We start from the raw sequence: 143,409 nt of genomic DNA, 5'->3' as shown, positions 1-143,409 counted from the left end.
AGGTAAATTAGGACACACTTAGCATACAGAGTGTTTTATTTTTGAGGTACCATAACTGAATCATGATGCGACTTTAACACTGTCCTTCTGTTATTTCAGAGTTACAGCCTTATAAATATGCAGGATACCCCATGCTAATTAGGACCATAACAATGGAGACTTCAGATGACCTCCTTTTCTCAAAAGAGTCACCACTGTTGCCTGCTGCTGCAGAGCTGGCTTTCCACACAGTCAACTGCTCAGCCCTCAATGCTGAAGAGCTCAGAAGAGAGAACGGGTTAGAGGTAATAGGCACAAGCCTCAGGCTTATCTTAAGGCACATTAAGTGGTTCTTGACAGTTCAGAATCTCCGCACAGACGCATTGGGTACAGCTTTTTCTTTTCCTTTATTTCACCAGATAGCACATTTTCTAGCAGGAGTCAGAGTACTGAGTTCAGAGGTGGTAGGTAATGTTACTTATAAAGTAGTTCCTGGGAATGCTTTAAAAATATCAGTACACCATGCAACCCTTTGTTTACTTGTTTATGTAACAAATGTCAATTGAGTAAGTGTTAATCTGTAACGTTAAAAGGTTGTGTGATCTTATCCATGCTGGAAGAGGGTTTTTACATTCAAGTCCAAGTGGAGACCTAATGGCATACTTCTTCCTTGATAGGTGTTACAGGAGGCATTTAGTCGCTGCGTGGCTGTCCTGAATCGCTCCAGTAAACCAAGGGACATGTCAGTGCAGGTGAGGCTAAATGGTATGTTAGATGGTGGTTCAGACATCGACTGGGGTGCTTCTTAAAACTGCCTTCCGCCTTACTGAGTTTCTCAGTGTAGGATAGGGTAGATGATGTGATTCTCAAGCAGGTTTGCAGGCAAGGCTGGTGCAGCTGGTCATACTGTAAGAACACCACTAAAAGTCCTCACTGCAGTAAGATATTCTCTCTCTCTCTCTCTCTCTCTCTCTCTCTCTCGTTTTTTTGAGATGCGGTCTGTGTAACAGCTCTGGTTGCTCTGGAACTTGCTCTGTAGACCAGGCTGGCCTTGAACTCACAGAGATCTGCCTGCCTCTGCCTTCACCTACACCTGTAAGTGCTAAAATTGAAGGTGTGTGCTCTCACCTTTCTCTTTTTAAAAAAGGTGGAAAGCCGCATGCTGGCCCTTTAGGTTTCCATCACCAGCTTCACACACTCTCTCGTCATTTCTGTCATTCTTGTTTCAGTTACCTCTCTAGTTTCCTCCTCTGTCCTCCTCACACTATATTCACAGACTGTTGTTTGTCAAGGTTGAAATAACTTGATTCTTTAACAGAAACCCATCATGAATTCACTAAATTATAGAGCATAGCTTTTTATGTGACCCTTTCTTTCCTTAGGCATAGACTAAATAAGTTGAGTACTGGCTTTGAGTTGAAGCTGCTGTGTTGAAGTGGCTTGTATGAAAAGAGTTTTTGACATCCTGCCATATTAAGCACAAAAATACCTTAACTAAGAGTCCCATGAGCTTTTTTAAAATAAAAGTTAAATGGGTATTTAAGTCATTAAGTTTACATTCTCTGTTATTTAATATTTTTTAAATTTATTGTTTATTTTTCATAACACTTTTAACGTTTTTTAAAAAATAAAACTATTTTTGCCAGGCAGTGGTGGCACATGCCTTTAATCCCAGCACTTGGAAGCAGAGTCAGGCAGATCTCTGAGTTCAAGGCCAGCCTGGTCTACAAGAGCTAGTTCCAGGACAGGCTCCAAAGCTACAGAGAAACCCTGTCTCAAAAAACAAATAAACAAACAAACAAAAAAAAAGCACCTATTCTTATAGCTCAGTGGTAGCACAAAAACAAGCCGTGGTGTGTTTGTTCATAGTTATGCTGACCTCTTCATCTATAAGAAATCTTAAGATTTCCCCTAATTTAATTGAAAAGTCCTGTTTTTAATTTTGGAGCATTGTGTACAACGTTAAGTATTGCTCACATCTGTGCAGATTTGTCTTCTGTCGTGTCTTTCATAATGAGTACATGTGTGATTGCTTCTGTCTCTGTGCTGTCTGTAGGTGTGCGGACACATAAGCAGATGCTATAGTGTGGCTGCACAGTTTGAAGAGTGCCGGGAGAAGATCACAGAAATGCCCGGCATCATCAAGGACCTCTGCCGGGTGCTGTATTTTGGCAAGGTATGGCTCACACCTTACAGGGTATAATCACTGTAGGTTTTCTTTTCAAACAATGAGTGCTTGATTTATAGCCACGTGTTTACCCAAAACTATTTCTAAGTAAATTGCTCGTATCTTTTAAGTATTCTTCTAGAAACATTGCTATAAACAATGGGTTTCATCTTATTCTGGCCCACAAAAAGTAAGAATGTAGTGACATAGCTAGAAGTGAGTCTCAGTTTCTAAGGAAGGAAAGAGAGAAGATGAGACTAAAATCTTCTAGGGCAGGACATTGTAGAACCTGTGATGTGGTCACTGCTTACTGCGAGGGCTTCCGAGAAGTAAGAACATGCTGACTCCCTCCCAACCTGGAACCGCCAAGAGAATCCGGCTCTGAAGATGCTGTGCCTGATAGGGAAGGGACTTGAGTTATGCTGAACAGAAAGGATGGAGGTGCTGATCTTGGTTGAGGCAGCTGGGACTGGGGACCTGATAAGATTCCTCAGCTTCTTCTGCTTGGTGCCTTCTGAAGGCTTAGGAGGAACAAGGCTGTTGGTGTGAAGCTCAGATCTCTGTACTAGCAGTTTTGCTGTTGTTCCTTTATTGCATTTACATGACAGATGAGAGAGCTGATCTCTGAGTCTTTGCACTTGGTAAGATATCTTGTAAGAAAAGACAGCTAACTGGGCACGTGTTACTATCTGGTTTCTCTTGGCAGTGCTTTCCACCCTGCAAGTCAGTGTTGTTGTTTCCTTGCAGAGTATCCCACGGGTGGCCGCCCTCGCAGTGGAATGTGTCAGTTCTTTTGCGGTAGACTTCTGGTTACAGACACATCTATTTCAGGCTGGAATTTTATGGTATCTACTTGGTTATCTGTTTAACTATGACTACACATTGGAAGAGAGTGGCATTCAGAAAAACGAAGAAACCAACCAGCAGGTAACTTTACCCCAATCCCAAACCATCGGGAAACAAAGCTTGAGCCATTGAGAGATGCTGTTTCAAGATGGCTGTTGACTGCTCCGTACGCTGGCACACGTTCTTTAATTGCAACCCAGAGTGAAGTGACTTCAAATCACTCCATAGCCCAGACCGTCCTGTCACCTAGACTATCTTCCATCTTCCCGCTTTCCAGTGCAGGGATGGGTTTTACTTATGTGTGAGGGACTTAAGGCAAGGGAATTGAAGGAATGGAAATCATATAATATTTTCTTAGTTACTCAGTCAACTTTATGATTTCAGAATTATATAATAGGGAAGTATAAAAACCTATCAGGCTCTTGGAATTAGATTTTCCCAGCACCTTTGTATTTTTCTGATTTTTTAAAGTTTTTTTCTTCTATTTCTTGGTTCATATTTGTTGTCATTTATTGCTCATATTCCCAGCATGTGCATCTAGCAGTTAGGTCTCCCTGTCTCTTCCTCTCACCCCACTTCCAGGTGATTCTATAGGACAGATAAGTATGTCAGTGCTAAGGGGTTTCCCTATTTAAAAACAAAATAAATCTGGAATGTATAAGTTCTATGGTGCTGATGTTGGTACACCTGTGCCAACTGTTTCTTTGCTGATCATTAAAATATTTCTATATAGTATTGACACCATAAAGCTATTTATGTCACTTATGTAAGGGAACATACCTACTTTAATGTCTTATTTTTTTAATATANNNNTTAATATATATATATATATATAAAACAGGAAGTGGCCAACAGTCTTGCCAAACTCAGTGTCCATGCTCTGAGTCGACTTGGTGGATATTTACTTGATGACCAATCAACCCCAGAAAATCCAACTGTAAGGAAGAGTTTGGCTGGCATGCTGACACCCTACATTGCTAGAAAGCTAGCTGTGGCTAGTGCTACTGAGGTAAGGACTACAGCAGTAAGCTGGGTTTGTGAATAATGCAAAATCCTTTAAGTTCTAAAGGAACAGGATAATCCCAATTGCTCTGGGAAACCTGAAAATTGAATATTCACTTGCTTGTTCTCTTAGCCAAGAAACTGAGTGTATTGTGGGTTTATGGCAATGACAACAGACCTTGGAGTCTAACTTCTGGGACAGAGAATTAGCTTCATGTTTCTCAACTACAGAGCCTACCATTATTCTTAACCAACCTTGAATCACAAAGGGCTAGGATAAGAGAACGAATTTGCAGTGATGTTTCCAGTCAGGAACTAAGTTTGTTTAGATGTTTGTTGTAAGTTAGAGCTATTCTTGGTCAAGGTTGGAATGCTGAAAATACATCCATGCAACCCACACCCTCCACATACATGCATTTTCATCAGTTAACGGTGAATAAGTACTACTCGGCTCCCACTTCCATGTGTGCCCTCTTTGGTGAGGGTCACTGAGAACCAAGCTAGGAAAACAGCATTGAAATGATATGGGACCATTCTCACTTAGACACCACACATGGTCGACTTCCTTTCTGGCCTAGAGCTCTGGAAATGAGGAATGGAAACATTTTCATTCAAACACTTGAGGTGTGGAATATGTGTTTACAGTTGAAGAGAGCCTACTGGAAACATCATCAGCCTGCAGAGCTCCTCAGCTGCAGCCTGAGTCAGGGTGTGCACAGGAAATCCACCTGGTGCACAGGTGCCCATCCCCCATTTTCCTTAGGGGTATGCTTCATAAAGATGTAGATTTTGTTTCGAGCATATGTATGTGCAGAAAGTATGGTGTGTATTTAGAAATACTTACTGCTAACTAGATACTTAGGGTACTGGGGTTTCCACCAAACAGAAGACTGAGGAGTTGATTGAAATCAGGCTCGGATTTCACCCCCAGTCTCACATTTACTGGTATAAGACCTGTGACAAATAACGTCAGCTTTTGTAGCCTTGGTTTTCCTTACTGCAAGACGGAGGGCATCAACAAGCTTGTCAGACTTACAGAGGTACCCACTGCAATCTGATACTCAAGGCTCAATGAGTGTGACTTAACAGGAATACTGTCTTCCTAGATTCTGAAGATGCTTAACAGCAACACAGAGAACCCTTACCTGATGTGGAACAATTCTACAAGAGCGGAACTGCTTGAATTTCTTGAGTCACAACAAGAAAATATGATTAAAAAGGTATGTTAGTGTTTTATATGCTCTTAGGTGACAGATGGAATCTGTCTTGAAACAAAATGTGCTATTTACCTCTCAGTTGGCCCATTTTAAGGATAGCCTGGTGTACAAGATAGTACTTTAGGGTGTTAGAGAGATGGTTCAGCAGTTGGGAGTACACACCGCTCTTCCAGAGGATCTGAGTTTTATTTGCAACCCCTATAAGCCTGCTCCTAATTCCTGTAACTCCAGCACCAAAGATACCTGGACTCACCTGTGCAGTCCCACACATGCAGACACACAAACATAATTAAAAATAATAAAAACAAATCTTTAAAATACTACATTGGGATTTTCTTGTTGTTATTACTTTCGTACAGCTAGCAAAGTGTTGCTCATGATGAACTGATTTTCCTGTCAGTCCATGCTTCCATTATCAAAACTTGACATTTCCTCTCATTCCCACCTTCTAATGGAGAAGCTCGTATGCACTAGGAGAATCGGGTGCTTTAATCAATATATTTATTACTTGTCACTCCTAGTCCACGTGTGTCATAGCCTGCTTTCTATTGCCAATTCTTAATTCTTGACTCACCCTAGTGACCTTCTGAGACTTCAAAATGAGTCCTAAATAGTCTTAGTAGAAGTAAAACACCCTGCTGTCACTGAGCCAATCCGGCAATGTACTACCCACATACATCACAGTGCATTTGCCCTCTCTTGGGTGTGAGTGGATTTCCTGAAGTATTCTATTCTGTGCATTATTAAGGAAAACAGGGTAGATTTACAAATGACATTACATCTAACAATCTTTTTTCTCTTTTTAAAGGGTGATTGTGACAAAACTTATGGGGCAGAATTTGTCTACAGTGACCATGCCAAAGAACTGATTGTGGGCGAGATTTTTGTTAGAGTATATAATGAAGTCCCAACTTTTCAGCTAGAGGTAAGTACTTGGCTTTTAATTTTATCTGATGCCTGTGATAATATTTACTGAGAACTACTACTGACTTATTCAAGTTGTACAATTTGGAATTAATACCTCTTTATTTGCTGAGACCATTATATGTTGTCCTGGTACGAGCATCTTCATCTAGATCAGTGGTTCTCAACCTGTGGGTCATGACCCTTTTGCAGTGGTCAAACAACTCTTTCATGGGGGTTGCATATTAGATACAACTTAAGTAGTAACAAGATTACAGTTATGAAGTAGCATTAAAATAAGTTTATGGTTGGGGTCACCACAACATGAGGAATAAAGGGTCACAACATTGGAAAGGTTGAGAAGTACTGCTCTAGATTATTGAAGAATTGAGTTTCATGAAGCTCATAAAACAACCACTTGTTTCTTATCTGTCCCTTGTATTTGCTGCTTTAGGGGAAAGGCAAAATTTTATAGTTGAGTGACTTGTAAAGAGAAGTGCATCATACCGTGTGTGTATATGGATGTGTGCAGACATATGTGAAATAGGGTCTTTCTTTGTGGCCCAGGCTGGCCTTAAATTCAAACTTCTCTTGACTTAGCCTCCCAAGTAGCTATGATTACAGACATTCGAAATAATGCTTTGTTTTAGAATTTGCTCCTGAAATTGGAATTTACCAAATTAGTGTGTATTATTATTTACAGAATAATATATTTAACTAGTTAATCAGCAAAATGAGTTAAATGATTAGAACAGATCCTTGGAAAGCTGGCCTCTGAATTTCTGTTGCAACTGTAAGTAATTTTTGTATTCTAAAAATACAATTTAATTGTAAAAAGTCACAGATGTTCTTACTTAGATTAGTAAAGGGATCAGATATCCTAATATTAACATTGTACCAAGATACTGGTGAAAGTGTGTAAGATCTCAGAAAGTTAGGTAAATTTTAATTGGTTTTGGTTTTCCTATTCCTTTATGCATAGCTATATGCATTTGTATTCACAGTTCAATCACATTCATTCAGTTTCTTGAGGCTTTTTTCTTTTGCTCTTAAAATTTTCAGGATAAGTTATTATGATGGCTCGCACATTTATATATTTGTGTGCTTGGCTTAGGTTCCAAAAGAGTTTGCTGCGAGTCTCTTGGATTACATAGGCTCTCAGGCCCAGTACCTCCACACGTTCATGGCCATCACTCATACTGCAAAAGTGGAGTCAGAGCAGCATGGGGACCGCTTACCAAGAGTGGAAATGGCTCTGGAGGCTCTGAGAAATGTCATCAAATACAACCCAGGTATGTGATTGCACCATTGATTCATACATAGCACCATTAGAACAACCAGAGAGTTCCAAAACACTCTGAATTTTATTGTGGGGACTCAGGGAAAACACTTGGCTCTTTGCTCCATGTGACATAATAATAAATAGAGGTGACACCATACTGTCTCCGAAGGCTAGAAGAGAGTTCAAGGTACTGTGTTTAGAAGAATTCATGATTAAGAAAAAATAAATTGAAATAGCACCATTTGTTACTGAGAATTTTCATATTACTGTTACAAATTGGCATGCCATGTATACGTACTTGAATATTTATTAGATGATCTAAGTGTTGCCTCTTTTGTCCTCAATGCAGTATTATTTGCATATGGACACTCCTTTTCTGAAAATTGTCTGAAGTTTTAAAAAGGGTGAGATTTCTTCTCTTAAATGTCTTTCAAAGGACATTAAAAAATGTCCAGATGACCATCCTAGCTGCTTGGATCTAGGCTATAACAGTGCAGGTAAAATGATGTTAACCTAGCACAGCCTTCATTTCTAACCTCTGCCAGCAGAGGGAGACCCTGAAACAGCACAGATTTTAAACATTGAATTTCTTTCTTCTTTTTTAAATTATTTATTTTTATTTTATATATATTGATGTTTTGCCTGCATGTATGCCCTTGTGAGAATTTTGGATCTTCTGAAACTGGAGTTAAAAACAGTTCTGAGCTTCCATGTGGGTGCTGGGAATTAAACCTGGGTCCTCTGGAAGAGCAGACAGTGTTCTTAACCACTGAGCTACCCCCCCCCCCCAGTTTAAATTTCTTTAAAGTATTTATTTACCCTGTTCAGTGACTATTGAAATGCTATTAAAATTTTTAACTTTTTGGTATTTGCCAAAATTTTATTCAAATAACCAGTAGCAGTATTAGGAAAATTATTTAGTCACAGGGTACATTGACTTTTAAAACCCAGAGAATACATCATTCTGTATTGTTTGAGGTCGTCATAAAATGCTACTGGTGTTTTGAGGCACAGTGAAGCTTCAACACAGGACATCTGTGGGTTGCAGCTGTTAAAGACCTGAGGAGGCTGCGTGGGAACTCGGCTTTGAGTCCGCCCCTGCAGTTCTCATGTTAGGACTGTGCACGCTCCTTGCTTTCCTGCATTCCATTGATTAGTTGGCACAGTTCTTACCTATTAATAAGTGGTTTACAGCTGAATTTAAAAGTAGCTTATTGAATGTTTTCAGACTTAGAGGGGACAAAGGCATCAAGGACCTCAAAAGATGACACATACTCTTTTACGTGTTTGTAGCAGAAGGAAGGGTGTGCTGAGCGAAACCCTCTGTTCTGTGTTTTGCTTGATTAACAAGAGTGCTAGCAGATATATCGAATTAGGACTGAAGTGGGTAGGAGTGAAAACATTCTTCTCTTCTAAGAATCGCTGATGTGTGCATATCAAATTGTTTCTGATGTTGTCTTTAAGCTGCAGAGTTCTGTCCCAGTCTTAATTAAAGACTAAATGATGTCAGATTCTCCCAAAGTACAATTGTGTTGAGGGGGTAATCCTAAAATCCAGACACAGCTGTCCAATCTTTCAACATTGCACAGCATCATCATCTAATGAGTAATTGTTACCCCCTCAAACCAACCACGCCCCACAGTGCTTGGAGTCAGTTTACATTGTGTTGGGCTGCGATCATATGTGTCCTGAGGCTCGTGCCACTTTTGGGCTATAGGCTGGAGAATATTGGTAGGGATAATGAGTAAAATTACCTTCTATTTAGGATTTTTGAGTTGTGTTTGGACTGATTATTTGAAATTTTTCTTGTTTTTAGCCTGGGACTAGAGGTAGGCATGTAAGCAAACTAAAAAATCTCTAATATTCTGTTCTTTGCTGCTTAACACCATGTGCACCTTCCAGATACTCCTCAGAGTTTCAGAGATAAGATTCACAGCAAATAACAGTTGTGTTTTCCAAAGGCCTACAAGTGTATCTCTTGTAAATAATATAACTTCTTGTTCTCATTCCCTAGGTTCTGAAAGTGAATGCATTGGGCACTTTAAGTTAATATTTTCTCTGCTCCGAGTCCATGGAGCTGGTCAAGTGCAGCAGCTGGCTTTGGAGGTAAAGCTGTTTTATACTAGGGGGCCACACCGCCTATCACTTACTGTCAGTGCTTTGAGACTTGATCAGCACTGTCGAAAATTGATGAAAATCTGTGTGCTATATTCATTTTGTCTATTGCCTCAAATTTGTGTATTTTTCAAGTTGAATTGATGTAATTATTAATATAACCTTAAAGAGCAAATGCTGGACACTGTTGTTCAAGGTGGTTCTATCTGTGGTTGTTGGCATGCATCAGGGCCTGGGTATATTGTAGAGTGAGTGCCACGTGGAGTGTGTTAGAGACTAGGCTTTACTGGAAAGTTTCGTAACCACAGATCAGCAAGAGGAGCAGGCAGTTCCCTGTCTTGGTGCCCACAGAAAGATGTGTTATGACCGGGACACCTCCTGAGGATCAACCTTACCTCTTTCCCATTAATTGTTCCTCCTCCTTGTACACCTAGCACAGAAATAACCGTTTTAGCAAGACTTGCAGACCCCTTGGTGAAAGGTTATAAAAGACACATCGCAAACCCTTGGGTGGTAAGGGTACCAGAGAATTTGGAGCCCTTTCTCCAAAAGAATGAAACTATTAGGGCCACAGGATGCTGTTTGGTTGCAGCTATTGACATAATAAGGAAGCCCCTGATCATGGTCGTACTTGTTCAGGCAACTCAAAGTAAGAGCTTGCGGTCATCTTCAGATGGCCCTGTCATTAGAACACATGGTTTATTACCAAAAACCCCACTTTCAACCTTGCAGGAGAAGGTACAAAAATAGCTCTAAAAAACAAAAAACACCGTGTAATGTGTGCTAAGATTACCTTTTGGTTTGTCATATTCTTAGTAGAATAGTAATCGTTAAATTCATCAGAAAACATTAACAAGCATGTTCTTTGCATTAAGAAACACACTTTACTGTTTACTTCCTTCAGAAATCTTGTAACTTTTAAATTGAACATTATCGGATCTAGAATACAGTGTTCTGGAATGCTGAACCTGGTTCGAGTGACATCAGTCTTTCATTGCATACAGCAAAGCTAGACTTGACAGAGCTTTACCTTGAAAGAAGAGTGCACCAATTTCTCTATTATAGAGGCTAGAGCAGTCTGTTAGGTTAGCTACTAAGGACATTTACTTCCTAAAGCTAGGGAAAGTTGTGAGAAAGACTGGTCCTCCAACTGCCCCCCATTTGTGATCACAGTTCTGGAAGGCATTCAGATAGAAGGTTCCTCAAATAATCAAATTAGCAATAGCCAATCTTTTGAAATTAAACTCTTCTCAAAATTTTGTCTTCCAAACATTTTTGTCACTTTTGTAAAACCATCACTTCATTTAATTTAGGAACAAAATTATTTAATATCCTGTTGATTAATTTTCAGGTTGTGAATATAGTGACATCCAACCAAGACTGTGTCAATAATATTGCAGAATCCATGGTTTTGTCCAATTTGTTGGCTCTTCTACATTCATTGCCATCAAGTAGGTATATGTACAGATGGAATTTTGGAAACCACAGCATAATAGCTGATAGGGGACAGTAGATCATGGTTGATAGAAAACTTGAGACATGTCATTCATGTTGAGTTTTAGAATATTTAAAGTAGTACTCACCATATTAGATTTGTTTTTCTAATTATGTTTTGTATAAATGAATGAAATTACGTTGTTTCCCATATAAAAGTAGAAAGTTGGGGAATGAAAGAAGTCTAAAACCCAAGCAAAATACCTGGAAAATGTCAGTTTGTTGAGCATAGTCTTGGTCTGAGTAACTAAAATGTGCTGGTATTCCATAATGTATTATACTTGAAGGGTCTTGGGTACTAGAAGGTATGTGTAAGGTAGTGGTGATTGCTTTGCACTTAGTCCTGTGCCCTTTATCTTTTACTGATTTGATTCCAATAGAGATATTACCACTAAGGTGATGGTGATACTGCAGTCTGATTCTGATACAGCCTGTACTGATGCAGGTTCTTTGAAAGCAGTACAGTTGTCCACTGTAATAGTTGGTCATTGTGCTGGTCTAGCCTTAAGATTGTTTTGTGGGAGGAAGGTCATTGAGGTTTTGACCAATTGTAGTCTAGCTTCAATCACAAAACCAATACTGAGATACATCCCTAGTCCACTTCACTAACTTCTGAATGTTGTACAGACCTTAGTTCAACCTCTCTTCAGTCTTGTAAGTAGGGCCCTCCTTAGTCATCTTTATTGTTTGCTGTTTCTTCATATCTAATTGAGTAGAGTTGCATTTTTCTTGAATAGTGTTTTCTTTTTTTATTTAATTATTAAAAATTTCCACCTCCTCCCCTCCTCCCATTTCCCTCCCACTTCCCCACTCCTCTCCCTCTCCCTCTCCAGTCCTAAGAGAAGTCAGGATACCCTGCCCTGTGGGAAGTCCAAGGCCCTCCCCGCTCCATCCAGGTCTAGGAAGATATGCATCCAAACAGATTAGGTTCCCCAAAAGCCAGTGCATGCAGTAGAATCAAAACCTGGTGCCATTATCATTGGCTTCTCAGTCAGCTCCCATTGTCAGCCACAATCAGAGAGTCCGGTTTGGTCACATGCTCGCTCATTCAGTCCCAGTCCAGCTGGCCTTGGTGAGCTCCCATTAGATCAGTCACACAGTCTCAGTGGGTGGACGCACCCCTCACGGTTCCTGAGTTCCTTGCTCATGTTCTCCCTCCTTCTGTTCTTCATCTGGACCTTGGGAGCTCAGTCCAGTGCTCTGATGTGGGTCTCTGTCTCTATCTCCATCCACTGCCAGATGAAGGTTCTATGATGATTTGCAAGATATTCATCAGTGTGTGTTTTCTTTAGAATAAATAACAAACTTGGAATAGCTCTTCCAAATGGCAGTACTCAGGAATCACAAGCAGATGGATCTCTGTGAGTTCCAAGCCATCTAAGGTTACATTGTTAGATCCTGTCCCCCACACCCCAAAAAGGAAAAAGGCAAACCTTAAGAAGCTATTTGCAGATTTTTGTTGTCATGCCTTATAAGCTTATGTGACTTTTCCTTTTCTTTTTCAAACTTTGTAAGACTTATTGCAAAACAAAACTGGTTGGTAAAGTAAAATATGACATAAATCATAGTTTCAAAATATAAATTTAGGAGCTAGAGAGATGGCACAACAGTTCAGAGCGCTGACTGCCCTTGCAGAGGACCCAGGTTCAGTTCCCAGCACTCATATCTCAGCTCACAACTCTAGTTCCAGGGGATCCAGCACACCCTCTTCTGACCTCTGGGCACCAGGCACAAATGTGGTGCACAGACATCCATGCAGGCAAAACGTTAATATACACAAATAACCTTTAAAAAAAACAAAAGTAAAAATTTATCACTGCTTCATTTATATAGTATAGCCAGCACTTTACTCTTACAAGTAAAATAGCCTGCATTTAGATAATTCAACCGACTCTAAGGGGTGTCGCTGTTATTGTTTTAGTTTCAGCCCAGTGCTTGTCAGCCTCTCCTTTGTCAACTCTTCCTTCTTTTAGCCTCTTGTCTGCCATTCCTACTTAACTCTGAAGGAGCCAAGTCTGTTAGTTCAGTGTACTTACACAGCATGCAGCTATGGCCGAGGAGTGCAGCACCCATTTACAGTTTTCTTCCTCCTGCTTCCCTAAGATGCTAACAACAGGTAGACATCTTAGGTGCCTAGTGGGGTATTCTCCGGATGGAAAGAAATGATGATTTGGGTCATGGAGAAAACAGTTGGTAGGAAGCTAGTATATAGCATAGTGGTCATGAATGTGGACTTGAGAGGGAAGGAAAATCAGCTATACCATTAACTCACTCTGAGACCTTCGGGTTGAATGTTCTGGGCCTCAGCTTCATCACAGCACAGCTATATCAACACTTGTCCTGCTGGCTACTGTGGGGGGGAATCTGATACACTACGGAATATCTGGCTAAGGGTCTGGCACAAGCTGATGCCCTGTAAATGTGAGCTAAGGAGTTGATGCATTCCTTGACATGTCTTTTGCTCTACAGGCCGACAGCTTGTTCTAGAGACTCTCTATGCTTTGGCATCGAATACAAAGATAATCAAAGAAGCCATGGCAAAGGGTAATGTACACAACTCTTTCTCCTCCACCTAGCTCAGTGAGCCGTCCTTCACCTTGAGCTGCCTCACAATCTGCTGATATAGAATGCACTGAAGTGTTAAGAGTTCTTAAAATTAAGACAGCTAGCCAGGCATTGTGGTGGCCCTGTTCCCAGCTACATAAGGCTGTGACAGGAGGACTGTTTAAAATAGTGGAACTTCATTGAAAGACAGACAGAGAGAGATGAAGGTATAAGATGCGGTAAGTTGGAGTTAGGTGAAGTGAACAGAAATTACTTGTGAGAAAAGTCGCTTTCTACATGGAAGCATTGCTTATTTTTCTTTCTTTCATAGGAGCTTTGATTTATTTACTGGATATGTTCTGCAATTCAACACATCCACAGGTTCGGTCCCAGACAGCAGAACTTTTTGCTAAAATGACAGCAGATAAACTAATAGGTCCAAAGGTGAGCATAAAATATCAGTTACTCGGGTAATTATTTCATGACATTTGATTATATGTCTGTTTGGGATGGCAAAGATAGGAAGTGCTTTTCTATGGAAGCTGGGGTTGTTGCTCTATGTCAGGGAAGCCTGTGCTGAAACTTGGAAGGCTCAAGAGAGTGGAACAAGGTGATTGCTGTTTATCTCACTTGAAGAGAAAGGGCAGGGCTGGGGGGGGGGGGGGGGTTCGGTGTGTAAGAGTGCTAGTTGTGCAACAGAAAGACCTAAATTCACATCTCTAACTCCCTGATGAAAAGAAGGACGAGGCCTTGTGTGCCTGTAACCCCAGCATGGGGAGCAGGGGAGGAGATCTCACAAGTGCTCAGCTTGTCTGTGATAGGAAGCAGCCTGGAAGCAGCGCTGTTGCAATGAAGTGTTGATATGCAACAGATGTGGTATAGGCTAAGCCGCTGTCCAGCCCTGCCCTAGGCAGCTGAGGAGCACATACAAAGCACTGGAGGGTTAGGGGGAAGTCAGGTGTGCACACAGGTTAGGGTCAAGTTAAATTCTGAGCACTGGAAAGGCTCTAACTTGAAACTACTGCTTACAAATGAAAACATGGGCCATCATCCCAACTGCTGAACAGATTAGCACTCTGAGACTCAAGGAATAATACTCTTATGTATAGTGGGACCAATAACTTAATATGCCCCTGGCAGACTAGATTACAGAAATTTAGAATGGAGAAGACTCAGTAGGTTAAGATAGTTTATCTAAGTAAAATTAAAGTTTGCTTTTGAATCAGTTTACTAGCATAACTCTGCTTAAATCTGACACACCGGAAACCCATCTGCCTGGTCAATAGATGGCTTCTACGCAGTCATACAAATAGAGCTACAACAAGCGTCTACCAGTGGGCATACTATGTTCGGTGCTGGGGTGCTTGCCCAGCAGACACAAACTCCGGGTATGATCTTCCAGCACTCCTGGAAGAGAGTGGGGTATGAGCTCCCAGCACTCCAAAAAGAGAGTGGTGTGTGTAACGGTTTGCTTACAGAGAACCTGTTCCTCCAAATTCATGAGAATGGTTCAGTTTGGGCTTTAAGCCTTGAAATATTTTAAAATATAAGGTAAATTATTTGGAGTTTTTTTTTTAAAGAAAAAAACAAAACAGATCCTAGACTGTAATAAAGCAGTTTTAAAACTATCAGCCATTTCTGCCATAAATTCACATAGAACAATGCCAAGATTGTTAGATGCTGACTAATAGTGAGAAGGACTCGACTGGGTTTCTAACTAAATGTCCCCCAGAAGATGGTTTTTTAGAACTTTGAAAAGCTCAAGTGATGGGAAAGCTAACAGGCCAAGTGGCCTGGGGTGGTGGGTGGCAGTATGGCCTGTGATCTGAACTCTTGCTTTATGGATCTCAGCCCTGGGCTGTGAACTTAGTTTATGACATAGTATAACTTGTCTCCGGACCTAAATGTCTTTAGATTCACAGAGAGGAAGTTAAAGTCTTTCACTCCGACTTTGGCTTCAAGCACTTCTTGGGGCTGTGGTTTTCTGACATACTCCCTTCATACCCTCAGGAGGTTCTTACCCTCAGGAAACTGATGGCCAGGAAGAGCATTGAGCTCAGCCACTGTTAGAAGGGAATAGCTTGTGGCATGATGTTTCTGCAGTCAGGTATAAACAGAAGTAAGCCTAAGCCTGGGAGGGTCTGTTCACTGCATTTACTGAGTAAGAAATAACCTCCTGTGGGACCTCGGCACCATTGCTTCCTTCACTCTAGATGGCTGGCTGACCGTGAATGGGCTGGCATTAGTCATTTGGGGAGTGTCCTGGCATGTAACTGTCATTGCTTTAATTCATTGGCTGTTAGAAGTTAAAGCTCAATCTATGACCAATAGTTGTACAGAACTTTTGGCATTTGTGTGTTGCATGTATGTGTGTGACTGTGTGTCTACTGACTTCATGTATGGTCATAGAATAAGCATCTCTGTGTCAGGAGTCAAGAAAATACCTAGCAAGTGAAGTTTCCACAAGACAAGATTTGAGCAGTTTGACATGGAAGGAAAATGTGTCTTCCCAGCCCTCATTTCCCCTTTGCCCTTGTGCCTCCCTCTAATTTTCAGATGTTTTATGCACTGGATCTTCATGTGTGTGGTGTGTCTTGGGTGGGGTTTATGCTTGGGACTGAACCCATAGCTTCCTCTGTCTGAGCTGACACCAACCCCTGTGTTTCAAAACTACCATTAAAGTTCTTTTTTGACAAACACAGTGTGCCCTAAAATATGATGGAGCAAAACAAATGCACTTAGATTACTTGTTGGGCATAGAGATGCACTGTGGAAGTTAGTTTGTGGGAGTATGAAGGCAGAGGGATGGGGAACAGGCCAACTGAGGGTTGTACTGCACATAATGAACCTTTTCAAAGTGTTCTGCAAACTTCACACAGGGACTTCTGAATTTTTTTCTTGGGTGGATCTGTTGGTTGAATGGTTGGTTGGTTGGTCTTTCTGTTTTGAGACAGTGTCTCACACTAGTCCAGGCTGGCCTGAACTCCCTACGCCTTGAACTACTGCCAGTCCTTTGGCCTCAGCCTCCTGAGTGCTGGAATGGCAAGCATGAGGTACCACACCCAGCCAGAGTTCTTTCAGGTTTCTTAACTAGAGGAGCAGAGAAGAAACTAGATATAAATAAGTATGGCAGGTCATGGACTTGTAAGATTACTTTCTCATTAATCCAGATTTATCTCTTCTGCTTTTCCAGGTCTTTTAGGGAACTGTTATTAGGTCTCACTCATAGCACAGATTTCACTGCTGTTCTGTCTTAGGAAACTTGGAAGAATGTGTCAAATATTGATGTTTCCAGTGGCCCTTAAAACTCTGAACTTCCTCCCCTAGGTTCGAATCACATTAATGAAATTTCTGCCCAGTGTGTTCATGGATGCCATGAGAGACAACCCTGAAGCTGCTGTGCATATATTTGAGGGGACTCATGAAAATCCAGAGCTGATCTGGAATGACAGTTCCAGGGACAAGGTGTCTACAACTGTGAGAGAGATGATGCTAGAGTAAGTAAAGATGGACTCCCAGAGATGGGCGTGGTCCTGCTCTGTCTGTCCCCTTTCCAACACTTGTTCTGAAGGTTAATTTGACTAAACTTTAATGTTCTTACCCCCCCCCTCCCCAAGGCATTTTAAAAACCAACGGGATAACCCTGATGTGAACTGGAAGGTAAACTACACTTTTACTTCATAAGGCTTTTTGTTTTGTATTTTTGTTGTTGGTTTGTTTTTGTTTTTAATTCATGTTAAATCAGTTTGTCAGCCTTTAGCTGTTGATTACTCCATTGTTAAGACATGTTGGACATGACCACGGAAGGCCAGGCTTCAAACAGATGTAAAAGTTGTAATGCTTACACTAGAACTAAATGATAGCGACTTCTTTTGTAGGCTCCATTAAGAGGAAATGTCAATTATTATAATTTTATTGTGTTTAAAACAGTTGTAACTAATGACTATCTTTGTACTAGTTTATTGTGTGCAGATTTCATTAATTGTCTTACGTTTCTGGCTTCGCAGAGGAATTATGTAAGATGACTCACCCATGATTCCTTCTCTTTCTCTAAAGTTGCCTGAAGATTTTGCTGTGCTGTTTGGAGAAGCAGAAGGTGAACTCGCTGTTGGAGGAGTTTTCTTGAGAATCTTTATTGCACAGCCAGCTTGGGTGCTAAGAAAACCCAGAGAATTTCTTATTGCATTGTTAGAAAAATTAACTGAGCTCCTGGAGAAGAACAATCCACATGTAAGCATCAGTCATCAACAAAACACTTGAAAGAGTTTGCTGAATATACCAGTTACTTTTCCCTCAAAACCATGTTCTCACTGACCGGGGGAATCGGATCCAGGGCTAGGACTTTACCTAACATGTGCATGGCTCAGAGTTTGAGCTCCCGTACTGCATGAAAACAAAATCTCAGAATAGCAGCTGTCTTTGAATTCAGATGTGCATGTTGAGTGTGTGTGTGTATGTGCTCACGCGTGCGTGTGCATACATGCTTGAGTGTATTGGGTGCGTGTGCGTGCGTGTTTGTGTGTGTGTGTGTTTGCAAGCCATGATCATCTATATGAAGACCATAATGGGCATCATATATATTAAATAGAGGTTAAACATTTCAGCAAATAGAAAGTCTTAGGTGCTCTAAAATTAGAACCCTTAAATATCACAGTGATGCCCAAACTCAGGTAGAAATGTCTGTGTAAATATTCTTAGATCTGAGACACTTCTGGATTGAAACATTTTGAGTAAGGTATTGTTGGCCTATAATAGGACATTTCCTAGAACTGGGAGAAACATCAGCTAACAACTCCTGAATTCCTTTGGATTCTTGCTGCTGACTCACAGTAGCATGTGTGTAACCCTGCCTTAAATTGTCATATAGTCATTTAGGTATTATCTTTTCCCTCTGCCATAAAAACACAGTGTACCTGGCCCAGTGAAGTATGTGATGGCACATTCTCAGGTCCTTAGGTTTGTGCCTTTTATCAAAGAAAAAGAAAGTTTGCTGCTCTGTTGGGGTGTGCGAATTAGATTCAGGTGTCAACTTGAATCTCTAGTTTTGAACAACAAATGTTTTAAGTCTATTTAAGAGTTTTTTTAAGTGTTTTGTGGTTTATTTGGCCTGGTATTTTATTTGTTCTTCCCAGGGAGAGACTCTGGAAACCCTGACGATGGCCACAGTTTGTCTCTTCAGTGCACAGCCTCAGCTGGCAGATCAAGTCCCACCGCTGGGACATCTTCCCAAAGTTCTCCAGGCGATGAATCACAGGAATAATGCCATCCCCAAGAGTGCTATTCGTGTTGTTCACGCCTTGTCTGACAATGAGGTATTAATAAATCCTCAGGAGCCCAGAACTCCAGAGTTTTATCTGTGTCCACTTGACGACACTTCGGAGTGTCAGTCCCTGTCTCCTGTGTGCCTTTATCTATCAGTTTCGGTGATTAGTAGAGATGGAACTTATTCTCTCTTAAACAGAAAAGTGGGTTTTAAATTGCATTTTATTACTGTGGAACTTACCTTACTGTGTATAACATTCTACTCTACAACTGTCCTTGTTTTGGGGCTCTCAGCTGTGTGTTCGAGCCATGGCATCTTTGGAGACCATTGGCCCACTGATGAATGGAATGAAAAAGCGAGCGGATACTATTGGTCTGGCCTGTGAAGCAATTAATCGAATGTTCCAGAAAGAACAGAATGAATTAGTGGCACAGGTAAGTGACTCTCCATGAGCACTGTTTCAAGAAAGCAGACAGGCCAGACAGGTGCTCTGTGGCTGTGGCTTTGTGAGTGTCCTGAAGTTAAAGTCTCACCAGCTTTTCTCTCCCCTCCCTCTCCCTCTCTCTTTGCAGTCATTCTTAGCTTCTTTGTAAAAGTTACTTTGGGCTCTGTTCATTTCTAGTATGTTTTGAGTCATGTGAGATTTTATTCTTCTCATAGAGACCACTCACCTGGTAGAAATCAGACTTGGTAGATATTGGTGTACACAGACACTGAAAGGAAAAAGTAAACTCAGGCAAAAATGAGTTTTCTTGTTCTGGGTGTAAATAACACGTAATCTCACCTTTGTGGCCGTGCTTCTGGAAACAGACTGTTTAGTTACCAGAGGCCAGGGTGGGAAATGGGTGGAAGGCTTTAGTTTGTGGGTCTGTTGCACTGTGGTGACTGCAGCTGTGTGTACATATAAGAATAAATTTAAATGCCCTCATTATAAAAGATACTTGAAGCCATAATTTTGTTCATTACTTAATTTTACATTGTCTTAGTGTTTGTATTGTTGTGGAGAGACACCGTGACCACAGCAACTCTTATAAAGGAAAACATTTAAATTGGGGCTAGCTTACAGTTCAGGGGTTTAATCTGTTTTTATCATGGTGGGTGGTGTGCAGGCAGACATAGTACTGGAGAAGGAACTGAGAGTCCTACATCTTGATTCACAGCAACAGGAAGTGAACTGTATCACGCTGGGTGTAGCTTGTGCATAAGAGACTTAAAAGCCCACCCCCATGGTTAACACTTCCTTTGACAAGGCCACACCTACTCCAGCAAAGCCACACCTCCTAATAGTGCCACTCCCATTTTCTTTTAAGCCACCAGATACACCATCACATTACTTTGTATCCCATAAAAAATATAAAAATAATCAAAAACTTCTCAGTTACCTTTCATCTTCAGAGTCTTTGGTGGCAAACCTTGCTAGATGACAAAGTGACATCTGGCTGTCTATAAACTGAAGACAAACTCCTACACCTGTACCTGGGCATCTGGTTCTCCTGACCTCTCCCTTCAGCTTCTTCACCCAGCCCTCCACCCTCAGTAAACAGAGGTACAGAGTGGGTATAGAAGAGGTTGTGAATCTACTGCTGGTGGCTCATCATCAGGTTCATCTCACTAAGTCGTTAGGTGGACAGGGTGTACACACCTCTGGAGTCTGTGGGAGTGATGGCATGTTATTCAGCTCTTTCAGGGTGCTAAGTGATGACTGCAGAGAGCGGTGCTGGAGGAAGATACAAAAGGCAGCCAAGTCCTTCAAGGCTGCTGCCTGTTAGAGTGACCCCTTTAGCCACAGTGGCTCAGAGCTTGGTTCTGTCTGGGTCCAGATGCAGATTCCATTATGCCCGGCTCTGTGGTGTACACTTGTTTCTTTTCCCTTAGGCACTGATTTTCTTATCTGAAATAATAATTGTATCTTCATTCAGTGTTAGGAAGATTACATAATTGATGCATAACATTTAGAAAGTTTGGTAGAACTGAATCAAAATCACTTTATATAAGAATGCTGTTTCCGCTTGATACTAAAATAAAAATCTGCATCTGCATTGAAATGCTGAGAACAGGTTGTCTTACTTACTGTAGATAAGATCCTAGTGGTGAAATTACATCTTCAGTAGCTGGTGTATAACATCTTCATTGTGCTTTATTCCAGGCTCTGAAAGCAGAGTTGGTCCCATACCTCTTAAAGTTGCTTGAAGGCATAGGCCTTGAAAACATAGACAGTCCTGCCGCTACTAAGGCCCAGATTGTTAAAGCTCTCAAGGCAATGACTCGAAGTCTGCAGTACGGAGAACAGGTGAGTCTGTAAGAAGCACCCTTGTGTTCCCTACTAAGAAGTATGTTCAAAGTCACGGTCTTGGCTGTGGATGATCTGGGAACCTGTATTTGAGTCCTCAAACCAGCGTGGCCAGTGTTCACACAACTGCTTCACAGCTGCAGAAAAAGCACAGGCTTGTGTCCAACATGCACGCAGGGGGGTTCTTTTTCTTTGTAGTAACAGTATGTTCTCTATTTCAAGAAAACCACTAAAAGTCTAAGTGTAGATGATTTTGGAACGCTTAGTGTAGAATCAGATATCATTGAAAAGATCTGAACATCATTTTAAATTATATTAGTGCTTGAAAAGTGTTAGCTTCTTTTCTCTTTGCAGAGTGGCTGTGCAGTAATGTGTTTCAAGTGCACATACACTGATTTCAGACCTCTTAAGGATCTACTTTTCATCTTAGCTTTTAATTTATTTCATTTTAACAAGGGGTGTGTGTGCGTGTGTGTGTGTGTGTGCGCGTGTGCACGTGCACATGTATGCATAAGTACATACATGCCAAAATTCATGTGTGGAGGTCTTTTGATAATTTGCAGGAGTCTATTCTCTCCTTACACTATATAGGTCCTGAAGATTGAATTCAGGTTGGCAAGCTCAGCAGAAGGCACCTTATCCACTGAGCATCTCTCCAGCCCCCTTGTTTTTGTTGCTTCTAAAGCGTTTTGGTTTGGTTTGGGTTGGGGGGCGGGGTGGTTTTCAAGACAGGCTTTATCTGTGTAACAGTACTGACTATCCTGGAACTCACTCTGTAGATCAGGCTGGCCTCGAACTCACTGAGATCCTTCTGCCTCTGCCTCCCAAGTGCTGGGATTAAAGGCGTGCGCCACCACCACCTGACCACCTGTTTTCTTTATTGAAGTGACATCTGTATAGTGAGTTAGTTTCTTTTCTTGTTGCTGTGACAAACTACTCTGGCTCACAGTTCAAGGTGCGTCGTGGTCAGGAAGTCCGGGTGGCAGGAATGGAGTATTCTGGCTCGCATAGACCAGGTCCATCGTGGCTGAGAATCAGGGTGGCATGAGCTTAAAGCAGCTGGGCACACCACATTCACAGTCAAAGCACAGAGTGAGAACTATCTGCTGTTGCTCAATGACCTTTTTCCCCTTGGCGTCCAGGGTCCCACTAGGGGATGGCGCCACACCCGATGAACAGGTCTTCCCACAGCAGTTAAGGCATTCAAGGCAGTTTTCCACAGGCCTTCCAAGGAGCCCATCTCCAGCTCGTTCTTGATTCTGTCAAGTCAACAGTTGACACCAACCATTTAAACTCCAGCCCTTGCCAACTTGCCATGCAGACACGTCATTTTTTAAGCCATAACCATCCGCCATTTATCCTTGGAGACTCATGACCATGTTATTACATGAAACACACTCAGTCCAACTTTTTAAAGTCCCATGGTCATCAACAGTTTTAACACTTGAAAATTCTAAAGCCTCTCCCTGTGCGTTTCTATAAAAGTAGAAACAAGTTACATGCGTAAGTCACAAAAGAGAGCAATCAGGCCAAAGCAAGGTAACATTTCTAGCATAACGAGTACTAAAGCTCAGCTCTGTTGCAGCCTCTGAGGCTTGTCGTATGATGTGCTGTGCTTCAGAGAGCTTATGTAGCCCCACCCTCTTTACCTACAGCTTTTCTATGGGTCCAGGAGCTCCATTGCGGCTTAGATTCTGCTCTCATAGGCTCCCAGCGACTCTGCAAGGACTCCCACCTAAGGATCTTGTCTGGCTTCAGGTGCCCTGTGGCTTTCATAAATCTTGTCTCTTTCGTGTGTTAAAAACCAGTACTATGTAGATGATGTTCCCAGGTTCTGCCACCCGCTCAGGAGGGTCCCACCCCCAGGAACATAGCTGTATTGGTCTCTGTTTTGACCCTGAGGAAACACTTCCAGACAGGTGTTTTTAAGGAACAGGAAACCTCTTTAGTATAGGTTCCCTTCTTCTAAATGGTTCTGGTTCTTCACAGGATAGACCTGAGGGGGAGAGTGTTGTCCCAGTACAGCATGGGAAATTTCTGTTCAGTGGTGCTAACTTCTTTAGCATGAGCCTGAATGTTCTCCTGGCTTTGGAGTTTTCTGTGCCATACAAATTAGTCTGTTATCTTTAAACTAAAGTACACTTCACCCTAATTCAGAGCATATGGACAGAATTGGGCCAAATTCACACAGATGCCCTCTAGCCCAGTTCCTGAGAGAGTCCTTGTTCTCCCCCAGAAAGCTCAAGAGCCAGGCGCCAACTATACCTAATTTCTTGTCTTCCAGTCTCCTGCCAGAATATCCCATTATGCTCTCTTTTCAGAAGATCTTTTCTAGATCAAACCTCCAAACTCTTCCAGATTCCTCCTGCAAGCCATTTCCAGAGGTCTGCAATCCGCATGCTCAGAGCAGATCTTCCTGCCTCAATTCAGGCAGTTTAGACAGTGCCCCTCAGTGATAACACGGTTAGTCTAGGTCAGTGGTCCTCAACGGGGTCATAACCATCAGAAAACACACATTTCCGATGGTCTTAGGAACCCCTAGCCCTTAAATTTATTCTTGTTGCTGCTTCATAATGGTAGTTTTGCTCCTCAGCAGCGTCTCCGTTCCTAGGACCATGAGAAGTGTGTGTTTCCCAGTGGTTGAAAGCTGCTGGAGTCTTTCAAGTTGACAATGCTGACCATCAAACAGAACATGAAGTTAACCATAGTGAACAACGAACTGGCCTTTCTCACCTTAGCACCACTGTGATAATCTCACCCTGCCTAGCTCCTGAGCACATTACCCCTGTGGCTGGTAATTTACTCTGTCCCACAGCCCCAGCCGTACAGCCACCACTCTGTTTCCAACATGTGGGTCTGTGTGTTACACATATTTCATTTTTGCATTGAGATTGACCCATGTTGTAGGTGTATTAAATGTTTTCATTTCTTTGTATGTTTAAATTTTCCATTGTGTATATAATTGCTACAGTTTGTCCATTCACTGTTCAGTGGAGGTTTGGGTCATTTCTGTGTGCAAATGTTAATTTTGTGCTTAAATATACTTTATTAAACTTTCCTATAGTGAAGTTAGGCTTCTGTGTTTCAAGAAAAGAAACATTTTTGATGCACTGACTTTCTCTCAGTATTTGAATTATTTAAAACACTGCTAAAGAAGACAAGTCACATACGTTACTGCAGTCATTTACTGGTATGCCTCTGGGTGTTCTGAACGGCTGGCAGATACTCCATGTGCCTTCCCTGTGGATCGTCCCCCTCCACCTTCATTAGCATTTCTAGGGATGAAATTAGCCAAGTGGCCCCGGCACCCACCCTCTACTCCCAAAGAAGGGGGGAAAGAATAACACCTCCTAAAACCAGAGCTCTTCCATTCCCGGCTCAACTCCTCGTTCACTACTGCTGCTGCCCAGGCTGGAATGGGGCCCATCCTGCTCCATGAAGAGCTCTGCTTCAGCACACTCAACTAACTGTGAGCTTTCCATCTGACTTAGAGACTCGGGATTCTCTGAATTGTGTCTTCCACCTCTTAAGTTACAATTTTCTGTACATTTTCATCTTCCATCTCAGTCTAGTACACATGGACACAGTAGTTCTGTTGTAAAATGATTGCCCATTTTACATGTGATACTCTGATGTTTTGTCTGTTCACTTAGTTTCTTATGTGTGTGTGTTGTTCGTGATCTGCTCACAAGACACAGCACATCCTCTGAAAGGCTGATTTAAAGTTGTAACTCCAGTTTCCAGCATCTTCCCCAACCCTTCCTAGGTCTGGTTCAGTGAGGCATGCCCTGCAAGTGCCCGGGAACATGTGTGTGTGATGTCGGCCAGTTCCTGGTCCTTCCCCAGTGGCCTTCTGACTTCAGAAGTTGTTTTTCCTTCCTGGTTCAGTCTTCCACGACTAGTCCTTTACACAATCATGCTAAGTAGGGGCTGCTTTACTTCCCCAGGTGAATGAAATCCTCTCCCGCTCTTCAGTTTGGAGTGCCTTCAAAGACCAGAAACATGACTTATTCATTTCTGACTCTCAAACAGCAGGATACCTCACAGGTAAGTCAGACCCGAAGGTGCCTGGCAGGCCCTCTTCCTGCCCTGACCAGACTTAAATAGCATTCCTCTCATCACTTAGGCATCTGGCTACCATTTTTGGGGGGTGCTGTGAGCATGTCATAAGCGTCTGTTTCAACCTTGCAGTGTGTGGTGTGTGGTGTTGGATGTTTATGATGAAAGCTGCACGTAGCCTAGTTTTCATCCGGTATGTTAGCAGCAGCTAGCTTAGATGTGCAGTGTGTCTGTGCAGTGTTTAACTTGAATGTGGGGAAAGAATGTGTCAGAAACCAGGTAGCCTAGTGCCCTTTCTGTCTCAACAGAGTGAGGCTTCATAGAAATAATTGTGTACAGAGTTTTTTCTTAAAAGTTTGCAGTATAGTTTTGCTAAGTATCTTAAGTATCTTTCCCATGGAGAAAATACGCCAGTGCTATTAGAAATAAGACCGCCAAAGGCTCAGAAGACATTACATGATGCTCAGGACGTGTTCATTTGACACACAGCTGCATGGTAATTTAAGATCATGGCTTTGGTCTGAGAAGTGGCAGCTTCAGTTGCTTTATGAAAGGCAAGGCCACTCTTGGTGCCTGCCTGAAACGATAGCATGTGAATAGATAGCAGCCCCACATGATCTTCTAGCAGAGATGACGGAGATAAAGAGAACAATGTTAACAGCCAGTGCTCCCCAGACAGACAGAGCCATTGTTTTAATAGCCCTGATTGCTCTCGGAGAAGGCTGTAAGAATCATACCTACTTGATTCTCAAATTTTCAAATCCAAAGGATTCGGAGAACAGCTTCCCTGCTTTCAGTTTTCAGCTTGCTCATGACACTACTGCTTCCCCTTCCTGTGGCTCCTGTGTCACTGTAGTACCAGTCACTGCTCATACTACTGAATCTGTCTGCTTCTGACTCTGCTGTGGGCCTGTCGCTTGTGTCCTCCTGTTTTCTGTGGAGAGAGGTAGAATGTGGTTTTGGTCTACTCACACCTCCCTCTCTCAGGTAAAACTAACTGTCCATATAGGAGTGTATTTGTGCCCACCAAAAGCCTCCTCAGTGTTTCTGAAAGGTGACAGGCCACGTTTCCTTCTTTCCTTTCTTCCTTCCTTCCTTCCTTCCTTTCTTCCTTCCTTCCTTCCTTTCTTCCTTCCTTCCTTCCTTCCTTTCTTTCAGATTTATTTATTGTGTATACAGTGTTCTACTGGCATGTATGCCAGCAGGCCAGAAGACAGCACCAAATCTCATTACAGATGGTTGTGAGCCACCATGCAGGTGCTAAGAATTGAACTCAGGGCCTCTGGAAGAGCAGCCAGTGCTCTTAACCTCTGAGCCATCTCTCCAGCTTGACAGGCCATATTTTTATGCATTATTTTTTATATAAGTACGGCACAGTTGAAGAATGGGGCTTAGTTGTTGTAGCAAAGAATGAAGTAGTTGCAGGACTGGTGCTGTGCAAGTCAGGAGCAGCTCTTCATAGCTTCACATGATGCTTCTGTCCCCCGTGTACCCTGACACCGCTGCTCTAGCAAGGACTCCGTGATGAGAACACATGGCAGTTTCTCTTAGAGACCTGGAGTTCCCATTGGCCTCACCCTACCCAGGTCCCTAATTACTGTGCTGCTCACCAGCACCCCTGCTCCTCGTATGATACTGAAGTGTGGAGCGTGTGCAGGAAGGAAGATGCGGCTCGTCTGCGCCTTTTCTTCCATCTGTGTCCCTGGGATGAATGAGACCTCTAACTAGCAGTGTGACATTGGCAGAAGTCTGGACAGGTGCAGCCAAGTAGCAATGGTGAGACATCCCATCCCTCCCTTGGAAAGGGCTGGAACTTCTGTGCAGTGCTAAAGCCTGCAAGCAGGTCTGTACTGGACAGGATGGGCTGTGAGCCACACTTGCCTTAGATCTATCTGTTCCTGGCACTTCTCAGGCTGGAATGTTCTCTGTTAGTTTGGAGGATTTTCTCGCTGATTTTACTCTACTCCTTTGAAAGGCTTTGAACCTGTGCTTCACAGAGGCTCCACTTCTGAGTTCCCCTGCAATTGAGGGAATGAATGCTTCCTTAGTGCCCAGGCTGCCAGGCGCTTTTTGGTGTATGTTGTATTTAATTGGAATTTAGTGAAAACCCAATCTTCATATGCTACAGACTGTACCAAGCTCTTCTCTGGTTCACGAGGAGACTAAGGTACTGTGAGAGTACACACCCAGCCTCCCTCCTAACTGAAGTGTTTGAGTGTGTTTGGCAGTTATATATGGATATTGTTTAAGAGACAAGGAAATAAGTTTCTGAGGAGCTCAAAGAAAGCTGCAGATAAAGGTAGATTTTTCTTCTCCCGACTGCTTAGCAAATGCCAGTTGGTTACATGCTCAAGATGAAGAAGTGAAAGTCCTGAGTAGGGTTAGTTAGGATTGATAAGAAGACAGGACCACCCAAAGATCCTCTCATGGCATACTGTTTCTTTAAGAGTGCCTCTGCTAGAGTTATCCCGTGCAGTAGATACACAGTGGTGTGTCATCTGAACCCTGTTACTTAGGCTTTTTGCTAGATTCAAGAACCGCTAGGTGCCAATTGGCTCAGAGCCTCTAAAATTCATTTTTGTAGTAGGAATTTTTCAAGTTATTTCACCTAGGAAATCAATAGTAAAAGAATGCAGCAGTGGCATGAGGCAGAGTCGGTGCTTTTAGGGGCCGCAGTCAGAGATGAAGAGCTTTCTGTGACAAGTGTGTCCTCAGTGGGTCCCTGTTCATTCTGTATTCCTCTGAAGTCCGGCACACTTTGATAATCTTCCCCTGTGCCCTGGAACCTCTGCTCCTTCCCCACTTATCCCTGGAGAAAACAGGGCTGGTTATGAGATGCAGGCAGCTCTTCAGCCCAGGGCAGCCTAATGTATTCTTAACAAAACCCAGAGGCCCAAAAAGTGGGCGAGCATCCCAGACTTGCTGAAACTCAGTTTACTTTCCCCGTGGAGACAAGTGATGGGTGTAGAATTAGGCTTCATTATAAGCTCATCATTTCACAACTTTGATTTTGGTCTAGAAGTTCCAATTTTTTTTCAGTTCAGAATGCCCTTCACGTCTCTCAATGTCTCATATCCTGTGCAGTATAGTTAAGTTGATGAAGCCGTTGTGTGCAGTTGTGAAGTTTTTATTTGTATAACTATGATGATCAGCAAGTGTCCCTGTGTCTCATCACTGTTAATCATTTGCTGGCCTGGTCTGTCACCTGGGTACTCTGTTCCTTTAAGAGACAAGCCCTGCCCTCTCCTAACCCCTCCCCTTCTGCGGAGGGAAGTGGAAATCCCACCTCCTCCAACCTGAGTGCACTCCCTCTTCCATTCTTCCCTCCCTCCCCCCCCCTTTTCTCCCTCTCTTTCTCTGCATGGCAGCTATCCATCTCTCACCCACCGCCTCCCACCTGCCTGGGACCCACAGAGGCCCCAGGTGGTGGGACCCGGCTGCCGCTTTTATCTAAACCATTACATTGGTGCCCTGAGAATAACAATCACCCCATCACCCTCGTGAGTTAGCCCAGGATTCCCCAGTGACATCAGTGTTACCTGCTTTCATATGTAGTAGCCTTATAACCTCCTACTTTGATATGAACCAAATTGAATTTATGTCTTAGTCTTTCTTCCTCTCACCATGATAAAATACCCTGACAGAAGCAACTGAAAGGAGGAGAGGTTTATTTTAGCTGTTCCAGGCACAGCCATCATGGTAGAGAAGTCAAAGGCAACAGGAGCCTGAAGCCAGCTGGTTACACCATATCCACCATCAACAGGGAGATGAATGTGTGCACACTAGTACTCGGCTCCTGTCTCCATTTTCTGTGATTGCTGATCACGTGTGGAGGGAATGATGCCACTCACAGTGGACGGGTCTTCCATCTTAGCTAACATAACTGAGACAGCCCCCACAGGCATGCTCAGAGGCCTATCTGTGAGGTGACAACTCTGACCATCACAGCCCCCAGTCTGAATTGCTAGGAGCCACACCCCTCTGTAGTGTTTGTGTTTTGGTCATCTGGACCTGTCTGGTAGTCCTGTGGTAATGGTATTTCTGCTTAAAGTGGAGAGCAGTGTGGTACTTGGCTCTGAGCTGCACTGATGGACTGATTTGTTTGGTCGTCGTCTTCCTGGTTTGATTAGCAGAAGGTGATAGTTGATGGAGTAGACCCCAAAGACCTCAGAAGGGAAAATCCTTTTTGTAAGTGTTAAAGTACATGGTTCCAGGTGCCCAGGCACTCTGGTTAACTTTAGTCCCAGCTCATTCTGGTAGAGTCAGCACATGTACAGTGTGTGACAGCTATTTCCATGAACTCAGACGGTGAGAAGTGAGACAGAAGTGAATGACGGCCTGTCCACCATCTGTCCTGTTGCCTTACCCTGCATCTGACTGCCCTGCTGTGTGTACTTCCTCACCACTCCCTTGCTGCTTACATTTCTTTTCTCCCCCAGGTGTCTCTCCTTCCCTTCTAACTGGCAGCAGCCCCCTTCACCTCAGGAGTGGGCTTTAGAACCGCTCTGCCAGGCAGCTTGCTAACTTCTGTGTAGCTCTCTGAAGCAGGTAGAGAAACCTTTTGCTCAATGCATGCTGCTCGCACTGCCTTTCCACCCTAGCCCTCCAGTGTACACATTGGCCATGTTTCCTCAACTGAGCGCTGCCCCTGTGCAGTGCTACGCCAGTTTCTCTTGTAAGTGCTTGTTCCATTGTGTGATGCTTCTGAGGTATATAAACAGATGTCCGCAGTGCTCCACGTCAGCTCCAGAGGCCAAAGCCATGTGCTCCTAGGACTGCTGACAGTCACAGGACACATGAGACTGGACTAAAATGCTGATGTCTTCCTTGGAGCACTCTCCGACTGTGAGTTGGGTGTTCGAGCCTTCCTCTTGCACCACGTGAGCGCAGGCTAACTGGAATGTTCTCAGAAGCTGCTTTTGTCGAGAGTCCGGTCGTGCATCACTTTGAGATGGGCTGAACGGGTGGGGAGACGGTGTCCTTCGTTGTTCTCATTTTTCCGTGTAACATAACTCCTTAAGTATCGTGGAATTTTTTTTTGTAAGATTGAACTTCCCTGGTGTGAAAATAGGGGAAACTCCCTATTTCTACACCGGTGTTACTGCATGAATTTCGAATTTCTGATTGTGTCATATAATAAAGCAAGCCATGAACATAGTGCTGTGTCACTGTCCTTGTAGGCAGTTACTCATATCATTTTCAGTTTCCCGGTGCTTTACTGCACACTGGACCCTGCGTTCGCCTGACTTATGTAGAAAATGCCTTCTTTGCTTTCTCTCTTGCAGGACCTGGAGTTGCTGGCTACCTTACTGCAGGTACATCCTCATCAGCCATGTCTAACCTTCCGCCTCCTGTAGACCATGAGGCAGGAGACCTTGGCTATCAAACTTGAAACACTCAGAGACAATAAATGCTGAAAGGCCAGTGCTGCATCCACATTCCTCCAGCCAACATGTTGAAACAGACTCTTGCTGCCTTTCTCCTGGTTTCATGACAGTGTTATTCCTTTTTCTATAAATATATTTTTATTTAGGAAAAGAGTCAGTGATTCTGACATACCGTGTTTTGAGAAAGCACTCTGGGTCAGCCTCCATGGGTACACAAGAATTTCTTTTTCTTGGTGTATGTAAGCACATTTTGTTCTTTTTTATCTGTTTACAAGACTGTGAATCAAAAAGACAAACTTTCCTCCTAGTTTTTATAACGTTTTTCTTTCTTTTTTTTTTTAAATTACTGTGACTGTGGAGTTGAGCTGCAGTCTACAGACACTGAGCTAAATCTTGTCCCCAAGAAAGGGCACTTCCCTTCACTGCACCGAATCTCCATGGCCATCTTCCTCCATCATCAGACATTAGGTTTCTGTCCCTCCACCTGTGACCAGATCCTCAATCCTTCATTCTCCAAGAGCTCAGTGCACTTTGGTGTGTAGACAGGCTTCACCAAACTGAACGACAAGGAGCTTGTGGAAAAAAATTAAAGTAAAAATGGCTGTCAAGATGTTATGTAAGAGATTAGTGTAATTGTGAAATGTTCTATACATTATCAAATATATAAAGCTTTCTATATTGAATGTACATTATACAGATCATTCATATGTGTACATAAAATTTTAAAAATAAAGGGAATTGACTGCTTTGTTAATGAGATATGTTTGTTCTTTAATTTTACCCTTTGAAAACCTCTGTGTTCACTTCTGAGGGAGATGGAGCAGTCGGAGGCAGGCTCACCCCCTCAAGCTCGTATGCATAGCTGTCCACCTCTGCTCATTCCTAACCAGAAACAGAAAGCAGCCCACAGGTTGAGAACCACTGCTCTTCCTGCTTTATATATATATGGTAGGACACTAAATGGAGTCAACAAGTAATAGGGGAGAGAAAGCCACAACTTTTATTTTTCTTATTCCACCAAGTAAAACGTCCAGTGTCAGTAATGGGCTAGGTTACATCTTGTTGAGTTGTTGGCTAAAAGAGCTGCATAGAAACACCCCAAACATCACGGGCTATTGGTTGTTCTCCACAACCTGATAATGCCCAACGAACATGGAGAAGTTGAGTTGGTGGCAAACTAGAAGCTTCCCCTCACTAACGTCCATGGTACTAGAAGGTAATCTGCACACTATTGGAGGAGAAAGGTGATCATCAGTATTACCCAGCTACCAACCCTGGGACCTGCAACTGAGACCTACCTGCAAGATATACCGGCTCAGTGATGGCACAAATGTTACAAGAGTCACCAACCAATTTTGCTTGATTTAAGAACCCACCCCATGAGATGGTCTGACAGTACTAAAGTGGCCAAGACCCTGAGGCTAGATAGGTCATGGTCTCCAGGGGAATGAATGTTCTGTTAAAGGAACATATCAATAAAATGAATCCTAATGCCATACGGTAGATCAGTACCTCCCTCAGCCCTCATCAGAGAAGCTACTTCTTGCAGTGGATGGAAATTAACACCGAGATCCATAACTGGCCAATGTGCAGCGAGTAAGAGGCTTTGGAGAACTCAGTCCTTTCAAACCCTTCCCATCAAGGCTCAGGGATCTACATGGAAGGGGAGGAAAAAGATCTTAAGAGCTAGAGGTGATGGATGACTCCCAGGAAACGGTGTCTTCAGGGCAACAGGACGGCTGCACATATGAACTCAGAGACTGGCAACACACAAGGCCTACACACTTTCCAGTCAGATGCGGTCCCGGGCACAGGATGTCACCCCTAACCAAGAAGTTTTCTGCAATTGATACCCAGTTATAAGTTTTCAGTTTTCTCAATGGGGCACACACACAAAACTTAGTGGTATTTTTTGTGGATGTTTTGTTTGATTTTGTTGGGGGTTTTTGTTTGTTTGGGGCATGTTTTGTTCTAGTTTGTCTTTTCCTTTTTTTTTTTAATTTTGTTTTTGTGTTTTTGATTTTTCGTTTTTCTAATTTTTTTTTTTGAAAGAGAAAATTTTGGATAGGTAGATGGGGGGATCTGCCAGGTTCTGGGGGAGGGGTAAAAACACAAAGTTGAAAAAATTAAAAAAAGATTTATTGGGTAAGATCAATTTGGTGTACTTTCGGGGGGTGTATTTTGCAGAGAACAGCACTCACCAGACACACCATTAGTGCACAGCCCTTGAGAGCAGCAGTGCAAGAACACTAGCCTGGGTCAGTCGCAGACATCACTCTGAATGTGAGGATTTCCACTAGTCGAATCAGATTCCAGGACCTATATGTGTAAAACAAGAAACGACATTGATAACATTTGGGAACTAGCACTTAGAAGGAAAAAAAGAAACTTGGAACTTGACTGTTTTGAGTTTGGGAAGGGTATGTATGGCCTCTTGGAAAGTAGTCCCACCTTATCTGCGATTTCAATCACTTGGAATCAGTTGTGACCAAGATACCAAATGGAAAATTACAGAAATAACCACATAGGTTTTGAGTTGAACGCTTTCCTGAGCTACTTGATGTATTATGGTAGCTGCTTTTCTTGTCTCTGTGACAAGATAATTCACCAAATCATTTATGGCAGGGTTTGTCTTGGCTGAGCAATCAAGGGTACAGGTCACATTGTGTCCAAAACTGGGAGGCAGAGAGAAACATGCACCAATGCTCACTTTCATCTTTTTTTATGCAGTCTAGAATCTCAGGCCACGGAATGAGGCCTCCCGCAGATTCATTAGGCCTTCCCATTTTAATTAACCTAAACTTGAAAAATCCCACACAGGCCTTTCTCTTTGGTGATTCTAGATCCCACTGAGTTAACAAAAATTAAGTGTCATTTATACATGGCAAAGTCTCACACCCACCTCCTCTGTCCTGCCCTTGAATGGAATTCAAATCCTCAGCTTGAATATCCACACTGCATGTAGTGCCCACCCATTAACTGCACAGTAACTGTCTTAGTAATCACATGACTATTGAAGTATGACAGAGCTCTTACCCCAAAGCACGTTAGTATACATCACAGAAGTTACACAGCACTTCCTCCAAGTCTGTGGTTCTCAACCTCCCTCACGCAGTGACCCTTTAATATAGTTTCTCATGTTATGGTGCCTTGCCCAGCTCGCAGAGTCCCCCCAAAACCAACTAGGAAACCGAGTCCTATATGTAAAAGCAAAGAGCCTTTATTCTTACACAAGTTTGTAAACTCGGACTCTTGTGTGTCCAAAGTATTGGCATGATTGGAGACCCCCGAGCTCTGTTGGGGTTGGGTTTTTATAGTAGTAAAAGTGGGGGTGAGGGATTTCTAAGGTTCAGGACCCCTAGTTGGCTGACATTTGTCTAGGGGAGTCCTGATGAAAAGCAATGAGTGTGTGTTGGCAGGTGATCTATCTACAATGGTTGGAACGTTGGGAATTTCCGTTGGATGGTCTGTTCCTGGGTGGTGCCAGCTTATGGCTTTTCCTGGAACCCGGTGCTGCCTGTATTGGAAGCTGTGTGGCCTGGGCCCCACAGTGGTGACCCCCCCACAAACCATAAAATTATTTCATTGCTACTTTATATGAATTGTAGTGTTAGTATCTGATATGCAGGCTATCTCATATGCAACCTCTGTGAAAAGGTCGTTTGACCCACAAGTTGAGAACCACTACTCTTAAGTGAAAAGATAAAACTCTAATATTTTGTGAGCGGCCATGTCCACAACATTATCACAGCATATTGTAATACTAATCTTGCTGTACCTAATTATAAACTCCCCACAGGTGTGTTGATACAATTCCGCTGCCTAAAGAATGGTGTTGCCCACAGTGGGCTGGATCTTTCCACATTTGCCTTAATTAAGACAATCTCCAGGCAAGTCCACAGGTCAACCTGATTTAGACAATCCCTCACTGAAACTCCCACGGTGATTCTGGAGTGGGTCAAGTTGACAATTAAAATCCTTACGCCAGGGAACTCGGTTTCTCCCTCACAGTAGAAACATCTGAGACTAGTCCAGTTCCTTTGCATTCGCCCTGCGCTTCCTAGGTGTGTTGTTTAATACTTATTCAAGATGGAAAAACAAAGAGCTTGACTGGCATTTGCATTCGTGGATGCCCACTAACGTTTTAATTCAGAGACTGGAGAGGTGGGTCATGGCACTGAGTAGAGGAAGTGGGGGTGGGAAGTTTAAAAACATTTTTACTATCAAACTCATAAAAGATGATACATACATTGCCATTGTTTGTATAAAAGAAAAGGCCCCAGAACTGCTCGTGGAAAGTCTGGTTACATGCACAAATAAGAATGTGGACATTTTTAACTGTGCAAAAGCACACGGTTTCTATCCCAGGTTTATGTGGTTATCGCACACGGGTTTTCAGTAATTCAGGGTAGTGTACACAGAGCAGAGTCCCAGCAAAAAACACCACCTCGCTCTAAGGCTGCCAAACAAAGGAAAACCCATGTTTTGGTTTTGGTTTGTTTGTTTATTTCAGAGAACGGTTTATGAGACGTGGTTTGAGTCAGTGGGGAATGAGTCATTTGCCTTTAGAAGGAAAGGCCAGATGCAAGTAATTCTATAAATATTTAGCTCTGCCTAAATTCAGGAAAGCCATTTCAATTAGAGGTTTTACCAGTCGTCCGATATTTTACGTGATTCCCCAAGCCCCTTCCATACGCATCTCTCGGGAGTCTCAGCGTCCCTAGGCAGGAAGTGGAATGAGTTCTGGGCAGTAGCAAAGTTAAGACTGAGCTTGACCTGTCTTGTGAGCCCGGGGAGGATCAAGGTGAGGTCAGAGTTCTGAGAGCAGGAACTTGGAGCAGCAGCCCTTATCTGATAGCCACGCCCTTCCTGCCACGGGGACTTCCTAAAGGCAGGAGGGAAGAGCTTTGCAATAAGACCCGAGTCTTAGTGTTGACAGGTGTACCCGAGAGCGGGGGCCAAACAGGAAGGGACTGCTGTGGAAGCAGCGGAGCAGACAACGAAGGAAGAGCACACAAAACTAAATCCGTCATTCAGAGGAGAACATTTTTATCCTCCAGACAACAGGATGCCACTTTGGGAAGCAGGATTCTTCTGTTCTGAGTTAAAATCCGGATTTATAGTTTTTAGGTTATCTGTGTTTACTTGTGTGTTGCTATGAGCGTGTGTGTGCCAGAGCACTCAAGTGGAGATCTCAGGACAGCTGTCACTTGATGAGGCCCAGAGATCAAACGCAGACAATCGGGCTTTGTGGCAATCACCTTCACCTGCTGAGCCATCTCGCTGGCCCAGGGCATATATACAATTTAAGGAGCAAAAAAATAGCAGCAGTGAAAATACACTCTATTGAAAGATAAGTTGCCAAGAAGCACACGAGCCAGGCAGGGCAGCAATACCTGTAATCCAGGGCTTACAGGTTTGAGGCTAGTGTAGGCTTTAGTTAGAAGCTGTCTCAAACAAGGCAGAGCTGGGGACATGGCTCAGTGGGTATTGTGCCAAGCATGAGATACTGAGTTTAGACCTCTAGAACCCACAAAAGGTCAGCACAGCCTCACACCAGATATATGAGCAGGACAGACGGAACTCAGGTTGCTTCTTACATTTTTGTTTTTAACTTGGGGGGGGTCCAGAAGGAGGTGAGGGGGTGAGTATGCTTCAATATAATTATGCAGGCATGCATGGAACTCTCAAAGGACAAATAAAATTGCTGTATTTTAAAAAGAAACAAGCCAGGTGGTAGCAGTGCATGCCTTAATCCCAGCACTTGGGGAGGCAGAAGCAGGCAGATCTCTGTGAGTTTGAGGCCAGCCTGGTCTACAAGAGAGAGTTTCGGGACAGGCTCCAAAGCTACACAGAGAAATCCTGTCTCAGAAAAAAAAAAGGAAGGGAAGAAAGAGAAAGAAAAGAAAACAAACAAACACAGGAGTGGCAGGTGTCTCCTAGAATTCTGAAATGAGGAAACAGAGACTGGCAGATCCTTAAAGCTCATTGGCCAGTTCCTGAAACCAAATTGATGAGCTTTTGTGTTAGTAAGAGACTGTCTCAAGAACAGAAAATGAAGAGGAATCAAAAGATAGCAGCCACCGGGTGGTGGTGCACAGTTTTAATCCCATCACTCGGGAGGCAGAGGCAGGCAGCTCTCTGTGAGTTTGAGGCCAGCCTGGTCTACAGAGTGAGTTCCAAGACAGCCAGGGCTGTTACACAGAGAAACCCTGTCTTGAAAAACAACAGGAAAAAAGAATCTATATGCATGCACACCCACAAACACATCTGCACACACAAGAGCACACACACACACACACACACACACACCTGGTTATGGAACAAAACCAGAGACAGAGATACCAAAATTGAGACAAGTTAAACAGAAGTCCAGCCCAGGATGCCCTCAAGCCAAAAGAAATCGATTGAGAAAAACACACTAACTCGTTTTGAAAAGGGGGTAAAAAACAAGAACATCAAACACTTTCCCGGAAGGGAGGACCCAGTATAATGGAGCATCTTGGATCTTCACAAATGCACACTGTGGAGTTATAGTGTGGAGATAAGGAAGTCCTAGGAGCTTTTAGAGAGTTCTAGGCACAGAAGAGAGAAAGGAGGAGAAAGCATCAGATGAACATTGTAGGCTCAATGAAGACAGAAGCTAGGAGATGAGGGAGCTGTAGGAGATGGGGGGTCATAAGAGATGAGGGGGTCATAGGAGACAGGGGGGTCAAGGAGATGGGTGGTCATAGGAGACGAAGGGGTCTCACCTGAGAACCCAGAAGGCTATGGACTGCCTAAATGAGAGAGGGTCTGCTTAGACTTATCAACAGCTTGGGAGATGCTTGAGCTGGGGGAGGACAGTGCTAATGTCAGCCACCCAAACTGCTCCACCTGAGCAGCCGTTCGAGAATTGGACTTCGTGTGACAACAAATTCTTTCTCTATAGCTGTTTGGTGAACATTTCAAAGCTTCTAATTTTATAATTTGGTCCTAATCCATAAAGACTGCTCTAAAGATTCTAGATCAAGAAGACTGTCCACAAGGCTATTCCTTCCTCAATATTTCCAGCCACCTAGGTGGCCACTGAGTGTGCAATGGCTAGGTGTGTTTCATGACCTTGAGTTCTCTGGTGGTCTTACAGAGCATGGCACCCACCTGAACGCTTCTCTCCATAGACTTCAGGTGATGTATTAGTGATAACTATAGGGGAGAGATGGACGTTACTGAGACATCCCTGGGAAGGAAAGGAAATAATCTGAAGGGGAAAGGGCTGGTGCTTATTTGGGTGGAAAGTTCCATCCCAAGCCCCCTCCTCTAGGAGTTGCCTCAGTCCAGACTCCTCCTCCGAGAAAGCCCACCAAGTGTTGACCCCTCCCCAGAGAGGCTCAAGACCACTCCCATGGGGTATTTAAACGCACCCCAGAGAACAAACACATGGTTTTCCTGTCTTCCTTCCCCAGCCACCCGGGAGGACTGGCATCCATTTAACCTGGGCTTTTTCTGATTCGGTTTGATTTGGCTTGATTTGGATTATGGCGCCGGCAGAGAGGTTTATTGGGGTGCAGAAACTTCTCAGTGCTCCTGTCCTCTAGGATGCTAACTGGTTGTAACCGAGGCTGAAAGGAGCCCTAGATAAGACGCATCTACCCGCTTCATGGCATTGAACCTTGATCAGAATGTCCCTAAGAGGAAGGGAATGTGGGCTATTCCGGATCTTAGACCATGTCCTGTAATTCTGAGGGCTGATTAAGGAGGTCTGGCAGATAACAGATTTCAGGGGAAATCGGTCCTTCTATGGCTTACCCTGGGCACTTTGATCCGGATTCTGCATTCTACACCTAACTGTGGCCCCAGCCTTTGTGTTGGGGTCTTTGAGGCAGGTAGAGCTGTATGGGCAATATGGCAGGGGCATTTGTGTCTGTCATGGTATAGATCCTCTTGAACATGAAAGAGTGAGTGCTTTCCCAGATCTGTGAGACCCAGAGAGTACCTTTCTCAGGTCCCAAGTGACAAATGCAAGTGACTCATGAACACTGGCTCCTTTCAAGGCTGGACTGTGTCGGAGAGTTTCTCTAGGCATGCGCAGCCACACACAGCTGGTTGATTTACAGGGTACCGGTGGTTGGACCTCAAATGCTAATGCTGCCAGGGCAAATGCTCTTACTGCGCTACCTCCCCAGCTCTCGGTGCATCTTTTGTCTGTTCCTTACAGCTGGAGAGGGTCTCCGCCACAGACTACATCTCTAGAAACCCAAACATTACATGTCCTTGTGTAATGACTTCCCTGGGAGGCCAGCAGTAATGAGCGGAGACAAGTGAATCCCAAGAACACCTTGGCCTGGCAGCTTCTCTGGAATGCTAACTTAGGGTTGCCTCAGACACTCTGTCTTCAGGCTGCAAGGTTGAGACAAGAGAGACCCAGCAGCTCTCACCTCTGCGCGTGTTTGCACCTATACACTCAACGCTCAGTATACGTGGAGCACACACACACACACACACACACACACACACACACACACACACACTTTTTTCTTAATTACAGAGAGAAAATAAAACTAAATCCACAGGGAAGGAGCTGTGCCTCACAGGAAGGAGTAACTGCCCTCTGCTGGACTTTGATACCCAATGTAAACAAAGCCCTGGCCGTCCTGGCCAACCAGACTTCACACTGTCTCCTAATCTCCTGGCCCAGCGAGAGGCATTCAAAGACACTTCCTCCTCCCTTTACCCATCACCATTTCCCACTTGCAAAATTGCTGTGATAACAGGGACACGGGAGGTCAGGCCAAAGGAAAATCTTGAACCAGAAGACAGAGCTGTACTCAGCTCTGCAATCCTTCAAAGGATGTGTCACCAAACAAAGAACCTTTCCCAGCCTGGGGATTAGTGTGCAAGTGCAAGGATCCTCCACCTGTCACCCCATAGACGCCCGCCCCAGAGACTACTTCCAACTTTGGAATTTTCTGTGAGATGTGTTATCTGTACCCCATTACCCAGGCCTACTCCCTGGCCAGTGTCTGTCTGTTCCAGTAGAGATCGTAGACGTTAGGAGCTCCAGGCCCCTGTGGCAGCATGGGTCCCACAGTTTGAACAGGAGTGATTTGGGAGCTTGGAGCTTTGTTATCTAAAGTTCTTGAGTCTGAAAAGAACATCCCTAGCACCAGAAGACAACCACTGGCTTGTGGTGTTGGTAACCTTGATGGTAGAATCTTGTGGCATGGATGAGACCTTTACCTGGGTAATTCTTGGACGTTTGCATGGTCAGGGCAGGTGGTGTTGAGTTTGCTGGAAGCTGCCAGCCTGGATTTATTTGTGGGACAGGTGCTTTGGGCACCAGCAAGCATAATTCCAAGGACATTCGTCCAATGGGAGATCTTTCCTACAGCCTATTATAGGCTGACTTTGAATGTCACTTGTGATGGGGCTTCGTGGTTCTTCTATCCCAAAGCAAAGAACTGGATCAGGGACACAGGACTAAAACGACAGACAGAGTTTTATGAAAAGGGAAGCATTCCAGTGAGTGGGGATGAGCTTGTGAGTTCTGGGAAAAGCCCAAAAGCACTAGGCTGGGAGCCACAAAACCTTTATAGGTCATTTATAAAGTACCCCCTCTCCTACATTTGTAAACCACAGGCTTTTCTTATTCAGGCTCTGAGCCTTGTTTGCAGACCTGGTAGGGAGGAGTTGTCAGTCTCAATGGCAACTGGCTTATTTTATATTAGTTTTTTTTATTGCATTTTTATTATTTGTATGCATGTGTGCTCCTGTGCCACACTGTGGGTAAGTGGCAGCCGTGTCTGAGGAGACAGGCATGGTTGAGACCTTTCTCAGCTCCCAGTGGATTGGGGTTAGTGAAGCCAGAATCCTGCACCAGCAGTTATAGCCCAAGGCCATGGACGAGGAAAGAGACCTCCCTAGTTCCTGGAGGGTCAAGCATGGGTGGGACTCAGGCCGTTTCCTTCCCATTTTGTGGTATCTTTGCTGCCTCATGAATCTTTCTTAAAGTCTGTTTTAATGAATACATTTTTTATTCCAGATGAAGTAACACAATACAGGCAGACAGGAGGAGAAACAACAGGAAATGAATATAGACTAGGGACCAGCCAGTCTGATACTGTTTGCTGATGCCCACGGAGGAAGCTCAGTGACAATGGCTCCGGCTCTGTCCTCGGGAGGCAGTGTATTCATCTGACTCTCAGTCTAACAACCCCGCCCTTCCTTACTAGATAGAGCTGATTCTCCTCAGCCTTGGGAAACAAACAGGCTCTCCCTAGAAAATAAAGGGGAAGCATGCTCAAAACTGATCTTCTAAGCTCCCACGTCTGCTATCGAAGCTAGGGAACACCAATGCAGTTTTAGTTGAAGACAACGAAAACAGATATTAGTGTTAAATATTAGAAGACAGAGCTCTAGGAGAACAGCAACAATACAAGTCTCAGTGGGCTAGTGAAATGGTTCAGTGGATAAAGGTGTTTGCCATCAACCCTGAGCACTTGAGTTTGATATCTGCAACTGAATGAGGGGCTGTGGGCACCCTAGACAGCACAGAGAAGAGCGAGAACCAGAAAGAACCAGAGAAGGTTTTATGAGGAGCCCACAGTCCAGCATGGCCCAGGACCTTACAGGAAATCATCCACTGCCTTGGGGGCAGCAGGTTAGTGAACTGAATATTCCAGAACAGCTCACTCCCCCTTCCATTTTAGATGTTTTTCCAACTAACAAAGCTAACAGGAGCACACAACACATGACATAGTTATACAGAGAGACACATAATGAAGACAACCAGGGGTGGTCACCACATGTCATGCACCTGAACATACCAGGGGAGTCCGGTATCATCTCACATGGATCCCGGACATAGGATCTGCAGTTGTATACGATCTCCTCTCGGGTCCTAATAGTGCCTTTTTGTTGTTGTCCTGAACTCTCTGTGTAACCCAGGCTGTCCTTGAACTCAGAGATCCACCTGCTTCTGTCTCTCTAGTACTGGGATTAAAGGTATTCGCCACCACTGCCTGGCTCCAAATAGTGCCTCTTACAGACCAAACTTACCTTCAGAGATATTCAGATCAGATGACTTTTTTTTGGGGGGGGGGCAACAGTGTCAGGATGCCTTCAGAATGTTTGGCCACTTGGTCAGAGAGAGTTTCCTTGGGGCCCTTGAACATCTCAGGGTGCACACCCCAATAGTTCTTTCTAGCTAGTACACTCTGCCCTGCTCCTGAAAGTCCTAAGGCCCCTATGTGTTGGGATCCTCTCTCTGGGAGTCTCGCTGGGGTCTCCAGAATGTTATGGAGAGCCCGCCAGAGATGACCACTCATACACAGTGTATATCAATTGAGAGTCTTTATTCTATTTGTCCAGGACTACACTCAAGTATTTGGGACCAAAGTGTAGCTCTGAGCATTTAGACAAATGGCAAAATCCATATCCTATTATCTAGCTCAGCAGCTACCAGAGGAAGTTTGTTCAAGCATGCAGTTTAACATAAAGCAAGTTAATTAGTTAGCTGAAAGAGGGAGGTTTGCACAGTCAGGCCATTTAATAGACTCTAAGATAAGTTAGCTGGGGCATCTTGACCTTGGGTTCCTAGAATAGATTTGGGAAATTTTCCAGGGGATTCTCCATCAAGGACATCAAATTATAGTTAAACCTGAATGTTCTCAGCAAGAACACACGATGGAGGAGCTGCTGCGCTGTCTTCCCCTGTCTCAGAGGAAAGCAAACCGATTGTAACTTCAATCCTGACTGGGGTAGTGGGCCAGCATGAACTCCACACCACTAACGGTAAAGGAAACTGCCACCACACCTAGATGCCACCAGCTCTGGCTACAGTATTCCACAGTCTTTCACAGGTCCATTTCCAATGTGGGCAGCTGGCTTATCTCAGTGACTGCCATGCTCCAAAGACTGAACTCACACTGGGTCCTTCCAAATTCCCAGAACCCACATTTCAACACTAACTACTGATACTGTAGAAATACCATCTTGTCCTAGGGGTTATCAGCTATCCCCTTCACTCTGCCAGGATGCTAGGGCCTGTGTGCCTCACAAGTCACAAGACAGCTCCTTCAGTATCCTGCATCCATCCTAGTAGAATTGTCCTGCTAAGACCAACACATCTCCTTTCATCCAACCTGGCACGCAAAAGCCAGGCCACAGTGAGGAAGGAAACTCATTTGATTCTCACTCCTGAGGAAAGGTTAGCTCTTCTGTGGGGAGGCTTACATGGCTAAAGAGCAGCCTTGTGTTATAGCTTAATGATGTGGGATTCCCCTGTATGCCATGAATATGTTTTATTACCATTGGTTAATAAGTTGCTTCAGCCTATGTCAGGGTAGACTATAGTCAGGCTGGAAAAGATAGAGAGAGAGAGTAGGTAGAGTTAGAGAGATGCCGTGTAGCTGCCAAAGGAGAAAGATGCCAGAACAGAACGTTACCCGATAAGCCAAAACCTCATGACAATACACAGATTAATAGAAATGGATTAATTAAAATGTAAGAGTTAGTTAATAAGAAGCCTGAGCTAATAGGCCTAACAGTGTTGTAATCATTATAGTTTCTGTATGATTATTTGGGTTTGAGTGGCCGGGAAGTGAGTGAATAGTCTCCACCTATAGCTTAGTCATACTAGGAAGTTCACTTGGTGTCTTGAAGGCAGAGATGAGTAGTGTGGCCTACACTAAATGCAGTAACACAGCAAGTCAGTCCTCTGAAGCCAATTCCCTCAAGCCAAAAGTGTCATTTTAAGCCATTTCCACAGAACAGGCTCAGAAAGAATAATGATTACAGTTTTGACTTTTATAAAACTGTTTCCTCTATTCTCATGACAAGATCATCACTAACTCCCATGGAGCTGGGAGGACTCTGGCTCCTATGTCGACCATGATATCATAGACACAGACTTTATAGGCTTTCATTCTCGACATCAGAGCCAAGGTGCTTTGTTTGTCATTTATCACCATGAACCAATCTTACTGTGCCCTCAGATGACCTCTAACAGGCTTTTGGCTATTAGATGGGTCTTTGATAAACTAGACCTGCTTAGCAACTTCCTGTTGAGCTGAATTTTTGCTTTCTTAGATGCAAGATATGGACTCTAGTCTTTTCCAAACAAAAGTGACAGCGGTACAGATCACTCTCCAGCCTTAGTGACTAGCGTGGACTATCGTTTTGGCTGATCATCTCCCCATGCTAATGATGCCGCATGTCTTTTCCTGGAAACTGAGTGATTTCACATTGCAGTGACCTCTCAGGCTGTGCAAACCAAGGGCAAAGGCATTTGCATACGTCTGGGCACATGTCACTCACACACATTTAAACATGCCTGAGGAAATAAATTAATAACTTACTTTAATTAATATGTATAAATTTTTAAACTAGCAGTTTAAGTTTTAGGAGGCTTTTAAGAATATCCAGAACAACTTAGATATGCAAACCTATTTTTATTATAAATTTTATGAAAGCTGCAGTTAATTTTTTACAGAACAAGTGTTTCCATTGAAATATTTAGATGAAAAGGAACGTAAGTACATTCTGAATTTGAGGAAAAATGTAAAATATTTTTATATTAATTATATGTTGAAATAATATGTGGACATATTGGGTTAAATAAGATTGAAATTAATTTTATATTTTAATACAGCACTAGATAATTTTAAGTGCAGTATAAATTATTAATTATAAACTACACACATTTATGTAATATTTTCATAGAGTCTATGTTGTTCACTGATCAAATCTAACCATTCTCTTCCTACTTTGACTTCTGCCCTCTTCCTATTCTTTATTATCTACTGTCTGTATTCAGGTAGATTTTTGGCTTTCACGTGATGATGTCTTTCTGTCTAGCTTATTTCACTAACCTATTATCCTCTACTTCTATCCATTTTGCCGCAAATGATGCCATTTCCTTTTTCTTTGTGGCTGAATACTGTTTATATATGATGTTTTCTATAACCATGCATTTAGTGATGCATTTATGGCTGAATTCATGTCTTAGCTTATTATGAATAGTATCTCAATAAACATGAGCATGCTCTCTGTGTTATCATGGTTTCTTTTCATGGACACACACACACACAAACATACACCTGGAAGTGGTATTGCTGGATCTTGTAGTTTTTAGCTTTTTGAGGGGTCCCTATGCTGTCTTCTGTAATGCTGTACTTATTTGCATTTCTACCAATATTGCATAAAAATTCCTTTCTCTGTATATCATCACTAGTATTTCAGTTTTTTTTGTTTTGTTTTTGAAAGTGTTTCAATATCTTGTCTCAATATCAATTACCTACTTAGCCTGATTCTCACTACCTACCTCAGGGTGACCCCAAATTTTCAGCAATCCTCCAGTCTTAGTCTCTGAGGGACTGGAAGTACAGGTCTGTTCCATCATGCTCAGTTGCTCCTTTTATCTCTTGAGAATAGCCATTCTAATGAGAGTGAAACGGCAACCTCATAGTAATTTATGTGTTTGCCTGTGTGTGCATATGTGCACATGAGCATAGGTGCCCACAGGAAAGGGTGCTGGATCCCTAGATTTGCAGTTACAGGCTGTTGTAGGGTACTTGGTGTGGGTGATGGGAACTGATCTTTGGAAGCTACGAGAGCAAAACATGCACTTTGCCAAGTTAACTCCCCAGTTGTAGTAATGTGTAATTTTAATTTGTGTTTCCCTGACAGATGATAATAGTGAGAGTGTTTTTTGCATATTTGTCAGCTATCTGCATTTTTCTTTTCTATAGACCATTTCTCCTTTTTTTTTTTTTTGTTAATTGTTTCAAGTCCTTAAACCCTGTGTGAACCCTCTGTTAGGTGACTACTCTGCCTATATGTCTTCCACTTTTCAAACTGTGCCTTCACCCCATTGACTGTTTTCTTAGTTGCACAGTTTTTAGTTTGTCATTCCATCTGGTTTGCGGTTCTAGCCAGATTCTTCATGTGTTTGCCCTGTCCATCTGCCCCCCTCCTCCAGTTTCAGGTCTTCTATTTGGCTACCCGATCCATTTTGACCTAAATCTTTACTGCTAATTAAGAATGAAGTATCAGTCTTACGTACGTGAGTATCTACGTTTCCCACCACCACATACTAAATTCCTTCAGATTGTGTGTGTTTGTGTGTGTGTGTGCACATGCATCACTGTCAGGATTTTCAGAAGGGGGAAGTGGTGTGGGACAATTCTGTATTCTGTCAATTATGTTTTAAATAAATGCTGATTGGCCAGTAGCCAGGCAGGAAGTATAGGTGGGACAACAAGACAGGAAGTAGAAGCGGGACAATGAGAACAGAATTCTGGGAAGGAGGAAGCCCATTCCTCCTCGGTCCTGCCCAGACACCAAAGAAGGAACATGCGACGTACCCCGCTGAAAAAGGTTCCGAGCTATGTAGCTAACATATACTAGAATAATGGGCTATAAGTTGTGAGAGTTACTAAGAAGACTGAGCTATGGGCCAATCAGCTTATCATTAATATAGAGCTCTGTATGATTTCTTTGGGGCTAAACGGCTGTGGGACCTGGTGGGAGGACAGAAACCTCAGTCAACAACATTGAGGAAGCAGGATGAGCAGTACAGAGAAAAGGTATCAAAGCCACATATAAAAACATATAAGATATGGGTTATTTTAAATTATATGAGCTAATGGGACAAGCCTAAGCTAAGGTCAACCTTTCATAATTAGTAATAAGTCTCTATGTTGCTTTTTTATGAACTGATTGCCCAAAGAAAAATACATCTACATATCAGAAGTGTATCATGTACAAACACAGATATTTCCACTTTCTCCCTTCCTGCAGAGGCAGGTGGATCTCTGTGAGTTCAAGGCCAGCCTGGTCTACAAGAGCTAGTTCCAGGATAGGCTCCAAGGCTACAGAGAAACCCTGTCTCAACCCCCACCCCCCAAAAGAATTTCCCCAAGCTAGGGATACAGCTGAGTGATAGAGTGATTGTTTAACATGTACCAGACACTGGGGTCAGTATGTAGCAGGGGAAAAAAAATCATAACCCAAATCTCTTAGATACTTTACACTCTCAAAGTTATAATAAATTAAATTAATTTGTTACTGGCTATCTCATCCCCAAATAAGATGAAATAACAAAACATTAAGCACCGGACACCAGTCTAAGCCGATCTACCTCTGTCTACGGAAGCCCTCAGAGCACGTACACTGACATATTTACTACCTTGAACGAGAGCCACTAGAAAGAAACAGATGAAAGAATAATCGTGGCCTTTGCTTCTTGTTTTCTTTTTTTAAGAAGATAAAAATTCCACATGAAAGATCTCCTACCCCAGAGGAAAATAACACCTCATCAAGGGTGGAAAATTGAGACTAATGGAAAAACTGTTTAATGTAATTTTGAGGTGAAGCCTGGATGAAAATTTCGAAAGGGAAGCATAAAATTCTGGGGCACTTTTTCCCCTGACAATGTCACCTACAATTTTAAATTAGATATGCAGTTTGCTTTATATTCCTATTGTAGCACAGGACAAGTTATTTTCTCAGAAAGTCTCATGGCTGGACTGTCAGTCATGTGGCTGAGTACTGTGCTCATATCTCAGCAAGGCACACAGGGTAGATGGTTCAGGTAGACTGGGCAGATGGAGGTCCTCACCTCAGAGGGGGCTCCCACTGGTCCCACCTGCAGGCACCTGGCTCCTGCCTGTCCCAGCCTTATCTTCCTGTCCCATAGCTACCCCACTAATCCTTTGACTCCCTTTATCCAGTCCCTGCTTGGTTAAACATCCTCACAGACACGATGGAAATTCAGGGTTTAAGTCTCGACCTCAACCCTGGTGTCAGTGGACTCCCGATGAAGCTTGTTACTGCCAAAGTTGCAGTCATCGAGGCTGGAAAGGCTTTATGTATGTCAGGCTCCTCAGGCAAGCCTGATGCTCAGCTCTGGGGGCTGGAAAAAGGCTCAGTGGTGGTGGTGGGGTTCTGCCACCAAGCCCCAGAACCTAGTTAGGTCCCTGGTAGAAGAGAGAACAAACTCTAGTAAGGTGTTCTCTGACTTCTACATGTGTACAAACACATTCTCTCTCTCTCTCCCCCTCCTTTTCTCCTCTCTAAAAATATAATAAAAAATAACATTTAGTGTCTGTATGGCCAGTGAAAAACATGAACCTATCGACGCTGCCCTTGTCCTGCAGAGGCTGATGACACCCCCCAGGATCCCGTCTCTTTGCAGCTGGTGAGCCCTCATGTACTCATGACACACATACTAACTGGGGACTTTCTCAGATCCCAGGAACAGGCAAGTGAAGGACTTTATCAGCCAAAGTGTGTGAGTGGGGCTGAGGCAGCAGATTGTGAATCCAAGGCTAACCTTGGAGGCATCACAAGATCCTGGAGGGAGGACAAAAAAGAATGCACTCTTTAGTAAGAGAAGAGGGGGCATAATAACCCCCAAGAAAAACATCCAGAGTGCATGCAATGAAGGGAAGTTGTAAGAAACCCAAAGGAAAGGGGTTAATGGTATGCACATGTGTTGGGAGGGTTTGCACATGTGTTGGGAGGGTCTGCACATGTGTTGGGAGGGTTTGCACATGTGTTGGGAGGGTTTGCACATGTGTTGTGAGGGTCTGCACATGTGTTGGGAGGGTTTGCACATGTGTTGGGAGGGTCTGCACATGTGTTGGGAGGGTTTGCACATGTGTTGCGAGGGTTTGAGGGGTGGCCATAGGAGTAACTGGAAGGTCACAGTTGCAGGACAGGAATAATCCTTGAGCTTATGGAATGGGACAAGGGAAGCTTTCAGGTAAACAAACGGCAAAGACCCGAGGGTGCACAAATGTCCAGACATAGGCAGATTTTTCCATCCCACCTGCTAGCTCCCAAATAACTACATGAAGACGTCTTACTAATCATGAAAGCTCGGCCGATAGCTTAGGCATGGTTTTAACTAGCTCTTATAACGTAAATTAGCCCATTTCTATTCATTTACTTTCTTTTATGTGGCTCAGTCACCTTTACTATGTAAAGCCCATACTGCTGGCTCTGTGTCCCTGGCATCACCTCCCTTTTTCCCCCCAGCATCCTCTCTGCCCTGAAAATCCTGTCTAGCTATTGGCTGTTTAGACTTTTATTAAACCAATCCAAGTGTCACATCTTCACGGTGTACAGAAAGATTATTCCACAACATCTGGGCCCTGGAGGAGCCGCAGACGGCTAACCCAGCTGGTGCAGAGGAAGGAAAAAGAGCGCCCAGCGAGAGGGGCTGGGGACGGGCGCCTGCAGTCCCCACCTCTCCCTCATCAGGAGCATCCGCCTGCGTAGAGGAGGGTGGTGGCCTCAAGCTATCTCCCAGCAGTCCCCATCTGGCCAGTCCTCGCTCAGGCTGCCCCCTGGGTCCACCTGCCAGTCAGCATAAAGAAAAGGCAGAGGACAAAAACAAGTCCGACAACTGCTCATACTCGAGCTGTGAGTAGGTTACTCTTAAAGGGACATGCAAATGCCATCATGAGAAAGACATGCTTGAAAACAAAGAGAGAAATATGGTAGGATTATAAACTGCAATGGATTAAGGAATGGCTCTGCCCAGAATTCTACTTAGTTGTGAACCTGGGGAATTCCAACCGTCACCAGAACCTGTTTTGTTTCTCTTCGGTGTCCTGACTCCCCTGTATCTAGAGTGGATGACAGCCCTCTGGCTGACTAGATAGTAAGAGAAAAGCTAAGCGCATATCCCCTTGGCTGTCACTGCTCACTGACTATCTGCGTCATCAGTTCCTTGCCCAGACTCTGGCCAGCCCTCTTCTGGCCACTGGTGTTTTGCTGTTTCCTAGGGCTGGTTTTCCTTCACTACTCAAGTGGGTCTCAGTCGGCTGCCCAAGTTCACTTCTGACCTGGGGCTCAGACCGCAGTTCTTCAGATCTCAGCATGTTCTGAATGGCCTTCCTGCCTTATCTTCACCCCTAACTCTGAGCACAAGTAAGAGGTGGTGATGCCAGGTGCACATGAGCACGCATGCACACACATGTACAAACACTCGTGCTCGCTCGTAATGTGTACACACACACATGAAATAAATACGTTTGGAGGGAAGAGCATGGGGGCCCACATACACTCGTGGAAAACAGATCATAAACAAATATGATAGGAGTGAGCTAACCCCGCGAGTAGAAAAGAAGGAACGATATGAGGGATGAGCCAGTGTAGGGCAATGGCCAACAGAGAACATTTGGCTTTTGAACAGGTCTTCTGGAAAATCTCAGGAAATCCTTCCAAACATAGAAAGCAGCATGAGCTAAGACTCTGGGGCCTGGGTATGCAAGTGTGCTGCTACAGAGACCAGGAGAAGATGCTAGAATGGGCCAGGCAAAGGAGATCAGGTCTCAGGATTGGACAAGCTCTGATGAAACCCAGACAGCCGAAGTGAGAACTCTCCTTGGTCAGGGGGAAGCCAGACACACACTCAAGAGGGCTGCAGCAGCCAGCTTTTAGGCTGTGGTTGCATGTTTAGTTAGGAGGCAGCTGCAGAAACCCAGGCCAAAAGGAGGTGAAAAAAATACTTGTCAGGGATGGACAAGCCAGAAGCCCACAGCCTTGTCTAGCTCCGTATCCTTGGCACTCTGCTCCTTCCTGAGGACCACCTCCTTCCACTTGTAAAGTGGAGAAACTGTGCAAGGCGACCTGGCTTGATGCAATGGTACGGTATCCATCATAGCAGAATTTTCGTGACTGTCTTTCATTTGACGATGTCCTTTATTTAAGAATGTCACAGGTTCAACCCCCCGTCTTTTTGAGCTTTCTAAAGAATGCCATAGTTCGGTTTATGAAGAAAAGTAGTTGTTGGCAAGTCTCGTGTCCATTGAAATACCAACATTTGGGGGCTGGGGAGATGACTCAGTCAGCAAAGTGTCCGCTGTGTAAGCATGAGGACATGTAAGAAGCCAGGCATGGTGGTGTACTGTGGCCTTCATCTAATCATTCTATATCAATAAAAGTCGGGTATCAAGATATTGGGGTAAGAACCTGAATGGTCGGAGAAGCAGTGGAGAAGCAACCAGTGACCACCTATCTCTTCTGTTCCTCCATCCAAAATCAGTCAGATCCTCTCTAGGTCCTACCCTACTTCTTCCTGACTCTCTAAAAGTCCAACACTGGTGTGGGAAGTCCTTCTGTCTATGTGTTGCTTTTATTGGTTGATGAATAAAGCTGTTTCAGTCAGTGTCTTAGCAGAATAGGGCAAGACAGGAACTCCAAAAGGGCAGAGGAGAAGAGAGTAGACAGAGTCAGAGAGATGCCATGAAGCGGGCGGAGGAGACAATTGCACCGGAACCTTGCCAGTAAGCCACAGCCATGTGGCATTACACAGATTAAAAGAAATGGATTAATTTGAAATGTAAGAGCTAGCCAGTAAAAACTAGAACTAATAGGCCAAGGAGTAATTTAATTAATACAGTTTCTGTGTGGTTATTTTGAGTCTGGGCAGCCGGGAACGAAGAAGCAGCCTCCGACAACACAACACCTCTATGGTTAACTTTGGTCGGTTAGTAGCTAGCTCTTCCCTCTGATTCAAAGCAAACTTTGTCAGAATGTGATCATATACACAACAGTATACGACTATAACCTTAGCTCTGGGGTGGGGGTGAGGTGGGGTGGATCCCTGAAGCTTTCTGATCAGTCAGTTCAATGAGAGACCCTCACTCAAATAAGGGGGAGGATGATAAATGAAGACACACATGAATACAGTCTCACACGGGACTTGCCTGCTCTCACTGGTGAAATAGCAGCGTGCCTGTGGCAGGTTAAGTACAGTCCAACTGAGGACCAATGGGGAGGGTGTGGACTGATGGTGGCAACGCCTTCTTAAATAGCTACAGCTTGGTGAGGGCTCAGCTTGCCTGTAGATGTTCCATGTTGTCCACAGGGCAGAGGAACTTAACTGGCTACTCCCCTGGGAGCACACAGCAATCCCTCCGTGTCCTGTAGGAGAATGACTGTGCCTGCTCTCCGCACGGAGCTCATGTCTTCCCATCCTCTTCTGCTACCAACCACACGGGAAAAATCTTGGAGGGCCATGGTGATTTCTGGTGACTGCCTTGGGGGTGTGTATTGTATAGGGTGGGGACAGCATCCTAGAGATGGCTTAAAGTGCACAAGCTTATCATAAGTTCATTCTCCCACCACGCCTGGGGTCCCTCACTCTTATTTTATAATGGAACTTTTTCACTTAAAAAATTCTTGTTTCTTTCTGACTTTTTTTTGCATTTATTTATTCTGTGTGTTTATGTGCAGGCATACGCATGACTGTGTGTGTGTGTGTGTGTGTGTGGTATGAGTATGTATGGGATTCCTTCTTTCCACCACGTGGGTCTCAGTACTAAATTCGGGTCACCAGGCTTGGCTGCCGGTGACTTTACCCACTGACTGAGCCATCTCATTGGCTTTGCTCCTTTGATCATTTTAATGTGATTTTGTTTGAGTAAATTAAAGGTAAGGAAAGAGATGTGGTGTAACACAAATAACAAAAGCCCAGAGACAGGTATTGGAATTCAACCTGAAGATCAGAGAAGCAAAGTACCAGCCACTGGCTCTTACCTCTAGCTCAAACTGAAATGGCGACCCTGCCGCCCTGAATCCTCAGAATGAGACTGTGTCTGAGAGCTGTCTCCTCCCATTTTATATTCCTCTCTAGTGCTGGGATTAAAGGTGCACACCACTACCGCCTGGCTTCCATGGTAAACTAGTGTGGCTACTGGGATTAAAGGTGTGTGTCACCACTGCCTGGTCTGTGTGGCTAACCAGTGTGGGTGTACTCGCTGATCTTCAGGCAAGCTTTATTTACTAAAATATACAGACAGGATAAAAGGGCAGAATCTACTCTGAAAAGAAAAAAGGGATGATACAGATATGAGACGATAAAAAGGTAGATTATTGGATCGACTTTTAGAAAGCAACTACCAATTTTACATTGGATTGGATTTTTGTGTACAGTGTGGGTCACAAGCAGTGACCTGGCTGAGGAAAAGCATCAAGAAGACAATAAATGAGCTGGAATGAATTGCAGCCATGCAGCTGGATTCCCTCAGAGAGAGAAAGTGCTTACAAGACTTTAATATATGAACCTTAATTCAGATTGCTTAAAACAAAATGAAGCCAAAAGAGGAAAACCCTAGGTCAGATATGGTGGTATAATATGTTCACATTCCCAGGAGGCAGAGGCAGGAGGATTCAGAGTTCAAGGCCAGGTACCCAAACAATCAAACAGTCCCCCTGATATCTCCTAAACCAAAACTTTAAAGAGTGAAGAGTACGTATATTTGCTGCTAAGATTTGATGAGCTGCAGACAAGGAAACTGTATAAAGAGCTTTACTATGGTCCCAGGTTCAAGTTGCTCCTCCATGGCGCCCGGGATTCTCACAGTAGCTCAGGAAACAAGCGCCCAGGATTGAAAAGGAGATCCCACTGTATTGTAAAGGAAGGGAGTCAGAGGGAGCTGAGGGCACAGAGGCAGAAGTTGTAAAGTCCACGTGACACAGCTCCTAGCCCAGGTCTGTGGCAGACCCGGCTTCCCCTACACAACGCCCTCTAGAAGAAACTCAACCACAACAGACAGCGTCTCCGGTCATCCACAATCCAATGCCATGAGCACACTTTCTGATGAAAAGGTTAATGATTTTACCACCGAAAATACTTTGGTTTGAAAATTTTAAAAATATCCCAGCTGTTTTTTCCAGTGGTATTCACACCATAAAATGGCAATGAGAAACAGAGAAGATTTGGGTATATTTTATTCAACTTAATATTTCCAAAATATAATTCAATATATGATCAATATAGAAAGGTATTTATCCATGAAATATTTTAAATTATTTTCAGTTAAGTTTTCAAAATCCAATATGTATTTTACACTTCCTGTGATTATTTGGATACCAAATTTTGATTTAAAATACTTCTCTTTGTATTTAGAGTTCAAAACATCCACACTTGAAAAAGTAGATCCACCTACCCGAGCCTTATATATGTAACACCCAGCTATACTTAACGGTTTTCCCAGCAACCGAACTGAAAATATGTATTTAAACTTTCAATGCTGAGGCCCATGGTGGCAACAGTTGCCCTGTAGGGGCAGCTCTGACAGGACCAGCCCCAAGGCTGACCTGGCCAGACCGGCTCTCACGGGACTGAAGAGCTCTGAGCAGCAGCTGGTGAAGGCTCTCAGAGGCGTTTTCTGTTTAACTTAAGTGCTCTTGATTGTGTGTTCCCCTGACAATGCTACATTTTCTTGTGAACTTTAACCAGAACTGCTTCCTGCTGGGTTAGGAAGAGGCTTTGCAGGGGAACTCAGAAGAACTTCCCGCTATGTCTTTCTCTGAGGTGCTACTCGAACCTCCAGAACATTATTCAAAGGGGGTACCACGACATATGTTTTCAGGACAAGATGAAACAGGTCTGGGTGTCTATTCACATGGCTTAGTTCCCGAAAGTCAAAGCAAATCGCTTTTCATGCTCACAATCCAGAAACAGCTCTGCCATTCCCTGTACGACCTCATCACAGGTCATCACAGGTCACGTGTATAAGGCAAATGCTAAACCATTAGGTACAACACTCCATGATGACAGCTGTGGAATTTCCTATTTAACCTCACATCTGTGTGATCTTTAACATTATAAACCCAATGATCAAAATAGATACTAAAATCTTTACCACAGTGAATAATTAGCCTTGCACTCAAACTCCTGCAGAAATGGAAGACTTGAGTTCCAGCCTCTCCAGCGGTGGGATGGGGCAGGCTGCTCCCCTCACATCCTGGCTGTCAACCGTCTGGCCTGCTCCTGAAGCTCCATTTTGGCGATGGCAGAGAGGTGGACTTCGTCAGGTCCATCTGCTAAGCGCAGGGTGCGTATTGTAGCATACCTGGAAGGGTGAGAGAGCGGGGTCACAGACTTTTCAGAGAACACAATGCTATCAGGTCATGTTCACCCCAATCCGAGAAAAGGAAAGAGTACAAGGAACGCGACGTGAGGAAGCCAAGGGTTTCTGAAGCTGCCATTTTAACGTCCCCAGCTCAGGAAGATTCAAGATGGCTGCCCAGAGGCGCAGATCACCGGACTGTGGGAACTGGTACTTGTGAGGGGAGCTTCTTTACTGTGGCTAAGAACTTTGGTGGCGGAATCAGAGTGATCCACTGTCTCCACAGACCACGCAGGAGTGGGGACACTGTGGCAGTTCAGACAATGGTGTAGACAGAACTGAGTGTGGGCTTCTTTCTGTGTGGCTACTCTGACAGTAGGAGCAGTAACCCTGAGCCGTGATCTCAACTGGGTGAAAGGAACTTCCTCGAGGAGGGCTTCTGCTAGTTTTGGTTCCTGCCCTCAGCAGTGAGGGGTCAGACGTGTGTGTAGACCTGAGCAGACAGCGGTCCCTGGCCAGATGCTGCATGTGGGCAGGCAGGATCATCAACCCTCTCTTTACTCTCACATCTGCTCCTGACAATAGTGTGTGGGAGCACAAGGCACAGGCATGGGACCTGAGAGAAATCACATAGGTGTGGTGGTGGGAGCAGACCAGATATCAGAGCTGTGACTCTTGCATGCCGAGGAGGGAACCGAACCCAAGGAAAGTTCCTCTCAACTCTCTTTTGTATTGCTCCATCAAACAGAGGACATACAAAGGAAGGAGAGAGAGTTCTGGGATCTGGAGGTGCCATTGAATACATTTTTAGAATACAAGGCAAGGGGAAAAAGCTCAGCGGATATAAAATCCATTCAGTGAAACAGTAGAGACATAGGACCTCATATAGACATGACGGGAGAGGTTATCACCATGGCAGACTGTATGCAGCTGCCAATGGTACAAGGTGGAACAGGAATTGTATCTGCAAGAGAATGGTACCCAGCCACGTGGAGGGCTATCCTTTTTAGACTCTCCACAGATTCCTCAGCACAAAACCATAGGCCAGGAAGGATTGTATTCCAGTTGTGAAAGGAGGTAGCTGCCAAACAAGATCACAACACCCGGCTGAGCTAGCCTTTAGAAACAGGAGAGACGCTTTTCACAACAAGCAGAATCTGGGGACCATGCCCAGCAGACAGGCTTACAAACCAAGTGTCAGGGAGTCCTGCATCCAGAAGAGAAAGAAAGCAGTTCTAGAAGCTAGGGGTGGCCCTTTTGGCACGGTGCTCACCTAGAATGCAAGGGCCCTGAGTTTGATCCCCAGCACCGCATCAAAGCCAGATGTGATGTCACAAGCCTATATTTCTAGCACTTGGGAGTTAGAGACAAGAGGATCATCAGAAGTTCAAGGTCTTCCTTTGCTACAGAGCAAGTTGAGTTTGAGGCTAGCCTGGGCTACAGGAGATTTTTAATCTCAAACAAAAAAGTGAGAGTCCAATCAAACAAATGAATATTTTTTAAATATTTATTTATTTATTATGTATACAATGGTCTATCTGTATGTATGTTTGCAGGCCAGAAGAGGGCACCAGACCTCATTACAGATGGTTATGAGCCACCATGTGGTTGCTGGGAATTGAACTCAGAACCTTTGGAAGAGCAGGCAATGCTCTTAACCACTAAGCCATCTCTCCAGCCCAAATAAATATTTTTTTAAAAGCTCCCATCCATCACTGCAGGCTGCGTACATATTTGGAAACGTCATAATGAACTCCATTGTCTACTGTATATATAGTTAACACATGTAACTAGATAACACATTACTAAATAAAAGCCCCAACTCGGGGAAAGCAAAATGCTCTGTTTGGTTTTGAAGCAGGGCCTCTCTGTGTGGCTAGGGCTGGTCTCTAACTTGTCACATGCTCCAGGCAGAAGTCCCTCTCAGTCTTCCTGTCATTACCCAATCCCCAAGGACTGTAATTTCAGTCAGGTACCACCACGCTGGCCAAAGGGCGAAACTTTACAGTAAGGCCTAAGTGGGCTGCTCTCACGCGTGGTTTGCTCATTATCCGACCTGATGGGAACCAAGAGCTCTGATGGCAGTCACAGCAGCCGACAGAACGGCGGTGCAGTTAGCTCCTTCTTAGGTTAAAGATGGACATGGGTAAGACGGCCCCCACAGTGAGACAAGAACATGACACAGTGCATGTGTGGAGAAGGGCAAGTGGGGAACAGGGAACTTTCCGTCATGTCCCCCAGTAGCCAGCACGAGACGGTCATTGCCACCAATACTGCAAACTCAGCTGCTGCCTCTTGGTGGGTGGACACAGGGCCTGGCTCTGGGCCCCTCCATGACTCTGGGCCCTCCCCTTCTTCCTGCTTCTAGGTGGAACTCCGTGTGGGAGCACAGAAGCCCTCAGCGCACCCCTCAGGCAAAGGCTAACAAAGCTGTGCTAAGAGCAGCTTTCTTAGAGCCAAAGTCCACTGTAACCCCCCAGGTCACTGCACTCTCAGGAACATACAGGAAGCATCCTTAATGTTTTCCTAAACAATTACCGTCAAAGCATCTGTAGATTAAAACCTGATTTCATCTTTTGATTGACACTTATTTCAATCTTCATGTTTTCAAGTACATTAGTTTGAAAATTTTTGTGTATGGTGTTGGTACATGCGTGTGTGTGTGCATGCACACACACTACGGTGCCTATGAGGAGATCAGAGGACAACAATCGTGGGTACTGATCCTCACCTTGCCCTTTGTTCACTGCTTTGGAAGCCAGGCTAGCTCCCCTTGCCTCTGCCTCCCAGCTTGAAGCAGTGAAACTACAGACACTGTACCCACCTTTAGCTGGGTGCCTGAAATTCAAACTCAGGATCGCACACCTGCAGGGAGAGCATTTCCTCCACCAAATCATCTCCCCGACACTCGGTGTAAATATTCTTAGGTGACATGCACTTACATTCGAGCCAGAGGGTAATCCTGGGAAACGCCCGCCCCTCCGTACACCTGGATGGCCCGGTCAGCTATTTTGCAGATGGCTTTGGGGGCAGCCACTTTGATCATTGCAATCTACAAAAGCAAGATAGGAAAAGAATGTTCGTCTCTCAGACTATACACAGTGTGCCAGCATTTGAGAGAATTGGCAGTTCTCTGTGAAGTAAAACAAGGAAACGTTCCCACACCCGAGTCACCACTAAACAGGATCTGTGCTGGAGGCCAACAGAAGGCTGCAGCGTTAAAGCAAGGGCTTTATTTCAGTCAGCAGTGATGCTCTGGGAAGGGATCTTGCTTCCAGGCGACATCTGTTTCTAAGCTGCCTTGTTTCCAAAGGGATTTCAGGCGGACGTATAAATCATACGCAGACTGTTTGTGGTCACACAAAGTCCATGGTCTTCGCTCCATTAATCAGGTTTTTTTTCTTAGAAATATTATGAGTTTTTAGAATAAAATAAGTACGCCCTCACTCCAGATCAGCTGGATCCGTGAGAAGGCAGGCAACAATAGGTGGAATTCACAGTGTGGGGGAATTGTCCCATATGCTCCATTATCTAGCCTGATGCCCAAGGCAGAGAGATACTAGAGACGCTTTGGACACAAGGTGCAGTGGGCACCATCGATTCCAGGTATGCAGACAGCCCAGGACTTAAGGCGCTCTGCATCCTGAAAGCCATTGCCTTAGGCCAGCAGGTAACAGACATTCAGTCTTTAAACCAAAACCACAAGGAGACTTCCTGTAATCTGAGTGTCATGGGGGGGGGGCACAGACCCTGAAACAGCCAGTGGGTGGGAGAGGCGGAGAGGACCCTGCAGCTGGTGGTGCAGGGGTGGAGTGGGTGGGCAGCTCACCTCCTTCCTGGCTGCAGCACTGCCCACGGTGTCTATACTGTGCGCTGCTTTCAGGGTCAGCAAGCGGACCTCCTCGATGGCTATGCGACTTTTAGCGATCCAGTGAGCCACAACCTCCTGGAGGAGAGCGAGGGGAGGATCAGTGTGGTCTTGTAGTTTGATCAACTTTTTCTGGGACAGTGGTAGCCCACAAGCCCTGCTGTATAGTTTTTGCTGTATATAAATCTGAGTCTCTTGAAAAAAAACACCAGCCTAGCTACAAACCTGTGAAATACCACAGTTAAAATGAGAAGACTGTAGAACTGTTGCTTGCTCAGAAATAATTTGTTTTGGGTGTTTTAGAATATGTGCATATGCACACGCGCACGTGTACATGTGTGTGTGTGTGTGTGTGTGTGTGCGCGTGCGCGCGCACGCGCGCGCACATGTGCATATCTTGTGCCACGATCTCCAAGCTCAGGCTGTCAGGCATGGTGGCAGATGTCTATTTTGGGTATCTTGATTTCTGCTGTTATATGATGGCTGAACTGCCAACCACCCTTTGTGGTCCTTGTGAACACTAATTACAGCCCCACTGACATTCTGCAGTGTACAACGGAGGAACTGGTTCTAACCAGACTCGATCATTCCCAGCACACTTTCAGGACGACCCACCCCTTTACTGTGATGGTATGTATTAAAAATGACCTTTCCCCTTAAAGAAGTGTCTTGTACCTATAACCCCAACACTCAGGAAGTAGAGGCTGAAGAATCAGGAGTTCAAGGCTAGCCTAGGCTACATGAGACCCTGTCAACAAAACAAAACAACTAGGGCTGCAGAGAGGGCCTGGTGATTAAAAGCACTGGCTGTTTTTCCAGAGGACCCAGTCGTCAGTTCCCAGCACCCACACAACAGCTTACAACCATCTATAACTCCAGTTCCAGAGGATCTGATGCTCTCTTCTGGTTCACACGCAGTGCAGGCAAAACACCCATACACATAACGAACAAACAGAGCCCACCCCCAGACAAGCGGGAAGACCTCATGGGAACAGCTCTGCGAGTTTAACACACAGGTGTGACGTACAACAGTCTCCTCCCGCAAGCTCCCCAGTGCAGCGGTGGGCTGGTCTCATAGCCCCACACTCCCAACCCCCGTGACAGGTCGCCCCATAGCTTTGCCTTTTCCAGGGTGTGTAACGCTGTGCAGTGAGATCATCTGGCAAGGTTTTGACGGGGAACGGCTGCTTTCACCCAGTGTAATGCTTTGAATTCTACCCAAGTCCATCTGTTCTTTAACTGTCAGGGATGCTTGTTACTGAGAATGACTCCGTTCTGGGGATGGGCACTGTCTGCTTGCCCATTCATCTGCCGAGGGACACTGGGGCCGTGCCAACTTCTGGTTGACAGAGCTTCTGTAAACCTTTCCATACAGGCTTTGGGATAAGTATGACTTCTTTGTTTTATTGTTTTATAATTTATTTACTTTTATCTCATTTGCATTAGTATTTTACCTCCATGTATGTCTGTGTGAGGGTGTCAGACCTTGGCATTAGAGACAGTTGTTAGCCGCCATGTGGGTGCTGGGAATTGACCTAAGTCCTCTGGAAGAGCAGTCAGTGCTCTTAACCGCTGAGCCATCCCTCCAGCCTCCTCATTTTATCGTTTTAAAAAGCAAACACCAGAAGCAGAATTGTTTGCCAATGGATAACATTTATAAGAAATAATTGGCTGCCAGGCAGTGGAGGTGCACATGTTTAATCTCAGCACTCGGGAGGCAGAGCCAGGCGAATCTCTGAGTTCAAGGCCAGCCTGGTAGCAAATTCTAGGACAGGCAAGGAAGGCTACACAGAGAAATCATGTTTTAAAAATCAAAAAGAAAAGGAGATAGATAGATAGATAGATAGATAGATAGATAGATAGATAGATAGATAGAGAGTTGGTTTAAGTGGTTGTACTAGGTAGTGTTTATACTGCTGACTGACAATTCTAGATGTTTCCCAAGCACTGGGTACTGTTAGTAATCCTTTAGTCAGAGATATTTCACAGTGGTACCAGCCTGCATTCTTGGCACTTTTGGTCTTCCTTTGATGTATTTATTTGCTATTGGCAAGTCTGTTCTTACAAGACTTGAAGCAATGTTCTTGAAATATGACAGAGCAAAATATGCAAAACAAAGGGGAAAAGATGTGTCATGCAAACACAATCAGATGGCAGGGAAAGCGAACTTCAAAGCAGAACTGCGTGGGAAAGCAAAGGGTCTAGAGTACCTGGAACATTTAAAGAGGAGAGTGAAGTGAGAGAATTTAGTCCAGCTTATTTTGAGACGAGTTGTATAAAAATGTGCAGTACTGGTAGACAAAGACTCACAGAGAGTTCAGACATATGAGAACCAGAAATAAAACAGCAGCGAATGACCTCTGTAGATGGAGAAAAGACACTACTCCACCAAGTGTTGGAACAAACGAACAGACAGGAACAGGACTGTGAAGGCCCATGCCTTACATTATGACTGCTGTTCTCCAGGACAAAGTGCAAGATCTTGGGAAAACAGTCAGATAAAACCTTCAGCACAGACGGGCAAAACAAAGGCCCTCAGACTGATGCCTGAACATGGGCCACAAAGACAACAGGACAAGTGAAGGTCACTACAGTAGGATACTTCTGCTCCATGAAAGACCCTGTTAAAGGATGGGGAAAAAACGCCAAGGGGGGGGGATACTTGAAAACCACAGAGCTGGTAGAGTACAGTGCCCAGAATGTAAGCTAACTCAGTAGAAAACATCAAACTATCGAGGTAGACAATGGACATCAGACACAAGCCCAAAGGAAGGATGTGGCAAATAATGACAAGATGTCCCTATAAGGGTGACATAAAGAATTTGACATATCAGTATAAGCCAATCAGAATGCCCACATAAAGAAAACGGTGGCACCAACACATGCTGGTGGGGATGCACAGAAACTGGACCCCTCACATACAGCTTGTGGGCTGAACAGACAATGACACATTGCCCAGGAACCGTTCTCTCGGCTTGCATCTCAGGGAAATGATGTTAGTATTCACCCACTACCAGCTGCATAACAACCCAAGACATAAAATCACAAATGGCGCAGGTGTCCCTTAGCAGATGCAAAGCTCACCTGTAGTGAGGCTTGGTGTGGGACAATTCTATATTCTGTCCATTATATTTTAAATAAATGCTGATTGGCCAGTAGCCAGGCAGGAAGTAGAGGTGGGATAATGAGAACAGGAGTATTCTGGGAAGAAGGAAGCTCCTCCTGCAGTCCTGCCCAGACACCAAAGAAGCAGGATGTGACCTGCCCCACTGAAAAAGGTACTGAGAAATGTGGCTAACATATATAAGAATAATGGGTTAATATATGTTATAAGAGCTAATACAAAGCCTGAGCAAATGGGCCAATCAGTTTATAACTTACGTAGACCTTCTGTGTGATTCTCTGGGACCTAACGACTGTGGGAACTGGGCAGGACAGAAACCCCAACAAGCAGGCCCTCATGTTACAGAGGCTAAGCAAAGAGATGATGCTCGGCGGTACTGCTGGCTACTGAATCGCACAGCTTGTGGTTGTCCAAAGAACAGTGACTGGGGGAGACAGTCAACCCCCAAATGCTTACATATTATATAATCCCATGTCTGGAATGAAAAGAGGACTTCAAGTGGAGCAGGTCATGGTTGCTAGGAGTCAATGAAGATGTGGTGTTGAGAGGAAGTAAGTTTGCTCCATGAAAGGACAGCCTAAATGAGCCTATGCTGATGGGAAATCTGTAGCCTCACGATATCCATGGCAACATCAACATCATCTCAGAAGCAACTGGGCTTTCATAATTCAGCAGGGGAGTGCAGGAGGCATAGTAAATGATCCCAGATGATCAAAATGGATTTTTCCGGGTTCCCAATTTTAAAGACAGAACTATTGTTTACGACGCTTGCTAAGCCTGCCCAGCAATTACAGCGCTTGATTCAAGCCGTGGGAATCTCCCACAGTCATCTTATGCTCAGCCATCCTTCCTCAGCCTCCCGTGGCGTCTAAGATTTGAAGTATGTCTAAATGTAGCACGAAATGTAAAATATGCACTCAATTTGAAAACGCAAACTACCTCATTAATCCTATTTTTATATTGATTTCATTGTGATCACATGTATTGAATCAAGTAGAAAAATATTTATTTTTCCGAGACAGGGTTTCTCTCTAATAGCCCTGACATCCTAGAACTCACTCTGTAGACCAGGCTGGCCTCGAACTCACAGAGCTCCACCTGTCTCTGCCTCCCGAGTGCTGGGACTGAAGGCGCGCACCACCACACCTGGCTAACAATGTTTTTTGAAAGAACTTCATCTGCTGCCTCTTACTTTCCAAAACCACAGCCACAGACTCAGCATGGCGGTAGTCTGGGGTCCCAGTACTCAGGTCAGGACTGGCCTGGTGGATGAAAACAGGCTCAGAACTAATTCCAAGCAGGCTGCCAGAAGCTAATGGTTTTTTTTTTTTTTTTTTTTTGATGAATGGCAAACAGGGAAATCACAACTTCATGAATAGACTTAAATGTTCCTCCTTCTTAGCTTTTAGAAGGAAGGACCGAGTTCCCAGCTGGGCCTCCTCAGACCCCAGATTTGCTGAAGAGCACTGACGGGTGAACACTGACCGCTCCGGGAAATAGCCAAATGTATTGACTAAGCTGACATTCTATTTCAGAGCTGCAGTGATCTAGAAGGCAGCTGGAAGAAGTCCTCTCACTCAGGGAAACAAAATGTCATTTTTACAAATTGAAGGAAAGAACTGGAGCGGACTCTTGTTTGCGACATGCCTTCACGTTCTCTCTCTCTGCTTCTGCCAGCTCCATTAATTCGAGCCAGATGGGAGAGGGGTCCAGTAGAAGGAGACACATGTTAAGCCCTCACCGGCATAGCAGGATATATTAAAGAACGGGGGGGGGGGGTTGAAATCCTCCCTGGTGCAGCATTCAAACACCACTCGGGGGGCTGGAGAGATGGCTCAGTGGGTAAGAGCACTGACTGCTCTTCCAGAGGATCTGGGTTTGATTCCGTGCACCCACTCAGCAGCTCACAATTGTCTGTAATTCCAGTTCCAGGGGATCCGATACCCATGGGAAAGCACCAATGCATATAAAATAAAAATTAATTAATTAAATTAAATTTAAAACCCACCACTCAGGTCAGGTGTGCTGGTGTATGCCTTTAATTACAGCACTGGGAGGCAGGAGCAGAGGGGCAGAGGGGCAGAGTTGGGCATCCCACCAGATTTTCCCTTCGCCTTTATCAGGGGCCTGCTGGACACCCCACCAGGCTCTCCCTTTAACTTTATCAGAGGCCTGCTGGACACCCTACCATGTCCTCTGGCACTTACATGACAAGCTCAAAAAGCTACTGGGAAGAAGTCATGGCCAGTGCCGTCGGCAACTCAGAAGTCCCTTTTTGGCAGCAACAGGGCCATATTCATCATGATCCCCCATATCTTCCCACAGTGCTCCTCAACTGCTGATTCCTGTCCTCTCTATACACCAAGGGGCTTCCTCCAGATCGTTACTGCAAATGGTGTATGAGGCTGGCTGCGTTCTTCTTAAAAACAGTGAAACAATGCCCATGTTGAGTGAGCACGAACACTTCGCAAATATTACTGTTAAGTAACTACTGCCGTTGTATTTTGCAGACCCCTCCTCCTTCCAGTTTCTTTTCTGCTACAATGCTACTATTGTTAGCATTTGTATTTATATCTGTACCAGCATTGTAATGACTTCAGCCACATCAGGCTGATACTTCCGGGTTCTAGGGGCCATTCATGTGCAGACAAGCCCCCAGGCAGAAGTGCCTAAGGGCCCCCAGGGATGTTAAAGGGCCCCCTGTGAGCCACGTGTGGTGTGGATTACATCATCCACGTATGACTCAGCTAAGGTCTTGCACACATGCGTGGGTGCGTCATCCACATATGACTCAGTTAGACCTTTGTGTACATGCGTGAGCCCCGTCATCTGCATATGACATAGCCACATCAACCCCTGTGCGCATGCGCTAGGCAGCTTTTAAAAGCTGGACATGCCACCTTCCTCCCTCTCTCTGCACACTGACTTCCCCGGGCCTGTGCATGCCCCCTCTAATAAACTCCTAAGCGGGTTTGTTGTGTGTTCCGTGTTTCCTTCTCACTCACGCTAGGTAATTTCAAGCACTGCTCTCAAAACCAACATTGAAGATGGAGTGCTTCACAAGGCAAACACAGCTTATAAAAACCTACGGGAAAGCTGGGTGTGCTGGTGGTGCACGCCTTTAATCCTAGCCCTTGGGAGGTAGAGGCAGATAGCTCTCTGAGTTCAAGGCCAGCCTGGTCTACAAACTGAGTTCCAAGATAGCCATGGCTACACAGTGAAACCATATAGAAAAACAAAAACAAAACAACAACAACAAAAAAAGGAAGACAGAAAGAAAGAAAAAAAAAAGCCGCTGTGAAACATTCTGAGGTTATAGCTGTGCAGGGGACTCATGCAATAAAACACATGTGTGCAGTAAACACAATACCTCCGTCAACACAAGATAGACCTAATACTAGCATGTGAGCAGCAGTAAGATTAAATACCTAATACTAAGTTTCTTGTTTCTTAAAAATTAGAAGAGAACATCTCTCTTGTAGGTTCTCCAGGGCCTGTAGCTATCCCACTTCCCTCTGCTGATATACACAACTTAATTTTCCTGTATATTTATAACAATATTCATAGTGGGTTGTTAATAACAGACACAACAGTATATAATTTATAGATGAAAATTCAAAAACCATGTACCACCAATTAAATGCTGGCTCCATTTTTATGTTTCTCCATCAGTAGCAAACTGGCTTCCTCCAGAGTCAGCTCATCCCATTATTTAATCTATCATTGAATATTTCTTCTTTCTCTAAATTATGTACTGTTATGGAATAATCTTTTTGTATACTGTGAAGATGTGTCTTTGCCAAGGTGCCTTCTGATTTGTTTAATAAAAGAACTGACTGACCAATAGCTAGGCAGGAAGAGGTTAGGCAAGACTTGAAGACAGAAAGTACAGGGGAGGGGGGAAGGGTGGGATCAAGCAGGAGATGAAACTGCCTTGCTGAAATAAAGTGCCACCACCTGGTAGAGCACAGATAAGAAATATGGATGAATTTAGATGTAAGGGCTAGTTAGTAATAAGCCTAAACTATTGGATGAGCATTTATAATTAACAATAACTCTGTGTGGTTATTTGGGAATCAGATGGTGGGACAGAGCTGACCAGTGGTCCCCATGAAAAACTCTGCCTACAATGTACTGTTTTCCTCTATGTTTACACTTATCTGTTCTAATTCCCTCCCAAAACCCAAAGGAAAAGGCTAGTTCTTTTACTATGACAGTCCCCCAAGTCCTCAGTGAGCTGTGATGTGCTAGGCCTCTCTACACTCTCTATGCTGGGTATTGAAGCATTAACGATTTGCTAATGTTTCACAGGGAAAAGCAGCTTCTCACGCAGGACGTGACCACGCCCTCAGCAGAGATTCTCCAGCTCACTTAGAGGAAACCACTCCAGCACACAGGCTCCTCTCACTAAGGTCAGAGTAGGTTAGCAGGCTACAGCAAGCTCCCGGACATTCAAGATCCTCTTACGTGCTCGTACAGCTTCTTCTTGAAGGCTACCCTCTGTACTGCCCGTTCACACATGAGCTGCAGAATGCGCTCGGCCAAACCCACGCTTCTCATGCAGTGGTGGATTCTTCCAGGTCCAAGGCGGCCTTGGGAAATTTCAAACCCCCTGCCTTCACCTGTGAGAAGGCAAGCAGAACGTGGTGAGGGTGACTCAGCCAGTCCCTTTTATCTACACGACTTCTAGGAAAGGCGGAGCTGTCCTTACTATAAAGAGTCTTTGGTGAGGAAAGAGTCAAGTTTGCGATCAAGTTCATTAGGCTGTAGGGGAATCTGGATTCCAGTCTAATGTAAGGACTGTCCCCTGAGTAAAGTGCCAATGGCTACAAAGAAAGCTGAGATGCTGTCCCTGCCTTAAGAATCTGGAGTCCAGGAAAAAAGGCTGTGAATAAGGGAGACACAGAGAGATAAAGAAAGGCAAAGGCGGGGCAGTTTGTCCTCCATTGTGATCCCAGGGTCTGTGTGTGGGGGTGGGGTGGAAATGAGAGGAAAAACCACCCTGTGACGGTTGGGAGGTTTCCAGTGAATGGAGAGATGACGTCACCTCAGGCATGTAGTGAACATGTAAAATTTTATTCCGTCTATTCTCTCTTGGATCTGAATCAAATGCAAGTATTGACATTTTCTTAAAACTAGTAGGGAGCCCATGACCTCGCTTTAGAAAAAGCATGTTGCTCTCAGTTGGATAATGTTTGTATTCAGTTATGTTTCTAGCTGTTATAAGACACAAGACTCTCATTTAACACTGAGATAAAACCATATCAACCCAGAGAAGAAAAATACACAAAATGAACATTTTCCTTGATAATTGGAATAAGATGGGAGGTATCTAAACTAATGATGTATATCTTTTACAGATTCAGACCTGGGAATAGAAATACACAATACTGTGTGTGTGTGTGGGGGGGGTAATACTTACCCAGTATTAAATTGGTAGCAGGAACTCGCACATGATTAAAATGGACCTCCCAGTGCCCACCATGTTCATTATCTACAAAACAGAAAATGATCATTTAAAATACAAAATAAGTTGAGCAAAGATGTCACAGTGACTCTGCTATAAAGTATAATTATATTTTATATTATTATATAAGGTATAATTATATAATATTACCACATATTTTATTATATTTATATTACACAATTATACTTTATGTTAATAATTATATAATAGAATCATAATTATTCAGTGAAAGTAGCATTTCAAAGATGAATATATTGTGGACAGGGTAGAACTCAGCCTTCAGCACACAGCACTCGATGTCACAGCAAACTCAACTGTTGGAGTTAGAAGAGGTCTCAGAAACCGTTTGATAGATGTTTGTAATCTGTCATCTGAGGTTGTAAAGCTATGGAAATGGAAGGCTCCATGGCACACATGTCCATACAAATGACCCAAAGGTCAGTTGGTTTGGGGGAAAAGATTCAAAGAAACTCTAAAAATCCAAAACAGATGGCTGGGGAGACAGCTTAGCTGATAAAGGGTCTGCCCAGTGCCATAAAGACCTGAGTTCAAATCCCCAGCACCCACATAGATCCCAGGGATGCTCATGGACATCTGTAGCCCTAGCAGTGGTAGGGCAGAGACAGGCAGAGTCAGAGTTTGGATTCCGTGAGAAAGCCTGCCTTGAAAGACAGGGCCGAGCCGGGCAGTGGAAGACATTTGATGCTAACACTGGCTTCCACATGCACGACACAGATACACGTGCACACAGGCATGATACACTCCACACCCAGAAACGTAATTAAGAAAATTAAAACCCTCCAAGCATAAAAGCGAGCAACATTTCTGGAGTTTGTTTGTTTGTTTATTATTTTGCTGTGGAAACTGATAGTCAAGAATGCCGAGGAACTTGGTCAAGGGGTCAGGCAGGCTCAGTGGGTGACAAAGCAGAAATGCAATCATCGTTCTGTCTCCCACTCTTGGACTGCACTGGTGAGGTCCTAGTTCATAAGCCGGGACACTTCTCACCTTCACGTCTTTCATTCTCCCAAGTGGAAGGACCTTGATCTACTGCAGTCACAAAACCTCTCGATGAGTGGATGACCTTCGTGTCACAAGCACAGGGTGTGTGCCCAGGATGGGTGGCAGGGAACAAGTAGCCTTGCTTAGAAATTCCACCCAAGGGCAGAGTCAAAGGAAGTGTTTTGTACTCAACTAAATCAGAATTCATCGCATGGCTTACTAACAACTCTTATGGGTTAAGAGAACTGAACACAGAGATAAAAAATAAATAAAACATTTTAGTGAGCATGTCAAATTGGTTTATCCATGTTTCATTCTCCCCTGAAGAGAGCCACTGTGTGACCAGGCATCCATTTCCAGGATGAGAAGATGAGAAACTCCCACTGCTTACTTATTTTCAGTGTTTTAAATGTGGACTCTTTTTTTTTTTTTTTTAAACCACAATTGAGGTTTCTTTTCTAAGTATACAAACACACGTAAAGAGTAGGCTGCCAGTCAGGACTGCATCCTGAGGCCAACCTGCCCTTTCCACAGTGTAAGCAGTGAGGCAGGAAGCTGTGCTGCCGCAGCCTGCTCCTTTTCTGCTCCGTCTGGACCTCCCCTAGCACAATGAACAGCAGATGGGGCTGGAGGGACTCCTAAGGGGGGCTCATCTCGGGCCTGCTTCGCAGCCCTGCTGACTCCGTTCCGCGCTTCTGCAGACTCCACCTTCCTGCATGTGATACCCAGGCTTGTTTATGAGTGCTCACCCATGTAGCCGAACACTGGCAAAGGCCGTATGAGTTCTACTCCAGGTGTGTCCATTGGAACAAGAATCATGCTGTGTTGTTTGTGTCTGCAGAAAGGAGAGACAGCATTAGGGAATCAGTGCTAAGAGTTGAGACGATTGTTATTGTCGTGAGATCACATGAGCAAGGACGGCTGGAATGGTACGCACTTAGCCAGTCTGTCCCAGGCTGCGAACTGGGACAGACACAAGGGTTCACAAATGAACAAACCCGGAGGTTCCTCACTACTCCACAATGGTAAAGGTCAACTGATATCCCAAATCAAACATTTTAAGACAATTGTCTTTAATACATACATCCAAAGGCTTCCGTATTTCGGACAACTCTGAACATTTTTATTTCTCTCCCTCTCTTCTACAGTACCAATGACTGAACCAAGACCTTGGACACGACAGGTAAATTCTCTGCCGCTGAACAATAAAAAGTGTCAATTTCTAGTTGCCTTATCCAAATATCTTTCAAGGTTCATGAACACTTTATCCTCCCTCCCTACCCACCCCCTTTCAATTCGGTCTCACTACATGCTGATCTGGAGCTTGCTGTGTGGAGCAGGCTGGACTCGACTGATCCTCTGCCTCTGTCACCTCCTGAGTATTTAGGTCACTGGCCTGCACTACCAGCTACAGCAGCCACTCCTGCAAAGTGGCACTCTAAACTGCTTCACTCTCTAAACTGCTTCCCAGATAGATTTTGAAAGTAACACAATGGAGATGCAGGTCTACAACATGAATTATTAACGTATCTCCTGCTGTGGTAGGACGCCCACGTGGCACACTTTAAGTGACTAGGTGGACATAAAGAACACCTGGCTCACGTTCATGGCCCTCTCTGTCAGAACCACTTTGTTACCTGGATACAGAAGCAGTTTCCGTTCTTCCCAAAACAACTGCGATTTTACACTTGGGATTTCCAGCTCCTAAGACCAGGAGAAAAGGAGCAGAGTGAACAAAGAGAGAGCTCTTATTTCACACTTCACTCTGAGGGCTCTACTCTCTGCAAGTTTAGTTCCCGTCAGAAAGGGGGGGGCGATTATTTGATTCATTAAAATAACACTTCGTCCATGCTGTGCATCATTCAAGAAGGATTAGGCAAGGGCAAGATTGGACTCCATCAATGAAAGCTGCTGTGCCAAAATACACAGATGTCAAAGCCACGTGAAACAGCTGTGATGGCGAGGCAAAAGCGGCCTCGCTCGCATTCACACCACTTGAGGCATCCGCTCGCAGGAAAGGCTGTAAAATTTTATTAGTTTGATGTAATATCGTCTAGGCTCGTATGCCATCTTCAGGTGGTAGGGTTATATATAGGTTTACTAAGGATAAAAATTAGACACCGTAAAGTTATTCTACTTTGAATGTAAAATCTTATTTTATCACACTTCAGGGTTGGTGAGAACTCCTCCTGAGGACCTTGCAGAAGCACACTGAAGGGCCAGTGAGAGGACTCAGAGGGTAAGGGTGAGCCGAGACTGACAATCTGAGTTAACTCAGTTGTCTTCTGATCTCCATGCATGCACGCACTCTTGCATCCTCCACACATGCACATACTCTTGCATGCACACACTCTCACATGCATGCACACACTTGCATTCATTTGCAAAATAAAAGTAATTCTCTGGTTTTTTTGGTTTTGGATTTTCAAGACAGGGCTTCTCTGTGTAACATCTCTGGCTGTCCTGGAACCAGCTCTTTGTAGACCAGGCGGCCCTCAAACTCACAGAGATCCGCCTACTTCTCTCCGTCTCCCAAGTGCTGGGATTAAAGACATGTGCTACAACCACCTGCCCAGAAATGAGATTCTTAAGAAAGAACACTTCGTGATTCTTTGTACCTGGTCCCTTGAGGAAACTACCAACTGACGGGCTTTCTAACCACACAGCGAAAGAGAACTGGATCAGACTGCTCACCATATCTATCTGATTCTCAGATGATCAAATTCTCTTTCCTAATTGGTTTTATACAAAGAGAGTTCAATAGATTTCAAATCAAATAAACATTTAGTGAGACATGTAAGGAATTACGTCAAATAGTTGAAAAAAAATCCATAAAACTCCAGGAGACGGAGATGTAGCTTGTATATTTAGAAGGGATTTAAAAGGCACATCAACCAACAGAGACTTTCGGGCTTCACTGGGATCCCAGCTCGATGCAGCAAAACAAAGGATATTAGTGGCAGCTATGAAACGATTTGACATTTGCACTTACTGGTCTGCTAGAGCATTTAGTAGCTCTGGTGTGCTAATGGTATTATGGTCATATTTATGAGGAGCCCTTGTTGAGACATACACTAAAACATCTGTGAGAAAATCAAGCGAGATCTGGGATTTATTTCAAAATAATCTGGAAAAGGAAGGAACGGGAGTAGAGAAAAAGCAAGCCTAGTTGTGAACTGGAAATGATTAAGTCTCAACACTACTCAACACCAGTTCCGAGAGGATTACCATGTGCAGCAGGGTTAGGAAGAAGTGTGCTGCTGCCGTGGGGGGGCCTGGGAACAGCAAGCCGAGACTGTCCCCGGAAACAGTTGCCTTCCCTCTTCAGGCTGGAGAGGGCTGGGAGAGGATGCAGAGAAGATGCTAAATGTTCCTGGGAGAAAGATGAAGGCAGAGGGGACAAGGGAAAAGACTTTGGAAGGTGAGGGTGGAGAGAGAAAAAGGGGGGGGGGGAGACTGGAGGCAATCTGCCTTTCACACCATCTGAAGCACCTCACATTTGGGTCTGTGGCTCTCGAGATGCAGCAGGATAAAGTGGGTACAGCCCTGTAGCTCTTGTCGAGACGCAACAGGATAAAGTGGGTACAACCCAGTAGCTCTTGCCGGTTTTCAATCTGAGGAGACACGAGGGAAAGAGGACACTATACACCAGAAATGACCCCCACACAAAAATTGAGCCGATAGCTTTCCTAAAAACAGTCCGGAAGGATTCAAAATGGCAGAACGGTGTCTACCTCCCAACACTGCTGAGATGCCCACTGAGACAAAGATGTCAAAATACAGTGAAGGCAAAACTGTAGAGAAAAGGAAAAAGAGGGAGTGAAGCAGGGTTGGGATGTCGGTGGCCACTGAGAGATGAGAGATTCCAATAGTATCTGGGAGATGGGTGAGGGCAAGAACACCAGGGAAACAGAGACAGCAGAGTCCTGCAGAGAGACCAGGAGAGGAGGACATGAAAGTGGCCAAGGACTAACTAAAAAATGGAGCAGCTCGCATTCCCATAAGAATGACAGACTGGAGGGCGGAAGTACTGTGCTCACTATAGTTGGTGGCCATGTCAGAGAAGAGGCGGATGGCAACTGACTTCAGGGTGTCAGACCACCAGGAGGCAAAACCCTGATGGGTGAATCTTGGCTACGTAAGGTCAAAGGCCACAGACTCCAGAATGTCTTTTGCCTTTACACATGTGTGAAGGGGAGCGGGGAGATCCCCACTGCCTGTGATAGAGTGTGTTTATCTCACGGAAACATCCTGTTCTACTGGGCATTTTTACCAATACGGATTATTATACAGATGATTTCTTCCTAAGCTGTACTGTCTGACTGACAAAATAATGTTAGTTATTGATGTATTAGCAATAGAGCATTGATGAAGAAAAATAAATGCAAGGAAAGGGCCTGTGAGTTTCATCTAAGGAGCTGCAGAGACCACACAGAGCACAGTGCAAGTTAATAATTACGACAAGCAGTTGAATCTCAGGAGCCAGGCTGGCTCAAATTCCTCTAATCCGAATGCTGGAAGATGAAGTCACGGGTTTTGCTATGCATTGTTAGCTGAAACAAAGCCCTATAATAACTTCAGGTTAGAGCAGATGTTTTGATAATAGCTTTAGGTAAGAAACCCAAGAAGACAATCTAAAGTTGGTTGAGTGAGGAACTCGTTAAGGTCAGGAAACAAGAGCAGAGTGGCCCAGTTATTACTAGCTGATGGCTCTTTCTTGCTAGGATTGGTTGATGACCAAAGGTGATGATTAATTCTTTGTATCCAGTTCTGCCCTCAATTTCCGGATATAAAAATCTACTGATGAGGGGTATGCACCCTAAAGATTTAAAACTGAGCTGATTGTTGTTTAGGTTTGTGATTCCTCTAAGATTCCTTATAAGATTACCTTTCGATATAAATAATAAAGTAATTGGCTCTTTTTTATAACTGCAAAACACAGTCTGCCAGCAAAAGACCCGACTGAGAAGAATAGCTTGCTTGGCACGTGACTAATCTATAACAAGCTGCTTAGGTATGAATGTACCTGGGTTCTTGGGATAATTTGTTTTTACCTGTAATACACAAAATACTTAATCATGTAAGGGATATGGAAACATGCTAATTTTTACTTGTAGTCATTGTAATCATTCACTTGAAAAACAGAATGTAACCACATTGTAATTTTTATATTGCCTGAAAGATTTTTGCAGGGGTATATAAACTGTAAGTGAAAGAATATTATGACAGAGTTAAAATGAGTTAGAAGAAAAACATCAAGAATAAGAGAAAGAATAGAAAATGCAAGAGAAGACTAAAGAAAAGGTTTGAAGGAATGAACAAAACCATCAAGGGAATGTATGTCTTTCCCATAACCCCTTCAGATAAAAAAGAAAAAAAAAGTCACTTTAAGCCCTGCCCTGCTGGAGGCTGATGCCCCAGGCAGCGAAAAGCACATCAGATGGGGAATGAGGGAAAAGTTGGTCACCTTGAATCAAAGTGGAAATCAGAAAGCAGCCACTGCTGTCCCCAGGGCATGGCACTGCCACATGGTGCGGTGGGGATGAGCAAGCTGGTAGAGCTGCTCTTATTCGTTACCATTTCAACTAGACAATAGAAACTTAAAAATATTACAAAACTAAGCAGGGTATAGTGCCAAACTGGGTGTGGTACCACACGCTTGCCATCCCAGCACTCAGTGTGGGGAGCGGGGCTGAGGTGGGAGGATCCTGAGTTCCTAACCTGACTGAGTTACTGGTGAGCTCTGTTCAACAACCCCTACCACAAAAAGGAGCAAAGCAAAGCCAAGCCTGCCATCTTATAAACAGATTATAGATTCCGGCTGGGAGAGGGAGGCTGCATGTGGTTTTCATTTTTCCCTCCCAGTTTTTCTTCAATCTGAACAAAAAACCCACAAACAGTGGGGAGCATCTCCTGTTACAGAGGGCCACTTCCTCACATGTGATTATGTGTAATTCCAGAAACCCTACATGCACTCTCTGCCTAGTGAAACATTTAAATGGATTTTAAAAACACAAAATAGTCTAGTCTAATTTTGTTTGTTTGTTTTTCGAGACAGGTTTTCTCTGTGTAACAGTTTTGGCTATCCTGGAACTAGCTCTGTAGCCCAGGCTGGCCTCAAACTCAAAGAGATCCTCCTGCCTCTGGCTCCTAAGTATTGGGATTAAAGACTTGCACCACTATTGCCAGCAACTTGATATGCCATGCTTTATTGACTCCCATGGGAAGCCTTACCTTTCTGAGGAGTGGATGCGGGGTGGTATACCCAGGAGGTGGGAAAAGAGGAGGGAAGAGAAACTGTATATTTAATAAACAACAACAAGAAAAAAAAACCACCCACAAAATCGCTTTCCTCCATGAAAGGGAAGGCTTGGGGAGAAGGCAGTGAGCATAAAGTGGGCGCCTCCACTCATTCTCAGGCTGGCATTACGTCAAGGGCACACCTCAGCTGTGCCTGAATCACAGCTCCGATGTCTCCACAGTCACAGCCACCAGAACTGTCTGAACACGCAGAGATGCGTACATGTGACCTCTATGGGTGATTAGGAAGGGAGGTGTCTTCTAACTAACTGAAACGGGAAATTTAAATGGCAAAACTGGCAATCATATGTGGAATCATTTTTCCACCCTGCTGGGCATTTGCAACATAATCTTATTACTAAATGCAATTGCTTCAAAGAAAGGGAAATGGAAACTATTATACTAAAAAGAAATACGTGTTTTTCATTAAAAGAAAAAGAGGCAACTGTATGAGCATAAATATGAAAAAATGCGAAGTTGCTGAAATAAAACACATTGCCATGTTTCCAGTAGCCTGCTGGGTCAGTGCTGGCATGGCACAACAGGGGCTTCGATTCAGCAGGGCACGCTTGCTCTATGTCACCAATGCCCTGGTTTAAACGTTAAATGTCCCCCATGTCCCCTGTGTTAAAAAAGGACTGTTGCCGGGAGCACTAATGGGATGTGGGGCTTAGACATTAAGTCATGTTGGATATGCCTGGAAAGAGGACCATGGACTCAGTTCTCTCTTCTTCCTTGTTTACCTCATGGCTGTGGCTAAGTGCTCTGCTCTGCTATGTCCCCATGCCACTGTAAGACTTTAAAACAATCCTGAAGCCATTTTTGACAATTCTGAATCCTCTCAGCCTCTGTGCCATAGTGCTTCCCCTCCTCCCCTGGGAACCAAGGACCTAACAGCTACACTCGCACGTACTCAGTTCCTGAACAATTACCCATATACGTATGCTTTGGTTCGGTCCCCTGGGAAACGGGGTCAAAATGACCTCTTACCTAATCTGATCTGGCAACAGCTCTCCAGCCAATTATTGGTAATAGCCCTTTCGAATAAGCCAATCAGAATAGTCAAAGAACAACCCCCCTTGCTTCTGTAGCCCCTTTAAAAGTAGACTGTACCCGCTATTCGAGGTCCCTTGGCTTCCCGAATGCTGAGGTACCCTGTCATGACAGAATTAATAAAATCCTCATGCTTTTGCATCGGCTGTGGTGTGTGGTCTCTGGGGGCGACTCCTTCTCGGTGTTTGGACGCCAGAGTCCAACACCACCTCTATACCCTTCCTCTTGCCACTGAGCATCTGCTCCAGGGGTCCAGAGCATTAGGGCCATCTGACCATTGACCAGAGTCTCTATAGCCTTGAGCAGGGACAAACCTTTCTTCCATGTTAATCAGTTCAAGGCCTTAGCTTAGTGACAGACAATTGACCATTACAACCAACAGGAAAGAGGACTTTTACTGTTTCCGGGCCATCTCTCTCTTTCATTGTGGATCTTAGCTACAATTCCTTCTTGGGAAATATTCATCTGGGAGATTGTTCCCCTTTGATTTGCACAGACTCTATAATCACCTGAACTTATGCTTTGTTTTTCAGATTTTAAAAATTATTTTAAATTGTGTGTGTGTGGGGGGGTGCACATGAGTGCAGTGCAGGTGCCCACAGATCCCCCTGGATTGTAAGCTGCCCAGTGTAGTTGCTGGGAACTGAATTCCAGTCCTGTGCTCTTAACCACCGAGCAGTCTCTCCAGGCCCCATGACGCCATGCTTTCTTTCATAGAAACTGCAGAGTAAATTTTTCTTTTTTAATATAACAACTCACTCTGAACTCCTCAATAATATTTTCCTAGTTAGAGCCAGAACCTAGAGCCACAAGGCTAATTCTCCATGCCCCATGCAACACAGCACCTTCTCGGTGAGCACACGGCTGAAGACTGGATCTGGACAGACCGACATCATTTTCATCACAAGTCCTATAAGAAGCTGAGCTGTCAGAAGAGCAACCTGGGCTGGAGCTGTGGCTGGGGTGGGGGTAGGGGTGGGCAGAGTGCTAACCTAGCCTGTGTGAAGTTGGGTTCAGCCCACAACACCGCAAAAACAAACAAACAAACAAACAAACACAACAAAACGGGGAGTAGCAGTACGCCCGTAATCGTAAAACTTGGGAAGCAGAGGGGAGGCTCAGAAGTTCAAGGTCATCCTGAGCTTCATATTGAGTTGAAGGCCAGCCTGGGCTACAGGAGACTGTGTCAGTGAAACAAGCAAGCATAATCTCGACCATTCTTGGAACTTGGGCTCACAACCCTCTTTCTTTCCTATTTAGAATGAGAATTTCTAAAACCATGCTTTTCAGAATGAAAATGCTTTAGGCTCTTCCTCATTTAACCCCTCAATTGATCACAGATCGATTAAAAAAAATCCTCAAAACATTAGGCAAACAATTCTTTAATTTTTATCTTTTCCATTAACACATGGAAAATAATTCAGATTCTTTTTTTGAATAATTCAGATTCTAAAACAGAAAACATCTAATTTGGCTCTTCTGCTGACTGTTAAATAGAGGAAGACGGGGAATACACAACTGATAAAACTTGCAATGTTTTGCAATTAACCTGGCTGATTCAGAAGAACAAGATGCAAATCCTCATAAATATATCAATCTCCCTGAGCTCCAGGCAGAACTTGGCAGGGGTAGGAGCTGGAACGCCCTTCTAGAAAAGAGAATCCCCTCTTTTCTGTGTTTTAGTTACTGAACAGGATACAGAATGTCAGAAGTGAGACAGGGCAGAGGAAAGGCAGAGTCCAGAGAACACGCCAGCATATCTGGGGTCACAGGCCTTGTGAGCGAAAACAGATGCCCAAGATAAGGATGTTTGTTCTCAGTGCAGCAGACTGTATTGCGAGACGGTTCAAGTGCCAGCATCCAGTCAGACTACGAATTCTATCCCTTGACGCTTGCTCAGGAGCTTAACTTCAGAGGCTCCCAGTTCACACGGTTATCCATCAAAGATCAGTTTCCCACAGAAGGAAAAATGGCAACTAGAATTATCATGACCGCTGTGTATGCGGCTAGAAAGTGACATAAACTCATGGTACCACACAGAGCATAGCCAGCCACCCAGGAGGCCTTGAGGTCATATTTTCTACCAACACGGATTTGCTCGAGTGAAAACGCTTATACTTAATTTGGCTTCAGCTCTAATAGTAATGGTTCAAATTAGGACGAAGACATTGTGAGATAAGGCCCTTCTTATAATAAAATTCCCTCTTGGGAAAGCTTATCGTCCAAGGCCATGATTGAGGGGAAAATTATCCAACGTGTTTTCTCAGAGCTCACGCCATTTCTAAAGGGCAATCAGCCCTCAGCGCATGTTCAGCCAGCCTTGGAAAGACTGATGCTTGCTAAGTATTAAATGCTGCTGGAAACGGATCAAAATGAACTCCAAATAGACTAGGGATGAAGCTTTCAAAACATTTAAAGAATCAACCCACAAACAACAGTGAAAAATAATATTCATAGATCTTTGGGTTGGAATTTTAAAATCTAAAATATAAATGAGGCTAAGTGTGCTGGGGTGTGCCTATGATCCCAGCACTTAGCTGATGGAGGTAGTGGATTATGAGTTCAGTTCCATCCTTGGCTACGAACTGAGTTCAAGGAAAGCCTGGGCTACCTAAGACCCTTCCTCAAAATAAAAACAAACCAAAGTAAAATCAAACAAACACAAAAACCAAACCAAAGTAAAAAACAGCCACGCCTGGTTGCACACACCTTTGCTAAATGTCAAAAGAACTATTTACAGCAGCTTTCGTCTCGGTATTTCACGCGGGGCTGGCCTGGGCGTGGTAGAAAGGAAAGGGTTACTACACTACGGTCTATTGTGGAGGCTTTGAGGAAAGCCGGCATTTCCACACACTGCTGGTGGAGTAACAAAGTAAAACCATTCCTAGGGAACACAACTGGCAAACCCACCAAAACTACAGACTCACGCAGTCTCTGGCTCCCCCACCCAACCTCTATCATCTGTTTATCCTGTAAATGTATGGCTGTCCCTCTGTGGGATGGCAGGGACACGTGAATATTCACTGCAGTAGTATTGACTGTGAAGAGTGTCCAGTCAATGTGCAGCAGGCCTGGGGAAGCTTGCTGTGCTATGTCCACAACAGAGGCCTCTAACGGGATGTGGGAGCTTTCTACACACCAACGTGGAAGGATTCAAGATCACGAATACAAGCGAATCATGCTGACACTCTCTTTGGCATAAAAGACAAGAGGCTAATGCACCTCATTACAGTCTTCAAATTCCTATGATTAAGTTCATTTCATCACTCTATCTACAAAGATACCACTCTGCAGATGTGATTTATAACACTAAAAAAATGCAAGATTCTTAAAGAAATAATAAAGCAAATTATGGTAATACACGCAAGAAACTATTACTTCTGCTGAAGCTCATTGATGGTGAGCTTAAGCAAAAACGGGACATTAAAAATGCCTATAATATGAATTAAACATGTAATATGGGCGCTAGAAAAGAAGAGCTGAGGTTGTCTCAGCAATGCTCAGTGCACAGCCCAGCACCAGTGGTGTTCTAGGTGACAAGGTAGCATGTAGTTCAGTCAAACACCGATCAGCAGGCAAAGTGGTACCACCAGCAGGAGAGCCAGAAATGGATGCAGACAGACATTTTGGGGAACCCAAAGGCACTACTATGTTAAGACAGGAGATAACTTTTTACAGTCCACTTGAAGAAAACGAGAATCATAAAGATTCTGAGAAGAAATGGAAGAGAGGCTAAAGGGGGAAAAACCAACAGAATACGCATCGAGTGCTCTGAAAGTCGCCCTCGTTTGCTCTGTCCTCAGTTCATGTGACTACCAGCTTTTCCTTCCTTCTTTATTTATGTATTTAATTTATTTATCTGCTGTTTGGCTTGAGTCAGGCTTTGCTGTCTAGCCTAGGTGGGTTTTGAACTGTGATCCTCTCGTCCCAGCATCCAGAGAGCTGGGATTACAAACCTGAGCCACCACACCCAGCTGCCTTTCATAGTTTATCAAATTTCCCGTTACCACCAGCCCCAGCTGTATCTGGAGAACTGAAAGCACGGCATAGCCAAGGGTCTATTAACCATGACTCAAAGGAGGCGGAGCCCAGGGCACCATGCCAGAAGTACCAGCTCAGTCCTGGCACCCTTCATGTCCTGAGGACTCACGCTTGAAGAAAATGATTTTTTTTTTATTCAAAAGCTGAACAGATTATTATAAACTTACAGCTGGTTCACAAGATAAGAATCCAATTGATCAGAAAATATGTAGTTTCTTAAGGTAGGATAAACAAGAAAAAGGAGGGGATATATTCCCACATACATAAAGCAATATTAGGATTACATAACAGGTAGCATCGTGGAATACCAGAAATGTGCCAGAAATGGTAAAACGGGAAAGTCTAACATTGCATATGTGAAGGAAGAACTTTAATCCTGGTATCAAACTACCCCTAAGGAGGATGCTGCATAAACTGACGGATACATTGATCCATATGTTTATTATCTGACAGGCTGGCATCATGACTAAGATAACAACATAAATGCTGGAGAAACACAATGGACAGGACAGCTGTGGAAGACAGGAACTATCACACAGTCCTAAGAGTGGGCCGTGAAGTCGATGAGAGCATCCTTGTCAGCTTTAACTGTCACTTGGAGTCATATGAGAAGGAACTCATTGAAAGATTTCCAAGATCAGCTTAAAACAAGCAGGTGGGCATGTCTCTGGGAGATTGTCTTGGTTGCTAATGGATACAGGAAGGTCTGGCCCCCGATGGGCAGCACTATTCCCTGGTCAGATGGTCCTGGACTGTAGAAGAAAGGGAGCTAAGGACGACGGCGTGAGCCTTGCAGATACTGAGAGAAGGCACATGTAGACGGATTGGAGAGACAGTACGGAGATCTCCTTAGAACCGTGCCCGGTAACAGCCAGGAGAGAGACACGGCAGGCAAAGGAGTGAGCAGTTTGGGATGAGGTGAGGGGCGTGAAGGGCTGGAAAAGGCAAACCTGAGGGGTATCGTAAGCCACTGCTAACTGCATGGAGGGCTGGATGCCTACTTTCTCTATCCCTGGTATACAGAAGGACAAGATTAGAGGAAAGGGAAGAGAGGCCAGGCACACTAGGCCAGGCAGGGGAGCAAGAAAGGCAGAGTCCTCTTGAAGGAGGTGAGAGATTAGAAGAATGACCAGCCGTGGGAAAGAACACTTTAAAAGATCAGGTATGTACATTTTACAAAGTGAACAGGTTGTGTGACGCCATCTTTATCCAAGTCTATTGTGTATTTAACCACACACCCCCATTTTCCTTTACTCTTTTCCCCTTTCCCTTCCTCTTTCCAATTAGCCCCCTTTGACTTTTAGCTTTCATAAATAAGAGGATATATATATATATATATACATATATATATATACATATATATATTTCTAGGTCTAGCTTATTTTGTTTGAAATGATCATAACTGTATTCAGTTCCCTAAAAATGACAGACTTTTGTTCTTCATGGCAGCACTGAAGTCCACTGTGCACATGTATATGCCTATCATATATTTTTCTTCCACCCTCTTCCCCTCCCTCACCCTCCCTCTCTCTTTTTAGTCAAAGCTTGTATAGCCCCGGCCAGTCTGATCTCAGGCTCCTGAGATGGGATTACAGATGTAAGTCAGGATACCTTGCTTACATGGGACCGAGAACCGAGGCAGGGCTTTCTGCCATGCTCGGCTCGTACCTACCAGCTGAGCTACCTTCCCAAGTGTACATTGTCTTTGCCTATTCATGGATGTGCTTCCATCTCCCCAGTAAAACAGTACTAGTTGGGCCTGAGGAGATGGCTCAGCAGTTGGGAACACTAGCTGCTCTTCTAGAGGTCCAGGGTTCAATTCCCAGCACCCACATGGCAGCTCACAATTGTAACTCCAGTTCCGGCAGACCTGACTGCAGGAATGTGGTGCACAGACATACAGGCGGGCAAAACCACCCACAAGCATTGACAAAGAGAACAAAGGGTGCTAGCACCTGCTCAGAAGCGCTGATTACGTGCCTCTGCTAGTGACTTCTCATTCGGTAGCTTTACTTTGGTTCTTAAGACTGGCTATGGTTGAATGCTTACACCATGGAAAGTGGCAAACGGCACGAATTAGTGGTAAGCTGGTTCTGCTGCATGCAAATGATGCTTCCCCAAAGAGAGGTAGCAGGGTAGGAGGTCTACCTTGACCCCAGGACATATACTGGGAGAAATAGGATGAAGGCAGATAGTCTCTTTTTGCATGAATCAACACGGAAGCTGTAACACTGAGAGGACAAAAAGGGCCTGGGTCTAAAATAAGTTCCGCAGGTGGGTTCTTGGGCTGGCTGTGCAGGAGAAAATGAGGCAACGCTATGCAAATGTGAAGTGAGCGGAGGTCAAACAGGGCAGGAGGACAATCCTACACGCACCGGTTCCTTGTCTAACGTGCATTTGCTAGGTAAGCTTGGGAAAACAGCCTCTCCACACAGAGGATTTCTGAAGGCTTGTATTTGGCCCTTGATGAAAAGGTTCTAAGAAAAACAAGAGAAAGCCACCACGAGAGTCACACTTTGAACCCCGGAGAGAACACCACAGTGAGCCTACTGCAGAAGTAGACAAAGCACGCACTCCCGCTGAAGGGAAACAGTAAGTTCTGCTGGGACTGCCTGGAACTTAATCTTACATAATTTGGGTTTCAAAAGGATAACTTTCGGGCTTTAAATCATTTCAGTTACCTCTGTTAGACAAAGTAACTTTCTCAAGTGTTTCTGTAGCTTTCCCCAGCAGCGCCCGCCCGTGGCCTCGAGGTGCGGCTCTCAGTGTCCCCCTCTTGGCTGAGCAGGAGCTGGCGAGCTAGCTACATGCACTTTCTTCTTCCCCACAGCTCAGTGGGACCCGACAATCCTGCAGTTCGGGAGCCAAGCTGGAATTCCTTCCGTCTGTATCCAGACATTTAAGAATTTGGCTGGACTCCACAGGAAGGCTTTACAGAGTACTTAATCAAGTGCTCCAGAGGTTAAATTTCAGGAAAGCCCTCTTGGATCCGAGATAAAGGCGGGGTGTAAAAAGGGAAAACAAGAGTCCTGTGAGTCAGAGGTCCTTCGCTCTCCTCCTCACTCAAGACTGCAGACTCCCAGCTCAAACAGGTTGGTTCCTTCTTTCTTTTTCTCCTTTTGACCTAAATATGCATTTTTAAAAAATTTTTTTAAGCCCAAAGATTTTGCATTTTTATTTTAGTGAGGGATGGGGGCTTGGTGCATGAGAGTTTAAACATTTACATGGGCCAAAAAAAGCTATTTAAGAACATCTCTACACTTTAACCTTGAAGTGAAAATATGAATATATCAAGAAGAATAAATTATTTTCAAGACCATTGCTGGTTTGTCAGGGAGCTAATAGAGTTTACCAGATCATTTCTTCCTTCTCTTTATAATAAATATTTTTTTTGTTTTGAAAATAATTTAAAAAACAGTTGAAAGTCTTCCTATTTATCTGCAGAAGGGTAATTTTTGCAAATAATCTCTATTCCTATTCTGATTTTCTTATACTGCTGGAAAAGTCATACTTTCACATATTCACCCTATATTTTCTTTGGTTCTCTTGTTCTTTGTCACCAAGTTCTAGATTTCTGTGATAGCAGAGAGGACAGAACCAAGTCATATTGTGTTAATAATTAACGCAGAAACCGTGGAGGCTCCAGGAGGCTGCCAGCGCAGCTTCTGCACCGCCTTTATGACAAAGTAGCCACTGCAGACTGTTGCTGCTTGCTTTCTGCATGAGAAAGAAAACCCCTCAGCAGCACCTGCCTCAGGGAGCACCTTCCCTAAGGGGCACCTTTACATTATTCATCCAAAGAAGAGTTAGCAAGTTAAAGACCTCTTTAGAAACTTCACGTTCTTTCCTGTACTGCTTTGAAAATGCTGTTTTCATGAGTGATTCTGTAAGACCTGGGATTCTTTGAAGGACAAAAATGGCCAATCAAGATAGAGAAGCTAAGAAAGAAAAGGCAATAAAAAACAATGAAAGTCATTGTAATATTCATAGTAATATTTGTGAATTCAGTGCAAGCTTTTCTTGATACACTGCAGCGCTATTGGCCAGCGCGTGATTCCTGAGTTTGAGACAGGAGACCCCTAACACACCCGACATCCATTCCGTATGTTATGTTGTGTTGTGTCAGGACCTGACAGTATTTAGTGAGCAGCTAGCGTGTGCCTGGTATGTAATAAATGCTTCAGTCACAACCAGAAATCAAACTGCTCAGACTGCAGAGAACTTAGAGCTGGGAAATACATTTTCTCCACAGGGTGGAGTCACATCCTTGATCGAGGGTGAATCTTCTGGGGAGGAAACCCGAGCTAACTTACTCTTAGAGGGAAGGCAGAAAATGGAGCTGGTAAAGGGCAGGCGGGAACGATGGCGATGCACATCAGAGCAGCCTGTGTCTGCCAACAGCTGGCAACGGAGCACACTCCTGTCTACTGTGTGGGGACAGGGAGGGAAGAGGAGGCAGGAGGGAGCCTTGGAGTCCACTCTGTGGATCCTGTGCTGTCTCTTTCTCAGGAACGGAGGTGCTTTCGGGTGCAGAGCTAGATGAGGGGGCATTGACTGGCAAGTCAGAGGTACAATACCGACAGGCAGTAAGAATGGTTTTCACAGGAAGGTTGGTGAGAAAGATGAAGAACAGTCAGATTCCAGCTAGGAAGACAGTGCAGTGTGTGAGTGTGTGTGTGCGTGTGTGTGTGTGCATACAGTCAGAAGGCCACAGTGGGCAGATGGCACAAGTCTAAAGACCGCAAGGGCAGGAAGACCTGAGACCCATTTGCAAGGTAAAATCTGAACATGCAAACTAGGTGTGGTGGCTCACACCTATAATCCCAGTAATGGGGAAGTTGAGGCAGGAGGATTGCTAACTTGGGCTACAGAGTGAGATTCTATCTCAGGGGAAAGAAATCAAAATAAAGCAAGCAAACAAGAATGAACAAGCTTATAGACTAACTGGAAACAAGGGGATCTAGGTAAGCAAGAAGTCCAGGACAGTGCCAATTTTCAGCTTCAAAAGACCGGGGACACAAGAGGAACCAGGGGACATGAGAGGGACCAGGGGACATGAGAGGGACCAGGGGACATGAGAGGGACCAGGGGACATGAGAGGGACCAGGGGACACAAGAGGGATCAAGGGACACAAGTAGTTACAGGCGTGGGAGGCAAGCTGACTAAATGAGGTTTTCCTGTAGAAAAGTCCATATTAATGCTCTACAAATGCCAAGTTAATTTATTTAAATTTATAGTCACAGTAGAATAAAAATTAAAACATTCCTTTTTTCAAGCAAGACAACTTAACTTATTTTAATTTATTATAGCTAACTCCACAAGACAAGTTATTTGTAAAAATTACAACATTTCTTCTGTTCTTTGATGAAATTTTCTATTATAAAAACCAGACTGAGTCTGGTCTATAAGAACTAGTTCCAAAAAAAAAAAAAAAAAAAAAAAAGAACTAGTTCCAGGACAGCTAGGACTTTAAAGCAGAGAAACCCTAACTCAAACAACAAAAAACAAAGAAAAACCAGACTGGGTAGATGGCCCTGTGGTTAAAATGCTTGCTGTCCAAGCGTGCGGACTCGAGTCTGGGTCCCTAGCACGTATGAAAATGAGGCGTGGGCTTGCAGCCCGCCTACAGTTCCAGCGCTCAGAAGCTAGAGGAAGGATGTGTGGACCAAGCCGGCTATCAGAACAGCTCTGCTGGTCAGTTCTGGGTCTAACCTCTGCCTCAAGAAGTAGGTAGAGAGTAATGTAATGACTCCTAATGCCAACTCCAACCTGTAGATACATGCACATACATGTGCCCTCACACCCACCCACATGCACGCAGACCACACATACAAGCGCATACAAAAAAAATCTCACAAAACTAAACAACTTATATTTACTATATTTACTTAAAAGTCTTCAACTTTATCTAGGATTTAGTAATAACTAAGGGAATCCCTTAGGATATTGTCTGTTGGCCATGGACAAATGCCAGTTCCTGCACACAGACGTGTAAGAACAAAGGATGGGGGATCTGGCTCAATGTGGGTCCCATTAAAGTTTTCAGCATGAGATCCAGGCTCACACACGTGATAGCCACCAGCTATTCTCTAGAGAAAACACAAACCATATGCTGGGTAAAGCTGCTTCCTTTTAAGCAACGCTCAAGTGAGTGTCTTGTGTTCTTCCTGCCATCCAGCTCGGTGCCATGGCTCTAGAGCAGAGCCAGCCAACAGAATACTATTACGAGGGAAACGAAATGAATGACACCTACGACTACAGCCAGTATGAAACCATCTGCATAAAAGAAGAGGTCAGGCAGTTTGCAAAAGTCTTCCTCCCTGCCTTCTTTGCGATAGCCTTTGTCATCGGACTGGCAGGGAATTCTACAGTTGTGGCAATTTACGCCTATTACAAGAAACAGAGGACCAAGACAGATGTGTACATCCTGAATCTGGCTGTGGCAGACTTGTTGCTTCTGGTGACACTGCCCTTCTGGGCAGTTAACGCAGTCCACGGGTGGATTCTAGGGAAAATGATGTGCAAAGTAACTTCGGCCCTGTACACGGTAAACTTCGTCTCTGGGATGCAGTTCCTGGCTTGTATCAGCATTGACAGATACTGGGCAATCACTAAGGCCCCCAGCCAATCAGGAGCAGGGAGACCCTGCTGGATCATATGTGGCTGTGTGTGGGTGGCTGCTACCTTGCTGAGTATACCCCAGCTGGTTTTTTATACCGTGAATCACAATGCCAGGTGCACTCCCATCTTCCCCCACCATCTGGGAACATCTCTGAAGGCATCCATTCAGATGCTGGAAATCTGCATCGGCTTTGTGGTTCCCTTTCTTATCATGGGGGTGTGCTACGCCATCACTGCAAGGACGCTCGTCAAGATGCCGAATATTAAAAAGTCTCGCCCCCTCAAGGTTCTGCTCACGGTGGTTGTAGTTTTCATTGTCACCCAGCTGCCTTACAACATTGTCAAGTTCTGCCAAGCCATAGATGCCATCTACTTGCTGATCACCAACTGTGACATGAGCAAGCGCATGGATGTCGCCATCCAAGTCACAGAGAGCATCGCGCTCTTCCACAGCTGCCTCAACCCTGTCCTGTATGTCTTCATGGGGGCCTCCTTCAAAAACTATATCATGAAAGTGGCCAAGAAATATGGATCCTGGAGAAGACAAAGACAGAACGCAGAGGAAATTCCTTTTGATTCCGAGGCTCCTACAGATCCAACCAGTTCTTTTAGCATTTAAATATAAAATTCTCTCTGCTTTTTGCTTGGACACACATACACACACACACACACACACGTACGTGAGGTTTCTTACTCAAATAAAATATTTGTGTTACACTGAGACTCAAATGTCCAAAACTAGACTGTTGTTGCAATGTATAACAAAGAAGGAGCAAAGGGTGGGGGTGTGGCAAAGACAGACACCAGAAAGTAAACAACAAACGGGCAGAACCTGGAAATTAAAGTTACTGCAGGAAAACAGCATGGTGGGGAGGAGAAAAACGCCCTACTCTAAAGACGAAGCCTATGGCGGTGGGGTGTTTGCATCTTGACTACAGTGGTGGCTGCTCAAATCCAGATGTGCCACATAGGAATTTCAACGGCCTACTTTTGATAGCAACTGTAATTATGAAATATAAAACATTGGCTAAATGAGCATCCAAGACCATCTCATGTGGTAAGTCACTGTGTAAGGGTTATCCGGGACCATCCTGTGTGATAAGTCATGAGTAAGGGTTATCTGGGACCATCCTGTGTGATAAATCACGGGTAACGGTTATCTGGGACCATCCTGTATGATAAGTCACTGTGTAAGGGTTATCCGGACCATCCCGTGTGATAAATCATGGGAAACGGTTATCTGGGACCATCCTGTGTGATAAATCATGGGTAACGGTTATCTGGGACCATCCTGTATGATAAGTCACTGTGTAAGGGTTATCCGGACCATCCCGTGTGATAAGGCACTAGGTAAAGAGCCCCCAAGACCATCTTGTACTATTTTGTAACTTCCTTTGAGTAGACAGCAACTTTAAAATAAAAAGTTAAAAAATCCCATCATGCTCTGAGTCAGGTGATCTAAAACCAATTAATAAAGAAACTTATGGTGAGGAAATTATAAGTATTTGTAATTATTTAAATTTTAATAAGAATATTTTTCTGCAAAATTCCAATATTTAAATAATTGCAACAAAACTTACTCTAATTTTTTTGCTTCATAATTTATAAGCGATTTTATAAAATATAGAATGGCAATTATCCCAACCTTTAAAAGAAGGCCAAACCCATAAACTTTCCTGAGATGTTCACACATTCTGGTAAGTGCCTATAAATGCAATTTGCTTTGGTGACGTCATCAAAGAAAATCATCCAAATACATTCTGGGTTCACTAGGCACATTCTAGAAGCAAGCCTTAAAAACCATAGTTATCTAGAGTCTAATTTTATAAGTTCCTAAAGAATTTCCCCATGTATGTTGGCCTGTTACTAAGAACTAATGAGCAAATATACTATCCTATATATAAAGCTTAATTTTCATTTAACCATGCATATTTTAGGCAATAAAATCAATACATTTACTGTTTTACTGACACTTACGAATGAACCCCAAACACATGCTCAGCTTGTGTCCAGCGACACTGAACTACACCCTAGACTCTACAACTTATCAAATTACCTTTTCTCTTGGTACTGTTTCTAAGTCTGATAATGTTTCAGAGGCTGATTTAAAGCTGTGACCGCAAAGCAGTGACCGGGAATCGTGGCATTGCTCTGGCAAAGGGCTAGCAGAACCACGGAGAACACTCACCGCTGCTCCACCACTTCTGGCCGTTCACTATATAGCCATCACCATCTCGCTGGATGCTACACTCAATGTTCGTGGCATCGCTTGATGAGACATTGGGCTCTAGAAAGGAAGAACAGCTTGATCAACAGGCAGGCGGAAATCAGTCTTTAGCCAGAGAGGCTTGGGCGAGAGAAGGCGAGCTTGTCAAGGACAGAGGCACCTTGGGTTTTTATTGTATTTTTTAAATCTTTCCACTTTACCCCTTTCTACTTGGTCCTTTCTTAATGACACACTGTAAGCATTCGATAACTATGAATTGGAAGACAGAGGGATTAGTACTGACAACTGTGTCCTTGGAGGCTTTGCTGATGTCTGAGTCCATATACAACTCACTCAGCATTTTCCCAGTCACCAAAACCAGATAATACTGCCTTTGACTTTCCCCAGTGGGAATCTGCTTTAACTGAGGGCAGGCTGGTTTTCTCTACTCTCACTAACAACTTCCACTTGTGCCTTGAAGGTGCTACTGGGAATGTATCTGCCAGTGACATCCAGATCTTCTCCACACTCAGGTCTCCAGAACGCTCTCTGTGCAATACCTGCAAATATCCTTAAATTCTCTTCACTGCATGGCATATAGGGACCAATCAGCTTTAACCTTGCTTCTGGATTGTCCTTGTTTTTATTTTGTATGTTTATATGTGTATATGTGCTCACACGCTGGAACATGTGTGTATATGGAGACCAGACAACTTCGGTTGTCATTCTTCCTCTGGCTCTCTTTGGCTTGGCCTGGTATAATCCCGGTACTCGGTGGTGACTGGTTAGCCTGGCTGGCCAGGGAGCCGCAGGGATCTTCCTGTAACCAACCCCAGTGCTGTGCTTACACTTGTGTAAGATTAGATGTGACATCTATGAGGATCCTGGGAGTGGAACTCGGGTCCACATGCTTGTGTGGCAAACACTTTACAGACTGAGCCGTGTCCCCGCCCCTTTTCTGCTCTCTTCACTGAGTCCTTGGGATGCTTCACCAGATTCTTTTTCAAGCTCCAGAAGCTGGTTTCAGAGAAGGGAAGGCGAGCTTATTTTGTGGCCTGAGGCTGGTGTTGTGGAAACACTATGTCATCAAACCATTCTGTAGGCGTTCAATAAACACCGCTTGATGAATTAAGTAGAAAGAACTTTTGTTATTATATAAACAGTTATATATGTGTGTATAATATTTGTATATTATATAAAAAATAATCAAATCTAGTGGGTGGTGGAGGTGTATGTTTTTAACCCCAGGGCTCAAGAGGAAGAGGCAGGTGGATCTCGGAGTTTGAACCAACCTAGTCTACAAAGTGAGTTCCAGGACAGCCAGGGAGAAATCCTGTCTTGAAAAATCAAAACCAAAATAAATAAATAAATAAGTTGGTCATGAGTGAAAGGTCACTATGAACTTCACATTATGACCAAATCAAATTGAACTTATTTCTAAACTCAAGTTGAGATGTGATTTTTGTCTTTAAAGGAGGTTAAATTCCTGTTTCCAATATGCAAGTGTACCAACACCATTGTCATCATTGTATCCCTACTCCGTGCTTTCAGCGATATGCCCATCGGTTTGCGTTCTGGCTTTCTAGGATTATGGAATAGCTGAGTAGTTTACAGTCATAGAAATATCACAAGGATGAATATCCGTGGGCAGCAGTTGTCGAAGCAGCACAATTTAGAAGCCATCACCCCGCTGCTGATGCTGAAGCAGACTCCCCGAATGCATCTGGAGCCACCCCAAAGAACAGGGGCATCTATCCTGAGCATTCAAGGATGCCAGCATTTCAAACCAGGCTCCAAACCAACACATTCAGGCCGTGGGCAAAGTTGGCTACACCCCACACTGTTCAGGTGATCCACCCACGATAACCCCAGGATGACGGTGACAGGAGACGGGGCCGGGACTTGCTCTTACCTGTCATGCAGAATGCAGAGGTGATATCTCCACGAAGAAGGGGCTCCAGCCACTGCTGCTTCTGTTGCTCGCTGCCGTACAGGTGCAGTACCTCCATGTTGCCTGTGTCTACACGTGAAGAAAGTGTTACTTGACATTTAAAACTACCAGTCAGTATTAAATTCACATTTATGAAGATAATACAAACGATGCTTTTTTCCTTCTTCTTCTTCTTATTTTTTTTTTTTCAAGACAGGGTTTTGCTGTGTAACCCTGGCTATCTAGAACTTGCTCTACAGACCAGGCTGGACTCAAATTTATACAGATCCTCCTGCCTCTGCCTCCCAAGTGCTGGGATTTAAAGGCGTGCGCTACCACCCAGCTCAGATTATATCTTTTGAAGTAAAGTTTTGGTTGATGAAAATATTCGGAAACGTACATTAAATTGAACATGTAATGAGGGCGTGCTGTACCATACAAGTCTATGGCACTCAGCTCTTTAGTTCTTTAACTTTTTCCGACTCTTGGGTGCTTGCCCAGTTCCCTCCGCAGTTTTAAGGAGGTCTGACTCAGTTAGGACTGAAGTGGCTGTTCCTGGTTTAAACTCTGCCTGCTGTGCTTGTATGCTATGTCAGGAGTGACTTCACGGTCCCGGAGAGGAGCCTCCAGCTCCCATGCTGCTCCCCAGGCACACAAGCTGGCTTGGGCCAGGCCTTGTGAAAGTCCGCTGGTGTGGGTAAGGAAACTGCTCACGAGCTACGTTCTCCATAAGAACCTCCACTTACCCACTCTGAAAGACCTCCTTGCTCTTAGCTACAGCAATTTTCATTCACCTTTCATAGCTTGTTTCTGTTGTTGATTCAGTTTGTTCCTGAGACAGGTTTTTTTTTTTTTCTGGGTAGTCCTGGCTGTCATCAAACCCCTACTTCTGTCTTGTGAATGCTGGGATTACAGGTGTGTCCTAAGACAGATCTTAATTTGTGCACTCCATTCCTTTGTGAACGACAGAAGCCCTGCCTTGCAATGAAGCAGAAACCCTCACGGATCCACTCCAGTCCTGAGGGGTGCTGTCTAGTCCACCCCACACCCCAGCTTCTGCAGCTGGAAAAGCACACTGTTTATTGTGAGCAAAAGTTCGAGATACTTTTCTCTGATTTCCATGCCTGTAACATCTCTTGAATTCTGCTTGAATCCTTTTGAGATTTTAAGGAAGATTTGCAGTGTCAACCTCCTGTGACTTGGAGGACGGCTGCTCAAACGCTGATGAAAACTGACAGTTTGGAATCAAGTCAAGCTAGATTTGTAAGTGCCGGAGAGATGGCTCGGAGGTAAGGGCACCTGGTTCAGTGCCCACCGCTCACTTCAGGCAGTTCACAACAGCTGGTAACTCCAGCTCCATGGGATCCTACGTCCTCTTCAGGGACTGGCACACATATATGTTTTTACATCTTAAAACCATCCTTTAAAATATACCTTTGCACTCTGTTCAGATACTAATACTGAATTGAGAGGCACAAAATTCCTAGTAGATCAATACAAACCTAACAAGTGAGGGAGAAAAGAAGCCCTCAGTTATAATTAACAGAATGAATTATTTGCTTTGTTTGCGCTTCTGGAATTTGGAGTTGCTTGTTATAGTTCAAACAAAATGAAGAATTAAAACTTTTCAAGATTAAGCTGGGAGCAATGGCATACATCTATAATCCTCGCACTTGTTTGTGGGGGTAGGACAGAGGCAGGAGGATCAGGAGTTCAAGGTCATCCTTGACTACGTGAGGACAGTATGGGCTACATGAGACCTTACTTAAAAGAGAAAGAAAGAATCTAAAATTACCAGCTTTACTCTGAGAAACTGGCCAATTTTTTATTTATGGTTTAGGGAAAGGCCTAAAAAATTTCATCCCAGAGGCCCTAAATTATTTTAGTGACAGGCTTAGAAATTAAAAATAGCTATTTTCAGTATTCTAATATACAACATTGTCTGACATTTTGAAGGGAGAAAGCAGAAAGACACACCAGAAGACTACATATGTTTATTAAGCTTTGATAACTGCAATGTTTTGGAGAGCCTAGGTAGAAATGAATCACTCAGACCGAAGAATCCTCCCGAAGAATGTCATTGGCACCAGTCACAACGCCCTGTTTGTCTGCCTGGAACACACCCCAGCACATAGCGTGCCAGGCCTTTGCAATAGCTCTACCACAAAAGGGAGACTCGTGGCTTCTTGATTTTCCTTCTTTCTATTTGAGAGAGTTGCTTAGTCATTTCTTAGTCAAAAACTAATCTAAAATGTTTTTGATTACAATGTTTTGAAACAATCTTGTGGTATTATTTAAACAGAAAAACAGAGTCGTGGAACTTCAGTCTTAGGAAATCTTCCTCGAGCGTCTGGTGCCTCCACAAGTGAAATGGAGCAGCCACAGCAGAGCAGCGAGCCAGCTTCCCGCAGCCTAGCGGTGCTATGTGTGACCCACTATTGTGCCACACATCTACTTAACAGAATATGGCTCACACGCTCTAAAAACGTGATGGCGGGAACAGGCCAAATAAATAAATAAATAAATAAATAAATAAATAAATAAATAAAAAGCACCTTGTCCTAATGACTTTAGACTCCACTTTACCTGTAGGGTGAACCAAAGTTCAGGTTCCCAAGCCCTAGTGAAACTGGGAACCTTCCAATGACTAACCAAGCTCCTCCTTAAACAATGGAAATGGTTTGTTATGCCCCTTAGTTCTTTAAACTATTGTGCTGTTCCTAACAACAGAAAGCACAAATGAATCTGACAGGTTGGACGGAAAGCTTGCATTGTATGTGGGCTGACAATGATGGAACACACCAGGAAGCCCCTAACCTGATTGGTGAAAATTGTAACTGTTCCTTGGCAAAAAAATGTTCGTGATTTTTGTGCTTAAATATTTGCTTCAACTGGCATTCGGGGTCACAGTTCAGTCCTCTGTTCTGCAGTCCTGATGGATCAGGCCCCTCCTCATGCCCCCTTCTCTTGTACTGTCCTGCATTAAATCTTGCCTTTCAGTAACCTCTGTGTCTTCTTGGGTTGACTCGGAGCCTCAGACCACAATAACAAGGGGGTTAGAGAGATGGCTCAGGGGTTAAGAACACGGGTGGCTCTTCCCGAGGACCCAGGCTCAATTTCCAGCAATCACTTGTCAGCTTACAACTAACTGTCTGAGACTCCAGTTCCAGGGGATCCAACACCCCCACACAGACATACATGCAGGCAAAACACTAATGCACACAAAATACAAATAAATTTTGAAAAAGAAACCAAATAAAAACAAAAACATAACAATACAGAATATGCTAGGTCTAGAAAATATCCGAATGCTATGTGTGGTAAGGAAAGCGGGTTTCATGGGTCCTGCGTTTCAACAACACAGAGGGATATTTGTCCCGCCATCTACAAACCTATGTGTGCAACTATATAAGCTACACATTGAGTTGCAAATAAATTATGTCTTATTAGCGAGAGCAGGAAGAAGAGCGTTGAACGTCAGGATTAGCAGTTCAATCCCTGTTCTGTAAAATCACACGGCATATGCAGTGTGTCCTAACAGCATCGTAGACTCGGGATAAGATCTTCAGACAGTGAGGACACGTTTCTCTTACAACAGCCTCTTGACAGGATTACAGTGGAGGACAGCAGCGATGTCATAAACTGGTAGAGACAGAAGGGAAGCCATGCCAGGCTAAGCACCATTACCAGAAGCCTAAGAACTGTCTTGAATTTCACAGGCAAGCAAGTCAAAGTCTATCAGGGAGCCACTTGTTTAGACCTGGACCCTTCTCTCAGAAATCCACTACATTGACACAGCCCTGTGTCTGCTCGACACGGCACTGACCCTCTGGGAGAGAGAGCCTTAGCACCAGCTCACACAATAAAGGCAGCCTGAGGACCCGTGAGCACGGGAACTATAGGATATCCTGCCAGTTAAATTTACAGTGTGCTGGCAACGACAGCTGCAAGCCCCTGCAGAAACAAAGCCATCCTTTAGGGAGAAAGAGCTTTGCAGGATGGAGAGATCGGGGATTAACAAAGAGCCCTGGAATGCCTCTCCCTTCCAACTAGCCCTAGAAATACCCAGCCCCGGTCAGGAAGTGGGTGTTTATATAACCACTTCTCCTGGTGGCTACTTTCGTCTGCTGGCACTCGTAATGTAATGATACTGATTAAAATGACAGCCCACTGAGAAATCCAAATCCCCTTTATACTGCATTCAGAGTAGCTGTAAAATTATGACAAAAATCTGTAAATAAATGACTTTGTATAGGAAAATTTCCTTATAATAAAGATATTTTAAACACTGTTCAAACAATCAGAGAAAAATGCTTGTAGTAACCTGGTGCTTGGCAGTTAAAAACATCTGGAGCGAAAAAACATTTTCCTGTCTCTTCGGCAATCAAGGCATAGTCCAGCTGGCTGAGACCGCTCACAGCTGGCAAGAACAAGTTCCACAGGCCCTCTGCTTTGGCCATTTCCTGTCAAGGGGATGAACAAGTGATCAAAAATTGTCAAATAAAGTAGCTTGTTTTTAAATAAATATTTTGTTAAATTTTCTTTTGAAATTTAAAAACATTTATGGAGTTATTTCATTGTATTCTATACTATGCTAAATCAAGATGGTACTAACTCATTAAGGCTGTAGTTTTTTAATAATTAAGGAAATGCCTTGCTTTCCAGGATTCCTTAGATTTGGCTCTAAAACTAAATTTGCATACTTTGGTGCTTCTCATTCAGTCAGAATGATTACAACCCCCCCCCCCCCACACACACACACAGCGAGTGTTACTCTGCCAAGCGTGGAATGTGCTGCAGCCCCTTACATGTGCTGCTGGAAAGAACTGAAAACATGGGAGTGTGACTTGACAACACACTGGACAAACATCCTGCACTGTCCCTGTTCCTTGCTAGACAAACCCAGGGCCTTGCATCACACGAGGAGAGCTCTTCCACGAAGTTACAGCCCAGCCTCCACATCTCACTGCCCTGCTCCGGCTTCGTTTCCCTTCGGTGATGGACAGCAAGGAGCAGTATAAAGAGGCTATCTTCATCAGAACCACAGTCAGGATCCCAAGTAGCTGGTCCTCCTTTCCCTTCCCTTCTCTTCCCTTCCCTCCTTCCCCCACCCTTCCCCCTCCCCTTCCCTTTCTCTCCCCGCCCCCTCACAAATCCTCACATGAGCATCTTCAGGCGTCGAGTGCTTTCTTGTCTCTCTTACCTTTAGTTTTTCAATCACTGAGGGGTGTCCCCACCTTGCCTCTGCGTTTCCATTTTGAGCATAGTATTCTGCTATTTCCTTAAGACAGTGAAAGGAAAATGATTAGGCCAAGTTAATACGAAATAAACAACGTCATGCGTGACGTGGTGTGTGTGTAGTATTTCAAGACAGGGTCATGCTATGTAGCGCAGGCTGGGCCAGAACTAGAAATTCTACATCAGCTGTCTTCACACTGGGATTACAGGTTCTGGTATCATCACCCTGGTTGGTAATGTTTCTTTTTAATACGAATGCAGAATAATAAAAATTCCAATTGTTTACTCCTCAAAAAATTATGCTGCCTCAATATTAGACAATAATAATATTATACCCAAGATTCAAGTGTTCTGCTTCTAGCAAAATGATACACCAGTGGGCACAGAAACCCTTCAACTGAACCTGCTGGGTGAAATGTTACCAATTAAAGATCTATCACATAGAGTGCAGTTGTTCTGGAGAGAAAATAACAAAACAGTTTCACCCTTCAGATGAGCGACAGGATGGGCGCTAAACCTGCCCTCTGGGCAACAGGACGGGCACTAAGCCTGCTCTCTGGGCAACAGGATGGACGCTAAGCCTGCCCTCTGGGCTGTGGACGCTGGCTTAGACTCTCAAAGGGCCAGGTCAGCAGGGCACAGTGATAAGGCCAGGGGCTGGAAACAGCAGAAGGGAGCATGGGGATCTTTCCATCCCACCAAAGCCTCACCTAAGTGAGGAACAAACAGAACAGAGAAACACACAATAATCTGTACCCTTGGAGGTAGACCATGAGGACAAACTCCCCTCTGCCTCCCACCACACCGAAATATCTCTCAGTTGTCAGTAAAACAGAAGAGAAAAGTTGTGTCCTGAAACCTGTCAGCCCCCAAACCTCAAGCCCAAATTAAGTTTACGATACTCTGGCCACAGCAGCTGCCCGCACCTGGCAGAAACAAAACGGGCCCCCGGGAGGACGAGCATTGTAGGAAAGCTCACTTAAGTCCTTAGAAAAAAGTTCACCCCACAGTCCACCCTGACAAATCACTAATGGCTCCGGGAAACCAGCCGCCACAGGCAAGAACCAGCAAAAAGAGCGGGTCAACAAAAGCAGTCATGCTTCCTCGAAACAACGATAATGCTCACATGCACACCACAGTGTATCTGTGGGCGGTAGATTCCAAGAACATAGGAAGGAATTACAAGTACGACGGTGGGCTAGTAAAACTGACAGACAAACCACGCCCCAAACTAAAACCTTAGCAACCAAGCTTAAGAATGGTACCCTCCATGACTTCTCAAAGACTGGTGACCGAAGGCCCTGGGGACCCGGACGGATGGAGCCGGTGTCCAGTGGAGCAGGTGTGCAGTTTCTAAGTTACTTTGGTGAGTCTGGGCTTCTGTTCTTTGAAAGCTCTCCAGCATTTAACACGTTCTCCAGAGTTAGCTAATGCCAGTCTATGGAGAGCTGAAAAGTGGCCTGAGAACACTTAGAAAAAACACTGGAAGGAAGATCTACAGAAGATTCATGGAGGCTGAGCGCTTACTTCCATGGCAACAGTGAAATCAATGGGAGAGGACAGTCAGGCGGCTCAGGGTAAGGATGCTTGCTGTCAGCCTGATGACCTGAGTTCAGTCCCTAGGACCTGACCTCTGTGTGTGCACACCCCAAACAAACGAATGCATTAATAATGTTAAAAAGTAATAGTGGGTGAATATCTTCAACTACCAAGAGAAAGTAATTAACAACCTAGAATTCATATTTCAACTTTTTTTGGTTGGGGTTGGTGGTGGCACATACGTATAACCCAAAACATGAGAAGCTGAGGCAGGAGGATTACGAGTTTGAGGCTAGACTGATATATAACTAGGGAGACCCTGCCTCAAAATATAACACCAAATTTCAAAGAATTAGGACAAAATAAAAGTATCATCGATAGGCAAGGTACTATTTATCCCCTCAACAATCAGTCACTCAAACAAACAACAGCCTATTCTTACCAAAGGCACAAGGCTCCAGGAGAAACATCTACGTTGCAAGAATGAATGAATGAAAAGGAAAAGCAACACGGGCAAATCTAAGTAACACTATTGGGGCCAAACGCTAACCTCTGATTTGTACAACTGAAAGAGTACGATGAAAACACTGTGTGGCCATTACTGACAGTCTAGAGATGCATTTATAAATGTTTACAGCATCCTGATATCACTGCTTTCCTTACACTTTGGCTAAGAGAATTACAGGGTTAAGGGCCATGGGTATTGTCAAAACTTTTCACGTGTATCAATCACCCAGTTATGGTAGACCGTTCTAAGATGCGCTGCTTCCGGCCAGACGACCACGTTCCTCTTGGGGACGCAGGGCTGGTCTGGGGTGCAGTGCTGTGTGAGCCAGAGGTCTGCACTTTCCAAGGCTCCAGGAGAGGGCACTTGTCACGTCTGTCACGAAGTCAGTTAAATCGGGTTTCCTGTTTAAGGTCGCATCTTATTTCTATTCCTAGAGTTGCCATAAAAAGTAAATGCTATTGTGTTTGGTAATAAATATATTATGAAAGATGTTTATGATGTCCCCATTCTGACTACCTCTTTATGATACACAGTTCTGAGAAATCAAATTATACCTGTGTTTACATGCCCCGGGAGGGTGGCTTCATCTGAAGCCACGCTCAGAAGATAGGAGGAATAATTAATTGCTCCTGTAATGAACTACTCTATTTCTCCTTCCCAGAATTAACTGCCCCTAGCCCGAATCCCCATGAGCTGAGCCATGGCTGAGGTTCAGCTGGGTCCGCCCATCTTTCTGAGTCAACTTTGCCAGTTCCTTCTCTTGGGATGCTGGCCCAAACCTAAGCATGCCTTTTCTGGTACATTGTTTCCTCTCTGCTCTCTTGCCTTCCTCCCTGCCATGTGGCTGACTTCTATGTTGTCCCAAGTGTCACGCATGGCTTTTCTTCTCTCTGGGCAGCTGCTGAGATTTACAGTGTGACTGCCCTGGGGTGCTTTCCTTTCTAAGTCTAATAAAACTGCCCCCAAGCTTTCATCTGAGTCTCTTCTTACACATTCTTTTATTCTATCTCATTCTTTTAAGAATGAGACTGTGAACCCCACAAGGGGCCTTCCGGTCACTCATATCATCTGGTGACCGTGAGGGAACTTCCTCAAACACTGTGACATTATCACTGTGACCCGTGTGTGCTCCTTACACTGTTGCTTGTTCCTGTCATGCACGTGTGTTTTAGTGTTCTTCACAGATTTTCAAGAGGAAGAATCGACTTGGCACATTTTCAGAGATATGGCTTGTGGCCATTTTATGCTATCCAAGGAGTTTCCAAAGGTCATAGAAATAGTCCTGCCAAATTTATTTTTTCTCATTTTGGAAAATACATAAGAACATAAAGAAAAAGTAATTTTAGTAGCGAAATAAAGAGCTTTAGAAGCTAAAGACACATGCTAGTAAAATGCTGCTATAGTTTATGATTACAGTCTTATTTTCTAGACATGACCATTTAGGTTTGGCAACTCAGTTATAATAACATTGAGTAGAATTTAGGGTTTTCTCCCTTTTATTTTTAGAAAAGTTATTTACTTTTCTACAAATAATTCCAGATGTGTACATCCTACATCTGGGGCTTAGCACTGATCAGTTCTCTCTATAAGATAAAGCACGCACGTTGGCACACATGTTTGGATGAAGAAGTCGTGCACACCATCAGATGCAGGAACACCATCTGCAGGCTCCGCCAACACCAGGTGGCTTCCTTGCCCCACACAAGCTCGGGCAAACTTCTCTTTTTACAGCCTGTCTGGGTTTTATTTGTTTTTACTTTTATTGTGATTTTTTTTACACATTTTTAGCAGCTGAGGCACTGAGTTCAGAGACACCACAATCTTTCTCTGACCCCTCCCTTCCCTGCCACAGGGTCCCTGGAGCACCTGCTCACATTTCCCGGTGAAAGAGAAAACCCTTTGCTTTCCTCTGCCTATCTCGACTTGCCTTTAGGATCATGGGCCAGTGGCAGGCACGGGCAAGCAGGAGACAGACTTTGTTTTAGTGTGCGCACGTAGGATTAGATGAACTGATAGGTGAGCTGGGCTCTCCATCCAAACCCCACAAAACAAACACAACGCCTAACAATAGTGGATGCTGCTCTAGCGCATCCACCTTCCTGCTGAAGCCCTGGCTTCTGTAAGACATGAAAAATTCTGTTGTTTTAAAGTAGTGTTCTAGACTTGGGATTGGGACAAATACTACTGCTGGGTGTGGTTGAGGGCTCAGCCCTAGACACTGGGTAAGACTTCAAGTGCCTTGACTTCTTCCCCTTGCTCTCCTCATCAGCCAACCGCCTATCTCACCGCTATGGAAAAAGCCCGCTTTCATTCCAAAGTTCTTTCAAGATGTCTCTTCCTCTATGATGATCTACTTTTCGATATAACCACTGTTTTCCAGATTTGATTTGCATTCGCTTCCCTGGTGTACCCCTTTTCTTCCCTCACTGACTTAGTCCATCGCCCTATTATTTCATTGTCCTAAAAGTTTAATTAGATTTTATTTGAGGAAGGGGGGGATGGTGAATTCCAACTACCATCTTGAATTAAAAGGGTGGCTGTCCCTTTTGATACACAGAAGTTTAATTTTAAAATTCAAGATCAGACAGACACTATCTAGAACACAGAGTATTCCATGTCACTGGATATGAGAGGTGACAATTTTAGGATTGATACTTCAGTATTTTTGAAGAAACTATATCCCACTCTATGCTAAATGTTCAACTCCAGATGTTTGCCAATACAACTGCTCATATAACTCATAACACCGATGTCCCTAAAAACACATTTTACTCCTGAGCATTGCTGGGAGAATCCTGTTCTTTGGAGCCCCCCATTTGACTCTGCCAGTCCCGTCTGGAACCCCAGAACCACAGGTAGCTACAAAGAGATTTGCTGTTGTACTTCTAACCAGCACAGCAGACATGGACTGGAGTCAAGCCCTGCCACTGTGCCCTCACACGCTCTCAAAAGTGCTTCTCCCTTCTCCCTTTCCTTCAGGGCACATGTCCTTTCTTACTGCCTATCTCTCCATAAGGGCACAAGCCCTGTCTGTCTTTAGCTGCGCCCCAGGTGTCCAGTCTGTCACAAGGCGCCCAGTACATCCTTCTTCACTGAACGGATGTTGCCTCACTACGACCCATGAACCTCTATGTGACCCCTTGCAGCAATAGCTTATGGGGAAAGAAAGGGTAGGACTGTTGTGGTTTGGAATGACAGGCCAAAGATCATGTTCATGTTTATTTGGGGAGACTTCAGTTCTCAAACTCTCAAAGCATCCAGATGTAAAATAACAAAAGTTGAAGGTCATCACCTCAGCAAAAAGCACCCCCAGATGTAAGGCCCTACTTCATATCTTCAGGTCCTCACTGCCTGCTCCCTCTGGCCCCGTTTTACTCCCATAGATGTATGTGCACACCCCCGGGCATATGTCAGCTCTAAGTGTCTGTAGAGCTCGGCTCTAAGGGCTGTGGAGAATGGAGGGCTGTCTGCCCACCAGGAGCTAGGGCTCTCTGACACCCTTTCATACCCTACCTTTTCAGCAGGAAAGACGTGCTGCCTCATGAACTGCTTCACCTTAGTAAGAACCTCCTGGCCTCGCCTAGTCTGGGCAAAGAGCTGGTTCTTAGGATCGGCCCGTGGCAGCACAGTACTCAAAGTCCTTGGCAAAAGGAAAACAAACAAACAAAACCCAGGAGGTTACAAAGATGACCAAAGGCATTATTATATGTTTCTTAAAACAAGGCAAAATCTCCCCAGCTAACCAAAAATATCCTTAGGAGAAGCTGCCTTATCTGGGAGGCTTGGGTTTATTGTTGTTGAATTCTGCCTTGTTACTATCTGCAGCTCAAGGGAGCAAACCCGGAGCCTTGTAAATGCTAGGCAATTGCTCTACTGCTGCGCTACAGCCTCGGACTTTTTCTTGTTTTGTTTGGAGAATGGAGTAAACATAGAACTGCTTTATTCTGAACACTAAGCTTGGATGCTTAATGAGCTACTTGGGAAAACACAAGCTTCACAAGCCTCAAACAGTGCTAGTTTCAGTGACATCAGCTGTCACAACCACAAAGGAGAAAGGAAGGTGTGCAGAAATCTGACAACCATTCTCCACACTCATTCTGAAGATGAGGGGGAAGAAAAGAAATACAACTAGTCCCTTATTCTATTGGAAAATCACACAGAGCAGTCTAGAAATGAGTTGTGAAGAATAACTGCCCCGATGTTGTGTCAGGGTAAGGGTGTCGAGGAAATGCTCCTGGGGGTAGCATTGCACATACATTATAGGAGAGACAGGTATATGACTGGAAAAGAGTGTTAGACTCTTCAGAAATGCTGCCCTCGTAGAGACATAGTTTCACAGACACTTGCAAAATGTTAAAGGAAAAGTAGTATTGTTAAGTTAATAAATAATCTAATAATATCATTTAAATAGCTACACATAAGTAACAAATATTATAAGGAAACATGTGCATCTACATACTTAAAAGGTTATACATCCAATTTGGCAAAGAATACACTTCATCACAAGTATGGGCATTTTATTTATATTTCTAGGTCAGTTTAATTTTAGGTATACAGGGATTTATTAGAACATTCTTCTGATTGGCAACAGCAGCTCTAGTCTGGGAAGAGATATAATTTTCCATTTCCTTAAAGTTTTAACCTTCCCATATCCAGTAACTATTTAAGTAAAGAATGAAATCCCCAGGCTGTCTCCTGGTTTTCTGGGAATGTATGAGACCTAGCTAACAGAGCTATGAACTGAGTTACCAAAAGACTCTGGTTTCCTTACCTTTTTGAGAGTTGTAATCCGGTTTCTGCCAGGGGCTGCACAATATTGGCCATCAGAAAGCTATCCTCAGATGAATTGTTTCCCAAGAGGAATCTACTATAGACTCCCTACAAGGACAATAAAAATCTATTGGAAATGGCCTCAACCATCCAGTCAGTCTTTCCAGCTTCTCCTCCACACGGTGAGCTAAACCCACTGAGCCAGAGATGTCAACCAGGCCACGAAGCCTGCGAACTCACATGCAGCGGTGACCGTGTGCCTCAGAGTTGAGTCACACATGTATCACGTCGTTCTGACACTAATCTAGGCAGGTGTGTCACTGATAACTCAAACCAAGTTTGAAAACGACCTCAGCCACTGCCAAAAAGCAGACACTCACAATGGCCCTTGCTCCCATGTGCTTCTCCCTAGAGTATCATCATAAGACTTCTTTCATTGTCCCTCATGTTTGCTCTTACAAAAAAGCCACGGCCCAGGTGAGCCTCAAATTTTCTTCCCACTGACACCTTTTTTGTAATTCTAAATTTAGATGTTACTCATATCTGACTCGTGTCTTTTTGGAAGAGCACAGTGGCCTAAGAACCAGAACCAGAAAACATTGTTCACAGTTCATCAGTAAGAAATGGTTAAACACTTGCTTCAAATAATTACCTGCGCGATTCCAGCCAATCTGAAAAAAGAAAGGGCCATAAAGAAATTCCAGTTAGGAAGATTAGGATCAATTCCCCTGCAACGGCAATATATTGAAATCAGTTCTTCCATCCATGGTATTCCTATAAAAAAGAGCACACAGCATAAACTTTAAAAACAATGCCAGTGAACTCTTCAGAATGGCATAAGATAGCACAGAAGATACAATATGGCTTGTAATGCAAACACAGTCACCAATAAGCCTGCTCTTAATACTGATTCCCTAAATAGCATACAAAAATGTGTATTGTCATAAATTATGAAAAGTGAAATGTTGGGTTCAGAAAACCAGCGAGATGAATTAGAGACAGTTTTAAGGCGCAAAATGCTCATAAAACTGCAAGAAACTTAGGTCTTTCAACTCCGACAGTAATAAAGAGGATTAATATGAAAAGCAGTTTAGGAAGCTGTTCCTCTGTACCTGTGTTCTCTTGAATGTGAAAGCCTCCGTTTGGCATGGGCAGTGTCCTGGGCCAAAAGTAAAACAAGGACAGATAGGCTAAGTCCGTCAAAGGGTGGCCGAAGGTCGAAAGCTCCCAGTCCAGCACTGCGATGACCCGACTCTGCAACAAGATGCACACAGGCCTCTGACACATCGCAGTGAAAGCAAACAGAGCAAGGAGGCAGAGGACATAGAACATTCAACAATCGCATTTCCATCAACGTGCAACATGAGGCCATAGTTTAGTCCTTTCCCACGGTGGCACATCTCATTTATGAAAGCCAGCCAGTCGCAATCGTCTGGAGCCAAGGCCTCTGGTTCTACTGGGGGCTGCCCGTCCTCCCGCGCTCTGCCCTGACATCTCCTCCAAGAGACAGACGCAGCATTGCTGAAACCTTTTAGCTGGAGGATTTGTGGTAAAGAAGACATTCTAATGATTAATTATATTTTAATAATTAGTGCGTGGGGCCCCTACAAACTACTAGCCCAACCCTGCCCCCAAACTCGCCTATCCACCTGCAACCTCGGTGGAACTCCGAAACATAGCTTGTTCCAATACTGAGGGGATTTAAGAGGTGAGTGAACAGCCACACAGTGGGATACCCCACTCTCTAGGACCTCCACAGTGGGTCAAACCCCAGGCCCCTCCCCCAACTCCCTTGGCTTTTCTAGCCAGCCAGCAGGGAGTTTCTTGTGAGTAGGATTTCCCCAAAACCCAACCTTATCCACTGGACCCCCGCTTCCCAAGCTACTAGCAACACCCTGCCTAAGAGCTGAGAGCTTGCTCCAATACTGAGGGAACAAAGAGCTTGCTACAACACTGAGGGGACCAAGAGAGAGCACCCAGAGAATGAACCAGGAAAGAAGACCAAGAGAGCAGGCTTATAGAGACCTCAGAGGCGTCCTGAGACAGACATTGACAGTACAGGGCAGACCAAGAAAAACTCCCGAACACTCAGACAGCCACTGGAAAGATTGGAACAAGATGCAAAGACACTGCTGGCCTCATTTGAAGGAAAAGATGGGTAGGTAACAATGCAAGAATTCCTCCAACAGCCGGGCGATGGTGGCGCACACCTTTAATCCCAGCACTCGGGAGGCAGAGGCAGGCGGATCTCTGTGAGTTCAAGACCAGCCTGGTCTACAGAGCTAGTTCCTGGACAGGCTCCAAAGCCACAGAGAAACCCTGTCTCAAAAAAANACAAAAAAAAAAAAAAAAAAAAAGAATTCCTCCAACAACCTAAAAAGCAACATGATAACAATAGAACCCAGTGGTCACACAACAGGAAGACTTGATCATCCTAATCCAGAAGAAGCGAAGAAAATGACTTTAAACGTAACTTTATGAAAATGATGGAGACCTTTAAAGAGGAAATGAAATACTCCCTTAAAGAAATGGAGGAAAAGACAGACAAATAAAATTGGAGGAAATTAATAAATCCCTTAAAGAAAACCAAGAAAAAACAGTCAAACAGGTGGCCTTTTTCCTTTGCAGCTCTTAATATTCTTTCTTTATTGCATATGTTTTGTGTTTTGATTATTATATGACAAAGGGGCATAACAATAGACACTAAGGAAATTCAGAGAACCATTAAGTCATACTACAAAAAAACCTGTACTCCACAAAATTGGAAAATGTAAAAGAAATGGACAATTTTTTCGATAGATATCACATACTAAAATTAAATCAAGACCAGGTGAGTAATTTAAATAAACCTATAAACTGCAAGGAAATAGAAGCTGTCATCAAAAACCTCCCAACCAAAAACAGCCCAGGGCCAGATGGTTTTAGTGCAGAATTCTACCAGAACTTTCAAGAAGAGCTAATGCGTATACTCCTCAAAGTGTTCCACATAATAGAAACAAAAGGAACATTGCCAAACTCTTTTGATGAGGCTATAGTTACCCTGATACCAAAACCACACAAGGACTCAACTAAGAAAGAGAATTACAGACCAATCTCACTCATGAACATGGATGCAAAAATACTCAATAAAATACTGGCAGACCAAATCCAAGAACACATCAAAAAGTTATCTACCATGATCAAGTCAGCTTCATTCCAGAGATGCAGGGCTGGTTCAACATACAAAAACCTATCATATAAATATCCATCATAAAAAATCCATCATATAAATAAACTTAAAGAAAAAAATATGATCATTTTATTAGATGCTGAAAAAGCATTTGACAAAATTCAGTACCCCTTCATGATAAAAGTCCTGGACAGATCAGGGATACAAGGAGCATATCAAAATATAATAAAAGTAATATACAGTAAGCCGACAACCAACATTAAATTAAATGGAGAGAAACTCAAAGAGAATCCACTAAAATCAGGAACGAGACAAGGCTGCCCACTCTCTCCATATCTCTTCAACATAGTTCTTGAAGCTTTGGCAATAGCAATAAGACAACAAAAGGAGATCAAGGGGATTCAAATTCAACTCAAAAAAAAAATCAGTTGCCCTCCTATACACAAATGATAAAGAAGCTGAGAGTGAAATCAGAGAAATATCACCTTTCACGATAGCCACAAATAACATAAAATATCTTGGGGTAACACTAACCAAGGAAGTGAAAGACCTTTTGACAAGAACTTTAAGTCTCTGAAGAAAGAAATTGAAGAAGATATCAGAAATTGAAAGGATCTCCCATACTCTTGGATAGGAAGGATCAATATAGTAAAAATGGCAATCCTACCAAAAGCAAGGAGGGCTACTGATTTTTTTGAGTTGATCTTATATCCTGCCACATCACTGAAGGTATTTATCAGTTGTAGGAGTTCTCTGGTAGAGCTTTTGGGGTCACTTGTATACATTATCATATTATCTACAAATAATAAAAATTTGGCTTCTTCTTTTCCAATTTGAATGCCCTTGACAAAATTGGGAGTATGGGGGTGGGGGTGGGGAAGGGAAAGAGGAAGGTTGAGGAGAACTTGAGGGAATGGGATAGTCGAGATGGAGGAAGGACAGAGGTGAGAGCCAAGAAAGAGATAGCTTAATTGTGGGAGCCATTATACGGTTAGCAGAAACCTGGCCCTAGAGAAATTCCCAGGAATCTATAAGGCTGACTCCAGCTAAGACCCTAAGCAAACAAGATTTATCCCTAGTGCATGAACTGGCTTTCTGGAGCCCATTCTCTTTGGAGGGATACTTTGCTCAGACTAGATATAGGGGGAGGGCCTTGATCCTGCCTCAAAGTGATGAGTCAGACTTTGTTGACTTCCCATGGGAGGCCTTACCCTCTTTGAGGAGTGGCTGGGGGGTGGGGATGGAAAATGTGGGGAGTGGGAGGAGGGGAGGAAGGGGGAACTAGGATTGGTATGTAAACTGAAAAAATATTGTTTTTAAATAAAAAAGAATGTATAAGGAAGTATTTGCTCTGCTGATGAATCTAGCTATAAAATAAATATATCATTACAGCAATCATATTTTAAAGTAAGTTATATAAACTAATCAGGAAAGAGCTGTCACTCCCAAATTGTCTTCTGACCTACACACACACACACACACACACACACACACACACACACAGTGGCATGTGTGCCCCAAGCTCACCACAAGATAAGAAAATATAGTTTTAAAAAATGTTAAAGGTTGCCAAATAAACTTTCGACTTGAAATGATATGCACCAAGCTACTAGCAATGGCCTACTTAAAAGGACTGAGGTTGGCCAAGCGGTGGTAGCGCACACCTTTAATCCCAGCACTTGGGAAGCAGAGGCAGGTGAGTTCAACTCTGTGAGTTCAAGGCCAGTCTGATCTACAGACTGAGTTTCAGTATAGCCAGGACTGTAACTCTGTCTGGGGAGGGAGGGAGGACGGACCGAGATTGGGGGTGAAGAGTAGAGAGTGACACCTCAATTAAGAGGATTCTATGATGTCATGTGACTTGTATTCTGAAAGGGTCATCTCACAGATTCTATGATGTCATGTGACTTGTATTCTGAAAGGGTCACCTCACAGATTCTATGATGTCATGTGACTTGTATTCTGAAAGGGTCGGCTCACATGCTATTCTGTGGCAGGCTGAGGGACTGTAACAATGACTTAGGCAAATGATCCACTGCCGGATGAAACAGCAGTGTGAATCAGGGGCTCCAAGCCTCCAAGTACCTGTGTGTGTGGCTTTATTCCCTTGATTCTTTGGAAAGACGTAGACACATCATTGTAGTGTTGCGGGCTACTGCATCACACAGATCTATGGTTGAATCAGAGCCTAGGTGACAAAGTAAAGATACTGTCTCAAAAAAAAAATAGTAAAGAAATGAGAAACAGGTTATTGGTAACGAGCTTGCCTGGATCTAGGTTTAAACTAGAGGCACTGAAAAAAAAGTCTTATTTGATTAAGATATAAAGTTATAGCCCAGGTGATATTAGGCAGAGAAAAATAAATGAAAGGTTTAAATATTTAGTATCCTATACTCAGGAAATGTTCTAATTTTCACACATACCTCCAGTCTCTGTATTTTAATTAACTAAATTCTAAAGCCAACAGTTTTTGAAATAACAGATTGTGACCATTGCCCCTCCATGGTAAAAAGTCAAATGAAGTCGTCTGGGAATCACAGAGTCTGAAGAAGGGGCAATTAATTCTGCAGCATCTCAAAGGAGGTAGAAAGAGCTACGGGAAGGTGGCTCAGCAGGTAAGAGCACGAGCAGCCCTTCCAGAGGACCTGGGTTTGGTTCCCAGCATCCACAGGGCAGGTCACAACCAGTTTTAACTCTAGTCCCAGGGGACCCCATACCATTTTTTGATCTCCATGAGTACCAGGCACAGATGTGTCATACAGACATATGTTGTGGAATATTATTTTACTGGGCAAAGAGTTGTTACACTTGTTTGTTAGAGAATATTACTTTAATTGTGTAAAGGTGTGTTACTTTAGTTTCTGCTGCATTAGTTTAACAATGAAAGGATGTGGGTTTAATTTTGTAAAGAGGTGTTGCATCTGTTTCACCTTGCCTGCCTAAAGCACCTGATTGGTCTAGTAAGAGCTGAGGGGCCAATAGCTAGGCAGGAGAAGGATTGGCAGGGCTGGCGGACAGAGAATAAATTGGAAGAGAAATCTAGTCTTGAGAGGGAAGAAGAATGAGAGGAGGAGGAGAGGAGGAGGAGGGACACACGCACGGGACAAGGAGCCAGCCAGCCAGCCAGCCATTGAGAAGCAGTGAAGGTAAGATATACAGAAGTAAGAAATGCAATAAGCCCCAAGGCAAAAGGCAGATAAAGAGAAACTGGTTAATTTAAGTTAGAAGTGCTTGTTGAGAAAAAGCCTAAGCTAAGGCCAAGATTTTATAATTAATAAAAAGTCTCCATATCATTACTTGGGAGCTGGCAGTCCAAAGAAAGAGTGTGAGGCTAACCTGGGCTACATTTCAATGCCCTCTCTCAAACAAACAAGAAATAAAAGAGTAGAGAGTAAGGTATGCATGATAACAGGGTGTTTCTGTTTCAGATCGCTGAAGCTGATTAGTTACATGAGAAGCTGCAGGGGGTGGGGGCCCACGCAGCATTAAGTTTGAAGGTCTAAGGTGGAAATCAGATTTCACCACTGCCACGAACTGACTGCTTGTCCGTGAACCCTCAGCGTCACAGGCTTAAAGTCTACCCCCAGGGGCTGGCATTACTAGTTAGGGTCACAGGCCTTCCTGATGGGCTCAGCCTACACAGAAGAAAATGAAGTTCTCTTTATCCTTCTCCACCCACCCCTGGGGCAATGTGAGGACCTGGGAAGAAGGCCAAGTGCAAGTCCAGAGGATGCTGCATCTTAATCTTGGGTTCCTCAGCGCAGGACTGTGAGACATGCCTGTTTGCTGGTCAAGCTCCTAAGTCTATAATGCTATAGGGGCCCAGACGATTTCTTTCTCTCCGCTCTGGATTTTCTCAATTGCCTCTGGATATTTTCTCTCTCTTATTCACAATAGAAACCTTCCCCTAATAACATAAGTCATGTTGGCAGTTTCTTTACTGTGCCTCCTTGCACAGAGTAAGCAGAGTGCGTGCAAGGCTGAGTAATGAGCTTGTTCTGACCTACCCCACACATTCCTGGGAGGTGCATCACCAAAAACTGTTTCTCTTTTATTTCCCAATCACAGTATTCTAATGACAAAAACATAACACTAGTTTAAAAACAAACCTTAAACCTTACAGAACGGTTACAGTGCCATTAAGGGTCTCTTATAACCACCTCCCCCCCCCCATTCCAACATTTTTAGTGCATGCCGGGAAGTTTGTGTCAGGTGCTGCTTCTCAGTTATTTTTCTCTCCGCCTGTGTTTTCTGCGCCTATTTCCTTCCTGTGAATGCATCAGAGCAGAGTTGTAACGAGGGAGTGCTCACTGACTTGAATTCTGCCACCATATGTTACTTCCACGAAGAATTAGTAACACTATTTACTAGTGGCAGAAGTTGATTAAATTCAGTTTAACTAATGATTATGATATTACTATGTATAAGATAGAGAAAATTTTTTACTAACTACCATATAACCTGAAAACATTCAAAGGAAATGATACACATTAACAAATTAGGATTGCAGTTTAACAAATGAAATCTGCATCTGCTTTCTTTTTTAAAAAACAAGATTTTTTTTTATATTTATTTATTTAAGTGTGTGTGTGTGTGTGTGTGTGTGTATACGTATGTGTGTGCCCTGTTTGCAGGGCCCACAGATGCCAGAAGAAGATATTGGCTCCCTTGAAAGTGGAATTATAGATGGTTGGAGGCTTCCCTAAGTGGGTGCTGGGAACTGAGCTCAGGTCTTCTGGGAGAGCAGCCACAGTGCAGAAATTGCCCAGTCATCCCTGCAGATCCCCATTGCATTCTTTTTAAAAACAAACCCTTGCCAGACAATTTGATTCATTGCTCTGAAGACAGATGATGCCTGTTTGGTGTTTTGTGTCTTTAATAAATGGGTTTAAAGTCAGAGATTAATGACAGAAGCAGAAAACAATCTAGTATTTGCTATAATTTACTATCAGACTTAGTATGTTAGGACTAACTCTAAAATTTAAGTATCTTAGTCAAAAACATTGTTTTCTTGCATGCCTTAAATGAAAACTAAAAGTCCCTAGGGTTACAGAACATAGAGGACACTTGCATACTGAAAGACAGGCTCTAAAATATCAATAAATCAAATAATATATATTAAAGACAGATCAGATTCTGATGATTTAGGGGATAAGCTGTTATACTTCTCCAGAACAAAATTAGCATTGCTTTATTTCCTAAGCTTAAGGTGGGAAACTGTCAAAGTTAATATCAGAAATTAGTGCTATTGATAAAAAGTTACACACACACACACACACACACACACGTTGGTGGCTGTGTCAGAGGAGCTGCAGATGGTAACTGAAGTTCAAGGTGTCAGCCCACCAGGAAGAAACTCTGATAGGTCGATCTTGGCTAGACAAGGCCTCCAACACCACAGACCCCGGGAATGTCTTTTGCTTCTGCTGTGCCTTTACACGTTTGTAACTGTAATCTTTCTCTGGTATCTGACACAGTGTGAGTGAGGAGACCCCCCACTGCCTGTAATGTACTGTGTTTATCTCACGGGAAATCCCATTTTAATGGGCATTTTTACCTATTGATTGTCACGAGGATGGTTCCTCGCTAAGCTGTACTGTCTAATTGATAATAATGTTAGCTTATTTTTAAATAATGAAAGTTTTAAAGAATAAAAACAAATACAAGGAAATGCTACACAGCCAGAGCCTGTGAGTTTCACCTAAGAAGCTGCATAGACTGTAGCTCGAGTTAATGATTGAGAAAAACAACTGAGCCCCAGGAGCCAGGCTGGCCCTAATTCTCTTAATGCTGAGAGATGCAGCCACAGGCTCAGTGTGAATCATCAGCTGAAACAAAGTTTTAAAATCACTTCAGACTGGGTCAGATGCTGTGATAATAGCTTTGAGATGAGAAACCTTAGAAAACAATCTAAAGTTCACAAGGACACAGCTGAGGTCAAAGACATAAAGTAGCTAAATTGTTTCTAGCTGATGTACTTTCCGTGCTAGGATTGGCTGATGACCAAAGATGAAAATTATTTCCCTATATCTATTTCTGCCCTCAATCTTCTGATATAAAAAGATATTGATGAGTTGGTGTGTACCGCAAAGATTTAAAGTAGAGATGACTGATTCTTTTTCATATATAAAAGTTTAGGTGTGTGATTCCTTTAAGATTCCTTATAAGATTACCTTTCAAGATAATAAAACATTATAAAGTAATTGGCCCTTTCTTTGTAACTGCAAAGTGCAACCTGTCAATAAAATACCTGACAAGAACATCTTGCTTGCCCCCACAGTTAATCTGTAACAAGTTGCTTGGGTATGGATGCACCAGGGTTCTTGGAATAATTGGTTTTTCACCTGTAATACATAATGTAATATGTAATGTTTAATCATGCAAGGGACATGGAAGACATGCTGGTTTTACTTGAAATCATTCACTTGAAAAGCAGAGCGTAACCACATTGTAATTTTTATATTGCCTGAAAGATTTTTCTGGGTATATAAGCTGTAAGGGAAAAAATAGAGATAGAATTACAAAGAGTTAAAATGGGTTAGAAGAAAACCATCAAGAATGAGAGAAGGGGGCTGGAGAGATGGCTCAGAGGTTAAGAGCATTGCCTGCTCTTCCAAAGGTCCTGAGTTCAATTCCCAGCAACCACATGGTGGCTCACAACCATCTGTAAAGGGGTCTGGTGCCCTCTTCTGGCCTGCAGGAATACACACAGAATATTGTATACATAATAAATATTTAAAAAAAAATAATAAACTTATAAAACCAGGCGTGCGTTTATTGTGTTTATCCTTAAAAAAAAAAGAATGAGAGAAGGAATAGAGACTGCAAAGTAAGACTAAGGAAAAGGTTTGAAGGAAACCATCAAGAGAGCATGTGAGCGTCTTTTTCCCTAACCTCCTTGGAAAAGTCTGGTATGTGCCTAAGACACACACACACACACACACACACACACTACATTTGATGGTTAGACAACGGTTTTCTGACTGTAAGGTGGCACGGAGATCATTTATACTCGGTATAAACCACACTGTTTTCATCTTTCCTGCTAGCAATCCGAGGCATTGCACTTTCTCGTCATGCTGGGCAGTCAGGCAGACACACACAGGTAAGCAACGGACATTCTAGAGTGGACTGTGCTGCTTAGCAACAATGCCCAGTAGATCAGGTATCCTAAATTTATTTTCAAACTAGGCTACTTCAGCTTCTATTAGCTATCAGGTTATATCCCTCCTGTAAGATAGGGGCTATAAAACCACATCCAAGCTGGTTTCTCGAGGAAAACTTAACTGTCCTGCTGGAAAATGTGCTTATATGTGTTTATAAAAGTCAGTTAATGTAGTTCTATTTTTAATTATGCCTGTCATGCAATTTATATAGTATTTTCTCTTTGTACTCTTCCTAAAGGGAAGGGCTATGAAGTAAGAAACCCTGGACATGTGCAATACAAGTCCTACAAACACTTAACACCGAGAAAATTAATCAGCTTAGAAAATCCTCCTCTAAGAAGTAAGACTTGGGAAACTATAAATACTCATTTGTTTGGGTTCTACCCAAAGCAGCACTGTGTGTATTTACACAGAGAAAGGGTAGGTTAATCTCACGTAACTCCTTGATGCAAGCCCCAAGGGGGCTCCTGGGATTTCTCCCTGAGTTTATACTAAACAAATAAAAGATTCTCATGACACAGGACAGAAGAACTCAAAGCAATGTTAGGGAACTAGAAGGAAGGGCTAGAATGTGAGCAAGCCAAGCATTTTCAGTAGACCGAAATCTTTGACAAGAGTGACACACAGCAACTTCCAAGTCTGGCTTAAGTGATGGCTGTGATACTGGCTAAGATTAGGACCAGTCCCCAAAGCAGACAGGATCCTATGCTATAAAATCTGCTGGACTCATTTTCAGAGGCTTTAAGTTGGAGACAATCTGTGCTGTGGGGAAAAACAGACTGATCTGGGCTCCTTTAGCACTCTGAGGGGTGGGTGGGGGACATTTTCCTTCTGGAGACTCAGGTCAGACCTAAGCAACACATCACAAACACAGCTGACTACCTCTTTGGGGTGGAAAACTATATTATCCAGCTTGAAGTCTCCATGAATCAGGCTCTCCTCACTGTCACTATCTGGCAAGTTCTTCATTAGCCACTTGGAGAGCTGGTCCATGGCCGGGATGTCCTGATGGGCCGCAGCCTGGTACTGATTGGTCCAGGTGGATATCTGAATGACAAATGAGAAAGTAGCAGAAGTAAAGATAAAATGTGGGAGCCAGTGACTCTAAAACAAGTTCTCCTGTGCCAAAGACCACTTCACTCCTAAACACTTAACAAAACATTCGCCAGCTGAAATTCCCGAAGCCTGAAACACTTCTGAAAGCCTAAAATCCTGAACACTTAAGTTTCTTTCCCCCAGCTCCATTTTACCGGCCTAGGCCTTTATCAGACAAGAAATATAAATGCTGGTATAGCTGTCAAGAATGGTTCTCATGTAGTAACGAGGTGCGTACAAACCACACACACACACACACACACACATATACACACACAGAGAAAGAGAGAGACCACACACACACACAGACAGACAGACAGACACACATATACAGAGAGAGAGACCAGACATACATACATACAGACAGACAGACAGACAAACACACACACAGTTTCTCTCTGAAAAGGGGACCTGGAGGCTAGACAGAAATTGTCCCATTTAACATCCTTTCCTACACCCACAGAGTATTTTAAATGTACAGGTATTTTAAAACGATCAGACTTTGTATTGCTCAGAGAATTAAGAGCAAACAAAATCTACCTATTTTCAGAGTCCTCTACAAAGAAGATCACATTATGAGCTGTTCCTCTCTCTCCATTGCCCAGTGTATGTCTGCTCAATTTAGCACAACACAGCAAAGGTCTTCAACTCTGGGGTCTCACTGACTGAGGTTTATATTATGTCTAAGTACTTACCTGTGTATTATCGGGTCAGTGTAAACCTCAGAGCCCTCATCTGCAAAATGAGGATAAGACCTATGTCTTGTGAGGTTTGCAGAGTTAAAAAAGAGAATGTCCACAGCTCACTTAGCCTGCGACACAATACATAGCGAATATACTCTGACTCTCCCCATCCTACCCTCAAAGGATAAATAAGGAATGCAGCCCATACATAGCTGGTCTCACTTGTATTTGAGGGCAAGAGTCACCATCTTGTTCTTAGCACTCTATGTTATTTCTTGCCTAAAGAGTTTTTCCCATCCAAGCAAAGGCATGTCAATCTCTATGCCTTGGACGTACAGTTCTTGGGATGAACAATGAACAATGAACAATTTACAAACAGGTAAATACACTCAGGGAAATAGCCCATTTCTCAGCTTCGTTTATATGTGATTCATGAATGGGTCTCTCAAAAATGACCACAACTTTCTTTAGGGCAAAAATCTATTTCTGCTTTCTTGATATTCAAAAAAGTATTTCACAAGTATTAAACACATGACATATTTGCTTTGCCCAACTCAGAGAGACAAAACCAAGTAGAAAATCCACTGGCAAACCAAGGGAAGAGCTAAAACAGAAGCTTTTACTGAATAAAAGTTAACTAAAAAATAAAGTCAGAGTCTGGGAAATGGCACAGATAGTAAAGGGCTTGCCGGGCCATCAGGGGGACCTAAGCACGATCCCCAGAATCTACATGAAAAGAAAATAAAAAAGGAAGGGAGGGAAGAAGGAAGATGAAGAAAGCCAGCCAGGTGTGGTGGTACATGCTTGGAGTTCTAGAACTGAGGAGTAGACACAGGAAAACCCTGAGGCTCACTGGCCAGTTGAACTAACTAGGAAGTTCCAGGTCAACCAACGAGAGGCCTTGTCTCAAAAACATAGGTGGGTGGCTCTTGAGTATGACCCCTGAGGTTGATCTCTGGCCTCTATTCCACATCCATGTGCACATACTTACACATATATCTATACATACATGTATACCTGCTCAAAACACACACACACACACACACACACCATCACCACCAACAATAACAACATTATTTCATGCTAAAATATATCTGGATATATTACCAAGGATGATAAAATGGCAGGATTTCAGAGAGCCACACAATAACGGGGTGTACTGTGACTAGCCACTTGCAGCGTATTATTTCTGGGAGCTTAACGTACGTTCTAATGTAGGCAGCTTACCTGTCTTTTGCAGTACCCGACTCCTTTACCATATCCGTCTAGCCGCAGTGACTTCACATTCAGAGAATGTAGCCACGCCAAGGTTTCTACCATAGACACGTATATAGCTGCGCGTTCTGCTGGGCTAACTCCGGGAATTGAAAAATCACGAAAGATGCGACCCTATCAAAGTGATCACAATGGCCAGATTAAATAGCTGACAAGCAAAACATACACTGTATATAGAGTATGATGGGCATAGCTTTACTTGTGAAATATGTAAGAGGCTACATGCCAAAGGCAAAATACAAGAACACGCCAGGATGAACCTGAAGGCTTCAAACTGTTTATAACCTACATCTCTAAATTAAAAAACAATTTGAATTTGCTCTCAATGACTTGCTCTTTCTATGTGGAAGAGCCTCTCCGCCACACACATGCATACATAATCTGCCTTCCTGTTTGGCTACTGCCGTTGTGGGTAGCTCTTTACTGACACCTAGTGGAGTGTTTAAGAACAAGTTATTGAGAGCTACTTACTAAATTTGCTCCTAGTCCATTTCTGTTCTCCCTCATTGTATGTACTTGAAACAAAATTGTAAGCCCTTGGAAAGGAACTGTCCTAAAAAGTGGAGTAAACAACATCAGCTATGACCATAATAACATTCAAATGTCATGCTGTAATTAGCCCCATAACTGAAAAAACAACAACCGGGTAAGACTGTGAACTCACCTGCACATGCTGCATCACGTAAAATTCCGTTCCTATGATGGAAGCATCGCTGCAGTACAGTAGAGGCTCGGGAACAGGGAATCCAATGGAAAACAAGGCTTTCTGGACTTTGAATTCTCTATCAATCTAGATAGGATAGGATATTAAAAATCAGAAACAGAAATTTTATAACTACATGTGAGCTAATCGCAACTAAGGTTATCGGTTACAAAACTGTGCCAGTGACTAACCCAGGGCTGACAGTAACAGTTCCCTGTTCAGAGGACACTCGTTTGATCAGTACAGTTACAAAGTAGGAAGCTCTAAAGCATGACCATTTAATGGGGAAGAAAGGACAGGCATTTGCATAGGGCTCAGTACTGGCTCTCGTAGCAGGAGGGTAACGGTCTGGCTGTATTTCACAGGTTTTGTTAGAGAATCCTTCTGTTCTCAGCAGTTCCCTGCCTGCTGGCTCTCCCTGCACACTTCTCAAGAGGCTCAAGATGGGTTTCCTCTAGTCAGAAATAAGAGCTGGGGGAGGTGGGTGTTGATTGTGGAAACAAAAAAAAAATCACCCATCCCTGTTAGACATCAAGGGAGAAGCATGCTTCTAAGGAGGGAGCATGGGGACCCTTACAGGTACGTGGCCTGTTGTAGGAATCCCTGTCTTGGAAAACAAAGAAATAAACAAAAGCACATGATTACAGTACCATCTACACACATAGAGTACTTAGAATGTTCTCTAGCACTTAGATCTATGTCCTCTCCTGTTCTCTAACTATCCCAAGATAATCCCTGTTTTTGAAAAATAAAAGGAAAATTTAGTTTAGAAATTAACTGATAAGTTGTATTTGTATGTATTTATAGAATATAGTATGATGGTGTGGGACAATGGTCTGTATTCTGTCAATTATATTTTAAATAAATGCTGATTGGCCAGTAGCCAGGCAGGAAGTATAGGTGGGTTAGTATAGACAGGAAGTAGAGGTGGGTCAAGGAGAATAGGAGAATTCTGGGAAGAAGGAAGCCCATTCCTCTGCAGTCCTGACCCAGCCACAGAACAAGCAAGATGTGACTGCTGAGTTGAAAAAGTACCAAGCCACGTGGCTAACATAGACAAGAATAATGGGTTAATGTAAGTTATAAGAGTTAATAAGAAGCCTGAGCTAATGGGCCAATCAGTTTATAACTAATGTAGACCTCTGTGTGATTTCTTTGGGACTTAACGACTGCAGGAACCAGGCAGGACAGAAAAACCTCAGACAACAGTATGATAATTTGGTCTATGTATATATTATTAGGTAGTGAACAACTCAGAATAATTAGAAAATTTAATTGTGTGTATGCCTGCAGGCCAGAAGAGGGTGCAAGATCTCATTAGATACAGAGAAACCATGTCTTGAAAAACAAAAACAAAAACAAAAAAAGATCTCATTAGAGATGGTCGTGAGCCACCATGTGGTTGCTGGGAATTTAACTCAGGACCCCTGGAAAAATAGCCACTGCTCTTAACCTCTGAGCCATCTCCCCAGTCCTGAGAAGACTTTCAAATGCAGTTTGAATGGCAGTTGTGTTTTTCAGAGGGAGTTCCTTGTGGTGGAAGAACTGCTCGCTGTGTGTCTGTGCCTTACCTTATGTGCTTTTGGGAGAAGAGAGCCCGGTGGTTTCTTCCTGAGAACATAGGCTTGAGGTCCTTTCTGGAGGAAAAAGGTTGGGTTGGACTGTCCTGATCTAGAGAAAAAGGTTTTTAAAGGTCAATTATAAACCGTCTCCTTCCTTCTGAAATCCTACTGAAATGTCAGCAAAGACAAGAAACAAACATAAATGTATCTCAAGGCTGGGCTGGCCCCAGGGGTGCCCCGAGCAGCTGGAGGAGGGCGAGTTCGTGGTGACACTAAATAGAGGGCAGCCTGCTGGCAGCTGAGGACTCTGCAAACGCAACAGGAGAAATGCCTCCTCCAGTTCTGACAAAGACAAAAGTAAGGAAACAAGTGCAGAAGCCCCCTGCACTGGGGACTATCACCACCTCGACACAGCACTGGTTAAATCCCCCCCCCCGCCCCACCCAGCAGGACCCCAGTGGGGAAGCACTGATGACCTCAGGGTACAAACCACTGAGCTCATAGTTATGACCGTTAAGAGCTTGAACAAGATATCTGGTGCTAAAGAAATTGCTGAAGGCTGTTGTAAGAGATGGTACTCTGACTATTGATAAGGACTGAATCCTTCTGTTTAGGTAGTCAGCTAGGGTAGGTTATTTTGATAAGATCCTGGCTATTCATTAATATCACAAGACCCTAATATGCTACCCTTAGCCTCTTAGAAGCAAATAAAGATAAGTCATATCATACAGACAGGAGAGAATCATATGAATTTCTTCAGGGTTCTTGTAGTAACCCATCAGACATGTAGGGTTTGTTCTACGTCTCCTGTACCCCTGCAGCGACAGGTGAGGAGCAAAGGGTGAGTGTGTGGGTCCTATCATGGTTGAGAAGCCTTCCATAGTCTGCATGTGCCAATAAACAAAACACCATAGGCTGGGTAGTTTATAAACTGCAAAAGCTTACTTCTCATGGTTCTACAGTCTTAGAGGCCCACAGCTGAGGGGCCAGCAGACTTGGTGTGCAGCGATGACCTTCTTCCTTATAAATGGTGCCTCTCATTATATCCCCACACAGAGGGGGCAAGGCAGATCTCGGGGAGGGGAAGGAAGCCACAAAAGGGTACACCGCTAGACAAAGTTACTTAGTGGGTAACTTCAGCCTGACCCATGGGTGCAACATGGGAGTTGGACATGGGGTGAACTTTGCACAGTTCTCCACCTGAGAGTTGTCTTGTCTGAAGCAAATAAGATTGTGCAGGTGTTATTTTCCTGAAACTGGCTAAATGTCATCTTGGATACAACATTCAGGCCAAAGGAGGCTCTGATAGTCCATGAATAGCTCCTCAAGACAGTGACACGGGGCAGGAGAGATGGTTCAGGGGGTAAAGGTGTAGGTAGGGGGAAAGGGTGAACCAAAAAACAAACACCCTGGCCCTGAAAGCAGAGCCAATGAAAAAAAATACATGTTGGCCCTGAAACCAGAACCAGAGCCAAAGAAACACCCTCTGACCCTGACGCCAGAGCCAACACACATACATACACACACACACACACACACACACACACACACACACACACACACACACACTTACGTTGGCTCTGAAACCAGAGCCAAAGAAACATTCTGCCCCTGACCAACTGAGCACAAAACCAACCAATCCCTAAGCAGAAAAACCAGCCTATCTCCGAACACAAAACCAACCAACCCCTGAGCATGAAATCCAGCTCATTTCTGAGTTTATATAAACTCAGGGATTGAAATCCAACCAAGTCCCACCCTGAAAATTTCCACCCTGGGAAAAACTGCCCCTAAGAAGCCCCATACAAGCCCTGTGCCTGTTCAGTTGGCAGCTACCTTTTTCCACCCCGGCAGAGGTGGCCACTCCTGAATGAGTTTTGAGTGAAAATCTTCTTTTGCCAGAGTGGAGTGGGGCAGAGAAGTAACGACTTTCGCTGGAGCAAGGAAGCCATGGGCATCTCTGCTGGGAAACTCCCTGAGTGGAGCAGAGCAGACAAGCAATGGGCATATCTGTGGGGAAACTCTCCCAGCAGAGTGGAGCAGAGCAGGGCTGTAAGAGCTCTCTTGGAGAGGAGCTGGATTGCTACATTCCTGCAGTGAAACCACCCCCACCAGAACACAGCCAGGATACCTTTCCATCAAAGCTGTAGGTATAGTCTGGCTTTCGATGTCAGGATACCTTTCCATCAAAGCTGTAGGTATAGTCTGGCTTCCGACAGCCAGGACACCTTTCTATCAGAACTGTAGGTGAAGCCTGGCTTCTGACCGACAGGATAACTTTTCCTCCAGAGCTTTTCTTTTCTTCTCAAGGTCTTTGCTCTAGAATTTGCTCTTGCACAAATTCTTAATCACTTGTTATTTGGTTTTTCCCGAAACCTTTTCTTGGCCCCCCTTCATCTCTCTCCACTGCAACTGTCTTAATCAAAGTTTGTCTAGAACCCACTCCAATCAAGCGTCCTTCCCCATCTTTCCACTGATATCGCCTTCTCAAGATCACTAGCACAATCCATGACACTCTTTTACCATCTGGCCACTACTTCTCAAACTCTTTTTTACCCCCACCCCCTTTAACTCTCCAACTTCTTATTACTGGGGTGCTGTGACTGGAACCCCAAACCTCCACTTTATTTAGACTCTTTTTCCAAGTAAGCCTTTCTGCATTGTGGCTTCCAATGCCTTCTCTATCAACTCTCAAACCTATGCCTCTGCCCTGATCTATATCCAGTTGGTCACTCTGAGGTATTCACTGAAGTGTCTAGGAACCATCCTCAAAGTCACAGCACAGAACTGCCTTCACATTTCCTCCGTGTGACTAGCATTTCTCATCACTGTGATAAAGTGTCGGCCAGAAGCAATAGACAGAAAAACGCTTTTGGGGGGCTCCCAGGTTCAGGGTATATGGTCTGTCTCAATGGAGGAAAGCATGTCAAAGTGGTTCAGTCTATGGTGACAAGAGATTGTAGCAGTTGCTTCTCACTTCTCAGTAAACCAGGAAGCAGAGAGCTCCAGGTGGCATCAGAAGCACACATGACCGTCAAGGCCTGTCCCCTACACCCCACTTCTATAAGCTAAGCCACAAGTCCCAAGGGTTCTGTTGTCAGTGGTCTGGGTGTTTCCAGGTTTGGGGTGTCTTACCCACAAAAACTGAAAAAGCACACATCAATGTCAAGGCCCAAGAAGTTTGATGTAAAGAGATGGCGCTGGATCTAATACAAGGAAACGGTGGGCTACTTGAGCAAGAATGCCACAAAGCAGTGGTTGTTCTTTGGGACTTTCTTCCCATGGGATCCAGGAGAAGGAAGAGTTAGTTGCTAAAGGGCATACTGTGGGCGCTTTGCTTTTGATTGACAGGCTTGGGTTATGTAAGTGCTTATTGTGAATGTCCTTTCCCATGAAGAACCTGATTTTATTCATACACATGCCTAACCAAGCATAGGCATAAGATGGTAAATACAAGTCTAAAAGTTTACCAGAGAACACAATTCGCTTTACTATTTATACCCCCAAGACGAAGGCAGACCAGATTGGCCTTTTGCATCTAGTTCCAGGATATTTTCAATATGTTCCAAGGCACACACGAAATGGACACCAAACGAAAAATGCCAGTCACCCAAGAGTTCCCGAGGCAGAAGTGACCTACTGCCTTGTTTGGAGCAGAAGGTCCATGCAGCTTTATTCAGGTAGGGCTCCCAGGTGCTAAGAGCATGATTAAAAAGGGGGTCTCACTCAGAGTGCCAAGTGGCTAAGTCTTGCCTACATTTGCCTGCTTCAGTTCTACCAACCACTGAAGCAGCTCCACCAGCTAGGGGCCAAGAGTTCAAAGCATAAGCCTGCAGGGACATTCCCCTCAAACCGTGACATCTTTTATGTTCACCTTTGTTTTAGCTCATGATAACCCCATGCTTAGGTAGCATGGCAAAACCAGAACAACCACACCTCTCCCTTTCCTAGCCTGCATCTAATTATTAGCTGCTCTTTCTAAATCTACCTAGACTGTGATCTGATCTCCTATCACCTTGTTTACCCCGCCACCCTGGCCTGTGCCACAAACGCCTCTGCTGGAACTCTAACATACTGGTTTTGTTTCCAACTTTGCTCTCTCCATCCAAACTCAACACAGCAGTTTCTGCTGAAAACAATAAGGACAGCAAATTATTTCCTCCTCTACTCAAAAATCTCCAATTTTCCCCACTTCAACTCAAAGTGAAGGGCAAAGTCCCTATGGCTATTGACAGGGCTTCTGTTACCCCTGCTTAATCTGTGTTCCTTGACACATGAGCCACACTCCCCATACCTGGCCTTTGCTTTAGTGGTCCCCCGTGCCTTGAAAGCTTCCATGGTCTCATCCTCAACCCCTTCTAGTCTTTGTGGGCTGCTACCTTTTCAATGTAGCCTTCCTGCTTTGTCCTCAACATTTTCTGCACCCCCATAACACTGCAAATAACATAAACCTGTAAATAATACTTAGAAATCATTCATGTTTATTGTCTCTCTGCTTCATGTAGAGTGGAGCATGCAGAAGACCAACAACAGAGCTAGATACACATTAGGCACAATGCAACAAGACAGAAGGTTTTTATTTTTGAGACAGGGTTTCTTTATATAGCTCTGGCTGTTTTGGAACTCGCTCTGTAGACCAGGATGGACTCGAACTTACAGAGATCCACCTGCCTTTGCCTCCCAAGTGCTAGGATTAAAGGTGTGCACCACCACCACCCAGCTTATTTTGTCAAGCTATGTAATGTTTACATTGCTGTTTAACTATATTTTATATTCCCAAAATGACTTAATATTTGAAAGTTAAGATTTTTGCATAACTAAAAAGAATGTTTACAAAACCTAGAAGGCACAGAATAGCTACAGCAAACAAAGCCATATTCTATCTTGAAGAAATTACCAGACCTTTGAGTAGCTCTGCCTTGAATTTCATGCTTATTGTTCTCTTGAAGTTTAACTCCTTAAGCCACATGCTCTATATTTGTCCCTTGCTTTTATTATGTTATGTACAGCTGTGGGGGAATCATTTTCACTAATGTATTGCAGTCCACTATGCACATGGGCAATTTATTCTTTCAGTTTACTAATATTATCATGTTAAAGTTATTCTATTATAAGCAACACGATGGATAGTCTGTAGATGACTTCTTGATAGCCTGGTAAAAATAGTTTCTTGATTCTAAGAAATAATGATCACTGGGGCAAAGGGCATGCACGTTTTCTCAATCTCAGTTTTACAGAATAATGTCAAAGGTCGGTCAAGAGCAGTTACAGTGACTCATACTTTAACGAGTCTTTAAGGTCTCATATCTTAACCATGCACGTACCTGATGTGTGTGAACATGCACACTACCATCTGCAAAAGCAGGCCAGAGGACAATTGTGTAAAGTTGTTTAAGGGTGGCTTTGAACGCCCACTCTTGTTGTCTCTATCTTTCCGTGCTAGGACTGCAGGTTTGTACCACAAACCGTCCCTGGTTTATGTGGCACTGGGGTTAAACACTTAGTTTCATCCATGCCAGGGGGCACTCTACTTACTGAGGTAGACCCCAGCAATATTTCATAGGGATAGTAGTTATCTCACCGCAAGCTCCTGAAAAACCTGTTTCTATGGCTCTTCCCATTTCTCCCAAGCTGATTCTGAGTCAGCATTCTCACACCACTTCTATAAACGTGGGTCCTTTGTGAACCCTGCCTCACCTACACAGTTAATCACTTGTGTGCTAATACTATGTTACTTAATCCAAACCTCCCATTTTGTTTCTCATTAGGAATGTTTCTATTAACCCTTTGGTCTTTTGCAGAAAATTTAGAAGTTTTTTTTTTAATTAGAGAAAAACAGAGGATTTTCATTGGCATTGTTTGAACCTTATAATAGATCAGCTGGGAAAAATTACAGTACTGACTTTTGCTCTTCATGTATGTTATTTCTAAATTTCTAAAGTTCTTGAAAAATTCCTAATAAGGCTTTGTCATGTTCTATACAAAGGTCTTGCATACCTATTAGCCTGGTGTTTAGGTAATTGGTTTTTAAAAACATGTTCTTTTGAATGTCATACTCTGACTGTTGCTAAGATATAGAAATGCAGGTGGTGTGTATATTTATCTTAACAAACTATTACCATGTTGCTCATTGGCTCACCAACATATGAGCGTTACTTTCTACATGGTATTTGTTTGCTGTTTTTCTCCTGTTAAAAAGCTTGTCCTTATATTGTGAAAATGTGTGGGTTTTTGTATTTATTTATGTGGGGGCACATGTGGCGGTCAGAGGACAACTTTCAGGAACTGGCTCTCTCCTACAATGTGGTTTCTAAGGACTGACCGCAGGGCATCAGGCTTGGCAGTAGGTGCATACCTGATAAGCCATCTCACTGGCCCAAAGTTCAAAAAGATTTTTAATTTTAAAATGTTTTCATCTAGGGAAATGAATGTGTCTTCTGTGTTGGAATCTGTACTTCCATGCATGTATGTTAAACCAAGCCTATATAACGGTTCTGGAAAAACGGTTTTTGAGACCTGTGATCACTACATAGTCTGAGCTGACCTTACTATCATCCTTCCTTGGCCTCCAAGTGTTGGGATTAAAGCCAGTAGCACCAGACTTGGTTTCAGAAATAAGTTCCGTTTCACACCTAATTTCATTTCAAGACCATGATTTTGATGAATATCAACTTAATTGAGAATTAGTTTCAAGATAATAAATACAGAACCACATTAGCCTGAGAATATATGACCTTTATCTCAGAGCAGGACGGGATGGTCAGATGACAAGCTGGCCAAATTCCACACGGACTGGACTAACCACTGAAATTAAACTTTGATCTGCTTTAGTCTGTTTAAAACACAAAGCACAAGTGTCAACTGTTCCTTATTTCACCTCTACACAGATATGTCAATGCTCAAGCCCCTCTCCCCTGCATTACTTCATACTTCAAGATTTCCTTACCAAGACAAATGGGACCGGGCAAATTATAAGAAAGAAATTTTGGTTTCAGAATTTGTGTTACAGTTAAATTCCCAGAGAAAAAAGTGACACACAATTGACTGGGACCATCATAAAATCATATAAAATGGTTTTATAGTGGAACCATATAAAAATGAAAAATTATTTATTGCAAAACGTCAGATTAAAGTGAGATTCACTTGCCAGTGGGGATAGGCACCCTCAGGGTCATCTCATCCAATTTAATTCCCTTCTTCCAAGAACTTGGGCCTAAAGTGCTTCAAGTGGTGTTATTAACCTAGCCTCAAGTGACTACGGTTAATTAAAATGGCACCAGTCTTCCAGAAAATTATCTTCAGATTGTAGCACAAAAGGTCACAGGAAGCACTTATTTCTCCAAGTGTCCAGCTTCATCCATCTCAGTGAATTAGGCAAATGATTTTAGTCCTTAACAAGATTGCATTGCATAATGGATACTGCCTCTACTACTGCCTTCTAATTCAGACTAGCCTGGGATTCAAGGAGAAGCCATACAGGAGAAGCGTCCTTGCAGGGAAACCAATCGCGACTGGGCAAATGAGAAACCCACCCAGGGCTCAAAGAAGAAAAGCACCAAGCACAGACTGAAGGCGAAGGCTATGATAGATACCTGTATTGAGTAACAGTCAGCACAGCCCGGGGCTCTGCCCCAAAGCCAGGCAAATGCTGATTCAGATAGGCTTCCAGGGACCTGACGTCGAACTTGTGCTGGGGCAGCACTTCCACGGTGTCACTGGTGACATCCATCTCCATGATTGCCACTGCAGTCACAGGGTACAGAGAAGCAGAATCCACAGACAACGCAGTGGCAGCCAGGAGGCAGGAACTACACTTAGAGTTTAGAGGCGGGGCCAGGGCGGGGCTTAGCGGAAGCCAATCACCGTTAGGGCGCCGTTGCTAAGCAGTGTGGGCGGCTGAATCTAGTGACTTGGGGTCTGGAGGAGAATGAAGGAAGCGCCTGCTCTGGGCCCCAACTGAGAATTTTCTATCAGCGTCAGAGCTGCAGGCCTCGATTTTATGGAAAAATAAGGTCACAAACGTCACTCGGGGGAGATCCTCCACTCTAGATTACTGACGCACCAGGCGGAAACCCTGTGAGGTCCGGTTAAGAAGAGGGTCCCCCACGACCTTGGGGTCCCGGAGTAAAGGCCTCGGTGTTCCTCATGGCCTCCTAGATTAGAAAGACAGAATCGCTGTCGGCCTGATCTGGACACTCAAGAGCGCTGGCCCTGCCGCGACGTGGTTTAGCGGTTCTAGAGGAGAACTGCAAGTGTTTTGAGGACTGTTTTGCCTGGGGGAGCCATGGCGGCTGCGCACCGGAAGCGGCGCGCCGGAAGGCCGACGGACGTGGCGGAGACGTGTCTTACTGGGATGCCTGCAGGCTCTTTCTCGGCTGTCGGGACCCGGAAGGCTGTGCGTAGTCCACCTGCACTTCGTGGGCCCAGCGGAGCAGCGTGGGGCGGCGGCGGCGGAGGCCCAGGCTGGCAGCGGCGGCTGCCGGGGGCCCAGCCATGGCCGAGACGGTGGAGCGGTTGCGGCAGCGGGTTGAAGAGCTGGAACAAGAACTCTCCCGGGAGAGAAGCCGGCAGGTCGTGGGCGGCCGGACCCGCATCGAGAAGATGAGCTCCGAGGTGGTGGACTCCAATCCCTACAGGTGATCCGTGACGGGGCGGGCAGGGCCACGCTCCTCTTGCGGGGAACAGCAGGCCACCTGCGGCACCTTTCTTGCTGTGGCGGTCCTGTCCCTAGATGGGCAAGGCCGCGTTTTAGCGCTAGTCAGAAGATAATCCTTGCCGAGCGTAGTGGCTCGCGATTCATTCCAGCATTCGGGAGGGTGAGGTAGTGGGGTTGTCGCGAGTTCCAGGCCGGCCTGGGCCGTATCGTGAGACCCTTTCTCCTGCAAAGAGAATCCAAGGCAGGCATCCATATGGTTCAGCTGTTGTGCCCGCTGTCCAGTGCCCAGTTTTCTCTCACCCTTGACTCTTTATTAGTCTACCTCGCTTTGCATAAGGCTGATTGCTAGCGAGCTCTGTCAGAACATGACATCTTACGTAAAGCTGCCAAGGCTAAATTACAGTTACTGAAAGACCTTTCAGTATAACTTAGATGAGGCAGGGCGAGGGAGAGTTGGTTACTAGGGGGCTCAGAAACATCTTTGACTATCGACTTTGCTAGGCCTGCTTACTTCTGTCCCTAAAGGACTTTCTAGTTTATGAGGGAGAATACAGAGCAATGGTTAAGGGGAAGAAGGTCTCAGCATCACGACGGAATGAATTCATTTTTCAGCATACCAAATAGCCAGTAACTTGTAACAGCTGCTAAGCTGCTTCAGATTCCTTACTGTGAAGTGGGACCATAAGAATGCCCGTTTCTGTCATAGTTCTGAAGACTGAAACAGTCAGTTTACGTGAAGTTCTTAAAACAGCAGTTGTACATGGCAAGCCTCGTACAAGACTGCATTCAGGAGCAGGCAGGTAGACCTTTGGGTTACATATGTTTTTCTTCTCACTGTAGCCCTGTGGGATTGCTGTGATTTCGAGCTCATTCTGTAGGTGAGAGAAGTGAGAGTTAGAGAGCTCCTTTAGATAGATTATAGTAGAGAATAGGATCTGGGTGCGTTAGGTTTCTCCCCCATAAGTCTGTAAGCCTGTAAGTAGTGCGGATAGAAACTGGGTGGTTTTAAAGTAAGTGAAGTTCTAGAAAGAGAGCAATGTGTGCAGTGGGTCTAGAGACACTCTCAGGTGCTGACGTCGGAAACTCGTGCAGGTGAATGTGTGCAGAGGCGTGTTAGAGACCTGCTGGGGCTAGGCTAAGTGAAAGCACCTAGGAGAGCAGGCATCAGGAACACACACTTGCTGCCTTGAGGACTGGAGGCTAGGGAGGCAAGGGAGAGTTCTAAAGCAGCCACCCAGCCGTGAACACTTATGATCTAGCCAAGAAGGCCAAGGCTGAAGGGGTGGGAAGTGTTTGGTAGCAGGAATGGACATTTACGAGTGAAATCTTCAGAAGACTGAAAAGCAAGCAGGGAAAAATACTGCAGTAGTATGCATTTATAGACACGGTCACATGGAGCTGAAAGTGGGAAGAAGGGGCCAGCCAGAGGACTGCTGACTTTCTAACAGCCCTAGATCCACCCCTGCCATCAGGAACAAACTATATAACACATTTTATGTACATAATATATGTGTACACAATATACACACGCACAGAGTACACACACACACACTTAGGTAATAGACCAGATGAGCAGTGGCTGAAGTGCTTAGAATCCTTGGGATACAACAGATGTTTCCAAAAGTAGACATCATCCATCATGAACAGAGACCATGGGCTTATTTCACTTGCTATATACTCATACAGCACGGGAAAATTATAACATTTCATGTTGTCCTTCAACAATTAAACTATTAGGTGTAGATCTTGTGTATACATTAGGATAAAGAATATTTTTTAGAAGAAAAATGTTTCACAGGCTACACCCAGGAAAGTCCATGTTTTTAAACCTACCGACTGGTTTATTCCTACCTAGTAAAAGTTAGCTTTTAAGGTCACAGAGATCTGTTTCTTGGTATTAAAGGTGTGTGCCACCACTGCCTGGCCTCTAAGGCTAATAACTAGTGGTTTAGCTTTGATCTTCAGGCAAGCTTTATTTGCTAGAGCACAAACAAAATATCACTACAGTGTGGGGCTGGAGAGATGGCTCTGGTTAAGAGCACTGACTGCTCTTCTACAGGATCCTGGTTTGATCCCCAGCACCAACAGGGAAGTTCACCATCCTTAACTCTAGTCCCCAGGGTATCTGATGCCCTCTTCTGGCCTCTGCAGGCACTGCATGTACCTTCAGTACTGCATGTATACATACATATAAGCACATACTGGCAAATTACTCATACATATGACAAATACAAATAAAAAGGACTGCAAGAGCTCTGAACCTCTTCTTTTTTTCTTGAAGCCGTCTGATGGCGTTGAAGCGGATGGGGATTGTCGGTGACTATGAGGTATGCTAAACCTTTCCCAGCCTCTGAACGCGATCGCAGTGGATGAGAATAATTTCTGGCGAATAATCAAATGAAGAGCAGTAACGAGTACACGTATCATTTTGTGTTCACAGAAAATTCGTACTTACACTGTAGCAATAGTAGGTGTTGGCGGAGTTGGCAGTGTGACTGCCGAAATGCTGACAAGATGTGGCATTGGTAAGGTAAAAAGACTTCTCTTTGCCTGTCCAGTAGGGAACTGTTACCCCTGCAGCAAATCAGGTACAAGTTAGCGCTCTTCTGCTCAATCAGTGCTTTGTTGATTTCTGTTTGTTTATGGAATAGCTCTTCTCAAGAGGCTGAGTCATAGCCCTCTCCAAACAAAGGCTCATGTTATTGCTAGTTAAACAAAGGGCATTTAATTGTGTTCAGGAACTTTTGTTTAGGGTAGTGTAATTAATTTGGAATTATTTTAGATACAGGACCTGTTAGAAATGGTTCAGGGGTGCCCCCACTAATAGATTCCTAGTATTTTAGCAAGGCAAAAATTTTACTTCTGCTGGAGGGTGTATAGCTGTGCCAAGTCAAGCAGTTAGGCTCACCCAGTGGGGGTTCTGCTGGGTTTTTATTCCTAATGTAAGGGCTCCTGTGCCCCACTCTGAGTGGTCAGAGTTCAGCCCCACACTCTTACATAGCTGACTAACTCCAGATAGCACAGCAGATGAGCACAGTACAACTTTTGGGAACAGGATACAACCTTGAGCATGTATTGATTTCAAGAAGTGCTGACTCTGGAGAAATTTGAATTTCTGCCAAGTGACCACTTTACAATATTTTTTTAAAGTTCTTATTATTTTTTATATATCCTCTCATACAATACGTCCTGACTGCAGCCTCCCCTTCTTCACTCCTCCAAGTCCCCCTGACACACAACAGTTTTTTAAAAACAGTGTTGTCTTATTTGACCTTTGATACAAAAGACTGTAGGACATTTAAGTGGATAAAAAGTGCAGATGAAGTGCTCGGCTAAACACAGAGTGGAAAGCACTGAATTTGAACTGGGGATGTTTTAGATTTTTTTTTTTATTTAGCCCATTTTGTTTTCTTTTAAAAACAGACTCGAATTGTAGAACCTTTTGGCCAGAATTTGATTTCAGTCTTAGGTGTCTAAAGCCAAGGACTATTGATATTACTTAGTTGAATAGAGAAGTTTTCCACAGTTATCTGCCCTATGTTATTTCCATAAAACATGCATTCTCCAATATCTTCGTTAATAACTTAATATTAACGATATCAGTTGCAGAATTGGCCCTCGTTTATCAATATAAAAATGATGCCAACAAAATACTTAAAATGCTTATTATAATCTTAATATCTTTGAAGTGGTTTATAGAAGCAGGCCAAAATATTGCTTTCTGATGGCTTGAGTACCTGGTTGATTGGTGGGATGCTGGAGATGCCGAGGTCAGTGGCAGCCATGTTAGAGCAGACTAACAGACCTGTTCTGTGGTTTTAGTCCTGCAGGTGTCAGAGCTTGAGACCTGCCATGCTGATTTCCAGGCAATCCCGACAGTGCAGAAACTTAACACTGAGAACCACTGGGGCCTTGCCTGGGCATTTGTTAGGAAGGCAGGCTTAAGGTGTAGCGCATACAGCTGATCAGAATCCGTCTGTTAGTAGACGCTGCACGTTAGTCTTGAGGAAGTGCTCTTTGCCCCAGTAATGGCGTCAGGTGGTGCAGAAGCTGCTAGATGAGGCCACAGCAGTCACTCCCGAGGACTGCTGTAATGAGAATCACCGGGAGGACTTGGCTAGCGCCATGTCCAGTTATTCCCATGATAGGCAGTTAGGAATTCTGGCAGTGAGATGCAGACACCTGTGTTTCCACTAACTCTTCTGGTGATCCCACTGTATTCCCAGGTTTGTAAACCAGACTAAACAGTTAAGTTTCAGAATTCTTTCTCCTTTCTATAAAACGAATAAGCCAGAAGCTAATTGATTAAGTTTGGGGAAAATGGTGCCTAGAAAACCCAGAGCCCATTTCTTATCTCTGCAGGTAGCTGCAGTTCCCTGGATGACTAAGTCTGCATCAGCGGCTTTGCTTTCCAGAAAGTTGACCTAAGCCAAGTAGCGACAGTGTTACAGTGTCCACTTTTTTCACAAAGCCAAATAGAGCCACAAACTCAGATTTAGTACTCTGTCTCACCTACTAAATATTATTGAATGAGCCATAGTTTAGGGACTTTGGAGTTATCAAGGGCCTAAGTGGTATCTTTGCTAGCAAGATACTAAGGTTCTCTTGGTATTGTCATAGGCTTTTGTTTGTTTGTTTTAAGTTTCTGTATTGAGAAGAATAAACTCAGGTCTGGGGATATAGCTTTGTGGTAGAGAAGTTACCTAGCATGGATTTGGTCACAGGTTCAATCCCCAGCACTGACCAAAAAAAAAAAAAAAAAAAAATCTGACCTCTTCATACTGAAGAGAAACGTGATCTGCTCATTTTAGGTGATGTGTGTACAGTGGCAAACACTGAAGTAGACAAGAAGAAAGCAGGAACCAGGCAGTGGTGGTACACATCTTTAATCCCAGCACCTGGGAGGCAGAGGCAGGCAGATCTCTGTGAGTTCGAGACCAGGCTGGTCTACAAGAGCTAGTTCCAGGAAAGGCTCCAAAAAAGCTACAGAGAAACCCTGTCTCAAAAAAAAAAAAAAAAAAAAAAAAAAAAAAAAAAAAAAAAGAATAAAACAGGAAAGAATAATTAGCTGGTTGCTAATTCTCTTTGGTAAGGATTTTTAGCCTCAGCTTGGTTGTGTGGTGTGCTATACAAAGGGAGTCAAGGAAATGGAGCAGGGTTCCCTTTCTTACTGTGCCGGTCTGTAGAAGCAGCACAGCGTGGGGTCGGGGAGAGCCCTGCATCAGCTGAGCGCTGTTGAGCAAGGCCCAGCCGCCTGGTCACTGAGCTGAGGATAGAAGATGCTGTGCATTTTTCCTCACAGGACATTTAGTAAATCTCTGTAAGGCACCGGGTGCCTTAGAATTAACTAATGTTATTACACCGCCACCATTAAGCCTATCAAATGGAAAATCCACTAGTTTCATGTCATTTTTCACTGAAATACCACTGTTTTCATTTTAGTTACTGCTTTTTGACTATGACAAGGTGGAACTGGCCAACATGAATCGACTTTTCTTCCAGCCTCATCAAGCAGGACTGAGTAAAGTTGAAGCTGCAGAACACACCTTGAGGTAATCATAGTTGCAGCAGAGGGCCGCACGCAGTGGGGTCTTGTTAGAAAATGAATTTTTTACTTACTCTGAAAAAGATTTCCCCCCAAGCATTTAAGAATTGTTTAGTGGCATATGGCGGCCATGCTGCACATTCCAGCACACAGGAAGTTGAGGCCATGTGAGGAGTGGTGCAAATTTGAGGACAGCCTGTGCTGGAGAGCAAGTACTGGGCCAACCAGGGCTGCATGGCAAGGCATAGACTCAACAAAAACCCAAGCCAGGCTATTCTTAAAGGCCATACCAAACTGGATAGTGGCCAGATTTGGCTCATACGCTGTGATTTGCAAATCCCAAACATTCTTGGACTAAACTGAAAAAGACATAAAGAAACTCTCAGACTGTACTGGGGGCTAAGGCTTTGTTCCCAGCACAGAGGTTGTTCTGGGTTAGAATGGGAGCATTCTTGAAATCTTTTATGAGACGTCCATATTAGGGAGTCCAACATTGGCCTTGAGCAGGGCATAGTCACAAGTGCAGTGTAGAGCTGCTCTCGTAGCTCGTCTGCAGCAGCTGCAGCACGTGGGCAGAGGGCTGGACCTAAACGATGCACGTGTTTTCATCCAGGAAGTGCAACAACGGCAGTAGAGGACGACATTTTTAAATCCTCCTCGCTGCCTCAGCCCTCTCCTCTGCTTTTCCTTTGTTTATATGTCAGAAACAGCACCGGGCACTGGCCGTCTGCAGATGTGTGCAGGTGTGTCACCGGGCACTGGCCATCTGCAGATGGTGTGCTGGTGTGTCACCCTAGCCCGCCTGTCCTCACATTGGCAGATAGAAGCCTTTTCTGTCCTTCCGTCCTCTTCTTACTAGGAGGGTTTGTAATATTTGCTTTTCCCTCTCAGGAACATTAACCCTGATGTCGCATTTGAAGTTCACAACTACAATATCACCACCGTGGAGCACTTTGAGCACTTCATGAGCAGAATAAGGTGAAATTTGTGAAGGTTTTGTGTAACGTCCTGATGTTCAGCTCAGTTAAACAAAGGCTAGAAAAATCTATTGACAATTTTTTTCAGCTTTAGGAAAAGTAATTTTTATGTAACATTTATGTATTAGACTGCAGTCTACACACAAACATATATGTTCCAAAAACTAAAATTGGGGGAAAAATCCCTCTGAAATGACAGTGATTCAACAGGCGGCCCTCAGCTTTGTGTTCTGTGCTCTAAAGTCATTGTCTTCAGTCTGTTGGGACTCCTGAAGTAATTGATTCAATTAGCTTTACTCTGTGTATGTTTGTAGGGAAGCCTGAACAAGGCAGTGAAACTCCCTGAGTTCAGTGGCACAGGCCTATAATCTCATCATAAGTTCGAGGCTAACCTGGCCAACCTAGACCCTTTCTCAAAACTATAAAAAAATAAAATAGCCCTCTATGTATCTCACAGGGCACTTACTTGGCATGCCTGAGGCCCTGACTTCTGACCCAACAGGACTAAAAAACTGGACCAAAACAAATATCTGTGTGAGAACCCACAGGGAGATGACAGCCCCGTGAATAGACTTCATGCTTCCTTTACTAGTAATGGAGTCATTAATACTCTAACCTTTATGTGAGGTCATTAACATTAAATACTATGCTATAATTGTGTTCAAACATTTAAGGAAAGAAAACCGACTGCACAAATAAAATTAATTGGTGTGTTTTGTGTTTCACTGGGTGTGGTAGTAAACACCTGTCAATCCAGCCCTTGGGAGGCGGAAACAGGAGGATCTCAGTTTGAGATCTTGCTTCAAGCAGCAGTGGGGGTTATATGGGCCATGGGATTTGGGTTTGCCTCTGGTTGTTTTTTGAGGTGGGATCTCTTACTGTATGAATGGTGAAACCAGTGACAGTCTTTCTGCCTCAGCCTCAAGTGCTAGGCCTGCAGGTGTGGCCACCAACCCTTAGAACAAAAGAAATGTATTTTGTATCCTCCGCGTTTTTTAAATACAGTTTACTTTCCTTCTCTAGTAATGGTGGCTTAGAAGACGGAAAGCCTGTTGACCTAGTTCTTAGCTGTGTGGACAACTTTGAAGCTCGGATGGCCATCAATACAGTGAGTGTTACAGAAGGGGTCGCAGCCCTGGCTCTAACCTGAGTGTTCTAGCTGAGTGTAGTTCTAGGTTTAAACTCTGCACAGCCTGCTTTAAAATGTGTGATGAGAGCTTCTGGCCTGGCCTCTGATGTGTTACAATGTCTCATTCTCCTGTGTATAAAGTAGCAGATGTTTCTGCTGTGTGGTTTTAAAGTAGATGACTATTTTATGATGCTTGTTCTAGTCACCACTGGGTTTTCATTACATTCAGAGTGTGTGCATGTGTGTGTGTGTTTGTGCATGTGTGTGCGCGTACCACCATATTCCTGTGAAGGTCAGAGGACAACTTGCAGAGGGCATCTCTCTGGGATGAGACCGTGTGTGACCTAGGAATTAAATTCAGGTCATGAGCCTTAGAGATAAGCATCTTTCCCAGCGGAGCCATCCTGCCCGCTCTCCATTGGTTTTCACTTTCTGTCTTACTAGGATTAAATATATAAATTGAAAACATTTCCCAAAGATAAAATACTTTTCCTTTGAATCACTTTTAAATGATTCTTATGATTTTTTTATTGAAGATTTAGAAAAGTAAGTTTTTCTGTTAATCTGGAGAAATCTAGGAAGCAGTGGTTCAGTGTAAGGAATGGAGCAGCCTGTGTGTGGAATATGGACGCTGTATCTCAATTATTGCAGCTCTTCTCTTGGACCACGAAGCCTCAGGATCCGTTTAGATAACACCTGATAGTCCACAGAGGAGGATGGCAGTAATTCGTGCTGTTTTGTGTTTTCCCCTTTTCCTGTTAAGGCTTGTAATGAACTTGGTCAGACGTGGATGGAATCTGGGGTCAGTGAAAATGCAGTTTCCGGGCACATCCAGCTCATGATCCCCGGAGAGTCGGCGTGTTTTGCGGTAGGCATTGTCACGGCTCACTGTCGCTGGTGGACATCAGTGATCTCCCGTAACTGGTGTCTAAGTCAGGGGAGCAAAGGACTGTGCTGGGTACTCTCTGGAGCATTTCGATTGTTTTACTCTATTTCGTTTGTAATTGTTGTCTTCTTTCTCATGTAGTGTGCGCCACCGCTTGTAGTTGCTGCAAATATTGATGAAAAGACCCTGAAACGAGAAGGCGTCTGCGCAGCCAGTCTCCCCACCACCATGGGAGTGGTTGCAGGCATCTTGGTTCAAAATGTATTAAAGTAAGTAAGGGCTGATTTTTCTGAATAGTGTTGTATGCTTTTGATTAAAATGTATTTCATAAAATACTCTAAGAATTGATATTGTCAACTAAGTAGTTATCTTATACTTAAATTTTTTTTAAGTATATCATACATACATGGACTTTTATGTGTGTGTGTGTGCACGCGCGCGCGTGCATGCGCTCGTGCACATTCATGTATGTATGTATGTTAGTATGTGCACGCATACATGTTTATTTAAATGTCAGTTACTTCCTGCATTTGGAATAACTTTTAAAAAAATGATACAGAATATTCTATATACCCGGAGCATTGGGAGAACAACACTGGGCAAGAGGGCTAAATTATGAGAATGTACCATTAGGTATTTTGGTATGCATACATTCATGATTGTGTGTACAGGAATGCACTTGTACTGCTTGTGGGACAGTCAGTAGATGGCCTCAGTCGGTAGTCCTCGCCTTCCACAATGTTTGAGGTGGGGTCCTGCTTGCACCAGGATAGTTGGCCTGTGAGCTTGCAGGGACTTTCCTGGATGCCTCCCATCTTGTAGAAGCACTGGAATTACAGTCACACACAACTGGCAAGCTTTTACGTGGATGCTGGGGATCTGAACTCAGGTCCTCATGTTTGCACGGCAAACCCTTTGCTCATTGAACCATCTCCCCAGCTTTCATTCAGTTTTATGCACAATCTTCTATACCGAAGCTGTCATAGAGTTTCTGTTACTGTGATAAAACACCATCACAAAAACAACTCATGAAGGAAGGGATTTATTTAGCTTACACTTCCACATCTTCATCCATTATTGAAGGAACTTAGGGCAGGAATTCAAGGAAGCTGGAGCAGGAACTGAAGCAGTGGCTGTGGAGAAGTTCTGCTTGCTTCCTTGTTCCCCACTGCTTACTTAACCTACTTTTAATACAGTCCAGGGCCACCTGCCTAGAAGTGTCACCACCCATAGTAAGCTGGACACTCCTACATTAATCATTGATCACAAAACTGCCCCCACAGACTTGTCTACAGACCTATGTGATGGAGGCGTTTTCTCTTCCCAGATGATCCAGGTTATGTTAAGTTGTCAAAAACCCAACCAAGACAGAAGCTTTTCTCTAGAATGTCGTTTGACAGGGAGGGGTCACAAGGGAGCTCCATGGGTGTTGGAAATGCTCTTTGACTTACATCAGTGACTAAGTTTAGCTTTACGTTTACTGCATTTAAAATTGCATAGTTGATAGTAATACCAGTTTTTAAAATTAGATTTAGCATGACACAAATTTTTGTCTGTGTGTGCAGGGGGCTATGCACGTGTGCACATGTGTATGAAGTATGCTTTTTTGTGCATCCATGTGTGAAGGCAGAGGGCACTGTTGTCTTCCTCTATTTCTTTACCTTTAAAATGACTTTTACTGACCTCACTGATGCCAGTCTCATGCATGTAGGAAGTGCGGTCTGATGCTGTAGCCTCCTCTCCGTTTTCTCTGTTCTCCTTCTCTGTCACCCTACACATCTCCTCGCATCCATGGCTTTGTTGTTATTTAGCCAGGGTCTGTACAGCCATGGGTTTGGAACGTCTGCTGCTGCCTGGTGGGCACTCAGTGGGTACGCAGCTGAAGACAACGACTACCCTTCCTCAGAACCCACCCGTAGACAGCAGTTCAGCAGGGAAGAGGGATAGGCCCATCAGCCCTCCCTGGCCCATGACTCACTGTTGGTATTGTGTAGACCCATTGCAAACAGCCATAGCTGCTGTGGGTGCCCTGCCCAGCAGACAGCATTTTCAGCCCTTCTCCCTGTCTCCTGCAGTGTTCCCTGAGCAGTATGGAGCGGTATAAATGGCCTACTTAGGACTGAGCAATCAGCCTTCACTTTTATCCTCAGCACCGTGACCAGCTCTGTGTCTGTATTCAGTGTTGTTCATTGCAGAGAGGCTTTTCCCAGGAAGGTTGGGGAGCATCTGTCTATGGGTATAAGCTTAAATACTTAGAAGACAGTCTGCTGCCTAGGCTACCTAAACAGCAGTAGTAATCTGCCCATAGGGCCTAAGACTTTAACCACAGGTTTCTGACTACATTTATGGTAGTAGGTTTGAATTCCCTTTTGTGGAGCAGGCCTCAAATCCAGTCAGTGAGGGGGTGGTTCTCACCCACACCTCTGCCAACAGCAGTGCCATCACCTCACCCGTGGGCCCATCTTGCCTGGCAGGGTAGTATTATTGAATGTAGGGATTGCAACTAGGTAAGGCAATTGGTGCCTTTTCTTCCACAGGGGCCTGTAGAGCACCTTCTGGCACTACAAAAGCTAGCCAATGGGAAGAGGCTCAGCTCACTTCCAGCTGCATTCTCTATGCCTTGCACTGAAGGTGTGTTCCATGTTATTTCTGAGACAGGGTATCTTACTATCTAGGACTCAGCATTTTGGCTACACTGGCTGTACAGCAAATCCCTGAGATCTGCCTGTCTCTACCCCTCCCCATCTCAGTCTGGGATTACAAGCTCATGGTGCCATGGCTGCCTTCTTATTGGCTGCTGGGGACCCAGACCTGGACTCCCAGGCTTCCATAGCAAGTCCTTTATCCACTGAACCATCTCCCAAGCCCCGATAACTCAGGTTTAAAAACACATCTCTCATGCTGCAGTTTCCCTGAGATCCGTGTGCTGCTCTGTGGTTTAGCTGCCATACTTTACTCACCAGCAGTTTATCTTTAGAGGCTCAAAGATAATAGCTCATTATCCGTGATGGGAAGTAGTACCCTTGCCTTTCCTTCTTCACTCCGCAATCACTCAAGCAGCCACTGTGAGCCGAGTTTTATAAATAAGGTGGAGAAAGTTGCTGTTTCCTAGGTTGTTTGTTAGAAAACTCATTATCTACTCCAAAGTGTTTTGTAGAAATTCACTGACTTCTAGTACTTTTTTTTTCTTTATTAAGTATAATTTGATTTTCTTTTTTCTTTTGTGTTTTAAGATGTGGTTTCACTATATACCCCTGGCTGGCCTGGAACTCACAGAGACGTGCCTGCTTCTCCCTCCCAAATGCTGGGATTAAAGGTATGCCCCACCATGCCTCGCTAATTTGATTTTCTTTTCCAGGTTTCTGTTAAATTTTGGCACTGTCAGTTTTTACCTTGGATACAATGCAATGCAGGATTTTTTCCCTACCATGTCCATGAAGCCAAACCCTCAGTGTGATGACAGAAACTGCAGGAAGCAACAAGAAGAATACAAGGTATACACAACCAATTGATTGGTTAGGAAGTTTGAGGATCACATTGCAAGGCCAGTAACTTTGAAAAGAAACAGATTCGCAATATAATATAAATGGTTCTGCATTTTTATAGTTTTATAGTTAATTTCTCATACTTCAGAACAACACCCATTCTTGCTTTTGGTAAGATAAAAGTGAATTCTTGTGGAGTGCTGCTGCAGAGAGCTGAGAAGAAATCCCGGTGTTTGGTGCTGTTTGTTTTCTACAGAAGAGGGCCGTGGCCCTGCCCACACAGGAGGCTGTACCCACGGAGGAGGAGGAGATAGTCCACGAAGACAACGAGTGGGGTAGGAAGCCTTCGTGCCCCAGCCTCACTGTGGAAGCACACTCTTTGCTGGGAGGGAGAATAAGACTACGCAACATTTCAGATAATTCTTAGACTGTTTTCTGCGGGGATGGGGTGGGGTGGGTTGTAAGAGTACACAGAGATATAAGTGATTCGTAGAGTTTCTTGAGAATGAGCACAGGTCACATTTAATCCTCCAGGTATTGAGCTGGTGTCGGAGGTTTCAGAAGAGGAACTGAAGAACTCTTCAGGTCCCATTCCCACCTTACCTGAAGGAATCACAGTGGCATACACAGTCCCAAAGAAGGTATTTACCCTGATATGTAAATATCAGACAAGAGAAAATACGTATCTTCCTTCAGCTTCATCTTACATCGGAAGGCTATTGAGGTGCAGTCAGCCTTGAGGTGCTGAGAAGTACTCTTGTCGCCAAGGAGACAGGCACAGCTCATTGGAAACTGAGAAAGTAGAGTCTTTGAAAAATCCACGGATGTATCCAATATAATAGATTTAGTTTAAATTAAAATATTACTTTCACATCCTGATAATTTTAGCCACAAATCCATGGAAAATTCCTTTGGAAAAGGGTGACAGTGTGCGCCTGTGGCCCTGCATGTAAGCGGCTGCAGCAGGCAACGGTTTGCAGTTGGAGATGCACCTGGGTGTGTAATAAGACCTGGAAGTGGAGGTCATGGGTAGGGAGGCGAGAAAGAGAGCAGGCACACAAGTAAACCTACAGAAATACAGACAGAGCCGGGGCTGGGCTCACCAGGCAAAAGATAGACAGCTAGGCAGTCGTTACTGAAAAGTTGCTGAACATTATTAATATCAGGGCACGCAGATGAAAACAGTGAGGTGCATGCCCCTCCGAGGGGAAAGGTCAGTGCTGGCAAGGATGTGCGCAGAGGGAGCCGGGATGTAGCAATGCACTGCCATCAGGAATGGAAAGCAGTGCCTCTGGTTTGTAAACAGAATGGCGGAGGCTCCTCAAGAAGTTAAAAGAATTACCGTATATGTGATGTATGTGAGCCAGTGATCTCATGGGCGGTATGTATCTAAAGTATATATAGCCAAAATGCCCACCGATGAATAAAAGATGTGCACACACACAATGAAACACTATTGAGCCATAAGAGGATGGGCAACCTGTCACTTGTGAAAAGACAGATGGAACTAGACGTAATTAAGTAAAATAAGAGTGGCACAGATGGACAGACACGTGATCTCACTCGTGTGTTACAGAAGTCGAGAGTGGAGTAATGCTTCTGGTGAGTGGGGGAGGAGGGAGGAAGGCTGGCCAGCAGCTTGTAGGTTACAGCTTTCTAGGAACATTAAGCTCTGGTGCCTGTCCAGAAGGGTAGCTGCAGGTAGTCATTGTTGTATGTTAAGTAGAAGGAGTGATTTTTGAATGTTCTCATTACAAAGAAATGGTTATTCTGGCGAACATCACACAGTATATACATGTACCATAACTTTATGGTCTACTATATATAACAGTAATTTTATATTAAAAATGCGCTCAATAGGAATGTCAAGAATATTGACATTGCTGCCTCCTGAACAAAATTTTGGTGAGGAATATAAAGAACTGCATTTTCCCTAAATATTTCAAAATGTATTTATCAGAGAAAATAAGCTTTCTAAACATGTTGAGCATGGGTAAAGCAAACTGTTAAGGACACGCAGCTTTGTATGGTTCTGTTTTCATTGCATTTCCCCTTTTGTTGACAGCAAGAGGATTCTCTTTCTGAGGTAACAGTGGAAGATTCTGGTGAAAGCTTGGAAGATCTCATGGCCAAGATGAAGAACATGTAGATCATGGACTAGCATTTGGTTTATTTTCTGTACTTATTTTATCCCCTTGGTATTAAAATAATTAAAACTAATAAAACTTAGGGCCGCCTTAACTGGCCTGTGGATCTTTCCTGAGTTATCATGCTGTATGGAACACTAGTGGTTGCTTCTTGCTTCCCTCGACAGCTGAATTGGTAATGCTCCCACAGAAAGGAGAGGGGAGGCCAATCCTATTCCATAATTTCCTTTACAGTAATTAATTCCTTGTCTATGGACTGAGGCCCTGGACTGTAAGTAGTGCAGATGGAGGTTGGGATGTTTAGCCTGGCGGCTGTGGCCAGCAAGTGTCTTGAGTGTCGATAGCTTCCTACCAGTTACCCACTACTACTAATCTGACCAGGAGTGACTTCACACAGTCAGCCTATAGAATAAAACGTCCCTTCAGATGTTTCTCAGTGAGATATGTCTTCTTCATTGGCAGTGTGTGAACCTGTGAGTTAAATATTTAAGACAAAGCATAGATAATTGCAAGCTGTCTTTGTGGACAGACAAGTACGTTCAAGAAAAAATATCAATTGTTTTCTAATTTTCACTGACCAAAAGGTATTGCCTTCTGGAACAGAAATGCCTGGAGCCGCCATGTTACTGAATAACATGTACAAGTGCCATACATCATATAGACTGTGAGCATCATATAGACTGTGTGCATCAGAGACTGTGTGCATCAGAGACTGTGTACATCATAGAGACTACATCATAGAGACTACATCATAGAGACTGCATCAAAGACTGCATCCTAGAAACTACACCATAGAGACTATATCATTTAGTCTGTGTACATCAAAGACTACATCATAGAGACTGTACATCATAGAGACTGCATCATAGAGACTGTGTACATAAAAGACTATGCATCATAGAGACACTGCATCATAGAGACTGTGTACATCATAGAGACTGTACATCAAAGGGACTGTGTATATCATATAGGCTGCTCCTGAATACTTCAGCTTGATTCCCTAAACAGATATTAGCAAGGCTTGTCCTGAGTAGTGGGCAAAATGAACTCGAAATTGCCTTTTAATGAATGACAGGTATTTGTTCCCTGGAAGGGGTTCCATTTCCAACTGTGACCACTTAAATTGTAAACTGATGACTGATGTGAATTGATGATTTTTACCTTGAAGATAATTGAATCTGTAAATGTCTAAATTGTGTGTGTTGGGAAATGTTAACAAAAGTTTAAAGTATCATTCCTTATTTCTAAAATAAAGTTGTAAAGACCAACTCTAGGCATCAGTTTAATGTACTAACTTTGAGATTCTAGGACTAAATGTGATTTTTTTCATGTTTATTGTGAAGTCAGGAAGAGAGTATGGCTAACTTTGAAACTTAACATTTATATTACCTTGGTAAATTTTTATAAATATTTTCACAGAACTTAGCATATTAGATTGGAGAATAACTTTTCAAATTGCTAGACATGTTTTAAATTTTTAAAATGAAATTTATTTTCAGAATATTTAGAAATAGTGGCCCATGAATTCTCTAAGGTTAACTTGAAATTGTTTAGCTTTCAGGTTTGGTTAAGGCACAGTGCCTAGCATAGCACCCGCCATCTCCTACAGATCTGCTCTTTCTGCTTCTTAGGCTGCACCAGATTCTAATGTGTCTCACTTTGCTAATACCTTTCATTAGAAACTACTGGATTATCATCTCAAAAATAAGTAAAAATAAAATACAGCAGTAGGCACCAATTGATCCCATATTGTTCATCCCATATCTGTAGCCACAGATACTTAAGAGGGGTAGCAGGCAGTGGATGAGAATTAACACAGTGAATTGTGAATTACCACAGAGGTTTGGCCAGATTTGTAAATACTCTGAATCCTAATGAGACAGGCGAGCGGTCCCAGTATCGTCTTAACACCCAGAGTCTGGACGTAGTAAAGCCGTTTATCACTTTGTTTCTTGTTGTTAGTAGAATGGTAATCTGTGGTTCCGCTCAGGTTTTGGTATTTTCTCATGAAAATACTCGCTGACACCCACAAATGTGAGCCAAAAGGAAAAGGCAGTAGCTCTGAGACTTTGTCAGAGAAGCTTTGATTGCCTCAGATCACAGTTTTGCTTTTCCTGTTTCCCTTTCTGTAAAGTACTGAGGATAAGTTATAGCAAAACTTGGTTCCTACCAATTGTTTATGAGGGACTGGTCTGAAAATTACCATTGCTGTGGAGGTGTATGTTAATGACATGATCCGAGACTCACATCTATGTTAGTGTGATCTGTGAATCAAATACGTTAGTGTGAACATGATCCGAGACTCACATGTATGTTAGTGTGAATCTGTGAATCAAATATGTTAGTGTGAACATGATCCGAGACTCACATGTATGTTAGTGTGATCTGTGAATCAAATATGTTAGTGTGAACATGATCCGAGACTCACATCTATGTTAGTGTGAACATAATCTTACTGTTCAGATTGCAGATCTACACAAATGTTTGTTGTAGTTTTATCTTAGGCATTCTCATGAAAGCAAAAAATATTGCTAGTAAATAATGAGATAAAAATAGTAGATAAAATAATTTTATTACATACTTAATTTGAAATATATATATGAGTGACCACCTCAGTTATAATGTGTTCCATAAAGTCACTTTAGGTTTTTTAAAAATTTCTTTAATTTTTTATTTGCATTGGTGTGAAGGTGTCAGATCCCCTGAAATTGGAGTTACAGATAGCTGTGAGCTGCCATGTGGATGCTGGGAATTGAACCCCAGGCCTTTGGAAGAGTAGTCAGCGCTCTTACCCACTAGGCCATCTCTCCAGCCCCAACACTTCAGAGTTATCAAATCTAAACTTTGGAAGATCAAAGGATATTAT

The 143,409-nt window shown here is 43.8% G+C and overlaps 4 protein-coding genes across 8 annotated transcripts in view; 3 read left to right on the top strand and 1 right to left on the bottom strand.

Annotated features, from left to right (window-relative positions):
* Dnajc13 (DnaJ heat shock protein family (Hsp40) member C13) overlaps window positions 1-31,307 on the top strand; it is a 116,810-nt gene extending 85,503 nt beyond the window's left edge. The window contains exons 37-56 of one of the 2 annotated variants that reach the window (XM_050139238.1): window positions 100-284; window positions 657-731; window positions 2,036-2,155; window positions 2,894-3,073; window positions 3,834-4,001; window positions 5,101-5,214; window positions 6,020-6,136; window positions 7,229-7,406; window positions 9,411-9,502; window positions 10,863-10,962; window positions 13,475-13,549; window positions 13,881-13,993; window positions 16,877-17,046; window positions 17,167-17,209; window positions 17,606-17,779; window positions 18,682-18,861; window positions 19,106-19,246; window positions 20,959-21,102; window positions 25,050-25,149; window positions 30,447-31,307. In XM_050139238.1, coding sequence (XP_049995195.1) covers window positions 100-284; window positions 657-731; window positions 2,036-2,155; window positions 2,894-3,073; window positions 3,834-4,001; window positions 5,101-5,214; window positions 6,020-6,136; window positions 7,229-7,406; window positions 9,411-9,502; window positions 10,863-10,962; window positions 13,475-13,549; window positions 13,881-13,993; window positions 16,877-17,046; window positions 17,167-17,209; window positions 17,606-17,779; window positions 18,682-18,861; window positions 19,106-19,246; window positions 20,959-21,102; window positions 25,050-25,149; window positions 30,447-30,553 — 2,576 coding nt within the window. In that variant the 3' untranslated portion in view covers window positions 30,554-31,307. Of the gene's footprint in view, window positions 1-99; window positions 285-656; window positions 732-2,035; window positions 2,156-2,893; window positions 3,074-3,833; window positions 4,002-5,100; window positions 5,215-6,019; window positions 6,137-7,228; window positions 7,407-9,410; window positions 9,503-10,862; window positions 10,963-13,474; window positions 13,550-13,880; window positions 13,994-16,876; window positions 17,047-17,166; window positions 17,210-17,605; window positions 17,780-18,681; window positions 18,862-19,105; window positions 19,247-20,958; window positions 21,103-25,049; window positions 25,150-30,446 lie in introns of those variants that run through there. The other variant, XR_007591197.1, reaches the window with a different exon arrangement.
* Window positions 31,308-53,255: 21,948 nt separating this feature from the next.
* Window positions 53,256-125,524, bottom strand: Acad11 (acyl-CoA dehydrogenase family member 11). Its single transcript, XM_050139519.1, has 20 exons — window positions 125,311-125,524; window positions 117,728-117,827; window positions 116,118-116,243; window positions 115,406-115,567; window positions 113,283-113,447; window positions 103,178-103,319; window positions 102,718-102,839; window positions 102,067-102,173; window positions 100,809-100,935; window positions 95,214-95,291; window positions 94,335-94,473; window positions 89,993-90,100; window positions 88,063-88,161; window positions 69,496-69,562; window positions 68,608-68,693; window positions 66,812-66,883; window positions 65,857-66,011; window positions 58,227-58,343; window positions 57,340-57,449; window positions 53,256-54,400 (listed from the first exon to the last, which is right to left on the bottom strand). The coding sequence occupies exons 1-20, from the start codon at window positions 125,451-125,453 to the stop codon at window positions 54,286-54,288; spliced, it is 2,340 nt and encodes a 779-aa protein (XP_049995476.1). The 5' UTR covers window positions 125,454-125,524; the 3' UTR covers window positions 53,256-54,285.
* Window positions 81,255-87,311, top strand: Ackr4 (atypical chemokine receptor 4). Of its 2 annotated transcripts, XM_050139522.1 has the most exons (4): window positions 81,255-81,334; window positions 81,727-81,844; window positions 82,083-82,344; window positions 85,432-87,311. In XM_050139522.1, the coding sequence occupies exon 4, from the start codon at window positions 85,441-85,443 to the stop codon at window positions 86,491-86,493; it is 1,053 nt and encodes a 350-aa protein (XP_049995479.1). In that variant the 5' UTR covers window positions 81,255-81,334; window positions 81,727-81,844; window positions 82,083-82,344; window positions 85,432-85,440; the 3' UTR covers window positions 86,494-87,311. The 2 variants fall into 2 exon arrangements, with proteins under 2 accessions (XP_049995479.1, XP_049995480.1); XM_050139523.1 differs by lacking the exons at window positions 81,255-81,334; window positions 81,727-81,844 and having other exon boundaries at window positions 81,934-82,344.
* A 120-nt stretch (window positions 125,525-125,644) lies between the features above and the next one.
* On the top strand, window positions 125,645-141,843 carry Uba5 (ubiquitin like modifier activating enzyme 5). Of its 3 annotated transcripts, none has more exons than XR_007591215.1 (12): window positions 125,645-126,354; window positions 128,656-128,701; window positions 128,815-128,904; window positions 131,817-131,926; window positions 132,811-132,897; window positions 133,920-134,004; window positions 134,789-134,893; window positions 135,053-135,180; window positions 138,270-138,405; window positions 138,573-138,731; window positions 138,931-139,037; window positions 140,462-140,503. XR_007591215.1 is itself a non-coding variant. In XM_050139520.1 (12 exons), exons 1-12 carry the CDS (start codon window positions 126,212-126,214, stop codon window positions 140,543-140,545), a joined length of 1,200 nt encoding a protein of 399 aa, XP_049995477.1. In that variant the 5' UTR covers window positions 125,646-126,211; the 3' UTR covers window positions 140,546-141,843. The 3 variants fall into 3 exon arrangements, 2 of the variants coding, with proteins under 2 accessions (XP_049995477.1, XP_049995478.1); XM_050139520.1 differs by having other exon boundaries at window positions 125,646-126,354; window positions 138,653-138,731; window positions 140,462-141,843; XM_050139521.1 differs by lacking the exon at window positions 125,645-126,354 and having other exon boundaries at window positions 128,654-128,701; window positions 128,815-128,899; window positions 138,653-138,731; window positions 140,462-141,843.
* Window positions 141,844-143,409: the final 1,566 nt, after the last annotated feature.

Source organism: Alexandromys fortis, unplaced genomic scaffold (assembly GCF_014885135.2).
Source record: "Alexandromys fortis isolate MF-2015 unplaced genomic scaffold, M_Fortis_MF-2015_v1.1 scaffold_36, whole genome shotgun sequence".
NCBI lineage: Eukaryota > Metazoa > Chordata > Mammalia > Rodentia > Cricetidae > Alexandromys > Alexandromys fortis.
Note: the sequence above shows the minus strand (reverse complement) of the source record. Positions and strands in the feature narration are given on the sequence as shown.

Excerpts from the sequence above, each read along its gene's own strand:
- Ackr4 (XM_050139522.1), top strand. The coding sequence starts at position 85,441 with ATGGCTCTAGAGCAGAGCCAGCCAACAGAATACTATTACGAGGGAAAC.
- Acad11 (XM_050139519.1), bottom strand. The coding sequence starts at position 125,453 with ATGGAGATGGATGTCACCAGTGACACCGTGGAAGTGCTGCCCCAGCAC. Across the intron at positions 68,694-69,495 it reads GAAACTGCTTCTGTATCCAG|ACACAAACAACACAGCATGA; the intron begins GTAACAAAGTGG and ends TCCTTTCTGCAG. Across the intron at positions 66,884-68,607 it reads GCCAGTGTTCGGCTACATGG|ATAATGAACATGGTGGGCAC; the intron begins GTGAGCACTCAT and ends TCTGTTTTGTAG.
- Uba5 (XM_050139520.1), top strand. The coding sequence starts at position 126,212 with ATGGCCGAGACGGTGGAGCGGTTGCGGCAGCGGGTTGAAGAGCTGGAA. Across the intron at positions 134,894-135,052 it reads GAGAGTCGGCGTGTTTTGCG|TGTGCGCCACCGCTTGTAGT; the intron begins GTAGGCATTGTC and ends TTTCTCATGTAG. Across the intron at positions 135,181-138,269 it reads TTGGTTCAAAATGTATTAAA|GTTTCTGTTAAATTTTGGCA; the intron begins GTAAGTAAGGGC and ends TTTCTTTTCCAG.